The sequence below is a fragment of the Pelodiscus sinensis genome, chromosome 11 (assembly GCF_052426305.1).
Source record: "Pelodiscus sinensis isolate ZL-2025 chromosome 11, ASM5242630v1, whole genome shotgun sequence".
In the NCBI taxonomy this organism is placed as follows: domain Eukaryota; kingdom Metazoa; phylum Chordata; order Testudines; family Trionychidae; genus Pelodiscus; species Pelodiscus sinensis.
The window spans coordinates 45,194,982-45,339,160 of record NC_143062.1 but is presented as its reverse complement, the minus strand read 5'-3'; the positions used below and the strand labels follow the sequence as shown (position 1 = coordinate 45,339,160).

General features: G+C 44.7%; 2 protein-coding genes across 10 annotated transcripts in view; both read left to right on the top strand.

Moving 5' to 3' along the window:
• Positions 1-12,793, top strand: part of KBTBD8 (kelch repeat and BTB domain containing 8) — a 14,826-nt gene extending 2,033 nt beyond the window's left edge. For 4 of the 7 annotated variants that reach the window (XM_075938549.2, XM_075938552.2, XM_089781261.1 and 1 more), the window contains 3 exons: positions 1,406-1,616; positions 2,260-3,374; positions 7,339-12,792. In XM_075938549.2, coding sequence (XP_075794664.1) covers positions 1,406-1,616; positions 2,260-3,374; positions 7,339-7,802 — 1,790 coding nt within the window. In that variant the 3' untranslated portion in view covers positions 7,803-12,792. Of the gene's footprint in view, positions 1-1,405; positions 1,617-2,259; positions 3,375-7,338 lie in introns of all 7 variants that reach the window. The other 3 variants (XM_075938550.2, XM_075938553.2, XM_006120001.5) reach the window with 1 other exon arrangement.
• Positions 12,794-30,527: 17,734 nt separating this feature from the next.
• Positions 30,528-125,907, top strand: LOC102446585 (monocarboxylate transporter 2-like). 3 transcript variants are annotated; one of them, XM_089781260.1, is made up of 5 exons: positions 30,528-30,750; positions 36,728-36,987; positions 101,578-101,721; positions 114,426-115,292; positions 122,928-125,907. In XM_089781260.1, exons 2-5 carry the CDS (start codon positions 36,771-36,773, stop codon positions 123,224-123,226), a joined length of 1,527 nt encoding a protein of 508 aa, XP_089637386.1. In that variant the 5' UTR covers positions 30,528-30,750; positions 36,728-36,770; the 3' UTR covers positions 123,227-125,907. The 3 variants fall into 3 exon arrangements, with proteins under 3 accessions (XP_089637386.1, XP_075794669.2, XP_075794670.2); XM_075938554.2 differs by lacking the exons at positions 30,528-30,750; positions 36,728-36,987 and adding exons at positions 55,603-55,762; positions 58,803-59,061; XM_075938555.2 differs by lacking the exons at positions 30,528-30,750; positions 36,728-36,987 and adding exons at positions 58,932-59,061; positions 63,772-63,847.
• The last annotated feature ends 18,272 nt before the right edge of the window (positions 125,908-144,179 follow it).

Below are 144,179 nucleotides of genomic sequence, written 5' to 3'. Positions count from 1 at the left end.
TTCTTGTGCACATCAGAGCCCTATTGATTTCACAGGAACTGGTGGGAGCAAGGTTGTATCTGAATTTTGAATAGGGAAATGTTGAGGCACACTAGCACATGAAAGGATTTATATCTTCCATCCATCATGACTTTTTTAAATATTTAGCCCTGAATGCATTTTAACCATTTTCTGTGCAGTCAGCAACATTATCCAACTTGCAGTTTTCAACACTTCATTTTTTCTATTAGGTTTTCTTTTGTTGATGTACAAAAGACTTCTTTCCCTTATGAAACAGGTTGCTGTGCTTGAAACATTACTCAACTTTCATTTTGGGCTTTCCCTTACTAGGAACCCATCAGATATTTTCAGAAGTATACAGTTTTTCATTTCTTTTCACAGTATTCAACTTCTGTTTTCACAGGAGTAAAGTCTCAAAGGGATAGTCGTGTTAGTCTGTTTCTGCAAAAAGAACAAGGAGTCCTCTGGCACCTTAGGGCATGTCTACACTAGGAAATTATTTTGAAATAATAACTCCCAAAATAATAATTTCAAAATAGTGTGTCCACACTACAAGCAAACCTCAAAATTAGTCCAAAGCAGGCTAGGCTCCCTTAATGTGGACATGCTACCTCAACTTAGAGCCCTAGGAAGCACTGGGGAGTAATTATTTTGAATGACTCTGGGGTGTAGTTATTTTGAAACAGCAGCAGTGGAGCATCCACACTACTGTTATTTTGAAATAACTATTTTGAAATAGGTGTTATTTCTCCAGCTCATTATTTTGAAATAACGGACTCGGTAGTGTGGATGCTCTGCTTGTTATTTTAAAATATAAGGAGTTAACTTCCTAGTATAGATCAGGGCTTAGAGACTAACATTTTTTAAGGTGCCACGGAACTCCTCGTTTTAACACCCGAGTAAGAATTCTAAGTGCTAACTAAATAATTTTTGTAAAATTTGTGGCTGAGTATACTTGCTATTGAAATGTAAATTGTATTTTAGGGAATGTGATCTTGCCAGTTGTTTGCAAAAGTCAGTAGTCAATGTTTATTTTCCACTTCATTGTTAAGCATAAGCATTTGGAGAAACAGGACCTGAGGTGCTAACTTTTTTTTTCTTCTGTAAAAATGGGATCATAAAATACTGCATACAGATCAGTAAAAATTGGGATAACTGGATGAAAGGTTATATAACATGTATGTGCAAAATATTTATCATGTGACTGTTTCCTCTTAAAGTTGATAGGTGTAATTTTCAGTTTTATCCCCATAGGAGATTGTGGAATATGGAGAAATGAATCTCAACTCAGTAATCATTCTTAATGCTGATATATAGTATATTTATGTTACTATGAATATGTTTGAGAGTGTGTTCTGTTGTTGTTTATTGAAATATAGTAAGGCTATTTTGGTTTTTTTAATAGAAATAAGTAAGTTTTCACAAACACTGAATGGAATTCCTTCTTCAAACACAGTCAGCAGTGGAATGGATCCTTTTCACGCTTGCAGCATTCTCCAACAACTTAAAACAATGTATGATGAAGGACAGCTGACAGATATTGTAGTGGAAGTTGATCATGGGAAGACATTTTCCTGTCATAGGAATGTTCTTGCTGCAATCAGTCCTTATTTCAGGTATGTAGGTCCCTGCACTAGTATTAACCAAATGCAAAATCACTTGTAATAAATTATTTGTATTGAATAGTATTTTAATTTTTTGATAGCAGTTTCAAAATTTATACCCATCTGCAGCTGATTACATTACAGATCTCTTTTTTTAAATGATCTTTTGCGGTTTGCTTTTAACATAAATGAATTGGCAGCACCTGCATTTTTCAGAAAAGATACTTTGGAATTGATTTCATCTTCGTTTGTTTTTGTTGTTGTTGTTTTTTTGTTTTTTTCTTTTTTAATCATGTCTTTCAAAATGTATTTGTCTTAATTCATTCATATGTTTTAGCATACTGACATGCAGTGCATTACAACTTATGATCCTGGGTTGAGTATGCAGACTGACAATTTGAGACAACCTCTTTTTATGTGTAAATTGAGCAAATTTGATATGGAATTAATGAGACACAAACTTGAAACTCCAAACTGTCACTTCTGAGCTACTTCTAAGAGTACAACTGCACTTTATTTTGGGAACTGTCAACGACAGTATATTATCGCTGATCAGATATGTGCTGTTAGAATGATAACTATAATATAGTTTTCTCTTTAGACCTGTAGATAGAAGGGAATTGAAAATAAACTGTTACATATTTTTCTTTTGTAGATCTATGTTCACTAGCGGCCTTACAGAAAGTACCCAGAAAGAAGTTCGTATAGTTGGTGTTGAAGCAGAGTCAATGCATTTAGTATTGAACTATGCATATACCTCCAGAGTAATGCTGACAGAGGCCAATGTCCAAGCTTTGTTCACTGCAGCTAGTATCTTCCAGATCCCTTCCATTCAGGACCAGTGTGCTAAATATATGATCAGTCATTTGGACCCACAAAACTCTATTGGGGTGTTTATCTTTGCTGATCACTATGGTCATCAGGAACTCAAAGACAGATCACAAGACTACATTCGTAAAAAGTTTCTGAGTGTCACCAAAGAGCAAGAATTTCTCCAGTTGAGAAAAGACCAACTCATAAGTATACTGGACAGTGATGACTTAAACGTAGACAAAGAAGAACATGTTTACGACAGCATTATAAGGTGGTTTGAACATGAACAAAATAAAAGAGAAGTGCACCTTCCAGAAATATTTGCCAAATGCATCCGTATGCCTCTGTTAGAAGAAGCATTTTTAGAGAGAATCCCTTCCATGTTTGCACAGGCTATAGCCAAAAGCTGTGTACAAAAGGGGCAACCTAGTGCCAATGGCTACACACAACGGCTTGGAATGACTGCTTCTGAAATGATCATATGCTTTGATGCTGCCCACAAACACTCAGGAAAGAAGCAAACAGTGCCTTGTTTAGATTCAGTCACAGGGAGAGTGTTTAAACTATGCAAACCACCAAATGATTTGAGGGAAGTTGGAATTCTTGTATCACCTGATAATGATATTTACATTGCAGGAGGCTACAGGCCAAGCAGCAGTGAGGTCTCCATAGACCACAGAGCAGAGAGTGACTTTTGGATGTATGATCATTCTGGGAATAGATGGCTACCTAAAGCTCCTTTGCTGCGAGCCAGAATAGGCTGCAAACTGGTTCATTGCTGTGGTAAACTGTATGCAATAGGTGGCCGTGTTTATGAAGGAGACGGCCGAAACTCATTAAAATCTGTGGAGTGTTATGACAGCAGAGAGAACTGTTGGACAGCTGTCTGTCCAATGCCAGTAGCAATGGAATTTCATAGTGCTGTGGAATATAAAGAGAACATCTATGTTTTACAGGGTAAGGTGCCTTAACTGTGTAAGAAATTTTGTTTTTTCAGTAGGGAAGGGAGTTGTCTAGTCCCAGTTCTGCTACTCCTTTGACCTTCATAAATTGCTCACTTTTAGAGGAATAGGGAACAGGAAAAAATAGAAGTGGGAGTGAATGGAGGGCAGTGGAGAATGGAAATGTAGCTTTGCTGCTCAAAGTGGGGGCAGCAGTTTTGCTTTCGTTGTGTTTTAAGATGTTCATTGTGAAGGGGGAATATGTCCTCCTTTTTGCCTCCATGCTCCATATAATCTCAACTTATTGGGGAACTTCTCAACCTCTCCTCAGTTCCTGAGTAATTGTAGCTGAGTATAGCTGGTCAGAAACCTTTCATCCATGTAGGGAGAAATGCAGTTTTTGACCACCTCAGACAATGATCCAAACTACTGCTCTTAGGATCCTGGTGCTCCTGTTTTGTCACCAAGATTATACAAGGTGAAGGGAGAAGATTAGACTTCATGAACCGTTTACAAACACCAGTCTAACATAGGGAGTCTATAAGTAAGCCCAAGGTACAAAAGATTTAACAGAGAAGGGAAATGCTGAAGAACTAGAAAGAGTTTACCAGTAGGTTATGCAGTGATCTGTCCTGAGATCCTGAGTTCATTATAGTGCTGTACACTACTGTGCCATAATGAAAGGCCTCAGTTATAATTATATTGGTAATGGTTTAATAAAAAAATTACATTTTGCTTAAGAATATATACAGATCTAATTGTAACCTACCTCACAGAAATGTAGGCCGAGTAGGGGCCTTAAGAGGTCATCTAGTTCACTCCCTTGCCACTGAGGCAAGACTCAGTATTACTTTGACCATCCCTGACAGATTTGTCTAACCTGCTTTAAAAACCTCCAGTGATGGAGTTTCTACAACCTTCCTGGGTAATTTGTTCCAGGGCTTAACTACCTTGGCTATTAGGAAGTGGTTTTTCTGATGTCCAACCTAAATCTCCTTTGCTGCAATTGAAGCCCATTACTTCTTGCCTTCTCTTCCAGTGGTTAAGGAGAACACTTTCTCGCTCTTTCCCTTTTTATGTACATGAAAACTGTTATGTTCTCAAGGCCTCCCCCCCCCGCCCCCGATTTCTCTAGACTAAACAAGCCCAGTTTTTTCAATTTTTCCTTGTTGGTCATGTTTTCTGGTAGAAATGTAATCAAGTAGCCAACCAGACGATTAACTGATAAGCCTAGGCAGACCCTGCTTTCTGGCAGCTGCCCCTGTCCACAGGGTTCCATTCCCTCCATGGACAAGAGCTGCTGTCGAAGCAGCCTGTGACAGCAGTCAGCTTGGACCCCCCTGCAGACAGGGGCTGCTGCCACCCCACACTCTTGCCTCTGTATCCGAGGCAGCAGTGCGGGGTGCCAGGCGGAAGCCAGTCCACTAGGGGAGATGACTTTTAAACTGGTTCCCTTCGTGGACTGGGTTCCACCTGGTGCCCTGCGTTACTGCCAATGTATCATGCAGGGGCCACCCTGGGAATGGGGCTGGAGTACACTGTCTGCTGCTCCCTCTCCTCCCTCCTCCCCTCCTTGCCCCCCGGACTATGGAATAGTCATCTAACCACTAAGAATTCATGTGGTTAGTCAAGTATGGTATTACCCACTGTCTAACATCCCTATTTTCTAGTCCTCCTAACCGTCTTTGTTGCTCTCCTCTGGACTTCTCCAGTTTGTCCATAGCTTTGCTGAAGTGTGATACCCAATACTGGACACAGCCAAGAACTGGCTTTGTATAATTTGAGGTGATTATTCAAGTGGGAGGCTGTAGGCGGTCCCAAGATCTGCAGAGAAATTCCAGTTAGCCTCTACAGGTGCTTAGAAATAAGGGCTTAATATGTCATTCTTAGGCCCTCTTCTGGCTACTCTTCCAGACTGTCAGGAACAGAGGGGAGAGCTATGCGAAACCACAAAAGATGCTGACAGCGCAGCATTACATACAGAAGGAGAAGAAACCAGTGTAGGTTTACAAGGAGGCAATATTGGACATCAGTGCCATGACTTCCTCCCAGCACACCACAGCTGCACGGAGTGAAACTGATACGATTTTATGGGATCTGGAGAATTTTGTAGAGTAGTTGCTTTTCTTTTTCATTGTTCCTGGACTAAGTGAACAGGGAGAGCCAAATTTTGTTAGTGGAAAGTATGTGGCAGTATGTCAGTCTGGAGTTTCAGCTAGAATTCTGAGCTTGCCAATTTTTTATTTGGGTTTGTCAACTGACCCTTAGCGTGTATCTTATCATTGCTTTTGGATGGTTCTATGGATTAACTTGATGCTTACACAAATAAATAAGCTAATTTAGTTTGCTAACCAGCCCCCAATTACTAACAGTATAACTGTAGATTGTTTTCTTTACACTAAGCCTCATGGGTGAAACACCACAATTTCCATTGTAGCACTGTTGTATTCTACAACTTTCATTGCCTAGAAAGAAACAGCATGGCAATTGCTGCTATTCACAAGTAAGTAGTCTTTTGCGCTTGTCCATAAGAATATACGTTTTAAAATGCCACTTACCACATACAGTACACAAAACAAGATCAGAAGCTTAAATTATGTAAGAGACCCATTGGAATGCAACTGTTAATAATTAAATTTTGCATCTCTGCGTGAAGAAATCTATAGGTATCCATGTAGCTTAATCTTTTAAACTAAACACCACGGCTGTGTCTACACTGGCATGAATTTCCGGAAATGCTTAAAACAGAACAGTTTTCCGTTATAAGTATTTCCAGAAAAAGAGCGTCTACACTGGCAGGCTGCTTTTCCGGAAAAGCCCTTTTTCTGGAAAAGCGTCTGTGGCCAATGTAGACGTGCTTTTCCGGAAAAAAGCCCCGATCGTCATTTTCGCGATTGGGGCTTTTTTCCAGAAAAGACTACTGTGCTGTCTACACTGGCCCTCTTCCGGAACAGTTTTCCGGAAAAAGGACTTTTGCCCGAGCGGGAGCAGCATAGTTTTTCCGGAAAAGCAGCTGATTTCTTACAGTAAATCGTCACTGCTTTTCCGGAAATTCAAGGGCCAGTGTAGACAGCTCTCAGCTTATTCTGGAAAAGCAGCCGCTTTTCCGGAATAAGTGGCCCAGTGTAGACACAGCCCACATATTTTAATTTCATACCATTCTTGCAGACTTTCCTTTCTCTTGGGTGAAAGAATACTTACCTACACAGTTGCTTGGCAAGATGTCTTGCATGTATTTGGAAGATACTAGTACATTTAATTTAAAGTATGTGTTCTTGTATGAGGGGAAAAATAACTTTGTTATACTATATTCAGTACCCTTTGAGGAAACTTTTTTTTCCTCTAAAATCCCTAAAAGACTGTCTTATAGTCTGTACTACCTTTACCCAAATTGGTAGAGCACCAGTTTTAGTTTGTCTGAACTTTTGTCATTTTCAACATGTAGCTAATAATCTGTGCAGTCAATATATGATGTTTATTACTGTCCAAACCAAAAAGTAGTAGTAATTAGTTAGCAGGTTCATACAAGGACTCCATTTGGTATCCTTTTAAACAAACCACTGTAAGTGACCAATCCATCTATTTCCCCACTTGCATACAACACAAGATTTCTAAATCTGTATGGAGTCTAAGATGCACAGTTATTTGCCCTGGTTTAGCATCTTTCATGCAATTCATTCAGAAGTCCTTTATAACTATAGATTGATTAAATAGTGTTTATTTTTTCCAAGATATTAAAGCACCAAGAAAATACTTGAAACACCCTAAGCTTTATCCTTAAAGCTTTTTCCAAAATCTCAAACATGGTTTAGATATAGTAAAAGCTAGCTAACATGCACAAAAATAAAGCATTGCAAGGCTGATAGCCTTCTAGCTTCCCCCCTTTTCAACCTGATTTCAGAGTCTGGCAGCCACGTGGAACTGATAATGCATAACCTCTGTCTTACACTCTTGGTCTCTCTTTTGTTGTTTATCTCTAGGAGAATTTTTCCTCTGCTATGATCCTCAGAAAGATTACTGGGGTTTCTTAACCCCAATGACTGTGCCTAGAATCCAGGGCTTGGCAGCTGTATACAATGACTCCATCTACTACATAGCTGGAACCTGTGGAAATCATCAGCGTATGTTTACCGTAGAGGCCTATGACATCGAGCTAAATAAGTGGACGAGAAAAAAGGATTTCCCATGTGATCAGTCCATTAATCCATATATCAAACTGGTACTCCTCAAAAATAAACTCCATTTGTTTGTCAGAGCTACTCAAGTCACTGTTGAAGAACATGTTTTTAGAACCAGCAGGAAAAATTCACTCTATCAATATGATGAGGTTACTGACCAGTGGCAAAAAGTGTATGAGACTCCCGATAGGCTTTGGGATTTAGGCCGGCATTTTGAATGTGCTGTTGCTAAGTTGTATCCGCAGTGTCTTCAGAAAGTTATTTAATTTTATTCAGTAACAAGCCTTAGTGATTTCAGTGGTATCTGATGTTAAGAAAAAAAGTCTTAAAAGAAAACAAAGAAATTGTCAGTATTTAATGTAAGCTGAAAGGCAGTTTTTTGTACATGGGGATGGGTGCTCTTTAAAGGTTGCAGGCTGGGGAGGGAATTAGTGGTTCATTTTAAAATTGCTGATATTTTTCAGAGGAGCAAGAAGGAGGATACAAAGTGCAATTATCAGCATTTTTTTTCTGGTAAACACTTAATCATGTCATTCTTGAGGGGTGTTTTTGTGATTAAAAGTAAACCAAGAATAGTAGCACCAGGATAACTATGCACTACAATGAAAGAAAATTAGCATTAATAGCTAAGGACATCCAAGCTAGTTTGACGTTAATTTTTTTTTTTTTTAAATACGGGTAAAATCCTGAGGCAATATCACTAGGTCTTTATTTTAGATCAACTGAAAGTACATAGAGGAATGCTAGCTCCTGATTCTTAATTATCTTTTTGTACTGTTTTGAAGTCTAAAATGTTCCTAATGTTGTTTGTGCACTACCTTCGTTTGGGAGAAATATCAAAGTTGGAAGTGTAGAACATGATAAAGGATATTTGTCCGAAACAGCGAAGGCCTACTATCATTTTCTATCTATGGGTTTTGTTAAAGTGAAGCTAACAGTATAAATAGCTATTTTCTGCCAATTAAATGTAGTGCTTAAAAGCGGTGTTGATGCTGCTTGAAAACATATTCCATCTCATGAAGGGCTTAAACTCAAAAGTTGACGGTGCTAGTAAATTTTTAATACTTGTATGTCTGAAATTAATGGGCTAACCCTACACCATTATTTAAAACATTCTGCTACTATTAATGGGATTTCTTTTTAGGGCCCTATCCTGCCAATGTGTGGTCTTTTTTATTTAAACATAATATTACAACAGTGGGAGTACCCACACAGAATGATGACAGGATATGGTCTTAGTTGCTGTTATTTTTTGAAGAGCTCATTCTGCCTCTCGTAAAGTGTGTGTTTTGTGCTCAAGTAATACTGAAAATGTGGCTTAACTTGACTATTCCCCTTTTTCCCACCACCTCCCACCAAACATCCGATTACCTTTTACTATTCTATTCTGACCTATAATGTGAAAATTTTGCACTACTGAACTGTCTCCTTGATCCCATTTATTAAAAGAAAGTTGTTCACTGAAATCCGTGGTTTAAAGAATTTTAAATGCAGATGTAGAATAAGGATCCAATAGATAACACTTTCTCTATGGAATGAACATGTAACTTTTATTTTTTTTAATGACACAGTGGGTATAAAGTTTAGCTTCTACTTCAATAGGTGAAACTGGATGTAAAAGGGAAAATTTAATTGTACACCTCTCATCAGCTCTACTTTGCCAGGTGTAATTTGTCACAAAACTTATTCTCTCCAGAACAAGCCACGTCATATCTTCCTCTATATTTTACTTATATAACTTCTTAAATTGAGATAAAGGAAAGCTGTTTTATTTACCATTGATAATTGTACACATTGTAGCAAAAGGTGGCCATTATCTGGATTAACAGCTGTTTCAATAAGCCAAACATTTCATTCAATAATAGTTTAACACCCTGGCATAACTGTTGAGAGAGAGTGTGTGGTGTTTTTTTGTTTTTGTTTTTGAGTAATCTTGGTCACAAAGTAGGGTTTTCTTTTTTTAAAGAAACAAACTCACTTTTTTTAAAAAAAATCTTGCACAAAATATCAAAATGAACTGTGAAACTAAAAGGAAAAAAAAATAAAAACAACCTCTTTGCATTACATACCTCATCCTCCAGAGATTGTCCAGAATGCTTCTTTTAGGTGCGGGTGCTGGCTGAAACAACCTTGAAACTGTTTTAGAGATCAAGAGCATATGCTTAGTTGCTAAGTTGCATTTTTAAAACAATGTTAAGGTATGTGGTTTCTCTTTTTGTTTGGTTCCTTCAAAGATACTATTGTTACCAACAGCCAACAATAGGGATTTTTCTTATAAAGTACAGCTATTTCCATGGCTGCTTTTTTTTATACACATTTTCAATAGTCCTTGGCTAGTTCTATTTGTGCTATTATAGGACTCTAGCTGCAAGCTTTCTGAAGCACCCTCCCTTTACAGTATTGCATTAGTGTGTAAAACCTTTTTTTCTTTCAAAAAAGTGTTATGTAACTTTTTGTTGTTTTTAAAAGCTTGGATGAATATTTACAAGATTTCTTGCTGCTTTTTGACAATCTTCTATATTTATTTAGTAGAACAAATTTCAAAATATATTACTTGAAAATATGAAATAGATTTTTGAGTTAGCAATTGACTGGTCATGTGATGTATAGAAGTATAATATGCTGTGGTTTATTCTGCAGTAGGTTTGTTAATTTTGTTTATCTGCACTAAAGTACGAAGATCTCCATTTTCTTTAACCATTCAGAAGAAGAGTGTGATACAAGACTGTAATGTGCTTAAAAGCTAAATCCTGGAACTTGCATAGGAGTAGAAAATACTGAATCTTAGACATGAATAATTTGTTTAAACAGAAATATAGCTGAGACATTTTGCCACTTCTTAAATGCTTTTAAATTCTTTAAAAGTCAAAAGTCTTGCTTTAGCATCAGACTTTAAAAATAAACTTGCACAGTGTGAGAACAATTGATTAAAACTGCACCAAAGGTACTAGTAACTTACATATGGCTCTCTATATCCTCTCTCCCCATTTCACATTTCTTCTGCTCTTGTTTAGACTGCCCTTGTTAAATTGACACTTAAAATGTAAACAATTTGCCTAAGAGTAACTTTTCCACCCCAGACTGATCAAAATACAAAATAATTTGTATTCCTTATTTTAATCTAAATTTTGATGATTAAATCACTAAAACTGATATTGGTGCATCAGATGTGTAGAGTATATGAACTGCAAGAAATCTAAGAGCTCCCTGTTTCTTAAGGCTGTTTAGAAATGGCATCCAATGTTCAGTGCTCAGGTATGTTAGTAAGAAGTACTGTAGTCCTCCGAGGGCAGATGTGTGGATTTTTAAACATTTTGCCATAATTGCACAATTTTTGCATTTTTACTTAATGTCATGTTACGTTTCTTATAATAAAATAAACCTATTGTTGAAATACAATGGACTTCAACAGGTTTTAATGATAAATGTCTTTAAAATGAAGTTGGTAGAGCGAGCAAATAGGAAATTCGTCCCCTGTGCGGCTCTCTTTCAAGCTCCGCGGTTCTGCATCCCAAATACTTGCCAACCCTGCACTTTGAGGCATACTGGTGAGGAAGATGGTGGGACCTCCTCTCAGGACCTTCGCTATATCTCTGCTTTGTACACACGTGGTAACGTAGAATGGTCAGTTACCAATACCACATTTGCTAATATAGGCAGGACCAGTTTGAAGGGTTTTTTTTTCTTTAGGCTATTGAGTCCTGTGCCAGTTCTGCAAGGCTGTTTTATAATTTTGTTCAAGTTGTCAAGTTGGTGTGGGCGGTTTTGGTTTTTTTACATAGCGTTTTTTAATCCAAGGGTCATGGAGAACTTTACAAACTTTATATTGAGCTTCCCAGCGTCCCTACAAAGTACGGAAATATTTCATGGCTGGTAAAAGGGAGGCACAGAATGGTTAACCACCTTCGTCAAGGTTACATAGGAAGCCCAGACAGAACTGGGAATATGCCTGCTCCATGATTTTAACCACAAGTCTAAGTAAGTAGTTAACCTGCTAAAACAAGTGTTCTAGGACACTTATCAGTACAATGTATTCATGTTTTCTCTCCTTGTAACTAATTTTACAACACTTAAAGCCACTCTGTTCTGTGCCCTATTGAGAGAGAGAGAGAGAGGGTGGAAATGATAAAATACAGGCTAGTGGTGTGAACAGGTAAGCATCACCCTTTCTAGGTGATGCTTGCTGTGTAATGGTTAACAGATGCCTGGGAGCCTCCGTGGCCTGGAGGGAGTGGTATTTTGCACATTGTAATGAACTTAATTTGGGACCCAACACCAGCTACGTTTGTATTAAATGCCAGAATAGCTGAAATATGGTTACCAATGTTGGTAATTTTGCAGGAGTACATGAAAGTAAGACTGTGCTAAATTGATCCCTTTCATTTGGAACACAGGTAGAAGGAAGAATCTTGCAAACATAGGGTCCCAACTTTTAGAGCTTGATGGAAGGATAGGGAGCTGGGGGGCTATATGACTTCTTCTGCTTGGACAGATATGATCTTCCCCTTCCATTCTGCCCCCCCCCACACACACACACACTGTTCTAAGAACAGAGGTAAATAGGCATCGTTATGTGCCTCTTTTCTTTGTTAATGGTGTTGGAGTTGTTTCTTCTACTGTGCTCTTTAAGAGTTGAAATCACTGGGAGCTGAAATCGTTTGAGACTGACAGGCAGAATTCACAGCTGGGAAGTGGATGGCAGTGGGTGGTGACTGAGAGCCAGCAGAATGGCAGTGGACAGAAGACAGGCGGCCAGCAGAGTGGCAGCGGTATGACAGTCGGCCAGCGGGGCGACAGAGAGGCATAAGGAGTGGCCTGCAGAGCGATGGCAGAGAAGTGAGATGAATGACCCTGCAGGGCGGCTGCTGAGAGCAACAAGCAGGTGGCTGGTGAGTGTCTAGCGGAATGGGTAAGATACCTCTTTACCTCCCCCTGCTCAGGATGGGAGGGGAACTCTGCAGATGCACCTCTGAACTCTAGCTCTGCCCTGGCCAAGGACAGCGAGTGGGGTGCAGAGAAGGGCTGGGCATGTGAAGGAGACATTAACGTTGCTGGACTTAAGAACCTGCGAGGAAAAGGACATTGCCCAATCCACTTGGGGCGGGACTTTTTCTCACGGTTTATGTTTATAAGCTCTGTTTGGGGTGTCGTCCCAAATTAATGCCACATTACTTCCCTCCCTTTTATTAAAAGTCTACTTTCTACACTCCGTCTCTGTACTTGTGAGCGGGAAAGCCTGTCAGCACCCGGGGGTAGTGTGAATTTCCTAGGTTATGGGGAAGGTCTCAAGCCACTTCTGTATTTGCTGTATGGAGAGGTATTGAACCAGGCCCTGACTGCAGCTAGTTCCACCTGGCAGACGGGTTACATTATAATGCTCGCCCTTATGGAGCGACTTCATTCACTGATGGCAATAATAGCTAGAAGAGACTATAACTTGCACTTTACCCATGTGTTACACACACATGCACGCACACCTGCAAATATTTGTACTATTTTTCTAAAGAAATGAAAGATCCTAGATGGTACAAGTTGTAACGCACCAGCATGGGATAGCATCAAGCCAAAGAAGCTTTAAACCTGGTATATGGGAGCAGAGACGAAACAACATTTTTGGCAGCAAAAGACCAGCTCCACAGAAGCTGCTTAGACTTTTAGAATTAAAGGAATTTCACCTTTTGCCAGGCCAGTAAGATTTACAGAAACATTAAACCCATGCAAAATAATCTTGGGAGAAATGGATTCTGTGAGCTCTATTTCCCCTTGACCACAAACGCTGGAGCAGACAGATTCCAATATGATAAAAAAAATACATGGGATAAAGTGCATGGTGTGCATCATCTCGCATACTTGCTGCTGGCCTAGCACTATATGGGCACGTCTACACAGCAGCCTTAGTTCAAAATAACTCACGTTACTTTGAAATCACTAGGTGAGCATCTACACAGAATGCCCATTCTTTAAGTAACAGGCTTCTTATTTTGAAATCTGTAGTCCTTATTTCATGAGGAATATCCCCTATTTCGGAACAGGGTGAGTGTACGGGGGGCAGCGGAGGTTCTTTCAAGATAACTGGCCTCTAGGGCTTCTCACAGGTGTCCCAGTAGCCGCTCTGTCCACACTCCTCACACCTCTATAGTTCCCCTTCCCCTGCAGCCCTTAAAGCTGCGGCCACAGAGGAAACAGTTTGCGGCACGATGCGAGTCCTGCTGGCACCGTACCACGCAGCAGCGCCCAGTTCTGCCTTCCCTGCTGCCATGGCAGACTCCAGCATGCCACCTAAGCCCTCCCTTCTTCTCCCTGCCAGCACAGCTGCAGGCAGCTCCTAAGCCCCTGTTGGGGGGGGGGGGGGGGGGGAATGAGGCGGGCCCTAACCTGGACTGGGGCGGAGATCCTAGATCTCATTGAGGTCGGGGGAGGCAAACCTCCGGGATCTCTGCACCAGGTGCACGAATGCCGACGGCTACAGCCCGCTGGCCGATAGCCTGGGCCAGAGCGGACACATGTATCCAGCAGCAGGTGCTCATGAAAGTGAAAGAACTCAGGAAGACTTCTACCAAAGCCGGGGAGCACAGCTCCTGCTCAGAGGCAGCACCCCGGACCTGCCCTTATTTTGATCCGGTCCACTGCATCCTGGGAGGGGGGTCAGTCCCTTTCCCCCCCACCCTTCTTGTAGTGGGCTCTGGGCTGGAGACACCCATTGTCACCCTCCAGAGGGCAGACCTGTGGCCCAAGAAGAGGAGGAACAGGACCAGGAAACTGAAACCACAATGCCCTCCAGCCAGGTGCTCAGCCAGTTCCTGGAGCCGGTACCCCCTTCTCAGGATGTTGCCCAGGGATCGGACAAAGCTGAGGAAAGCAGAAGCACCTTTTCAAAGGGCCAGAGGTGCCTTCTACCACGATGTGAGTCCTGCTGAGCCTGCCATTGAAACGCTTCTTGGTTACGGTCCAGGGTAGGGCTTCATAAGCCAGGGGAGCAGAGGGTAGGCTGCATCCCCCATGATGCACATCTGCAGATCCCTGTCCCCCACCCTGATGGTACAGTTGGGGGAAAAAAGTGCCAGTGTGCATCTTCCGGTAGAGGCTGGAGTTGCAGAAGACGTGGGTGTCACGTGCCTTCCCCAGCCATCTGACGTTAATGTCCATAGAGCAGCCATGGTGGTCCGTGACAGTCTGCAGGACCATGGAAAAATACCTCTTCTGGTTGAGGTGGTTGGATGCCCGGTGTTTGGGGGCCCGGATAGGGATGTGGGTGGAAAGCCAGTGATGATGGGTCCATATCGCCCAGGAGGATGACCCTGCACAGCAGGATGGCGTTGCTGGCCCTCACCGCCTGGAGAAGGAGATGCAGTGACTCATAAGGTTGCCAGAGCCTGCCGGACATCCTCGAGCCCAACCGCCTCCTTCCCCACCCCCACCAAGCCTAACCCCGTCCCCCAGCAGGGCTTTGTGAAGCTGGGACAGGAAAACCTCCCAGAGAGGGATCTTCCACCCCCATCCCCCTCCCCGGGGAACCCAATACCAGCAGTTCACCACCCTCCCAATAACACAGTAAGAGTCAGACCTGCATGAGCATGGCCCTGATGATCGATCTCCCCACACTGAATGGGCTCCTGATGGAGCGGTAGCTGTACGGCAGAGCGAGCTTCCCGATAGCGAGGGCGACCCATTTCTGGAGGGGGCTGGCAGGGTGTCCAACTCACATCGCTCCAGGAAGGTGTCCTTCCACACATGGAAGTTCTGGAGCCACTGCTGGTTATCCCACCGCTCCATGACCATCCAGTCCCACCAGTTGGAACTACTGTCCAGTCACCAGAAGCGGCGGTGCACGGTGCGCAGGGAGGGCGGGAGGGGTCGTGCTTCATGAGCAGCATGTGGGGAGATGCCCCACAGTGAGCTGCGGGTCCAGATTCTGCAGGGCCATGAGGGCAGCCTGCAAAAACAGCACCAGGAGGCGCAGCATGAAGTCCAGGAGTTAGAGACTGCTTGGCAGCAGGTCCAGCTCTATGGCTGGAGTGCTGTGGGGTCCGCAAGGGCAACCAGAGCAGGCAGTGGAATGGGTTCGCTGTCCCTCAAGGAGGTAGGCAAAGGAGAGGAACCTGAGACATGACTGTACAGGAGGGTCTCTAAGCACAAGCCTTAAATAGCCTCAGTCAGCATCACCAGGAAGTGCCTGCTGTCCTGGTGCCTTGCCCAAAGTGCTTCTGGTGGGGCCTTAAGTGCGATTCAGTGTCCAACGAGTGTGGACGCTCTCTTGAAATAGCTCAGTGCTATTTCCATGGGCATTTGCCGTGTAAACGTGCTTATTTTGAAATAATGCTGCTGTGTAGACGTATCCTATGCTCATCTGCCTATCCACTTGGTCAGTCCAGGAGGGTCTGTAAATCCTGCTTTGGAATACTATCTATAAATAGATAAGATGGGAACTTCTAAAGCAGGAAGAATTGCTCTTGGAGATCCCATTTGATGGACAATGAAAAGGAAGGGATACATCTTAGACCATGTATGCCACTGCCAATATTTTAAAATGGATTTGGGCAGCCATTCAATCATCCACAGTGCTAACAAGGTTCCTGTAGCTGATGTGAATTTGGGGGGTAACGGCAAGTTTACACAGTTGCTATAATCATCTAGGAATGGAGCTTTTTCTGGCCTGATGGGAAGCAGCATGGGCTATTGTAGAGGTGGGCAATAAACTGGTAGCGGTTTGCCATAGTTAGCTCCCGGTGCCACGATCTTTATCTGTGGTTCTGCAGGTCTGGGCACTTGCAGCTCCCATTGGCCATGGATTGCCGTTCCCAGCCAACGGGAGCTGTGCACACAGGGACTCCACTGCCCACAGCTCCCATTGGCTGCGATTGGTGATTTGCAGCCAACAGGAGCTGCTATTGCCTGTACCTGCAGAAGCGCAGGTAAATATAGCAGCAGCAGCCCGCCAGGAGATGGGACTGGGGAACTGGATCTGGCCTGTGGGCTGGTATTTGCCCAACCCTGGGCTAGTGTATGGGGCTGGAATTCAGGAGACCTGGTTCTCTTCCCGCCTCAGCCAGTGACCAGGGCTGTGACTGAGTGAATCACTTCCTCTCTGTTTCCCTTCCCACCCGTTGTCTGTCTTGTCAATTAAGTCTATATGCTCTTCAGATCAAGGACTGACTCTCATTCTGTGTTTGTATAGGGCCTTGCACAACTGTGCACAAGCTATGAGCAATGGGGTTCACACCCTGCTATCCAAAGCACTTGTGTGACCCTCTGTTACCATAGCAACTTGGTGCCTCGCCGTCTTTGACGTATTTACCTTTGTGCTACCTTTGTGAATAGGAAATATTGTCTGTGCTCTGTAAGTGGGGAATTGGGTCACAGGCAGACTGTGGGGATGCACCCGACACCCCTGTCCCTCTGTCTATATACTCTATTACAATACTTCAAAGAGATGATGTTGAATAACAAATAGCTGGCCTCCCTTTGAACCAGTGAAAGATTTGTTTCCATGCAACAGGAATAATATTAGTTGGCGTTTTGCCTCTACAAAGCTCTGCAAAGTTTTCTGTAGCCGTTGGGGGAAGAGAACAAGAGGGTTTTATTAAAACTAGGTTGTAAAGGGAAAAGTGGCTAATGACGTTTAATCTCCAGAGTAGGTGTTTCGTTCCTGTATTGTATTGGATGGATACAGAAATCATTATCTGCCAGAATGTTTATCATCTTAAATTAAGTCAGATTTTAACTTGAACTACTTGAATGTTCTTTTAATTTCCCTCATGATAGGGGGGCCTAGTCAAAAAGGGGGCGTCTGGAATGTTGGAAGGCAAATGTTGGGAATCAACTACAGAGAGTATTTTTTTTTTCTTCAGTGCTGAAACACTGCATTAGGGACCTCATCAGATCTCTATCGAATTTCTTAACCGTCCATCTCAAATGCAATATTCATATTTGGTGCAGTTTAATTCTCACCAGCATGGACAATGAAACTATACTGCCCTCTACATCATCAGCTTTATTTTCTTGTGCCTCCGTGCCCCGCTGCAGTGCTTGGATTTTGAATACAGCAGGGAATGTTTTAAATCCCCCAAGTGGAGTTTTACAGCATACGTAGTGAGGGAACATTCCTATTAAAGTTGGGTTGTACAAAACTCTTCTATGAGAGCGTGTGTCTGCATTCGTGCTAGCCTCTGGAATTTCTGCATCATAAACCCCATATTAAGGATGAAATTTGCCCCTTAACAAAGAGCCTGCACCAAACCTATGACTCTTTTGAGTCCTCCTTAAACCATTACAGCTGTAAAAACAAGAAGTAATCCTGTGGCACTTTAGAGACTAAGAAAAATACATAGAGTATCATGAGCTTCCATGAGCAAAACCCACTTCTTCAGATGAGATGATCTTAGGTAGAGAAAAAAATGGGGAACCCTCAGAATAAGAAGGGAGAAGAAGGGAAAAAAGTCAATTGCAGTGCCTGTGCTAATGAGGCTAATTAAGTGGGCTAGAAATGTCTCCTACTTCGCTATTGATGTAAATAGGATGTTGATTGTAAGGAAAGCTGGTTTAATAATGGGTCATCCAGTTCAAGTCTTTGTTCCGGCCAAGGGAAACAGCATCAAATTTGTATATGAAGGTCAATTCTGCACTCTCTCTGTAGCTGGCTTGTGAAATTCCTTTATAGAAGAATGGCTACATTTTAATCCATTAATGAGTGATTGGCAGGTTAAAATGTTCCCCAACAGGTTTCTATGTGTTACCATTACCAGGGCTCGCTGAACCGTGGCGAACCCCGCTCACCAGCCGTGCTGTGTGGCGTTCTGCGCATGCTCAGGTCGCCCGAACCCGGCTCTTCCGGGTTGTAATCTACTTGCCACGGGCGAGTAGATTACATGGATTGTCAAGCCCTGACCATTGCATAGGATAAAAGTGATGCATAGATTTTCTGCTGGAGTGAATTTCATCATAAAGGCTAGGAGAAGGCTTAGTGGTGCAGAGGGATTGGATATCAGCACATAAGTGGACCACTTAACCTCTTGAGATCCATCCCTATATTTCTGTGGGCCCTCTAAGGGTGAATTTTGCTTTGGATGGGAGGAGGAAGGAATGTTAAACATCCTGAAGAAAGAGAATGGTACATTGATATGCATAGGGAAGGGAGGAACACAGAAAGACTGTTTAGCTAACATACAAGGAGGTGAGAGCATGAAACAGCCAACGTGCCTTGTAGTTTTTGTGGAATACTGCTACTTTCTGTTCAATTCATGCCTCCATCTGGAGTTTATTGGCCCACTGTAGTGTTTTAGGTACCAAGCTGGTTCCAGATTCACATGGTCCACTCAAGTTTAGTAGTCCACTCAACTCCACTCCTTTCTACATCATGTAATTCTAATAATACTAATATGCTGACATTTTTCACCGTCTGCCTTTATTGTTTTTGTGGCTGGATCTTCTATCAGTGCCCCATTTTTTTCTGTGCTGGACTTTCATCTTAACATAGTTGAGGAGATATAACATTCTTATTTCCTAACCTCTCTAGTCTGCCTCTCTCTAGTCCAGCTATATCTATGGTTTGGCATGATTTTAGTTAACTGAATATCTACTTATCATGGATAGGGCCAAGTTTCCGGTGGGCCCACAAAGTTTGTTTACAGCCACCAGTCCTGGCTTTGTGTTCTGTGCTGTTATTTAGCTCTAATTTACCCCTAAATATGTCTTCAAAAAGACAGGTAAGCAGTGGAAGCATTCGTAATGCTAAGCAGAAGCATTGGTTTTATGCTTATCTACTTAGGCCAACACAGTAAAATTGTGTAACAGCGCAAACACTTTGTTATGAAGAGACGGTAAGTCTTGGCTATGCATAAACTATGTGTATCAGTACAGACATACATGATTAAGCAGCATTGCAAGCGTTGTTCCATTTATTTGGTAAAAATAAAAATTAAAAAGAGACCCACTTGCTACACTATTGACTTCCTGAGGTTTGGAAAATGTTCTGGTTTAATTTACTCTTCCATTTTAGCTGTTGGAATCACTGTCAATGTGTGTAGGAGAAAATCTGTATGATCATATTTTTAGTGTAAGGTACATTCTCATTTGACTTCAGCATAATTTGTTGGACAAAAGTCAACATGGTTTCTGTAAAGGGAAATCCTGTCTTACTAATCTATTAGAGTTCTTTGAAGGGGTTAACAAACATGCGGACAAAGGGGATCCAGTAGATATAGTATACTTGGATTTTCAGAAAGCCTTTGACAAGGTCCCTCACCAAAGGCTCTTGTGTAAATTACATGGCCATGGGATAAGAGGGAAGGTCCTTTCTTGGACTGAGAACCGGTTAAAAGACAGGAAACAAAGGGTAGGAATAAATGGTAAATTTTCAGATTGGAGAGGGGTAACTAGTGGTGTACCCCAAGGGTCAGTCCTGGGACCAATCCTTTTCAACTTATTCATAAATGATCTGGAGAAAGGGGTAAGCAGTGAGGTAGTAAAGTTTGCAGATGATACCAAACTGTTTAGGATAGTCAAGACAGAAGCAGACTGTGAGGGACTCCAAGAAGATCTCACCAAACTGAGTGATTGGGCAACAAAATGGCAAATGAAATTTAATGTGGATAAGTGTAAAGTAATGCACATTGGGAAAAATAACCCCAACTATACGTACAGTATAACGAGGGCTAATTTGGCTACGACAAATCAGGAAAGAGATCTTGGAGTTATCGTGGACAGTTCTCTGAAAACTTCCACTCAGAGTGCAGCGGCAGTCAAAAAGGCAAATAGGATGCTAGGAATTATTAGGAAAGGGATAGAAAATAAGACCCAGAATATCTTACTGCCCCTGTATAAAACTATGGTACGCCCACATCTTGAATACTGTGTACAGATGTGGTCTCCTCACCTCAAAAAAGATATTTTGGCCTTGGAAAGGGTTCAGAAAAGGGCAACTAAAATGATTAGGGGTTTGGAACGGGTCCCATATGAGGAGAGGCTAAAGAGACTGGGACTTTTCAGTTTAGAAAAGAGGAGACTGAGGGGGGATATGATAGAGGTCTATAAAATCATGAGTGGCGTGGAGAGGGCTGATAAAGAAAAGTTATTTATTAGTTCCCATAATAGAAGAACTAGAGGACACCAAATGAAATTAATGGGTAGCAGGTTTAAAACTAATAAAAGGAAGTTCTTCTTCACACAGCGTGTTGTCAACCTGTGGAACTCCTTGCCAGAGGAGGCTGTGAAGGCTAGGACTATAATAGAGTTTAAAGAGAAGCTAGATAATTTCATGGAGGTTAGGTCCATAAAAGGCTATTAGCCAGGGGATACAATGGTGTCCTTGGCCTCTGTTTGTCAGAGGCTGGAGAGGGATGGCAGGAGACAAATTGCTTGATCATTGTCTTCGGTCCACCCTCTCTGGGGCACCTGGTGCTGGCCACTGTCGGTAGACAGGATACTGGGCTAGATGGACCTTTGGTCTGACCCAGTACGGCCGTTCTTATGTTCTTATGTTCTTATATTCAGTCAGTTTCTCTCTTATCTTTGCTACAGTAAGTATATCCTGGGCATTGTGCATTACATTTGATGAATTATGCATATAGCATACTTATAACCTAGGGCGCCATTTTGGGAGAGGAGCTGCCATATATACCAGGAAGCAGCTTTCTTTTCTTCCCATTCCCCCAACTATCAGGGACCAAGGAGGAAGTATTTGGATTCTGTGCGTGCCTCTTACGCCTGGCTGGTGAACGTAGGGGGCAGAGGAGTAATTCATGAAATACAAGTATTTTCCCCTCGCTCCCTGATAGGGGAGCGGGAAGAAAAACAAGCCATGCCCTCAGTATGTTTGGCTGCTTGCTCCCCCCCCCCTCTCCCTCCCGTTCTCCTGAAATGGTGCCTTTGCATATAACATAACTGTGTAACATAACAAGGGACAACACTCAGATACCCACCCCAAATACACCCGTTTCATACTCACCCACTTTATGTTCACCATCAAATATTTTGTCTGACATGCAAACAGCTGGGGTACTTGGCAAAAGGGGGAGCCATGGTACGTGATCATGGACCACCTTGAGGAAGAATTTTTGTGCAAAAGTACCACATAATGAATTATATACCTGAGGTGTATCCATGATATTTTCATCCACTGGATAGCTGATTTAAACTCCCGCATAGATTTTCACCATACTTGCAACCACCACCATCATCAAATTCTCTTTTGAACATGTCCGAACCAGCATCATCTTCCTGGACCTCATGATCACTGTCAACAATGAAACCCTTACAGACATTTATACAAGCAATCCATGGATCACCAGGTTCACCTTCACGGATCCAAGAACCATCCCCAACAGGTAGAAGAATCAGTCATCTACAACCAGGCACTCAGATACCGCAGAATATGCTCGAAGGAGAAAGCCCAAGATACACCCCTTATCACACTTAAAAGCACCTTCCACAATCAAGGACATTCCGAGAGAAGTAGATTGCATCATGGAACGAGCCACGCAAAGATCATGAGAGAACTTCTGACTCCCATGACTTCTGGTTTTACCTCCCACACAGGAAGGCTTAGAGGGTATTATTAAACAGGTATAACCTATACTTGATAGGGACCTTATACCTGGCCTTCAAACAATCCCCCTACCTCACCAAGCTCATCATCAGAAGAAGCTCCCCACAGCCCGTCATTAGCCAGGTGTTCCGATGGGTCCCTGACAGGTCGTCTCCTCTGTCAATGATGATAAATTTTTTGGGGGGGGGTGCACGCGCGCGCATGCTCCCTCCCCGTCTACTATGTGAAACATGCACAATTAGTCAACACGTCAGGCTCCGAGAGACCACAAAATCAGATAAGAATCAAAGGCATCAGGCCAGGTGTACTGCCAAGCAAACTACAATAACAGATGTCAGCGAACAGACTTGCCACTTCGCATATGTACCGGTGACAATGGCCTAGCTCAGTCAATACTATGAATGTGGCATTGCCCCCTTAGCTAGACAAAGGCCACTTTTTGGTGTACACTTATACACAGGTACAAACAAGTGACACATCACTCCTGACATATCAGGTTGCAACCCTCTGATATTACCTAGATCCACCCATTACCTTGTACATGGGGCTTCAATCACTATCCATCCTGCTGTCAGTTTAGATACTGTCCTGAACTTGGATCTATGGGGTGTTTCTTAATGAGGTGTCCTGTAATGACCCCTTTGGAGTGTGCTTCTAGCCTGGGCCTAGCACCTCATTGGTCTAAGTGTTTCTGTAATATCAGCCCTGTTCTTGCCAACTTCTCTAAGCAGGGTCCTTATCTCTTCCTCACAGCTTAACTCTGCTTTGTATTAGCAAACTCTTGACCATTGCTGTCTAGGCTTTGGGCCTCCTACCCAACCTGTGATACGTGGGCTTCTGTTTTAGACCCTCTTCTTACTACAGTCCCCCACTTTTTGTTTTTTATGGGAGGATGTTTTCCCATCATCCTGGAAAAGCATCACACATGGAACGAAAGTGACCTAGTGGGCTAAACGTTGTTATGTGCCCAACTTACTTTACCATTCACACATTCATGCTTTATCTGTCCCTTAGTCTGCACATTCCCTCATACAACTGGACAGATTTTATTTGCCAATTGTGTTTAGTTCCTTATGGCGGGCCTGGGAATGTTAGGCCCGGTACCATGACTGAGGAATGTAGTTTTATGACTGAGTTTTAGAAACACTCCCAAATAATGAATATGGCTATGGTGTATATATGTGTAGTATGTATGTGCACATATGAGACAACCTCTTATAGCAATTTGATTTTTTAATTTGGTATTATGATTAGGTGTTGTAATACTGTAGATAGCAACTCACACCTTCTAGGGCATTTATAGTTACCATTTGTATGATTAATAGTAGGCTGCGTATTTTGAGTGTTTTAGAATAAGGGATAGGCATTGTGATAGTATGTCCCACATGATTCTGTATATGAGACGTAAAACAAATTTGGAGTTGTGACATAACAAATGAAGCTGTTATATATAAAAGACTTGTAATTAATTACTACCTGGTACTGTCCATTTGTGTTATACGTTACCCTCACTGCTGGTTGTCACTCTCTGGGTTAAGCTTTGCTGGACACAGAAGCTAGGAACGGCTAGCTTCTCTATTCTGTTGGTTGCAAGGCTCTGTGACACACCAGTAGCCTGTGTAGATGCAATTATTTCTTATGGACAACCTACTGACTGGACAATGACCAATTTATTAATTATTGGTGTGTCTGGATTTAGTGCTGATATCCAGACACTGAGCAAAACTGCTTTGAATAAACAGGCGCCTCAGTCAGGGTGCAGTGTCACGGACCCAAATTATGACTAGAACTAACCACAAATTTGTTTACCCAGTTTGTAGTTCTATGCAACTTTAATTTCTTTCTTTTTATTTTAAACCAATTTGTTCTTCTCTTGCTTTTGCGTGTGTGGTGTTTGCTGCTATTTGCTGATTTTTTTTACGTGTGTTGGTTAAACAGTCTAGCAATATTATGTACACCGTAAATGGCGTACAGGAATAATACAACAAAACAGTGATACTATAGCAACTGGCTTTACACAGTAGCAAAGTTTAAATTAACTAACAATTTCTAGCTAATTGTCAACTTAATTGTCCATATATGGGAGAGTGAGGTGAACAGTCTCTTATTTATAAAGCACTTCATTTTTCTTTTCTTGATGCTTAGGCATTTCTTTATTGTATATTGTTTGAGGTGTGATCTTCTGGTCTCCTGTTCTGTAGGATAAAACCTTATACAGCTTAAGTTGGTTAACATAATATAGATTTTTTTTCTTTGTTTACGTTTATTTTGTTTTCGAGTGTAGTTTGTTTATAATAGGGACCCAGTCTTTCAAGCTATTCTTTTACATTTGTTGTATAGACATTTATTTTTACATGAGATACATTATTAATATTTTATACTAAAATAATGCTTAATTTCTAAAATAAATACTCAGTTTTCTATGAAAAGATGTATTGCTTTCCCATGCTGAATACTTTCTTTGAGCAAAAGTTAACATAATTTCTACCAAGCTTTTTATAGTTAACTTCTTGTGATACCAATACCACTTTTGTTAACAATTTAGAAGCATAAATGTTAATGACTATTACTGTCCTTTAATGTAATATAAAAGAAAATAGAATTTAAACCAAAATGAATTTTAAAAACAAAGTATATAAATACTTTGGGGGTATTAAACTTTTATAATACCGTGTTGTGTTTGGGAGTCCACGATGGAAACCTGTTGAAAAAGTTTGCTTAGTTTTATGCATAAATGGTTATTTTTAATATTCATATTCATTTTTAATATTTTAATATATTTATAGCAATATTTAAAAGTGAAAACAAGTTTATAAATAACTAAACAAGAAATTGACATGGTATTAATATTACCTTAAACTTAATGTTAAGGTTTCCCTTAAATTTTTTCTTATATAATTTTTTTTTTAAAGCCCTTAACATTGTGATTAATAACAGAGAATTCCTTTTGTTTGCAATTGCATTATTTGTTGAGGGAGAAATATTTGTACATATATTTGTAATTGAGACCTTATTGAACTTTGCAAAAAAAAATTGGTATTCATAATATGATTATATTCCAAACATAACAGTAAATAGTGTGGTACCACTTGTTTTCAAAAAAGGACGTTAAATTGACTTTTGTTGCAATAAAATAAAAATAATTTAAAAAGTAGTCACATGACATGCAACATACAACAACAGTAAAACCACATATAAGCCATACATGACAATGTACAATTAATAACAAATGGCACAAAAATTCCATTTATACCTGCACAAAATAAGACAAAAATAAAATGGTGGAAAAAAACACAAAAGGGTTAAACATTTAAATCAGCGAGTTATCGTACTTAAAACTTTTAAAAAAATTATACAAATTTCTACTAATATTTGCCAAATGTGTTGTATTAATTTAGTAACTTATGGCATTTTCCATTACTTTATATTAAACTTTATTTTAAAACTCTATTATGCAGGTGTTTTGAAATAAGAAAAGCCCCTGATTCAAATATTAGTCAGTGGCTAGGATTTGAAGCAGAGTCTGTGGCTTAGCAATCATATCGTTAGGGAAGTTGGGAGTAATTCCAGCTGTTGCATTCCTCAATAATTAACTTACTGGATTTATTTAAAGTACAGTTGTAAGCTTATTTTTTCTTTGTTTCTTGTTTTATTTTTGTTTGCTTTATTTTTGAAGGCTTCTGTAAAAACTGTAACTTTTAACAGAGAGTCAAAGTGAGGAGAGGTGTGTGTAGGAGGTGGGAGTGAAAAGCTATTCAGGAAGGTAGCCAGACTTCATCCAAGAACTCTTAAAGCTGTCTTTGGCAATGTCTTCTATACTGCAAAGAATAGTCGGAAAACGATTTGCAAATTGCAAACTGCAATTTGCGTATCTTTTTCCACTTTTCTTTTGGAAGAGGCTTTTCTGAAATTTGGCCCATCGACACGGGCCCAAATTTTGGAAAAACCTCCTCTTGCGACACAACCCTTTATAGAACAAGGTTTACAGGAATGGCAAAAGAACCTGTCTGCTTTTCTAAAACAAATTTCGGCAAAGCGGATGCATTCCTTGGACACGACAGAGCTCTTCTGGGACCTCCAATATCCCGGAAAAGCTCTGCAGTTTAGACATAGCCTTAGGGTACAGGCAGCAGCAGCAAGTTTAACAAACTGAGAGAAGCTATAAAGGCAAACATACCGGCATGTAAGCGTATTTCAGAAAGAAAGGTACATTTTTAGCTGAACGCGGAGTGTGCTTCCATGGGTCAGAGCAATTGGAAACCCACCCCCTGGGTTTTTATCCTGACTAGTAAGATTAGAGTGGGGGTAGTTACCTACGCTTTTGTAAAGGCTGATTTTGTTCCCCCAGTGTCTGTAGCTGTTGTCTCATGACAGATTAGATTGCAGGAGTGCCCGTATGTGCTACAGTTAACTGCGTTTGGGCAACTCTCTGTGTTAATGCATCAATTCTTGTTAGCCTGCTTACTCTTGGTTTGTGACTTTGACATACTTTTTAATCACTTCCCTGCAATCAAGTCGCAGTTCATGCCTCCTAGGCTATGTCTAGACTGCAAGCCTCTTTCGAAAGAGAGCGTCTCGACTGCACGGAGAAATTTCGAAAAAGCGGCTTGCTTTTTCGAAAGAAAGCATCCAGTGAGTCTGGATGCTCTCTTTCGAAGAAGCCCTATTTACATTGGAGAACGCCTTCTTTCGAAAGAAGAACTTTCGAAAGAAGGCGTTCTTCCTCGTAAATTGAGGTTTACCGCCATCGAAAGAAAAGCCGCGTTCTTTCGAATTAATTTCGAAAGAACGCGGCTTGAGTCTGGATGCAGGGGAAGTTTTTTCGAAAAAACCCCTGAGTCTGGACACAGCCCTAGAGTGCTTGGTGAACAGTTCCAATTTTTCCTTCATTTTATTTACCAATGCAGTGGAAGTTTTGTTTGTTCCTTCTCCCTCCTGTGCACTTATTTTTCCCATTTTGATAGGCACCTGTCTAAGTCTTAGTTTAAGTTTAACTGGAACCTGGCTTTTATCATATGGTTGTGGTTGCAATGCCGTGGCCCCCATCTCATCTTTTAAATTTGCCAGGGCCAAATTCCAACCCCAAGTACTGTGAAACTTCCTGAAGTAAGTCTGTTGCTTTGCAGCAACGGATGGCACTTCTCTCTTTTGTTGGGTTTCCACAGCTGTTTCCAATCTCTTATTTTCTTGCTTTACCTCTTCAAGCAGATTGTGTGTTTGGATTGCCTACTGTCCTGCCAGCATGGCTTGGGATTTCCAATGTTCGATTGCTTATGTCGTTTCCTCTACTTCCCTGATCTTTTCCATTACTCGGGAGGCTAGCAGTGGGCATGCTGTGTGAACCATCTTGCTGCCATAGACGTGAATTGCAAAATCCTAGACTTTATTACTATTCTGTTCTTCAGTGCTTCAGTTTTGGTCATGGCTTTCCTTATGCCAGCCCATGTTTCCCCACACTCTTTTAAAATAAACACGGACCTCCGTTACCGGCAATCCGGTGGGTCCATATTTCATTAATCTCTGGGTGGATTTGAAGGGAAGGGATGAGGGACTTCCCTAGCTTGTGGTTTTCTGCCATGTCAGATTGCGATTCCAATAGAGGATAACAGTTTGCTTGCTTCCCAGATCAACAGTCGGGGTCACCAGGATCGTCAGTCAGGTGTCCGGATGGGTTCTTGACAGGTCTGCTCCTTCAATGATGACAAACTTGCAGCTGTGTGCCTGAGAGCTCCCCTGTCTACTGCATTAACTGTGCGCAACTGGGCAACACCTCAGACTCCAAGAGCCCCTGAGGACCACAAAATCTGATAAGAATTGAAGGCATCAGGCCAGGTTTATTGCCAAGCAAAGTACAATAATAGATGTCAGTGAACAGACTCGCCGCTGAGTCTCTGCGCATATGTACAGTGGACTAGCTCAGTCAATACAATGGATGCAGCATTGACATTGTCCCCTCGACTAGACAAAGACCACGCTTTGGGGTACGCTTTTATACACAGGTACAAACAAGTGACATCACTCCAGACGTATCAGGTGGCCACTCTCTGACGTTACCTAGATCCACCCATTACCTTGTGCATGGGGCTTCAATCTCTATCCTTCCTGCTGTCAGTTTAGACCCTGTCCTGAGCCTGGGTCGTCAGTATCTTTGTTATCTGTGTGTGTGTGGGGGGGGGGGGTGTTAGTACCAAGATGTTTCTGAACAAGGTGTTCTGTTAAGATTTCTCTGGAATGTGCTTCCAGCCTGTGCCTAGCACCTTGTAGGTCTGAGTGTTTCTGTAATATCAGCCCTGTTCTTGTCCACTTCTGTGAGCAGGACCTGCCTTTTGCTCACAGCTTAACTCTGCTTTATATTAGCAAAGTCTTGACCATTGCTGTCTAAGCCTCGGGCCTCATACCTGGCCTGTAATACGTGGGCTTATGTTTCAGACCCTCACCTTACTGCACAGACTAAGACACATCAAGTCAAAGTAGCACCAGATCCCAACAAAACAATAGAACTAAAACCTGCAGCCCCCCCCCCCCCCCGCTCTGATGATGAACACCCTACTTCAACACACCTTTCAAGATCTATGGGTCTTACGAGTCTGCCAGAATACCTCACTCAGGGTGTGTCTAGACTGCATCCTTCTGACGACAGAGAGATGTAGATTAGACCCATCAAAATTGCTAATGAAGCAGGGATTTAAAAATCCCGTGCTTCAGTAGCATAAACATGGCCGCCGCTTTTTTCCGAAATTGAGCTTTTTTGAAACATCCCCCCCCCCAGCAGTCTAGACGCGGATCTGTCGAAAATAAACACTTTTTTGACAGATTCTGTAAACCTCATTTTTTGAGAATACAGGATCTGTCAAAAAAGGGTTTACTTTCGACAGATCTGCGTCTAGACTGCCATTTTTTTCGAAAAAGCTCCATTTCAAAAAAAAGCGGTGGCCATGTTTATGCTAATTAAGTGTGGGATATTTAAATCCCTGCTTCATTAGCAATTTCGATGTGTTTGATTTGCATCCCTCTCTCAACAGAGGGCTGCAGTCTACATGTGGCCCCAGTGCTCCAAATACCTATGTGGGTAAAACCAGACAACCACCAGGCTCTCAAATGACTTCACATGACCAAAGACAAAAACACTCTATCACCCATAGGGGAAAGCTTTTCACAAAATGGCCAGCCGGTATTTGACCTCTCAGTCCTTATCCTCAAAGGAAATCCATGCAACACCTTCAAATGACAAGCCTGAGAGCATAAATTCATACGTTTTTTAGAGACTTAAAAATCATGGCCTTCATAGACCTTGAATTTATGCTTTATTACAATGCTCTGTCACCTAATGTAGGTCAAACCTCTCTCATCCAGCATCTTCGCTGGTGCTGAACCAGAGAATTCGCCAAACCACAGGTGGTCAGTATTGCCTAGCAGCATTACCCACACTTCCACTGCTTGCTGGGCTTTGAGAAGACATTTAGGGGTAAATAAGAACTAAATCACAGCACAGAACACTGAGAACCAGGACTGGTGGCTGTAAACAAACTTTATGGGGCTGTGAGAAACTTGGCTACACCCATGATAAGTGGACATCTGGCTAACTCAAAAAACGGTGGACCATGAATATTGCTGGGCCAGAGAGGTGCAACCTGTAACCCTATCTTTTTGTGGTCAGGCAACAGAGACGTGAAGTGGCTAATTCACCTTGAACGGTGCCTTGAAATGTGTGACCTATTTTTGCTGCGCAATCTATTCTACCTTGCATTGAACTGTGACACAAGGCCACTTGTAAGCTTTCAGAGGTACAGCTGTGCCACTTTGTGTAGCCTCTCCATGTGCGAGAGCTCTCCTGTCCACATCATAAAACCACCTCAAGGAGCAGTGGTAGCTATGTATCAGGAGAAACTCTCCTGCTGACCCAGTGCTGTGCACATAACCCCTCAGACATTTCACTCGCATACTGCTGGGGGGAGGAGGGGTTGGTGTTGCATGCCTCCGCGTGACATAAATTTTGCTGATGTAAGGGGTGGCGTAGATAGGGCGTAAGTATCTATCCCGGAGCTGAAGAAGAGCTCTATGTTGCTTGAAAGCTTGACTTTTCCACCAACAGAGGTTGGTCCAATAAAAGAAATTATCTCACCCTTGTCTCTCTCCTATCTTTTGACCAACACAGCAAGTAAATACCTTTATCTGAAGAAAAGGGGACTGAATGGACTCCTAAAGGGCACAGGGAGGGGATTTTCTTCTAACTCTCCTTGTATTTGAGTGACTGGGGAGTATGGTAAGAATGCTAACAATGCAAAATCCCCTCTGGTTGGTCTTGCTCCCGCACATAATCTGCGATTCTGGCATATGCCAGAGCCGGCCCACCAGGAACGTTCAGCCAGCTCTCCAGAGACTGTCAGCAGCGTCCTGGAGATTCTGTGCAAGTCAGCAGTAGGGAGACTCATCCCGCCCCATTCAGCGCTCTAGAGACAGACACCCAGCAGGGCCAATCACCTGCTGCTTATGCAATGGAATTATTCTTTTAAGCAGGGATAACCTAGACTCATGAGGCTTTCCCATCCCCTCTGAAAACGGCACAATGAAGCATTTTCTCTAAAAAGAGGGCAAGCCTTGTTGTTTACTCTCTCCGAAGGGAAAGCTCCAGGGGTTGCCACAAGAACAGCTCCTAGAAACCAGCGTCTCCGGTAAGTCCCCACTCTAACTGAGATCTGATGTGACATTCTGGGCCCCTCTTTCCTCCAATGTCATGTCCATCTCTCTCTGAGCAGCCACGCTCTCTGGGGGGTTCTGAGTCCTTTTGGGGTCCTCCTTTTCGAGACCCCAAACCTCAGCGTGCCCATTATTTAGCCCAAGAGACCTGTTGAGGAGGTGGGTCTGTAAAGCTATCGAATGGTGAGGGGCCGGGGAGGGTTCTCGGGAGAGTCTCTCTCTTGGAGGGGGAGGCAGGGAAGTTGTGTGGGAATAAGGAAAGCAGCATTACCCCTACGGTTCCTTGTTAGGGACGCTAGGACATTGTCAGATGGCTGCCTCCATCTCTTTGCTGCCTAAAACTTTAGAGAGTATCGATCTGAGACTCTCAGACTTCAGCCCCCCCGCCCCCGTCTATGTCCCTGGCACTAAAGGAAGGGCTCCCCGACTCCCAGCCCCTCCAAGGCTCAGATGATTTATCTTCTCACTCCCAAACGGTGATGCGTACTGATCCCCGAGACCCCTAAACTCAAGGGTGTCTAGCACTGTCAATTTGAGGGAACCCCGCCTCTTGCTCCTCAGACCTGATGTTGGAGCCCCTTCTAACCGGACGCGCTTGTCCAACCCTTTCCCAGGTAATTCCCATTTCCAAGCCACCTCCCATCTTTGAGCTTCGCCGTCCCCAAGAGCCAGCCACCCCACCTTGTTGAGCTGGGAGGTGCTGGGATGGGTATAAAGGGCAGAGAACTTCTAAGGTTCAGCCTCCCGCTCCAGGCTCCTCAAAGATCTTCATCAGCACCTTCTTCCCACCTGATTCTCCCCCCCCAGGCTATGTCTACGCTGGCAGGTTCTTGCGCCAGAAATATGCAAATGAGGCTAAGCGTGGAATATCGCTGAGCCTCATTTGCATACCTAATAAGCCGCTATTTTTTGCAGAAGAAGCTTTTGGGCCAGAAGGAGGGTCTACACTGCCCTTTCTTGCACAAGAAAAACCCTCTTACGCAATGCCACTACGCTGATTATTTCCAGGAATAACGGCATTGCGCAAGAGGGTTTTTCTAGCGCAAGAAGGGGCAGTGTAGATGCTCCTTCTGGCGCAAGAGTCTCTTCTGCAAAAAATGGCGGCTCATTAAGTATGCAAATGAGGCTCAGCGATATTCCACGCTTAGCCTCATTTGCATATTTCTGATGCAAGAATCCGCCAGTGTAGACATAGCCCCGGACTTGCACCTACCCCCTTGCAACAAAGCGTGATACAAACCCCAGCAAGGTCCTAGCAGTCCACTCTCGGAGGCTGCTGCTCCACACTAGCAGAGTCATGGCCTGCTGGTTAGTGGAAGACGTATCTTTTGAGATGCTCGTACGATGCCTCCAGAGAAGCGTGGAAGGCACACTTCGTAGCAGTCTGAAAAGAAAGTGCAGTGTGTGTGTGTGTGTGTGTGGCTAAGCACTGGCTCTTTAACACATGCAACTGAAGCGGAAAGAGCAAAAGTGATATTGGGATACTCATTTGCATTCTTGGAATAGAGTCATAGAGTTTAAGCCAGTGACCGGCAGCCAAGAGCTGCTTGCGGTCCATCTGGGTTCTAGGTGTGGCCCACGAGACATTTTGTTTACCATTGCCCACGCGCAGGGTTGCCAGTTTCTGCTGGGCTCTGTCCACGTAGCTTTTTTCCTACCAGTGTTACTAAGGGTACGTCTAGACTACCGGGTTTTGTCAACGGAAGTTTTGTCGACAGTATCTGTCGACAAAACTTTCATCGACAAAGAGCGTCCACACACATTGAGTTCTGTCGACAAAGCAAGCTGCTTTGTCGACAGAACCCCGTAGTCTGGACGCAACCCTACAGGCAATAACACCTTCTGTCGACAGAAGGTGTTATGCCTCGTAAAATGAGGTATACCAGTGTCGACAAAACTGCTGAGTTCTGTCGACGTTATGTCGACAGAACTCAGCGGTAGTGTAGACGCTGGTATAGTTTTGTCGACAAAAGTCCACTTTTGTCGACAAAACTCGGTAGTCTAGACACACCCTAAGTGACACACATGTAAAGCAAGGGCACGTGATGTGAGGGGTGTGCTGAGTGCATACAACATTGATTCTGTTCCCCCTACCGTCCCTTTTTCTGTTATAAATTTTGAGGGTCCTCCCTCTTCCCTTCCCCCGCCTTTGCTCATCTGAGGAAGGGGGGGTTCCCACAAAAGTTCATGATACTATCTATTTTTTGTTAGTCTCTAAGGTGCCACCGGACTACTCGTTGTTTTTAAAGTTACAGACTGACAGGGCTCCCCCTCTGAGACTTTTAAACATTGACTGTGAGAGCCACGCTCTATGTCCAATCAAAGCGCTGTTGCAGTTCAGCAGGTACACCCTGCAAGTTCTAGGTTTGCAAGCGCCGTTAGCAGAACTGCCCTGTCCCGGGAGAACGTCTTGGTTACAACAAACTTGCGGCCCACTGAGATGAGTGGGCGGCATGAGTGGCCTCCTTCATTCGCTTAGGTTGTCCATCGCTGCTTTAAAGCCACATGGGCCCCACCTGATCGTGTAATCTGGCCTTCTGTATATCACAGACCACCGCCAGCATCCCACACACTAAACCCAACAATCAGAATTGATTAAAGCATTAGGGATTGAGGTGCCCCAAAATCCAGCAGCCCCACAATGGTGAGGGCCCAGACCCACACACTGCAGAGGAAGGTGGCCCTCCCTCTCCTGAGTACGACCAGGAAGAAAATTCCTTCCTGATCCCAAATAAGAGGAAAAAACAACAAATGGTCTGGTAGCACTTTATAGACTAACGAAACATGTAGATGGGATCATGAGCTTTCGTGGGCATCTACATGTTTCATTAGTCTATAAAGTGCTACTAGACCATTTGTTGTTTTTTTCTGTAAGGGTATGTCTAGACAGCATCCCTCTGCCGGCAGAGGGATGTAGATTAGGCAGGTTGACATTGCAAATGAGGTAGTGATTTAAATATCTCGTGCCTAATTTGCATAAAAATGGCCACCGTTTTTGCCGACTCAGCACTTTGTCCGCAAAAAGCAGAAGTCTAGAGGGGGACCTGTCAAGAAACAAAGCCTTTTTCAACAGATCCTGTAAACCTCCTTGCAGGAGGCGTAAGGGATCTGTCAAAAAAGGGCTTCCTTTCTAGACAGATCCCCCTCTAGACTGCTGCTTTTTATTGACAAAGTGCTGAGTTGGCAAAATGGTGGCCATTTTTATGCAAATTAGGCACGTGATATTTAAATCCCCGCTTCATTTGCAATGTCAACCTCCCTAATCTGCTTGCCTCTGCCGACAGAGTGATGCAGTCTAGACATACCCTGACGGTATGTCTAGACTACATGCCTCTGCCGACAGAGGCATGTAAATTAGACTACCCGACATAGTCAATGAAGCACGGATTTAAATATCCCCCACTTCATTAAAATAAAAATGGCCACCATGCTGTGCCGGCCCAGCTGATCATCGGCACAGCGCGGCAGTCAAGACGTGGATCAGTCAACAGGGAACGCCTTTGTCGACCACTCCCTTATGCCTCATGAAACGAGGTTTACAGCACTGCGGCTATTTTTATTTTAATGAAGCTGGGGATATTTAAATCACTTCATTGACTATGTCGGATAGTCTAATTTACATGTCTCTGTCGGCAGAGACATGTAGTCTAGACATACCCTAACAGACTAACTCAGCTACCCCCTGGAGCTCCCAAATATGAGGATTAGTTGAGACCCTGAGCATGTGAGCATGAACCAGCCAGCCAGGCACCTGATATAGAGACTGCTCAGTGCCCTCTCAGAACACTGGCCCACCCTTCTGTGATGGTCTCCTTACTTACCAAAACCAAGTCTAAGGCTGAATCAGCTCTTGTTGATTCAATGACAATTTGAAGGAAAGTCCCAGGAATAACTGGGCCCTACCAGTATTAGTACCACTTACTGTCCAATCTGTCTCTGGAAAGGTAATGTCCCATTATGACAGGAGTATGCACCACTAATAACATTAGAAAAACCTCTGTCCATATCCACATCCAGCCATGGGGGTTGGACACTATTCTAAAAGCACTTCTTTTACAGGTTGGCTGCATCTAGACTGGCAAGTTTTTCCGCAAAAGCAGGCTCTTTTGCAGAAAAACTTGCCAGCTGTCTACACTGGCCTCTTGAATTTGCGCAAGAACACTGACGATCTCATGTAAGATTGTTGGTGTTCTTGCACAAATACTATGCTGCTCCCGTTCAGGAAAAAGCCCTCTTGCACAAATGTATTTGCACAAGAGGGCCAGTGTAGACAACTGAGAACCGTTTTGTGCAAAAAAGCCCCGATGGCGAAAATGGCGATTGAGGCTTTCTTGCGCAAAACCACGTCTAGATTGGCACGGATGCTTTTCTGCAAAAAGCACTTTTGTGCAAAAGCGTCCGTGCCAATCTAGATGCTCTTTTCCACAAATACTTTTAACGGAAAAACTTTTCCGTTAAAAGCATTTGCAGAAAATCATGCCAGTCTAGACGCAGCCATTCTGTTTTTCATACTATCACTTCTCATTTCTTTACTAACTACCACTTGGTTGACATTCTGCGCTACCACACTGCCTGTGCCTTTATTCCTGTCTCTCCTAACAACACACACACACGTCAGTTCCTGTATTCCAGCCATGAGTCCTATTCCACTATGTTTCTGTAATCCCTATATCTAGTTTGAACTCCTTCTCCTGTAGTCCCATTTCCTCCATTTTATTTTTTCATCCATACTCTACACAAATTCAAAAACATTTCAGTGAGTTCTTGGCTCTCACCCAGTTTTTTAGCTGGATTACTTATAGTCCTTTAACTCTTTTCTGATAACAGGTTGAACTTCTAAAATCCAGGACTCTCTGGTTTGGCAACATCCATGGTCCAGCAGGACCATGGATATTGCTGGACCAGAGTCCCACTGGGGTGGTGGTGGGGAGTGCAACCCCATCAGGGCCGGCATGATGAGGGGTGCAGCCCTGGCCGGTTCTGCCATGGTGGGGGGCAAAAGGCAGCGGGGCTGGCAGCAAGGCACACAGCATGGCTGGAAGCAAAACCTACAGCTGGGTGTGGGACCTTGATCTCCCCTGGTCTGGCAAACTCCATGGTTCGAAGCCACTTGCGTTCCGAGGGTGCCAGACCAGGGAAATCCCACCTGTACTCCAATAAATATTTATTTTTCCTTGATGTACATCTCTTGTGGTGTTGCAGTATCCCTTATTATAGTTTAATCCCTAATTATAGTTGGGATTGGTCCTGCTTTGGGTAGGGGGCTGGACTTGATGACCTCCTGAGGTCTCTTCTATGATTCAGTGATAGCTTTACTCAACTGATTTTCCTCCTGCTGTGCACTGAAGCCAGGAATGGAGATATCATGAGTCTCTCCCAACTTTCTCCCTTACTCGCAAGTGTAAAGCCCTTATCAGTCATGTCCTCTGTGATCCCAGAAGGTTAGTACCCCAGGTACACAAGTGGTCAAAAAGAGTTTTCATTCTGTGAATGCCTCCCCCTGGTTGATCATTCCCAAACCTTCCTTCTAACACTAATCCTTAACCATCTGTTAGACTTAATTATCTTGTCCTGCTTGCACCCTCTTTCACTAGGGACAGGCAGCAATCCACTGAAAATCACCTGCATTTCCATTTCTTGAAGTGTCTTCAGTAGGCTCTCTCTCTCCATTTATACCCATAAGAATAAATGTCTAATGGGTCTTATTAAAATACACATAGAATGATGGGCTGGGTTCTTGAGGGAAGTGATTTAGATGATGAAATACGTTGCTCAAAGCCAACTCTTTTAGCAATAACGAAGTAAAGACGGTGACTTGAGAGGCTAGGACATTTATTACATGTGAATTACTACTTTTATATGCACTTTGATTGAACTTAGGACACAAGTCCAAAAAGTGGAGGGCTAAATATGAAACTGCTAATTTATAAGTGTGCATTTTGTCTTTTTCAGGCCTTCCAGAGACGGGCTTTCTTGCCTGAAATCTAGACTAGCTATGTCTCCGCTAGCTAACACAGACCTAGGATATACCCCTCCTGATGGTGGATGGGGATGGGTGGTGGTATTTGGAGCTTCCATCTCTGTTGGATTTGCATATTCCTTTCCTAAAGCCTTCACAGTCTACTTCAAAGAACTCCGGATGGTTTTTAATGTATCCTACAGCCAGATTGCATGGGTGACTTCCATCATGTGCGCCACTACCTACGGGGGAGGTGAGTGAGACTAAAGCGTTGGCTTTCTTTGGGTCGGGAAGGGATTATCTTTACTTTAAAACTGGGTGGAAAAAATGTTACCTGCTAGAAAGTTTTGGAGAGGCTTAAACTGAAACTCTGATTTTCTAGAGACTGTCCTTTCTGTTGTTATAGTGTAGTAACCATGACACATTAGAAAGTATTCCTAAACTCTTAAATTAGGAAATGTTTTGGTGGTGCAACCAACAAATAATATTGCCAGTTCGTATGGCTTTATTTCAAGTTTTGTTATATTTGGAGCGAAATCTGACCTCACCTAAGTTAGTAGGAGTTTGGGGGCTTGGATTTCATTCTCGGTGTCTATCTTTAAACTTTGGGAGTATTGTGATTATGTGAGACACTCAGCTTTCATTTGAACAAAAACTAAATTTCTAGCCCTCTAGGATGCAGAGAAACACTTGAAAACATGCCCCTGCTAAAACCTCAGATCCTGGAAGACAAATAGAATGTCAGGTTCCTTTTCTTTTATTAATCTCATAATTATTTTTTTCAAGCCAATTTTATGATTTTGATGTGCCGAGTCACAATTTTGGAGCACCTAGTGTTAATGCTATATATATGAAGTGGAACAAAAAATGCTTGCATATGAATGTGTTCTTATTCTGGTTGAATTGGTGTAAAAATTTCAGCATGTATTAGGGCTTCTGTTGGGGGGGGTGTTATTTCATGTTGGCAGGTTTTCTATCAATTTTTGTTTTATGTATATGTCAAAAATGATCCTTGGAGGCCTTTTGTGTATACTGTAATACATTTATAGAATGTACATTACTCTTTACAGTTATCATATGGCATGTACATAACTCATTACAGTAGCGTATACTCTGAGTAATTTCTTTGTAATGCTCCATAGTGTACATTGTTATAGTACGGTCTTAAACAGCATTCTGTTACAATGTACCAGAGTACTTCACTGTGCATCTAAGTTCTACATGGACTAAATAATAACATATTAATGCATTTTAGATAATATCTTCCTATACTCCTGTCCCTCGCCTCTGTTTGCCAGTTACTGGGAATGGGCAACAGGGAATGGATCACTTGTTGATTCCCTGTTGTGCTCAGACACTCCGAAGCATCTGGCATTGGCCACTGTCAGAAGACAGGGTATTGGGCTAGAAGGACCTTTGGTCTAAACCAGTATGGCCGTTCTTATGTATTCCTGCTCTATGGAGACGAACACTTGCATGTAAGGTAACCATTTCTAATCTTTTTCAGGTGTTCATTGAATAAACCATGGATTTCATTATTTTTTCTTTTGTATCAAGACTGTCTTATCCGTGTGCATCGATTGAAACGTAATATCAGAAGACCGGCTTATATTTTAAATGATTTGTTTTTCCTCAGACATGACGAAGGAACAAAATAGCTAATATTCTTTATGATAAGGTGTTAAGTAAATATAATATCTGCGCTGCTTAGGGAACATGTTACAGCAGGGGTGGGCAAAAGGGCCTCCCGACCAAATGGGTTGATTCAGCCTGTGGAGGCCCTGCCATTCCCCCACCCCAGGGCCAATTAGGGTCTGGGGGCAGAGGAGCGGCAAAGCTTCTTCTTGCCCTGCGAGGAGCATGCAGCGCTTTGAAGCGCCGCACGTTGCTCACAGTGCGGGAGGAGACGTCACGTGCTCCCCCAGCCCCAGGTCCTTATTGGCCTGGGGGCGGGAGGAGCGTGTGAAATTTCCTCCGCCCTCTCCCCGCCCTGCGAGGAGCGCACAGCCCTTCAAAGTGCCGTACGCTCGTGCAGGGCGGGAGCCGGGCGTGGGAAGCTGCGCACAGCTCCCCTGTACCCCGGCCAATCAGGACTTGGGAGCAGGGGAGCGTGTGATATCTCCTCCCACTTGCGAGCAGCGCGTGGTACTTGGAAGCATCGCGTGCTCCTCGCAGGGTGAACGTAGGACGGGAAGAGGCATCGCGCACTCCCCCAAGCCAATCAGGGCCTGGGGGCAGGGCAGTGTGTGAAGCTTCTTCCCACCCTGCCAGGGGCATGGGTGCCTATGGGAAGGGGGGCAAAGGGGCAATTATGGTCTGGGGGGTGGGGAAGCCCGGAAGCATTCTGACCCTGCCCCTTCCGGATTAGACCCTGTCCCTTTCGGATTAAGCACCGCTCCTTTCGGGGTGGCCCCCGGCCAAAAATTAATGCCCATCCCTTCATTACAGTCTAGATCACATAGTGTTTATTGGAAACATATGGAAAAGTAATCTTAGTCCTCAGACTTGGATGTTTTAATGATTGTTCTCAGTGGGGTATTGGCCTCCTGCACTGAAGACTGATGTTAGTTGTCCACTTAGCCCTGACTATCCTTGTACCACTTACCACTAACCAACTGTAGAAAGGTTTCAGAGAGGTAGCCATGTTAGTCTGTTTCAGCAAAAACAAGGAGTCTGGTGGCACCTTGCCATAATAAGACTGTTAGTCTTTAAGGTGCTACTGGACTCTCTGTTGTTTCAGCTATAGAAAGTTACAAACGCCCTGGACATCACACTTGGAAAAGTGTCTGGATGTTTTACGAGGCAGTTGAGGCAGGGTTATGGCCTGGCAACTGATCTGTCAGGAACAAATGGGTTTCTGATAGACATGAATAAATTTTAGGCTGGAAATTACAAAGCTTCTAATCAGCAGAGAAGCAAGATTCTGGAACAGCTTTTGGGGGGGGGGGGCAGAGGAGGGAGGGAGGAAAGCAATCTAAGTAGCTTTAAAATGGAAGTTGACAAGATGATAAACCCGAAATAGCAGGGAACTGGACTCGGAGAACCAGCAAGTCCCTCACGGTCCTATGTCCCTGTCTCAGTAAAGTCTCTGTTCTGTTTAATTCATGGAGTATGAACAGAGCACACACTGACAAAAGGAAGTGTCCAGACTAAGAACATAAGAACGGCCGTACTGGATCAGACCAAAGGTCCACCTAGCCCAGTGTCCTGTCTGCCAACAGTGGCCAATGCCAGGTGCCCCAAAGGGAGTGAACAGAACAGGGAATTATCAAGTGATCCCTCTCCTGTCACCCATTCCTGGCCTCTGACAGAGACTAGGGACACCATTCCTACCCATCCTGGCTAATAGTTATCAATGGATCTAACCTCCATGAATGTATCTAGTTCTTTCTTGAACCCTGTTAAATTCCTGGTCTTTACAACCTCCTCTGGCAAAGAGTTCCACAGGCCGACCATGCGTTGTGTGAAGAAAAAGTTCCTTTAGTTTGTTTTGAGCCTGCTACCTATTCATTTCATTTGGTGACCTCTAGTTCTTAAGTCACGGGAATAAGGAAATAACTTTTCCTTATTCACTTTTTCCACACCAGTCATGATTTTATAGACCTCTATCATATCCTCCCTTAGTCTCCTCTTTTCCAAGATGAAAAGATCCAGTTTTTTTTGTTTCAGAGGGGTAGCCGTGTTAGTCTGTATGTGAAACCAATGCTGCAGGACTATTGGTTGTTGCGGTTTTTTTTTAAATCCAATCTTTTTAATCTCTCTTCATATAGGACCCATTCCAAACCCCTAATCATTTTTGTTGCCCTTTTCTGAACCTTGTCCAACGCCAATATATCTTGAGGGAGGAGATCACATCTGTATGCAATGTTCAAGATGTGGGCATACCATGGTTTTATATACAGATGTTCTCTGTCTTATTCTCTATATCCTTTTTAAATGATTCCTAACATTCTGTTTCCTTTTTTGACTAATGCCTAAAACATTAGAAATGTAACTGACATGTGCCATCTACATTGTGTATATATTCACACACGCCCTCCTCACTTGCCCTCAGAAATAATATCTGCTATATATTTGTCTGTCTGTGAGTGTGTCTGTCTGTCTGTTGGTTCAAGAACTCTCCCTAAACAATAAGAGCTAGGACCACCAAATTCGGTGTGCAGTTTCCTCTTATCATAACTTAAACCAAGGTCGGGGTTTGGTTATACCAGGAAAATGGGATGTGCCCAGAATGGGATTGGTTCTCATAAAAGCATACTGAAAAGAGACAGACTCATCAGACAAGTGAAAGGAGCTGTATGTGCATGCGTGTGTGTGTGTGGGTGTGTGTGTGTGTGTGTGTGTTCACTTCCCTTTCAAGACTGCCCCAGACCGAACCTGCCACCCTGGAGGGTCCTTTATGGAAGGCAGGGGGGCCGAAACCTCCTTCCACCTGATGCATATGGGACCATTGCAGGCTGCTCCCCTTCATCGGGGAGCAAGGGGAAAGTGCATAATTTGCTTCATTCCTCACTCTGGCTGGTGACAGGAGGACGCAGATGAACCTGGACCTGCCCTAGCTGGGGGACATGCGCCCCTCCCCTAGCTGGGGGACATGCGCCCCTCCCCTAGCTGTGCCTGCTGGAGCTGTAGCGGCCATGGAGAGGCGCTTCTCTCCTGGCTCCAAGCTGCTGAGGAGAAAGAGGGCTGGGGTTGTCCTCTTCCCTTGCAGCACCCGGCAGACTGAATCCCTCTTCCCCAGCCCCACCCCAGAGCAATGACTTAAATGAAGAAAAACAAAAATTGAGTTAAGGACCCGAACAAACACCAGGCAAATCTTCTAGTAATACTATAAATAAAGAATTCAACCTGTGAGTCCATTAAGCATGGACATTGCTTTTGGGAAGGTAGTAAAATACAACAGGGCTATGTCTACACGCGTGGCTTCTTGTGGGAGTAATATGCAAATGAGGCTAAGCGTGGAATATTGATGAGCCTCATTTGCATACCTAATGAGCCACCATTTTTTTCAGACGAGGCTCTTGCGCAAGAAGGAGCATCTACACTGCCCCTTCTTGCACAAGAAAAACCCTCTTGCACAAAGCCGTTCTTCCTGAAAAGTAATAGGTGTAATGGCATTGCACAAGAGGGTTTTTCTTGCACAAGAAGGGGCAGTGTAGATGCTCCTTCTTGCACAAGAGTCTCTTCTGAAAAAAATGGTGGCTCATTAGGTATGCAAATGAGGCTCGGTGATAGTCCACGGTTAGCCTCATTTGCATATTACTCCCGCAAGAAGCCACGAGTGTAGACTTAGTCCAGGAAAGGACGTTATCTCAAAAATAACCATGCAGTTAGGGCAACATTATGAACTGCCCATGTGGACTCCTCCAGCAGCAAGGGACTTTGTGCACCAATGGTATGATAGCTCATATGTTGTCACTCAGGGAGTTAATAGAATGTGCTTCCCACCGGGATGGCACGTTTCAAAAACTGGTGCTGAAACACGTAACCTTTCACCTTCCCACGTCAAGCGCAGCCCTGCCTTTCTGGCCCCAGAGCATGGGGGAGGGCGTGTGGCTCCAGCCTCCCCACTCAGGACACAGGAAGGGCGAACACTCAGGGGCAGCAACACTCCAGCCCAGCACGCCTAGAATAGGCCTTCTGGGGGCAGAGTGTGGGCAGGGCCAGGCCGGCAGTTTGGGAAGGCAATGCCTTCCCCCCACCCAGCATACCCACTGCCCATTGGGCCTGGGGCCTCCAGCCACAGCAGGCCCAGGCACTTTAAATGGATGCTGGAGCACTGCATGGGCCAGGGGTCCAGCAAGGTTGTCGGCTGTTGCCTCTGTGGTATGTAAATGACTGAATAGGTGTAAAGAATGAGCTGTTTTCTCACCAACCGCACTGGCCTCTTCAAGTCAGGGTGGATGACAATGGGTAGAATGTGCAGAGAAAATCTTGCAATCTCTCTTCCTGTGCTGCACACTTCACTATGGATAATCAGAATTAATGGCCACTATTTGACACCTCTGGGTTTTATGTTTCCTAATGAAATGGAAAGGGTTAACAGTATGTGTTTGTTTGGGCCAAGATGATTTCGGGTTCCCAACATGAGGCAGATTACCGTTTTTCAAAGAGACTACCAAAGTCGGTCTTACCCATGAAAGCTCATGATCCTATATATTTGGTAGTCTCTAAGGTGGCACAGGACTACTTGTTGTTTTTAGAGTTATGAATTAACATGCCTACCCCTCCGAGACTTTTTTTCAGAGGTGTGGGTTCTCAGCACTTTCTGAAAATCAGTTATTTCAACCTGAGCATTTAAAAATGGAGACCCTGCAAAGTCCCTATTCCCTTCTGAAAATCTTGGCCTTCATTTTTTAAAATAGTCCATTAACTCAGTTCCTTACGTATGTCCATTGGAGGTTATGTAGAACATAAGGAGAGTGGGTCCTGAACGCTTTATTCTGGGGGAAAAAAAAGTAACTGAAATTTTACAAAATGGGTTTTGTGGTCAGATTGAAATTTATTTTTTGAGATCCAAACATTTATTGACTTTTTTTTAACAAAAATTGTTTGGTAAAAAAGCCATTTCTATTTGGGAGGGGGGGGGGATAAGGGAAGGAAGCTTAAATGATTTTTTGACCATTTCTAATCACAAGAGATATAGAACATGTTATCTAGTTCCGGATAACAAGAACTTTATGCTGCCCTTCTTTGGTCGGTCACAAAATGGCATGATCTCACTTTCTGAATTAAAAATCAAAATGATGTGTAAGATCCCGCTTTTAGTAGATGTTGCTGATAGGATAAACTTGCTTGTTGGGAATATCAGGCCTAGTGTACGCTACATGGGAAGGTCAAAGCAAGACACGCACCTCCAGCTACAAAAATTATATAGCTGAAGTCAACATATCTTACATCACGTTTCCGTGCTGTCCACACAGTGGGAGGCCAATGGGAGCAGCTTCCCTTACTCGTTTTGAGGAGTACCAGTGCCAATGGGGGCGGCCCTTTGAGCTCAGTCTAATGCAGTGGTCCCCAACCTTTCAAGGTTGCCGGGCGCCAGGGGGCAGGGCCGTTCGCCCACCGGGCGCCAGGGGGCGGGGCCGTTCGCCCACCGGGCGCCAGGGGGCGGGGACACTTGCGCCCCAGGGGCGGCCCCCCCCATAACCGCATGCCCGGGGGCGGCCCCCCCCCATCGCCGCGCGCCCGGGGCCGGCGCTCCCCCCGCCATGCGCCGCGCGCCCGGGGCCGGCGCTCCCCCCGCCTAGCGCCGCGTGCCCAGGGCTGGCGCTCCCCCCGCCATGTGCCCGGTGCCAGGCCACCCCCGAGCACCTGGCGGGCGCATGGAAATGCCCCCGCGGGCGCCCTGGCGCCCGCAGGCACCGTGTTGGGGACCACGAGTCTAATGGGTCTATACTAGATCTGCTAAAGCAAACTCCAGAAGACTGATTGTGGCCGCATCGATCTTCCACATAGCATAGACTTGGCCTCATTGTAATAAAAGTGCCATTTTAAATGGGGAAGGGGTGAGATGTTCCCATGGCTAGAGAATCAGGTGACTTTTTTGCAGGCCCATAATAATTCCCATTTCTCAAACTTCTTGGATTTAATGACTGTTCACAAGCAGAATTTTTCTACCCAAAACTTTTCTGGCATTTATCATGAACACCTAAGTTGATTTTTTAAATTTGTTTTATATAAAAACATTGTATTCAGCCAGGGCTAACTCCTTCAAACTGCTGAGCACACCTTCAAGTTTGACTCAGCTAAGTGACTGGGACATTACTTTGAAGATCTTTTTCTACTTCATTTTTATTTAAAAAATTATTAAAATTGAAGAAGGTTTGTGTATCAGTGGAAAGACATACAATTTACTGCATATGGGTAATTTCTGTTGCTTTCTCTTGGTTGCTATTTTATATTTAGCTATTAGTATAGCCGGTAGAAATAAGTGAAGCATTTCTGTCCTTTTTGTCCCAAACAGGATTATTTTTATTTAAAAATTGTAAAACTTTTTAAAATGAAATTTTATATACATTTCAAACTGTCACTATTGCAACCCCCACTCCTTTTACACCACATACTCTATTTTTGTTTGTTTGTTTATCTTACTCTAGCATCTAGGAGTCTATATAATTGATCAGTTGGGTGGGATTTTTCCCTTTTCTTTTCTCTACTCTCTGCTGCTCTTCTCTGCCCCTCTGTCTTTTCAAAATGTCCTCAACTTTGGAAACGTTAGAGGGGCAAAAGGAAAAATGGAAAGGGGCAGTGGAAAGAAAAGGTGGGCGCTCACTATTATTCATTATAGCAAAAGGGGGGCCAGAGAAAGAGGAAAGGAAAGATGAAAACAAACTTCAAAATAATGAGTTTTCAAAATGTTGGGGATCTCGTGGATTTCATTTTTTTTGTCAAATTCATTTTTTAAAAGAAACTTTGCCTTTCAAAACTGAAACTTGTGAAATTCCTTCTAGCTATTTTTGAATAGAAAACATTGGTCAGCTTTAGCTCTAAGAGTGTTTTTGGCTTACGGCATGGAAAAGTTCAGGTTGAGATGATAGAAAATGCCATGTGGACTTTAAAACAGACCACTTCCATTACTTCCCATGGAAACTGTGAGGGTGAATCTCCTTTTGGAAAGTTCAACCTCACTGTTTAGCCCCCAACAATTTCTGAGTTAACACACACAGGTCTTAAATATTAGAAAGAAGTCTTAATTAGAAAAGGTAAATATATATTTTTTCACATTTGGCTAATTCAAAAATGGCTTAACAGATGGGGCTGAAACTTTCTGTTTGAAAGCCTGTCTCTCTTGAAGAAAATATGGTTGACATTGACTCCAAAGGAGTCATTATTAATCTTTCATCTCAAACATTCACCTTGAAGTTGAGGGAGCTACAAGCACAGAAAGTTTCACCCCAAAGAGATCATATTTCTATTTGAGAAAGTTAAGAGAAGAAGACTAAGGGCTTAATGTTATTTTTAGAAATACCCTGATCACTGAGTGTGGTTATTATGTTTTCCAAGCATGTTAATTAACGGAGTGCCCCACACAAAGAACACAACACAGGCTGTTTATCCTGCAGTTGGGAATGAGCCACCCATCCTGGGTAGATGGAATTGCACTAATTTGCCTCAACTTAGCAGGCTGAAGATAGTAGCATGGCCACAGCTGTGACTCGGGCTGACCCCCGAGCTTAGAGCCTGGAGCTCAGGTGGACTCAAGAATAGACAAGCCCCTCTTTAGAGAGACCCAGTTCTGTGGCATTTTAAGGCTACTGAAGAGGCCATTCCATTGTCCCAAGGATGCAGATGGCTTGAGCTAGCCCTACCCTCAGAACCAAAGAGGGTACAATGGAACAAAAGTGTCAAGAGACAGTTCAGTGATACTGAAGAGCAATCCAGGTAGGACCTTGAAAGTTAATACTAAAACCTTGTGTTTGATCTGGTGCCCAACAGCCAGGGAGTGCAAAGAGCAAAGCAATGGGGGAAAAACATGAGCAAACAGTCAGGCCAACTCTACCCACAGTAGCAATCAGCGGCAGCATTGGGTACCAGAGTTCAGAGGTCAGATCACCTTTCTGACAGCTGTGTATTTTTTGCACAGCTCTTGTCCAAAGCAAACTAGGCCATGGCTGATGTGCAGTCTAATCTTTCTAGACATTACTGCAGTGATCTTCACCTCTCTGAGCCCTTGTCTGCGTTTTAAAGGTGAGAACAATAAAAGATCTCTGCTTCCTTCTTTAATTAGTCAGCACAAGTTGTAACTGCTACTTATTTTCTGATTGACCACTTCTCTGGATCCCTTTTCTGGTCCCTACCTACGTCCACTTGTTTTTTCTCCCCAGACCTATTCTTCATTATTATTATTTGTATTATAGTAGTACCTGGAAGTCCTGAATGAGACGAAGCCCCATTGCACTAGATATGATCACCACTCACAGAGGTATAACATAAGCACTGTGCAAGTATATAGTAAAAAATAGTTTCTGCCCAGAAGAAACATATACCAGTCAAATAAACAAGAGTGGGAGACACAGAAGTGACTTGCCCACAGTAGAAGAGCTGGACTGGAACCTAGATTTCTCCAATACCTGATCTGCTGGGCCATGCTGCCTCTCTGTGTCAGTTTTCCCCGAATTTAGCTGATTTCTTTCCTCCTGTTGATCACTCACAATAGATGGGGTGAAGCCCCCAAACAGCATGACTGGATTCCATGATGGCTGACGGTACCAGAGACCAGAGCTGGGAGGAAAACCGTTTTCCTTTCCAGGAAAACACTTGATATTTCAAAGATTTTTCCTGTTCTGCATTGAGCTGAAACAAAACCTTCGTAGACTTTTTTCAAAGGAAAGACACCAAAATTGCCAATGTCCTGACCATCAGGCTACTTGCTTGGGACATGGGGGACCCAGGCTTAAGTCTTGGCTCTAGCACAGCCACAAGTAGGACCTGAATGGGGTTTCCCCATGTTCCAACTGAGTGCCCAAGCCAGCAGGCTATAAAGTCAGTCAGTCGGTCTCAGTTTCTCCTGTTTAAGGATTTTAACTCTGTTCTTTGAGCCAGAGAAAGTGCAACATCCAGCTCACAATTTAAGTTAACCTGTTCAACTTCCTCTCAAATAGGTAAGATCTTTAGACTCCTTTGCACCTGTCCCTTCCACTTCTGGATGCCCCACGCCAGGGCTTAGGGACATCCTGTGTGGTGGTGACACTGTGCAACACAAGTCGTGTTTAGCTAGGCATTGTCTTCAGTACTAAAAATGGCCTGGCTCTTGCCTTGGAGTAGCTGACATGTGCAAGCTATTCTGAGGTAAAAAAACAGTGAAGACAAGTCACTTTAGTTTTACCATCAGGTAAACTAGGCAAAGTCAGCACTGTAATCCTGCTGTAGTTTACCTCACAATAAAAACTAAAATGTTTACCTTATAATAACACTAAAGTGCCTTGTCTTCACCATTTTTACCTCAGAATAGTTAGGATGCGTTCACTGCCTTGAGGTAAAAATATCTCTCTTCTTGCCAGTGAAGACAAGGTCTTAGTCTAGGGATAGACAACCATGGAGCGGGAATGACAGAGATATCATAGATTCATAGAATTTCAATCAGAAGAGACTGTTAGGATCATGCTACACATTTCAGGCCACGGACACTCACCCCACACTCCTATACTAGGCCCCTAAGATCGGGCTGAGTTACAGAAGTCCTCAAATCACGAGTTAAAGACTTTGCTACAGGGAATGTCTGTGCCCAGTGTCCTCAATAAACAAATCCCTTTATATATGAGGCAAACAACTGGATCCTGTTTCTTCTCTGTCCAGAGGGACGCTGAAACACCCACTGACTAACCTATAATTATACACCCTTTTCCACAAGCCAGCCATTTGGCCGTGTGTCAGCAAAATTTTAAACTCTGCCACCTCTTTTCCCCAGTCATGATACAATTAAATACAGGTGCTGAGATTTTCTGAGTTGCACAGGGGAGTTAGCCAAACATCTTCTATTAAAATGAATTGCTAAGTACCCTACACTGCTTTGAAGACCCCAGCCATGTTATTTCCTGCTCCTGAGTCACCATTTTCTACATGTAATAGAGAAGAGTCCATACCAGCATGAAAAGGTAAGAAAGAATATTGCAATGCAGTAGTTAGGGAATAATTGCCAAATGAAAACATTCTGGTTATTAGATTTAAAGGAATCATCTGCTGTTTTGTCTGCATGACTTTCTTTTTGGGATATTAGAGACACAAAATGAATGAGGTAATATCTTTTATAAGTTAATGAAGACATTACCTCAACTACTGGGTCTCTAATATCCTGGGATCAACACAGCTACCAAAAAGATTCTCTCTCTGCTATGCAGTGTTCCCTCTAATATTTGCCATCCATATGCAGAATTTTTCCATCCATGTGCAGAATAATTTTTTTTTGTGCACCGATACATGTGTGAATGGGCACTACCAGTAGAAACAAAACCTAGTTGTGGGCGCTTTGCTAATCAGCGGTGTGGTATTTGACACACTCGCCTGAGTAGCCGCACACAGCTTTCAGGGAACACTGCTGCTATGTCTAGTTTCTGGTCTGCAGAAAGTGATCCTCTCCACCAGTGATGGTGGGTGTTACCTGTCTGTTATTGCCACACAGACCTGGGCCTAGAGATATTTCAGCATTCCTCTGGATAGTGACTGAATTATTTCTTCTTGTATGAATTCCTCTGGCAGCTTGGCCTCTTCTCTGCTGTTTATACTGGGGCGTAGCGAATGCCACGCTTCCGTTTTGACTTCTTGTTGAGCCCTGGTAAAACACTACTAAACAGAAAGGGACGTGAGCTGGAGAAGATTGTCATGGCCCTGTGGATGGGTGGTGATGATCTCAATTTATACCAATACAGCTGAACGCTCTTGCAGGGCCAGCCCCTTGCCCCCGCCAATTCTGCATGAAGCATGGGAGGGCGGAAGGGAAATGTAGTAGCATAAGTACCCCTGTGCTTTGCAGGCTGCCTAGGCAGCAGGGAGCCTGTGGGCATGTCTACACTTAAATTAGATCCCCTAAATCCCTACCAGCTGATTTGGGCTTAGGGGAGCTGACAGACTTGCTGGGCTCCCGGGTAAGGTGTGTGTGTGGGGGGGGGGGGGGGGAGCGGAGGGTGACGGCTCCACACTCCCAGATGGGGCAGGATCTCAGACTGGGGGAATAGGGCTGAGGGAAGCCAGCCCTCATTGCCGCTCAGAATGTGCCGCCCCTCGTTAGCTCTTAGAACTGCCGGAGCGAGCTGTAGGGTGCTCCAGCAGCGATTTCAAGGGCCTGGAGCTCCGACCACCTCTGCTGGTGTGGTAATACCTACCGTTATCCTGATTCCCCTTCCCCAGTGCTATCCCAGCCTTTCCTTCCAAGTGAGAAAGTTTAATAAAATAGCCAGCTGTCTATTTCACTGCTCCAAAGAGCACAACCTTTGGCTTCCCAAGCTCTGGTCTTAGGCCTTTAGCATGAATATCCAACACAGGGTTTTGCATTGCTTCTGGAGTGCTTATTTGCATAAACTCGCTGCACTCTTCCACCTCGGCGGCTGCCCACTGTCTTCTTTCTGAATCCACATCTAACCATCCTTAGAATTAATTTACTTAGTGGCCGGCATATTGCCCTATAGTTGGCTTTCTTAGATAAGGAATTGGATACATTACTTTTTCTTACCTGGAGGCCATTTCAAATTTGAGATTCCATCCCTCATAACTCTTGTGAAGATCCAGCATCTTATACCCATTGTTTCTATTTGCATCGTTTAATTACTGCTGTGCTAAAGAGAAGGGCTGAAAGTGAGGAGACTGAGTGAGCCAGCTGCCCCAGCTCCAAAGGCATGGGTGGCAGGTAATGCAGACAAGGGAAGGTATTGCCTTCCAGAAACTCTCTCTACTGCCCAACTGCCCAGGAGGGACTGGGGCCACATGGAGGCTGGGGAAGGTTGGGGCTGCACAACACAGCAGCCCGACTCTTCAGGATCGCGCCATGTGGCTGCTTCGGCCCTCAGCTGGGGTTGGGCGGGGCTTGGCTGGGCTGGAGGTTGTTGTAGGGGTACGGTCTTGGGGAATGGGTGTGGCTTCAGATGGAAGGGGTGGGGCTTTGTCAGCCTTCGCTAGCTGCGCTTTCACTCACTGCCCATGCCCAAAGGTATATCTGCAGTGATAGTGTATCTGACATGTAATAGGGCATCTGCCGCCCACACTTGCTCACAGAATGTACCAGTGCAAAGCAAGCTGATAGAAATCGGGTGTCTCCGGCCCAATTTCATCTGAAAATATGAGTCTTTCGGTGGACTGAGCCTGAATTTTGGGGTGAGCTTTGTTTGCTTTCGGATTGTTCTATGAAATGTCCACTGAGTTCTGATTAATGGTGAATGTGAGCAGTGGTAGAGATGCGAGATCTAGGATCTAACTGGTGAGGTGACACTTGAAACTGAAATTGCGCGCATGAGGTGAATCCCCTTAGTGAGCTGTTGACCTTGATGGCTGAGAAATCTGATGACAGCAGAAGTCTCTCCCCTTCCCCTCAAATCTCCGCTTGACCTAAAAGGTTGTGACACTCATATTTGGAGTATGGCTAATGGCGGTGTATTTTTTTGCAGTCTGCTTCTGACCAGATCACAGCTCTGGGAACTGAATAAGTAAGGGTTCATTTAATTAAAAAATCCTCCCATGCAATTATTAGTGCTAATAAATCCCTAAGGGGTGGAGACCTGTGGCTAAATGGTCATGAAGGCGTTTTATGTTAGCTTTGTTTAGTCATGCTCAGTGATGAGGAACTCCATAGTTCTGGTCTAAAGAGGATAACGCTTGAATGTAAGGATGGCATTTGTTTTAGATCTAATGCAAAGGACATTAGGCAATTAAAAACCATTATTGAACAATAATCCACAGTACTGAATCCCTTGAGCAAAATTAAGAATACTGAAGAACTCTAAAACACACGACTACTTTCAAACGTATCTGGTAATCTTTTCCCCCAATATCAGGTCATGGGATATTAATGGAATTGTGCATGGAGAAGGGTCTGGATTTCATAAAAGTTACTGTTTATGGGTAATGTCATTTTATGTGCCAGGCTGATCTACCAAGTGTTAGCCTTGAACTGAAGTTATCTCAGATATAAATGATTACTTATACAGTGCTTTATCTTTATCTTTATCTTTATCTTTATGCGGAGAGTGGTTTGAGCATTAGCCTGCTAAACCCAGGGTTTAATGGGAGGTTCAATCTTTGAGGAGGCGTATACCGGTGCAAAAATCTGTCAGGGATGGTACTTGGTCCTGCTGTGTAGGCAGGGGACTGGACTCAATGACCTTTCAAGGTCCCTTCCAGTTCTAGGAGATAGGCATCTCCATTCATAACTTGCCATCTATCTTGGGTATTGGCTCTATATAATATAACCACTTAAAATAAAAAATGAGTAAAGTTACATCAGGATAATAAATTGTTTCTATGGAGATCTGTGAGTAAAGAAGTTGGATTGTTTCAGGGGTTTAAAGTTTATCTGTGGTAATTTTCTAATTGTCAGATAACAGTCAACCGTCATGATAATTCAGGGGCACATGAAAGATCTGGCTTAAATTCTGGACTTAGGAAACATTGGCTTTCCTGAAACATATTGCTTCCTGCACTATTCTATGGTTGTGTTTTCCCTTCGGGCTCTAAAAAGCGTGTTTCCTGTGAAATGCATGGATGGCATTCCAGCTCATGACTTTACTAAGGTAACTAAAAGAAAACCAAATCTATCTTTGATCAATTAGTGGCTTTATAAGGACACATACTCAGGTCAAAAGTAGTCTTTTTAAATGGAATTCTTGATTGTTTCAAAAAACTAAACAGCTGTAAATCTGCTTGTATTCAACAAAACCATACACATTAAGTGGATATTAATGCAAACACAGAACTACATTTTCAAAAGTCATGATTTAGGTGTTCAACTTGAGACCACCAAAAGAGGCCAGATTTCCAGAGGTGACAATCTTGCCTCTTTAAATCAGATACCTTTTAAAAATCAAAATCACCAGGCTCTCTTGAACAGGTGAGTTATAACAGACATGGCTTTGGAGTTGCTCTGTGATAATTTATCAAGGTGGTACATTAGGTGGGTTACTGGCACATTCACTATATGAATATATTGGATTACCTCAGTATAAGGTTGGCTGAGAAAACCATCAGGAAGAAAAAGATAAAGCCACCCCTTAGCAAACCCGAGATCTATTAAGGGATGTTGCCCGACCCATCAGTTCTAAGGACTCTAGCTTGATCCCCTACTGACAGGGCTGATTTTGAATGGAAAGACTAAAGCCACAAAACAGAGAAAAACAAAGGGAGTCGAGCAGAGTATAAAAGGAGCTTTATTTAGAAGGAGCGGTGTTAATCATTCATGGAAAGCTCCCAGTGGGGGAGTCTGAAGAAGCTCGGCCTATCTAGATCATCATTAGGTTGTGGTACCTACACAGCCTAGATCAGGGATGGGCAATAATTTTTGACTTGGGTCCACTTCAGAAATTTTTGAAGTGGCCGCAGGCTGTCCCAGAAGGGGTGGGGCTTCAGGCGGAAGGGGCGGGGCCAGGGCACTTCCCTACTTCCCCACCCACAGACCCTGATTGGTCTGGCGGTTGGGGATGTCTTTGCCCGCCCACACGAGAGAACAGCTGGCAGTTCCCTCTAGGTGCCCATGCCCGTGAAGTCTCTCTCACTCTGCCCCTGCCCTGCAAGGGAACGCAGCAGCGGGTGGTTGACTTTAAAGTGCAGAGCCCCTTGCAGGGCAGAAGGAGACTTTGCACACGCCTCCCGCCCCCAAGCCCTGATTGGCCTGGGAGTGGGGGCGGGGAGCACAAAGTCTTTGGCTGCCTGCCCTCTGGCATGCGGTGCTTAGAGTTAACCACCAGGGTCGACTCTACGTGCTGCATGCTCCCCTGTCCTTATGCCCTGATTGGCCTGGGGAGGGGGGCGGCAGGGCCCTCGCGGGCTGGATCAACCCACTTCGTGGGCTGAATCTGGCCCGTGGAGGCCTTTTTGCCCACCCCTGGTATAACTGTAAGAAATTACTTTGGTGAATTTATTTCTTGCTGGAAAACTATTCTCCCCAATACTAAAGGTTTCATAAATACAATGTACCTATTGCATTGTGACTATGAGAACATGTATGGCAACCAGGAAGTGAGGTTCTGGCCTTTAGAAAGGAGACCTGCCTTGTACTTTCTGACAGCACAATGCTGTGATATGCTGACGTGTCCCTGGCGGGATGGATTGACTTAAATCAAGGTGATTGAAGTCACCCTCCCAAAAATCATTGATTTAAAACCACGTTACCAAAAAAGCTAAAACTTAATTTGGAAATAAGCCCCGCTGAACTCACTGACACTTCTGTTTTGTGAGAAAACAAGTATAGGATGGGATTCCCTTGGAAAAGCTGAATTACGCTGAAGTAAAATATTGAATAGACTTATGGCATCACCATTACGGTCTGTGGCCATGAAGCTCCAAAATAAGGGGTGTGTATTATATAAAATAAGAAAATGGCACTCAGTGGCAACTGGCACTGCTAGATTTCGCTTATTGCAGCTTTCTGCAGGGTATACTTGAGTGATAGCTTCTAAACCTGGTTAACTAATTAAACAAGCCATAAGGATTAGCTAAGCTAAACATCCAACTGAGCAAACAGCTTGGGAATTTACTTGTCAAATCACACTTCTACTAAAAGGCATGGAGTGAGTCTTGAAGAACGATGCATTGCAAGGTGAATTATTTACGTTATTAACCAGTTGATCCACTCAGCCATATTCACATCTTCACCCACGTTATTTTCTCCCAAGAGTTTTCCTGTTGGGGAAGTAATAGTATAGTTGATTATCCTATAAGCAAAAGCTTATAGGCTAATGCTATATAGACTACACGCATTCCCTCCCCACCCCCTTGCCAGTAAAGTTTTTAGCAGGCTGGTCAGCAGCTCAGCTCAGTCCGGGCTTGCACTGGTAGGACACACCCCTGCTGCAGCTCTGCATTTAAAGTGTAGAACAGGGGTGTCCAAACTTTTTTCAAAGAGGGCCAGATTTGATGAAGTGAACATGCGTGAGGGCCGACCATTTTGCCTGACATTCTTTGAACCATTAAAATTAAACGCAAATTAACTATTTTATGCAAAGTTTATTGCAAACGGCATACTTTTCATTTCGTCACATGGATGACAAATCTAAACAGGTGTTAAATCACTCTGCCTTTCATATCTGAAGGCCAGATGAAAAAAAAATCCAGGAAGCTGAAATATATGTCAGGAACATTGTAAAGTACATTACATATTATTGGTAATAAAGGTTGTCTGTCAACTTTTAAGTTCAAAAAATATGAACAGGAACATAACACCAAGTATACATGTTGTGTTCAAATATATTTATAACTGATTTAGACCAACTGACATTAACTGAGATTTTACAATGTATTCATCTCAATACATATGGATTCGTTGGGGGCCATAAAAGATAGATATTGCCAAATTACCTGGGGGGCCGTATTAAACCGGAACACGGGCCGCAATTGGCCCGCGGGCCGGACTTTGGACATGCCTGGTGTAGAAGGAGCCAGGCCGGCAGCCCAACTCAGTTCTGGCTTGTGCTGTGTCAGGGAGCTCAGACTTCACCCTCCAGCCCCAGATAGGGGCTGCTGCCATCCTGCCCTGCTGCCTCTGTATTAGAGGCATCCGCAGGGGGACAGGCAGCCAGTCCGGGAGGGGAGCTGGTTTTTAAAGGCAGCAGCGCAGAGTGGCAGGGGCCTCCTCAGGAGTGCACTGACTGCAAGAGTGGCCTTGCCTTTACAAATAAATGGATTAATCAGGTTTAGGTTTGAATCTGAAAAAGTGGCCTTGCCGCGTCCGCCATCGGTGCACTGCACTTGGGAACTAGCGAGCCAAACCGAGAGGGCGCACGCACCAGTGAAGAAACTCACCCCCGGGAAGGAAGCAAACGCCAGGAAACATTTTGCGGGAAACTAGCAACAAACGAACCCAAAAGCCTGGGCGGGGCACAGCAACTCGGAGCTCCCCTCCCCCGCCCCCTTCACAATTGTAAACCTCGCCCGGGGCAGGAAGGGGATGTGCGCGTCCCTTTCACTGCGGGCCTGGCCTTTCACACCGACCCGAGGTTCCTTTTTCACAGTGCATTAGATCCCCCAGCAGCCGGCTCTGCAGACCCCCGGGCCGATGCCTGGCAGAGCAGCGGGGCATCTTGCCAGGGGTGGAAGCCTCGGGGGAAGTCTCCAAGCCCCGCTCTCGAGGGTTTCGTTGAGGGGAGCAAAGGAGGAGCCAGGGTCCCGGGCAGAGCGTGCAAGAGGCTCAGGGCTTTGCCGGGGTGGGACGGGGACACTTCCCCGGGCAGCGCGTGTGCGGGGCGGGCGGGAGGAGGGAGCCTGCCCCCAGCCCCGCCCCCGCGCCGGCTTTGGCAGCGCGGGCGCCTCATTGAGACTTTCCGCCAACTGGCGCTTTCCCGCCGCTGCTACCAGCGCAGTGCCCGGGCCCGGCCGCGCTCCGCCCGCAGGTGAGTGGCCGCCCGGGGCAGGACCCCCCCGGGGTGTTTCCAGCGGGGGGCGGCCGGGAACTTGCTAGGGAGCAAGTAGTGGAGTGGGGGCCACGTGCATGGGGGAGGGGGGTGACCTGCAGGCGCAGCCTGTGCGCTGTGCCCCCGTGTGCCGCCTGCATGTGCCTGCGTGTGCACCGTATCCCCGTGTGCCGCCTGCATGTGCCTGCGTGTGCACCGTATCCCCGTGTGCCGCGTGCATGTGCCTGCGTGTGCACCGTATCCCCGTGTGCCGCGTGCATGTGCCTGCGTGTGCACCGTGTCCCCGTGTGCCGCCTGCATGTGCCTGCGTGTGCACCGTGTCCCCGTGTGCCACATGCATGTGCCTACATGTGCGCCCTGTGTCTCCGTGTGCCACCTGCGTGTGCGCCCTGTGCTGCCCAGTGCCGCATGCATGTGCCTGCGTGTGCACCGTGTCCCCGTGTGCCGCGTGCATGTGCTTGCCTGTGCACCGTGTCCCCGTGTGCCGCGTGCATGTGCCTGCGTGTGCACCGTGTCCCCGTGTGCCACATGCATGTGCCTACATGTGCGCCCTGTGTCTCCGTGTGCTGCCTGCGTGTGCGCCCTGTGCTGCCCTGTGCCGCATGCATGTGCCTGCCTGTGTGTGACACGTGTGCCACGCACATGTGCTTGTGTACGCACCTTACACGTGCTTGTGTGGGCACCCTATGCTGCCTGTGTGCTGCATGCATGTGCCAGTGTGCACACCTTATGTACAGCTGTGTACGGTATGTATGTGCCTACTTATGTACACACTGTGCAGTTTCACACACTCATGTTTCGTGTGTAAAGTGTGTGTGCCACATGTATGTGTCCTTCCTGCATTATCACTGTGCCATATGTGTGAATATGTGTGTGCACCCTCTGTGTTCAGCACCAGAAGTGGGAGTCCAATGTGTCTGCTGCTCACCTATGCAGCCAATGTACAGTCTTGTGTTCTAGATACCAGCGTGCTCCATGTATCTTTGCCATTCCAAATGCTCATGAGTCCTGTTAGCAGAGCCCTGCGAATATGTGGATATTTGCTTTTGAGGGTATCTGCACTGAAGGATTTGGAGGCGGATATCCATGGCTCATTTTTGTATCAAGAATCCTGCAAATTTGTAGCTATCTTCTTTCTGTCTGCAGATATTCGCGTCCATGGATGTTGATGCGGATTTCTGTGGTTAATTTTTGCGGATACTGATGCAGATGGGGATACAAATTTTGTATCCGCGCTGTCCCTGACACGTGCTTTAAGCCAGTGTATCCAATGTACTCTGTGTGCTGTGTGCTCATGTACGTCATTTATAGTCTGCATGCTATATGTGCATGCTTCTTGTACTGCTTCTGTGTATCCGTGTGTGTTCACAATGCCTTACATGTATATCTGTTTCCCATGTATATTGTCTATGTATACTACATATGCATGGGCATGTTGTATGTTCTATGTGTCGAATGCGTGTGTATTCTCTGTGGATTGTATTCATTTGGAATGTGCATGGCACATAATAGTGTCCTTCATTCTATGTGCAGGCACATACGCTACATATAATCTGTGCGCCTGAGCATGCATGTATATGTTGAGAGTGAATTTTCCCACTGATGGTTCTGTAGTAGTCACACTGTCTTTGTGCACCTGGCTGTATTTTCAAGCACTTTCCTGCTTATGTGTAGGGGGTGGGGGCAGTTTTCCTTTAAACACACAAAACTGTATGAAGAAGAGACACTGAGACAATTCTGTTATCTCCATAAGAGTGGAAAGTTACACATGGAACAACTTTTTTCCTGGATTTATATCCCAGAGTGAGCCAACAGAAGCTACTAGAGTTGCAAAGAGGTGTGGAAATGGTTAAAAATTAGCCTATTAATTCTTAAATAAGGTTAAAATTTTGTCATGAGTATTTTTAGTACAAACCACGGCGAGGCCACGGGTAGTAAACAAAAGTTCACCAAAGCCTGTCCCTGTCTCTGACTTTTATTAAAAATAACTGTGACAAAATAGAGCGGGAGCAGAATCCAGTGCCCATCCTTTGGGCTCCGAGGGCCACCCATAGTGCAGAGTGCAGAGGCACTGGGCCCACAGCTGGGAGCTCTGGGGCAGCTGCAGTGACCCACGCTGCCTACAGCTGATGTGGAAAACATCTCGAGGTGACTGGAAGTCATGGATTCCATGAGTTCTGTGACTCCAGGACAAAATCGGAGACTTACTAAGTAATAGCCACCCCAAAAGACTTCTTATGGAGATCCCTGGCCTCTCATCGTTGGAATAGAAAAGTGAGTAAACCAGGCTGAGTGAGGACAGCAGGGGGTTAGTAGATTTAGAATTAGCTGCTGCCCATTACACTGACGCACAAACTACAATGAGATTTATCTAGGCACTGTGTGTTCTAAAACAGTGTTTGAAGTAGGGGTGTAAAATCCCGTTTAATCAGCTAACTAGTTAAACTTTAGCTTTAACCATTTAAAAGATTAAGCGGATTGGGGGGGGGTCGTTTCAGTCCAGCTGGAGCAGCCCCCACCTATGGTGCTCCCGGCCCTGTAAGGCTCCTGGCCCCATGCGGGGCTGCTGGCTCCCACTCTGATCTGTGGTGCAGTGGGCCTGGTGGGGCTGGAGCAGCAAACAGGGGTTACTCCCACGTGCCAGTGAACCATTCAGGAAGGGTGATGCTTACCCAGCAATGAGTTAACCAGTTACCCATTCGCATCCCAAGTTTGAATGTCTATTGACTCTGCTCCATTGGGTTGCCAACCCTCCAGAATTGGCCTGGAGTCTGCAGGAATCGGCATCAATCTCCCAGAGATTATTGAACGCAACCCTGGAGACCTGAATAGGATATTTTAAGGAAATGACATTACGTCCATGTTGGGAAAACAGTCTCTTGGAAAAGCTTCAGTCAGAGCTGGTGACCTTACTCCTCCACCAAACCCTGACCGCTGAAAGTGAGCAAGCAAGAGAGCGAGAGTTGGCTGTGGAGAATTTGCCCAAGGACTAACTGCGTGTGTGCACTTTGTTTTTCAGACTTCCAGAGGAGAACTTTCTGGGCTTTAATTTTACCTGGCCATGCCGCCTCCAGCTAACACAGGCCTGGCCTACACCCCTCCTGATGGGGGATGGGGATGGGCAGTAGTATTCGGAGCATTCATTTCCATTGGATTTTCATATGCTTTCCCTAAAGCCATAGCTATCTTCTTCAAAGAAATCCAGGATTTCTTTGGCACATCCTACAGTGAGATTGCATGGGTGTCTTCAATTATGTTGGCCACGACCTATGGCGGAGGTGAGTACATCAGACATACCCAGTTGATTTTGTTTTTTTCTAGTAAGGGAGTAGATCCTGACTAATTTGAGACTGTGTGTGTTGGAGGATCAGTTGTCCTTTAGAAAGCTGTACTTGGATAACGAAATCATGTTTAACATGCCACTTAAAGTAAATATTTCAAAATGTGATTGTCAAAAGTGATTTAGGGACATATTGTCAAAGGTATTTAGGTGCCTAAAGATGCAGCTAAGTGCTTAGTGGGTTTACAAAAACACCTATTTAAGCATTTAACTCTGACTGATGGAAATCAGGCACCTAATCTACTTAGATGGCTTGGAATACCTTACTAGGTGCCTTTCTGAATCTTTAGGTGCCTATATAACCTTTGAAATGTTGGGCACTTTGGAGCCTAGATCCTATTCACTTTCAAATGGGATCTGATGTGATTCAGTCCCTTTTGAAAATAGGACTTTGCCTCCAAAGTCAGGTAGGTGCTTTTTACCCGTAACCTTTTATAAAGCCTTGTGTCTTGTTCCAAACTTTTTAAATGTTGTGGCATGTCTAAGAGCGAAATTATGGTGATTATTGATCTGCTTGGCCTTTCAGGATTATCTTTGTCAATTTTGCAGTTGAGCAACCTTAACTGTTACCCAGCTACAAGTGTTTTGTTAAATAGGTAGCTATCAATATCCATAGGTAAGTCACACAGCCAGTTATCCTCCTATTGTCCCCCTTGGCTTGCATTCAGAATTCTCATCCTCAGTATATTCCCCCACCACATCCAATTGCCTTTATGAACATGGGCAATATACAGGACTCAGGGCGGTTGAGGGAGGAGAGAGCATGGGAATAGCATGGTTTGTGTGTGTGTGGTAACTGAGCCTAGGTTGACTGAAGTAGTGAGAGGGGAATGAGGCTGTGGGAGATTTGGGCTGAATAGGCAGGGATGAGAAGCAGTGAGGCTGTAATGCTAGAAGTGCAGATAGAATGAAAGAAATGGGAAAAACCCAGGGAAGTCAGTGTTGGAAAATAATCCAAATGAGTCGAGGGACATGGGATGTGGAACTCAACCTGGTCCTAGAAAAGATTAGGGATGTAAAATCTCGTTTCATCAGTGGTGGAGACTGACATTTTCTACTCAGTAGGATGGAACATGCAGGGTTTCCCTTGTGTGTGTGATGTTTTGGGTGTCCGCTTTTTCAGTACACCGTTGTTCACCTTTGCCCCTGATCTGCTGCATAAATGGTATTAGGATGGCTTGCTGCACACATTCAGAACAGCCTGTTTGATCTCATGTTTTGTGTAGCTTCAGTTACCCAGAACAAATTTTACATCACATCAGGCCCTTTATTGGCAGGAATTTGGACTTTAACCCTCTGTGCCTCTGATAAAGTATCACCTGAGCTCCCTTGGTTGGAGCCAATGAAAGTCTTCCCCACTTTGTTTCCCAAGCTACATCAGTGTGAAGGGGGCATAAGATGTCTGCTTTGACAGCATGCTGGAAATGTTTTCCCTTGCTTTGGCTTCACCAGTAACTTCTCCCAATCAAGGTGGTAGCTATGAAGCAATTTGGCCTGTACAGCAAAGGCATTAAGGACAGGTCTATACTAGATCTGGAAGGTCAACTTAAAATATGTAGCTGGAGTCAGCTTACCTTAAGCCGAGCTTGGCGGCATCCACTCAGCGGGAGGCTGACGCATGCAAACTCTCCTGTTACCCGCACAAATTTTATTATCCCTTCCACGCTGTAGGGACACACACCTTTACCCAGTTTCTAGGGTTCAAGGTGCAACCCTGTGAATTTACACACCCACCCTTACCCAATTCCTAGGGCTCAGTGTAATAACCCGCGGGTTGGCAGGATCGTTAGCCACTTGAAAGAGCCTCACACAGTAATGTCCTTATCCTCTATTTACTGACAATTCCCAAACAAGCAGAATGCACTTGCTAAGCACACAGTGTCATGCTCACCAATCCTGATAAAGGCAGGCAGACTTCCCTTGTTGGTCAGGCAATATCAGTGTCTCTGGTCTTAGGCTGTGTCTCGGAGGTGAGTTCTTCTTTTCCAGGTCTTCCCCCTCCTCCTGGTCCTCTTCCAGCCTTTTCTTCCTTCTGTTACTCCTGATGATCTTTCCCCTCTTCTCCTTCTTGAACCCGTTTTTATAATGAAACCTGGGTCTTGCTTAGCTAGACCGCAACCAATTATTTTAGTATAATTTTACTAATCAACCATAACAAAATTACCTAACCAATCATACCCCACCACCTTACTTGATTTACACCTAGCAAAATTAATTATACAACAGACAGAAACAGTTACAAACCAGACAGATATCATACAGTCAAACAATAGGAAAGTGTAGTGACAATGCTCATAGGACAAGAATTCCACAACATCCTCTATTGATAAGCAGTTTCTTGCCAGACAAAATGGTGTTACGCACAAATTTCTTTATATCTTGAGATCTGTTTCTTTATCTGGTGACAGTGAGGGAGCTATCAGGGCAAAGTCCCCTCCTCACAACCTGGTGTGACACTTTGTAATACAGTGTAGATGGAACGGTGAGTACGTGACTCCAGGCCTTACAGTAATGGCTGCTGCTCTTCAGTCTGGCTGCAGAAGGCGGTTTTGGTTCAGGCCTAGCACAGGCCTTCCAACATGGCTACAGAAAAGCCATATTGTTACACTCCCTTCAGCTTCCCTTCCTCCTTGCGACTGTGAGGAGTATAGGAGCCTGCAAGAGCTGTCCTCCGCATTCAATTTATGGGTCTAAACTAGACCTTCTAAATTGAACACCAGAGCGTCGATCTCCAGCATGGCGAGTGGAGACGTGCGCTGCAATGTCTTTGGGAGTAGCATTGCCAAATATCTAAGACCTTGACCTAATGCCCATGGAAATCAATAGGATTCTTCCCGTTGGCTTCCCTGGCATTGGAACAGACTCTATGGAGAAGCTGGCAGAGTTTCCTGATAACTGGCTACGGTATTCAGCCAAAATCAAGCACTGAACAGAGCAGTGAATGAAGCCGTCCCTTGAATTGTAGCTTATTGTTGTTGGTGACAGGCTGTAGCTACTAAATAGCAATAGTTAGTCACCCTCATAAAACAGAGCTTATTAGGCAGCTATTACGTTTTGCTACTTCCATTGTAACAAGCTGTCTGGGTGGTCTTTGGTTAAAGTAATGTCAATACTGAACCTGAATTGGAATTACAGCAAGTTACTCCCATTTTTACAGCCATAGACTATCCCTTTGCATTCCTTTACAATAAAATGAAACTAGTTTCACCCTGACTGCCTCCCAGTCTAACAAGGCTGCTGTTAGAGACTTGTTTTAGCCTCTGAGAACCCTGATTACTATGTCTGATGGTGTCAGTGGTTCGTAGTCAAGCTTGAAGGGCATATCAAATGGGATCTCACATAGATTTGTTAAGGGCGTGGGTCAGTTCAACATCTTCATAAATGATTTGGATAATGGCATAGAGAATACACTTATAAAATTTGCAAATGGTATCAAGTTAGTTGAAAGTGCTTCAGAGACAGGATTAAAATTCAGCATGATCTTGACAAACTGGAAAAAAGGTCTAGAAGAAATAGGATGAAACAGTTTCCTTCCCTTATGGTCTAATGCACTCTGGGAAGGTTAAAGGCATACCTGTGCTGAATGCTGTATGGATGGTATGGGTGACCTAGTGTTTAATTCAAAAGCCCATTGAAATCAATATGAGTTTTTCAGTGGACTCCAGGGGTCAGTCCCATAAAACCCGTGTCTGCAAGGACCTGAGCATCTCTTTCCATGGGCACGTAGGTTCTCCTTATCTCAGAGGAGTATCCAGAAACATGCAGGCCCATCAGCGCCAACCCACAGGTGAGATATATAATTTTTGTGGAGAGGTTACATTGCTACCCCTGAAGCTCATTTATTGGCTGTGCATTTAATCCCTTTTGCATGGCTATTGATAAACAATCACAGAATCAGAGAAATGTAGGGTAGGAAGGGACCTCGCTGGTCTAGTCCCCTGCATGGACACAGCACTAGGTATTATCCAGCACATTTCTGACAGGTGTATGTCTAACCTGTTCTTAAAAAACCTCCACTGATGGAAAGTCCACAGCCTCCCTATGTAATTTATTACAGTGTTTGATTACCCTGACTGGAAAATTTTGTCTAATGTCTAACTTAAATTGTCCTTGCTGCAATTTAAGGCCATTGACTCTTGTCCTGTCCTTGGTGGATGAAGAGAGCACTTTCTTTTTATCACAGTCTTTTATGTACTTGAAGACTGTTATCATATCTCCTCCTCAGTGATCTCTTCTCCAGATTAAACAAAACCAATTTTTACAGTCTTCCCTTGTGAGTCATAGTTTTTTTTAGACCTTTAATAATTTTTTGTTGTTCTCCTCTGAAATTTCTCCAGTATGTCCACATCTTTCCCAAAGTGTGGTGTCTAGAGGTTGGTACAATACTCCAGTTGAGGTTTTACCAGCACAAAGTAGAGCAGAAGAATAAGTACTCATGTCTTGCTTACAAAAAACCTGCTAACAAATCCCAGAATGATATTGGCTTATTTTTGCATCGGTATTAAATTGTTGACTTATATTTAGTTTGTAACCCTCTGTAACCTCTGGATCATTTTCTGCAGTACTCCTTTATACTTTGATTGATTATTCCTTCCTAAATGTGGAACTTTGCTTTTGTTCTTATTGAGTTTCATCCTATTTATTTTAGATCCTTTCTCCAGTTTGTCAAGATCATTCTGAATTTTGATCCTGTCTCTGAAGCACTTTCAACCCTTCCTAACCTGGTACCATTTGCAAATTTTATAAGTGTACTCTCTATGTCATTATCCAAATCATTTATGAAGATGTTGAATTGACCCACTCCCTTAACAAATCTATGCGGGATCCCATTTGCTATGCCCTTTGAGCTTGACTATGAACCATTGATACATCAGACACTGTAATCAGGCATCTTAAAGGTTAAAACAAGTCTCTAATGGCAGTCTTGTTAGACTGGGCTGCAGTCAGGGTGAAATTCATTTCATGCAGAGGTCCAGAACAAGTTCTGTACATCATTTCAATACCACTCGAGTCCCCTTTTGGGGTTAAATGTATCTGAAGTGGCACGTAAACTTCATGCAGACTCTCTGCACAATGGTGAATTTCATCCTTATTAACTGGCTATTTGGATTTTGATGATGTAGAATGTTACATTGTCTAAAGCCTTGTCAACACAGTGGACACTGTAGCTGTGTCATTGTCGTGTAGACACCGGCTATCATGAAGAAAAGATCTTTTCAATGGGCGTAGTTAATCTTCCCCCTGGAGAGGTGGGAGCCACATCAACAGAAGCATAGTTTAGGCTTGGATTTAGGTCCCCTGCGCTAGGTCAACCTATGTTTTAGGGGTAGACGAGGCCTAAAAAAGCGAACGCAAATGAACGTTGGAAAATAAAGCAACTAGTTTGCTCCTTGGTTTACCTGTTTTGATGCTGATAAGTGCTTTAGGGGTTTTAGCTGTGTTAGTCTGTTACTGAAAAAAATTAAAAAACAACGAATGGTCCTGCACACCTTACAGACTAACAAAAAATTTAAAGGGTATCATGAGCTTTCATGAAGAAGTGGGTTGTACCCACGAAAGCTCATGATGAAACCATCTACATTTTTTGTTAGTCTGTAAGGTGTTTCAGGACTACTTGCTTTTTAAATGCTTTAAGGACAGCCCCGTTTGTAAGTCAAAAATAGATGTTATAAATTAATTATGCTGCTTGAAAGCTGGGATCCCTGTCAGCTTTGAGAGAATATTATTTTTGATATGTCATGGAAGATGGGAGAGATTCCAGAAGACTGGAAAAGGCAAATATAATGCCCTTCTATAAAAAGGGAAATAAGGACAACCCAGGAAACTATGGACCAGTAAGCTTAAAAGTGTTATCATGTTCCCCCTCAGGCTTCCCTTTTCCATACCTCACAAACACAAAGTGCTACCAGACCATTTGTTGTTCAAGTTTATCCTGTAAAGACTAATTCGGCTACTCCCTAACAATTCTAACAGTCTTTCTGCATAGATAAGGCCCTACTTGAATTGCAGGATGATTGTCAAACAATTGTGGCTGAGTTGCAGGCAAGACATGGAAAACTGTGGAAAAGTAATAATGGACTTTTATTAATTGTGATAATTTGGAAAAGCGAAAGAAGACCTGTTTGTTTAAGAAACATTGGCTGGAACATTATAAACACTCAAATATTATGTTAGGCCTGCTTTTTTTTTTTTTTTTTTTTTTTTTTCATAACCAGGCATTTTTCTGCAACTATATGACAGTCACTAATGCTTGGGGTGGCAGCCTGAGCCCCAGCCACTATCAGCTTGGATAAATGGGGTTCTATACTCATGGGCTGTGTCTACACTAGGCCACTTATTCCAGAAAAGCAGCCGCTTTTCCGGAATAACTTGCCAGCTGTCTACACTGGCCACTTGCTTTTCCAGAAAAGCAATGATGATCTACTGTAAAATTTTCAGTGTTTTTCCAGAAAAACTATGCTGCTCCCATTTGGGCAAAAGTCCTTTTCCGGAAAAACTGTTCCGGAAAAGGGCCAGTGTAGACAGCACAGTAGTCTTTTCTGCAAAAAAGCCCCGATCGCGAAAATGACAATCGGGGCTTTTTTCCGGAAAAGCGCGTCTAGATTGGCCATGGACGCTTTTCCGGAAAAAGTGCTTTTCCAGAAAAGCATCCTGCCAATGTAGACGTGCTTTTTCTGGAAATAATTATAACGGAAAACTGTTCTGTTTTAAGCATTTCCGGAAAAGGGTGCCAGTGTAGACGTAGCCATGGAGAAAAAAGTATGCAAAAACTGGATTGTGCAAAATAAGCTAATTGAAATCAAAATTGTGGTAAAAGCCTAATAATGCAGGATCTGCAATTTCTTCAGTATTTCAAATTAAGTAGAGCCTTACTCATAGGTCATACTTTCTAGACCTTTGATCACCTTTTTTTGCTCTCCTTTGGACTTTCTTCAATTTGTCCTGAAATCTGGCACCCAGAACTTGACACAATACTCTAGGTGAGGCCTTATCCACTCGGAGTGGAATTGAATTATTGCTTTGTATGTTTTGCTTACAATGCTCCTGCTAATTCAATCCCCAGAATGATATTTGCCTGCATTTTTGTAGCAGTGTGACACTATAGAACCCCAGATCCCTTTCTGTAGATTCCTTTCCACTGGTCATTTCCCATTTTGTATGTGTGCAACTGATTGTTCCAACCTAGGTAGAGTACTTTGCACTTGTCCTTATTGAATTTCTTCCTGTTTCCATCAGACCCTTTCTCCAGTTTGTCCAGATCATTTTGAATTTTAATCCTGTCCTCCAAAGCACTTTCAGCCCTCCCAGCCTGTCTTCTGCAAACTTTATAAGTGCGCTTTTTATGCCATTATCTAAATAGTTGATGAAGATATCGAACAGAATGGGACCCAGGATCTCTTACCATATGCCCTTGCAGCTTTGCTGTGGATCCCTGATAACGGGGGGTATGTCTACACTACAGCACTAATTCAAACTAACTTAATTCGAATTAGTTAATTTGAACTAAGCTAATTTGAATTAGTGCATCTAGACCTAATAACTAATTCGAATTAGCATTTTGCTAATTTGAAATAGCATGTACACATTGAGTGGACCCTGAACCGAAGTTAAGGTTGGCTGGAACCAGTGCCGGCAGGGCATCAGGTTAGGACTTAAGAGTGTGGAGCTGCTGCCTCAGGCTAGCCGAGGGCTGTGCTTAAAGGGACCCGACCCCCAATGCGGACAGACAGTTCTCAGGGTTCCCCGCTTGCTTGTCTACCTCGATGAGGGACAGCAAAGCAGTCCTGTCTTGGAGTGCCCTGAGTGCCTGTACTCGGCACATCACAGCACATGGCCATCAGCCTGGCTGCCCTTGCCGCAGGCTGCCATCCGGGGGGAGGGGGGTCAATCAGGGAGCTGTCAGGATCCAGGAGGCCCTGCAGGAGAGCTTTCACCCCGAGGAGCCCGCAGAGCCACCCCAGTCCTCCCCATTGGGGGCTCGTGCCCCATTCCTCCCTCACCTCCTTCCACTTACCCCTCCCTAGCCCCCCTTCCTGATGTAAAAAATAAAGGAAACGTGTGTTCAAAAATAGAAACTCTCTTTATTTAACAAATGGGGGGGGGGGTAGGAGAGGGATTAACCTCTGGGGAGACTGGGAAAAGGAGGTGGGAGAGGGGAGGTGGAAACCTGGGAGGAGGGAGCTGGAAAGGGGAAGCCAGGGGAAGAAGGAGGAGGGGAAGTATAAAACTATGGTACACCATATCTTCAGTACTGTGTACAGATATGGTCTCCTTACCTCAAAAAAGGTATTTTGGTCTTGGAAAGGGTTCAGAAAAGGGCAACTACAATGATTAGGGGTTTGGAACAGTTCCCATATAAAGAGAGGCTAAAGTGACTGGGACTTTACAGCTTAGAAAAGAGGAGACTGAGTGGGGATATGATAGAGGTCTATAAAATCATGAGTGGTGTGGAGAGGGTGAATAAAGAAAAGTTCTTCATTAGTTCCCATAATAGAAGGACTAGAGGACACCAAGGCTATGTCTAGACTGCAAGCCTCTTTCGAAAGAGAGCGTCTAGACTGCACGTTGAACTTTCGAAAAAGCGGCTTGCTTTTTCGAAAGAAAGCATCCAGTGAGTCTGGATGCTCTCTTTCGAAGAAGCCCTATTTACATTGAAGAACGCCTTCTTTCGAAAGAGAAACTTTCGAAAGAAGGCGTTCTTCCTCGTGAAATGAGGTTTACCGCCATCGAAAGAAAAGCCGCGTTCTTTCGATTTAATTTCGAAAGAACGCGGCTTGAGTCTGGACGCAGGGGAAGTTTTTTCGGAAAAAGGCTACTTTTCCCGAAAAAACCCCTGAGTCTGGACACAGCCCTAATGAAATGAATGGACAGCAGGTTTAAAACTAATAAAAGAAAGTTCTTCTTCACACAGCACATAGCCAATCTGTGGAACTCCTTGCTACAAGAGGCTGTGAAGGCTAGAACTAGAGAGAAGGCTAGCTTAAAGAGAAGTTAGATAAATTCATGGAGGTTGGGTCCATGGAGTGCTATTAGCCAAGGGGTAGGAATGATGTCCCTGGCCTCTGTTTGTGGAAGGCTGGAGATGGATGGCATGAGACAAATAGCTTGGTCATTGTCTTCGGTCCATCCCCTCCGTGGTATCTGGTGTGGGCCGCTGTTGGCAGACAGGCTACTGGGCTAGATGGACCTTTGGTCTGACCCAGTACGGCCGTTCTTATGTTCTTATGTTCTAAGCTCAGGGCTTAGGGTCGGGGGTTTCACTGGACCAACTTGATTTTCATGCAAACCTGCTCCTGGGTTCGCATGTGGCCTTTGGTGGCCAGGCTGGCAGCTCTCCTGCCCTAGATGGCCACTTTCCTGTGCCTAGTGCGGAGGTCGTGGATGTTGGAGGCCTCCCCCCAAACCTCGATGAGGTCCACGATCTCCGCACTAGACCAGGCGGGCGCCCGCCTCTTGCGGCCCTGGGCAGGCTCCTGGGAGCCGCCAGCTGGTCCTGGGAAGAGGCGGAGGGCTGGATGACTTCGGGTGGCTGGCTCATGTCATGCCAGGTGCAGCGTCTGCTGTCTGGGTGCTGGCAGGCTTGCAACTGGCACAAGCACTGTAGCCAGACCGTGCCCCTTTAAGGGCTCCGGGACTGGGAGAGGGGCAGAAAAGTTTCCCTGGTTTGGCCCAGAGTGGCCACCAGGGCAAGCTGGGTAGGGCTAGCCTCCAACTAGTTCGAATTAAGTGGCTACACAGCCCTTAATTCGAACTACTTAATTCGAACTAGGCGTTAGTCCTCGTAGAATGAAGTTTACCTAGTTTGAATTAAGCACTCCGCTAGTTCGAATTAAGTTCGAACTAGCGGTTTGTATGTATAGACACTATGAAAGTTAATTCGAACTAACGGCTGTTAGTTCGAATTAACTTTGTAGCGGAGACATAGCTGGGTTTCCGAGAACATTTTCCTAAGCAGTATGTACTCACCTTATATAAGTTCTGTCTACATTTCACTGTCCATCCTTGACATGAGAAGACCATGCGCGACAGTGTCATCAAGCCGTAGTAAAGTTAAGAAATACCTGTGATTGTCCCCACATCCATGCTGTATGCAATTGTCTTATCAATACAAATATGCATAACTTGAAGATGCTTTGGACAAAATACCTCATGTAACCTGTTCATTTTAAAGTCACACCCTGCTGGATCTATATCTCTGATTTTGATGCAAAATGCAGGACAATGTAGCACTTTAAAGACTAACAAGATGGTTTATTAGGTGATGAGCTTTCGTGGGCCAGACCCACTTCCTCAGATCAAATAGTGGAAGAAAGTAGTCACAACCATATATACCAAAGGATACCATTAAAAAAATGAACACATATGAAAAGGACAAATCACATTTCAGAACAGGAGAGGGATGCAGGGGGGGGAAAGGAAGGAAGGTAAGTGTCTGTGAATTGATGATATTAGAGGTGGGGAGAGTGGGATGTTTGTGAGCTAATGGTATTAGAGGTGATAATTGGGGACGCTATCTTGGTAATGGGTAAGATAGTTTGAGTGTTTGTTCATTCCTTCTCGGAGAGTTTCGAATTTTAACATGAATGACAGTTCAGATGATTCCCTTTCAAGTGCAGATGTAAAAGGTCTTTGAGGCAGAATGCAGGTGGTTAAGTCATTGAGAGAGTGTCCTTTCTGGTTAAAATGGCAAGAAACTGTTTTTTCTTTGTGATCTTGTCTGATATCTGTTTTGTGGGCATTAATCCTTTGGCGAAGTGTCTGAGATGTTTGTCCAATGTACATAGCAGACGGACACTTTCGGCACATGATAGCATAAATTATATTTCTGGATGCGCAGGAATATGTGTTCTTGATCTTATAACTCACTTGGTTAGGTCCAATAATGGTATCAGCAGAATGAATATGTGGACAAAGCTGGCAACGGGGTTTGTTGCAAGGGAAGGTACCAGGGTTGGTATTAGTGTGGTATGTCCTGTGGTTGTTGGTAAGAATCATCTTGAGGGTAGGTGGTTGTCTATAGGAGACTATGGGTCTGTCTCTCAGAGCCTCTTGGAGTATGGTATCCTGTTCCAGTATAGGCGTAGTTTATTGATAATGTGTTGGACAGGTTTAAGTTGGGGGTTGTAGGTGATGACAAGTGGTGTTCTATTGTTGGTTTTCTTGGGTCTGTCTTGAAGTAGATGGTTTCTAGGTATTCGTCTGGCTCTTTCAATTTGCTTTTTTATTTCTCCGGGTGGGTAGTTGAGGTTTATAAATGCTTGGTAGAGATCCTGAAGCTTCTGGTCTCTGTCAGTGGGATTAGAGCAGATGCGGTTGTATCGAAGGGCTTGGCTATAGACGATGGATCGTGTGGTGTGTTCTGGATGGGAGCTGGAAGCATGTAGGTAACTGTATGAGTCGGTGGGTTTTCTGTAGAGAGTGGTGTCTAATTTTCCATTGTTGATTTGTACTGTGGTGTCCAGGAAGTGGATCTATCGTGTAGAATGGTCCAGACTGAGGTTGATGGTTGGGTGTAGGTTGTTGAAATCTCTGTGGAATATCTCCAGTGTTTCTTGGCCATGTGTCCAGATCATAAAGATGTCATCGATGTACCGTAGGTAGAGGAGGGGTGAAAGGGGACGGGAGTTGAGGAAACGTTGTTCTAGGTCAGCCATAAAGATGTTAGCATACTGTGGGGCCATGTGTGTACCCATGGCTGTGCCGCTGATCTGGAGGTATAAGTTGTTCTCAAACTGGAAATAATTGTGGGTGAGAACAAAGTTACATAGGTCTGCTATCAGGTTGGCAGTAGTGTCCTCTGGGATAGTGTTTCTAATTGCTTGTAATCCGTCTTCATGTGGGATGTTGGTATATAGAGCTTCTACATCCATGGTGGCAAGGATGGTGTTATTGGGGAGGTTATCAATGTTTTGTAGTTTCCTTAGGAAGTCAGTGGTGTCTCGGAGATAGCTGGGGGTGTTGGTTGCGAAGGGTTTGAGAAGAGAGTCTACATAGCTGGATAGACCAGTATTGAGCGTGCCAATACATCTTATTTTGATGTGTGTATCATTCTTGTATGTAAAGTTAGAGGTATGGGATATGGAATGGCTTATGGTTTTAAATGTGCAAATGAGGGTGTTTTCCTCAAGGTTTGGGTGATCACCTGTAAACAGTTTTAAGTCTAAGCAGTGGTTGGTCTTAGGAACACACATGAGGACCCCACCTGTAGGAGTCTGAGCAGGTAATTTTCTGTGAAGGGGTGGAATGTAGAGACAAAGAATTTCTGCCTAAAAAGGCTATTTAAGATGCAGTTTTTCAGGCTTTCATTTTTGGCTGGCATGTCACTCCCAAGAGTGTGAACTAGGGACCCCAGGAAAAATGATCTTCCCTGGATTGGAGGTTTAGCTGGAATAAGAACAGTTTTAGGTTAAGTTTGTGATGAGTTTTAGGGCATTAGACCAAGCGATGCATTTTCTGTTAGTTTAAATTTGTAATTCACTTTGCTCTGCCTGTTCTCACTTGCAACCACTTAAATCCTACTGTTTTTACGTAATACAATCACTTTTATTTGCTATCAAGCTCAGTGTAAATAATTGTTACCTGGGGGAGCGATCAGTGTGCACATCCCCCTTTCATTGTTAAAGGGGGCTTACTGGAATAATTCATTTGGGGTTCTGATCCCATTTGGGGGTTCCCAGATGCTGGGCTGTAACTGCATTCTCCTCAGGCGTGAAGAGATTCAGTGTCTGTATTGCTCTTTGGAGGGGACAGGGCGGTAATCTCAGCTCTGTGCCTTGGATGGGGGAGACCAGGAGATCTGGCCCAGCAGGAAAGGGTGGTGAGAAGCCCCAGAGAGCAGCGTGCTAAGGGTCAGTGGCTTTGTTAGCACTCCGAGAAGCAGCCCCAAGGCGTCTTCTATAGCCGCACCCCATCACAATACCAATGCTTCCTTCCTGTCCCCAAGGCTTGTTACCCTGTTATTATTGGGTATTATTGATTTGAAATGATTTGTTCTCGACAAATCCTCGTGGACTGGTATTTAATTGTCGTATTACCTTCTAGAAGTTTGCCCAAAAAAGCAGTCGTCTGTTTGGGGGTTCAGTTTACAAGCATTTAACTCTTCTCAGATATGGATTGTCACAGATGCAGCTGATGTGGCTTCTATAACCTGAACATGGAGAAATGCACCTGCTGGCCTGCCACCAACAGGGCTGGTGTGGAGGGGCCCGGCTCCATACTCCCAGAAGGGGCAGAGCCTCTGCAGAAGGGACGGAGCTGACAGCAGCCAGCCCTTAGCACTGCCCAGAGCACATGCTGGGCCTTCCCCCCGCCCAGCTCTCAGAGCCCCATGGAGCAGAGGTGCAGTGCTCCTGCAACCTGTCAAAGGGGCCAGGAGGTCCAGGCCCCATTGAACATTTGAAACACCTGGCCTCAGTGTAATTGTCCCCTTTGCACCCCCCACTGTCCATCCTAGACAGATGCCAAGATAACATATGGACTTAATACTTGAATCAGTGCATTCATCAGCCAGGAATGCATATTTTTTGAACGTGGTGAGAATTCTTCACTTTCCCAGCTGCTGAGTCTTTCAGGGTTGTACCTCATGCTTCTAACCAGTCAGTTTCTTGCAGAAATACGGCATTTGCTGGTCACATTCAGAACCATTCCAGTGTCCAGCTTCAGGGTTAGCTAGTGATAATGCATTTAATGTTGACTTCCAGTTTGCAGCCTGTGGTCTCTCTTGCTTAAGTAGAAAGCACAATGCGACAGCTGCATTTGTTCACATGAACGGTATTGTGTCTGCAGCCTTCATAAGGGCCTCACTAAGTGTTTCGAAAATTGGCTTTTGAAAGTGATTGGCTTTGTGGAATCCAGAGGCTCGGTGTGTTGCTGAGTTTTCACAAGGTATGTCATCAGGGGCATGGCGGATCTGTCTGGCAAACCAAGTTCTTCCACTCCTATTGATAGTAACCATGGGAAGCTTTCCTTTTTCTCTTTTTTGCATGATGGGCACAGGAGCCCTCTTTTCTAATTTCAGTAACAACGTGAGACTGACAAACGTCGAGAGGTGGAGACATTTTTTCTTCAGTGGGTAGCTGGATTTGTGCTTTGGACTGTTCAAATGTAAGTCCACCACTTGAAACTTCAGATGACATGTAGGTGTGTTCTCGGTATGTTCTTCATTTTGGTTAGTGTGACCACTTGGGGGATTTGTGATGGGAGAGTTTAGGCAGAGCGTACAACCTCTCCTCCCGCCTCAGGGGAAGTGTAGGGAAATCTCTAGTTCTGCTTTTCACTGAATTCAGAGGGAGCCTCTCCATTGGCATCAGTGGCACCAAAGCTGGCCTCCTGTGCACAGATCTCCTGTCAGGTAGCCAGCACACATCTTGAACCCAGGCCCGCCAAGTGGGAGACATATGCTCTGGGCCACTGAGTAAACTCCTGCTAATACCCCATCACCAGAAGCGGTACTGACTGACTAAGTGAGGTCAGGTGACTAATAGCAGAGTGCTGATTGGGCATCACCAGGCGCAAAGCTTCCTGTCCTGCCCCATCCATGTCTAAGCAACTAGTCACTAGGCCTGTTGCTGCCTAGACCTCTGAGATGAAGTTCCTGCTTCCTTGCCCGATTCCTGCACTTTGTTCTTGTCTCACTTTGTCCTTTGTTCCTTCCACCACACCTCATCCCTGTTCCTGTCACCATGCCCTGACCCCAGTGGCTGACTCCATCTTTCACCCTAGGTGCGACCGCAATCCTGATAATACGCCTGTCTCCAAACACTAGGTCACTAGCCCATGTTTTGGGCCCTGACAGTGCCACACATCTAGTGGAAGTGCAACGCCTCTGCTATCTAGGGGTATGTCTACACTACAAAGTTAATTCGAACTAATTAACTTTGATAGGCACTACACATAGAAACCTCTAGTTCGAACTTAATTCGAAATAGTGGAACGCTTAATTCGAACTAGATAAACCTCATTCTACGAGGACTAACGCCTAGTTCGAATTAAATAGTTCGAATTAAGGGCTGTGTAGCCACTTAATTCGAACTAGTGGGAGGCTAGCCCTCCCCAGCTTTCCCTGGTGGCCACTCTGGGCATCACCAGGGAAACTCTTCTGACCCCCCTCACGGCCCCGGTGTCCTTAAAGGGGCACGGTCTGGCTACGGTGCCTGTGCCAGGTGCAAGCCTGCCAGCACCCAGACAGCAGACTCTGCACCTGGCACGGCACGAGCCGGCCACCCGCTGCCACCCAGCCCTCCGCCTCTTCCCGGGACCAGGCTGGCGGCTCCCAGGAGCCTGCCCAGCTCTGCAATAGGCGGTCGCCCGCCTAGTCTAGCACGGAGATCGTGGACCTCATCCACGACATCCGCACTAGGCACAGGAAAGTGGCCGTCTAGGGCAGGATAGCTGCCAGCCTGGCCACCCAATAGCAGGTTTGCATGAAAATCAGGGTGGTCCAGTGAGACCCCCGACCCTAAGCCCTGAGCTTAGAACATAAGAACATAAGAATGGCCGTACTGGGTCAGACCAAAGGTCCATCTAGCCCAGTAGCCTGTCTGCCAACAGCGGCCAACACTAGGTACCCCGGAAGGGATGGACCGAAGACAAATGACCAAGCCATTTGTCTCGTGCCATCCATCTCCAGCCTTCCACAAACAGAGGCCAGGAACACCATTTCTACCCCCTGGCTAATAGCACTCCATGGACCCAACCTCCATGACTTTATCTAACTTCTCTTTAAACTCTGTTCTAGTTCTAGCCTTCACAGCCTCCTGCAGCAAGGAGTTCCACAGGTTGACTATTTGCGTTGTGAAGAAGAACTTTCTGTTATTAGTTTGAAGCCTGCTACCCATTAATTTCATTTGGTTTCCTCTAGTCCTTCTATTATGGGAACTAATGAAGAACTTTTCTTTATGCACACCACTCATGCTATCATATCCCCCCCCGTCTCCTTTTGTCTAAGCTGAAAAGTCCCAGTCTCTTTAGCCTCTCTTCATATGCGACCTGTTCCAAACCTTGATCATTTTAGTTGCCCTCCCCTCTCCCACCCTCTCTCTTTCCCTCTCCCACCTCCTTTTCCCAGTCTCCCCAGAGGTTAATTCCCCCCCCCCCCAGTTTTGTTCAATAAAGAGAGTTTCTATTTTTGAACACACGTGTCCTTTGTTTTGTACCTCAGGAAGGGGGGCTAGGGAGGGGTAAGTGGAAGGATGTGAGGGAGGAATGGGGTACGAGCCCCCGATGAGGAGGACTGGGGTGGCTTTGCGGGCTCCTCGGGGTGGAAGCTCTCCTGCAGCCCCCCGAGAACCCTCCCCCTGGATGGCAGCCTGCGGCAAGTGCAGCCAGGCTGATGGCCCAGTGCTGTGATGTGCCGAGTGGGCATTCAGGGCACTCCAAGACAGGACTACTTTGCAATCGGGGAACCCCTGAGAACTGTCTGTCCGGGGTGGGGGTCGGGTCCCTTTAAGCATAGCCCTTGGCTAGCCTGAGACAGCAGCTCCACGTTCTAAGTCCTAATCTGATGCCCTGCCGGCATTGCTTCCGGCCATTCTTAACCTCGGTTGAGGGTCCACCCAATGTGGACATGCTAGTTCGAATTAGCAAAATGCTAATTCGAACTAGTTTTTAGGTCTAGATGCACTAGTTTGAATTAGCTTAGTTCGAATTAACTAATTCGAATTAAGTTAGTTTGAATTAGTGCTGTAGTGTAGACATACCCTAGGGGACTTCTACACGGTGAACATGGAGGCTAGAGTAGGTGGTTGGGGAATGTCAGGTGTGTGGTTAGCTGTGGAACTCATTGCCACTGCATACCAATGAGGGCAAGAGCTTGAAAATGGCATGCCTATTTATTTGGGTAATGAAAGTACCTAGTTAGAATAAGAAGTATTAAAACAGAAAAAAGTCCTTGGAGGGATATGAACCCTCATGTTTCAGGGATCAGTCTAACCTCTAACCATTGGGGATTAGAATGTTCTCTCTGGGTAGGTTATTCCATAACTGCTTAATTCGGGATTCCTTGCACCTTGCTCTGACCCATGGTATTAGCAGCTATTGCAGAAAAGATGCTGTATTAGGTACAGTGCTGTCCTGTTCCAGTCTGGCAATTCCCATGTTCCCACACTGCAGTTTATTTTCTTCTGGCTCTTACATTGTTTCACACAAGAGGTCTAAAATACAGTGTATGCTCTTTAAAGGACATTGCAGCAGAAGGCATTTTATCCCAATTAACTAACTGTCCCATGGAAAGGACCTTAAATGTTACCACATAGACTAGCACAATTTTTGTTACACGGGATGAATGAATGCACAGAGATCCATCTTTGGTAAAGTTGTATGACCAAGGCCTTCACGTTTGCCATGCCATCCTTTAGAATTGCGTACATGTTCTCTGCTCTCTTTTTCCATTCCTGCACTGGGTTTATGTTTGCTTGAGTTTTCCTCAAGACTGGATGATGCTAAGTTGCTTAGTGACTGCAGACAAGGTAGCTGTGGGAGTTTATGGAACGTTAAGCACTTGAAACACACTTGCCCGAGGGTGTATTTAACACATCTAATGTGATTGACTGGGCATTTAACACAAGAGCAGACTGACATAAACAGCTTGAGTGAGTTAGAAGATCTCATTAAAGGAACAGCGCACCAGTATTTTTGAGTGAAGCTATTGTATTTATCTGCAAGCCAGGAGAATGAAGCCTGTTTTACTCTGCAAGGTAGTTGATAGTTTGAGATCTGTTTTTGTAACTTTGTTTTTTATTTGAAATAATAAAGTCAGAACTTCAAGTTATATGTCCTTTACTAGAAGTGGTTTAAGAATATAATTTTCACAAAAATTAACCTATTGTTTGTTGGTCTTGCTGAAATTTTGATGAAAATGTCGTCAGAATATCTAATTTCAAAATGTTTCAACCATCAAAACAGAACAAACATCTTGTAACATTTGCTGTAGTAACTGATGCAAGAGGTGGAACCTGGATCAGGAATATCTCCAGTTCCACTGGTTCCAGCAGTACCACCAGCTTCCCTGTGCCACCGGCTGTGGGCTCTCGGGCCCTGCAGGCTCCGTTGTCCTGCTGGCCTCACCAGCTGCCTCCTCCCCCGCTGGGGCTCTCTGGACCATCCCCAACCTTTTTGGGTGGCGGGCACCGCGTGGGGCTGCCAGGCCATCTGGGGGCGGGGCCATGCATGTGCCACGCTTATGGGGACAGTGCTAGGCAGGCACACATAAATGCCCCGGCGGGTGGCATGGCACCCACGGGCACTGCATTGGGGACGACTGCTCTGGACAATAGATGTTGCCAGGCCAGAGAATCCTGGACCACAGCGATTCAACCTGTATTCATTTAGCCTAAATGAAGATGGATGAAACTTTGATATCTTACAGCACTTTCAGAAAATCAGGCCCCTTTCACAGTGTCTCAAGTTGCGACCTCAAAATCATTGGTCACTTTTGCAAGCTGCGGTCACTTATGCATCCTGCTTGAAACAAGTGGTGAAGGCGAGGGGTCTGGGAGAGGCACTGTAAAACAAAGCAGTGTAAAAGAGACAGGGAGTAACTTTGCCTGGATACCAGTGCAAATATGTTGTAACTGACTGGTGCGAAACTGAATTATCCAGCATGAAAGCATCTATGTCCATAATGTGCCTTGAGAGAAGTGACCCATTTCATACCTCTGCAATCAGTCTTTTAGCACTGAAATCAAGGTACAATACTTTCCAGCCTGCAACTGGAGCTGGGTGGCCTCTGTTCCAACCCCCATGCCAGAGCAGCCCTGTATTTAAGAGAACAGGAAGTTGGTTATGTTGTACAGCAGCAAAAGGGCCAAATGGGATCCAGCTTTGTTCATAGTCATCAGTCTGCTGTTTGTTCATCCCAGTTCACTGGCAGGTCGTTCAGTTGCCTTCCTCCTCTGGCACCTGGCCATGGGTGAAGTTCTGTCTCGTGATTCCTCTTAACCCTGCATAGCTGACCGAGAAGAGAAGGATATAGCCTTGATTATTAACTTCCTGCTCATGTGCTGCTGGAGATGGAAGAGGTGGAGAGAGACCTCTTTAGATGGGATTTCTAAGTCTGACAGAGCCAAAAAACTGGGCCGATTTGCATAGCAGATTGAAAGGCACTGGGGTGGGATTCTGGAAACTGGCATAGCTCCTTTGAAATCAGTTCTCCTCCAACAAAATATGGAGACACTGTTGTGCAGATTAGTAATAGTAATGCTGTTCCTCATTGCCTTCACATGATCTTCATTACAAGGATGTGCTCTTGGCCTTCATTGCTTATCCTACTATTCCCCCATCTACATTTCACAAATGAGTCTGAAAGAGCTTGTTTCTGTATGGTTTTATGTATCCCCATACACATTGGTGGTGGTGGTAGTGCGGGGGGGAGGGGAGCTTTAGCTCCCCTGCCAACCAAACCCTATCTTGCTTTAAGTTATGATGCAAGGAAGCTATCTACCAAATTTGGTGGTCCTAGCTCTTACCACTTAGTAGGAATTATTTATTATGCATCATTGTACAAATTGGGGTGGGGTGGGGTGGCGGGAGAAGAACTTCAGCCCACTTCACCCTTCCCTCCACATTACAACCAAACTCTGACCTTGCTTTAAGTTATGAGACAAGGAAGCTGCCTACCAAATGAGGTGGTCATAGTTCTTACCATTTAGGAGGAGTTCTTGAACAAACGGACAGAGGAGAGAGAAAAAACACAACAGGGTTTTATAGCACCTTGCACAGTGAGATCTTGGCCCTGTTAGTGCCTTTAGCTGCTACTGTGCTATAGTTAATAACGAAACCAAGGGACAATCACAACAAGGTTCCCATTCTAATATTTATGCTATTGTTTTAAGAATCACTGTCTGAATATTTTGAAATACAGGAATATACAGACCAGCGTCTTGAAACTCCAAAGAAATTGTGGTTTGTTTTTGAAGAAAGCCACAAGCAAGGCAGTGATTATGACGGTCATTATTTATTAATTATCAGTTTGAAATCGGATGAAAAAGCCAGAAGATCTAATTCTGGAGATCCTCTCGATTTATTTTTTTCTCTCGAAGCTTGTAAACTTAAAAACGAGTGGTCCTGTGGCACCTTAGAGACTAACAAAAATATAGAATCATGAGCTTTCATGGGCAAACCCCACTTCACTTTAAACTAAACTATAAAGAATGGCAAGTGTACCTTGGCCCCTTCCAAACTCTCCCTCTCAGAACTCCCTATTTGCTGCTCCTGTTTGCAAAGCTCTCTGGTCACTGACTCACTGCTTTATAAAGCCCTGGCCTGCCTGATTAGCCCCGCTCTCTGACTAAGGCTCAGCCACTTAACAGAGGCTTCTAGATTTCAAACCTTTAGAAGCTCACAGCTTCCAGCTGCTGGCCACAGCACACACTCCTTCAAACAAACAAACAGACAAACACAAGCTCAGCACACAGCAAGTAACACACAAACACACACTACAGACAGCCACTTACCTCAAGGGTCCCGTATTCGCTCCTCCTTTACCTGGAGAACTCCCTCTTGAAACTTCCTCAGATGAGCTGGAAGCACATAAACTTAATACAGCATCTGCAAAAATGGCAAGGCTGGGTTTGTGCTAGACTTGGGAAGTTGAAAGTCAACCATTGACTTTGCACATTTTAATCCAGAATTTTGTACCTCCTGGCTGTGTCTACACTGGCCACTTATTCCGGAAAATCAGCCGCTTTTCCGGAATAACTTGCCAGCTGTCTACACTGGCCCCTTGAATTTCCGGAAAAGCACTGACGATTTATTGTAAGAAATCAGCCGCTTTTCCGGAAATGCTATGCTGCTCCCGTTCGGGCAAAAGTCCTTTTTCCGGAAAACTGTTCCGGAAAAGGGCCAGTGTAGACAGCACAGTAGTGTTTTCCGCAAAAAAGCCCTGATCGCGAAAATGACGATCGGGGCTTTTTTGTGGAAAAGCACGTCTACATTGGCACGGACGCTTTTCCGGAAAAAGTGCTTTTCCGGAATAGCATACTGCCAATGTAGACGCGCTTTTTCCAGAAATACTTATAATGGAAAACTGTTCCGTTTTAAGCATTTCCAGAAAATCATGCCAGTGTAGACGTAGCCCCGTTGTATTATGCAGCTAGTACTATAAATTACAGTGATGGGTATAGAAAAAAACAAAAAATGGAAAAAAACCCCAACAACCCTAAATGCAGTTCTGTTCAAAGGGGAGACACCTATGGTTCATAGTTTGGCTCGGTTCAAGAAATGGCTCCTCCAAAGTGCATCATCCTGCTCATGCAGAGGTCGATTAGCAGCATATTTAGCATCATCGTCAGCTGTAGAAGTTAAGCGCAGCAACTCTTGCATTGCCTTTCCCAGAAACAAGCCATGGTGCTGATTCTGCAAATGCTTATGTATGTATCTGCCTCATGGGAAGCCAATGAGACCATTCATGTTAGTAAAGGTACATATGTGCTAAGTGGTTTCAGGACTCTATATAAATTAGCCTAAGTAGAGACAAAGTGCCTCTGAGTTAGGCACTTAATACCTTTGAGGATCTGGGCCAAAACCACTTTTCAGGGTATATTTATGACTCTAATTCCTGGGCAGCAGTAGCACTTAGCTCTCTGGTACTCACTGTTACATGCTTGTTCTATTTCTTATCTTGCCTGTCTCCAATTTTTCCCATAATACTGTTGCTGATAGATGAGAATTTGAGTTGTAGTTTGTGTTATCTCAGATCTGTGCATAACCCACCTATGTTCTTCTTAGGTTTGGATGGCTTTTTTTTTGGTGGGGGGAGTTATGTTGGGTAAAGGTAAATTCACCAAACACATACCAAGCAATGAAAAAATGTAAATTTCACCAAACACATACCAAGCAATTTCCATCGATGGTGATAGATATTTAAAGACAGGCAAAGAAAAAAAATGCTGTTTGAGAACTTCTTAGAATTTAGTTAAGTTTTTTTCCTGTATATTTTGACGTGAGGTTGACAATCTGTGTTTCAATGATTATAAGGCCAAAATTTTTTGAAACAGAATCTCTACTGTCATCAAATAGTTATTGTTTCACCCTGCCCATAATTTCCTATGACTGTGAACATTGACATCAATACAAGTTTTCAAAATGTTTAATTTTGCACAACCATGAAACTTGAAATCAATGAAAGTAAGAAAAAATGTTGAACAATAAACACTGATATTCTCTGTTATTAAAAAAATCAAATTCTGCCAAGTACAATTGTAACTAAGCCATGCCTGGTGCTCTGTAGGAACGAAAAGAAATGCAGGGCTCCTGCACTAAGCAGTACTGTATATAATTAATGGGATTGATTCTGCATGGTCTGGCACGTGGCTCTTGGTTCTGGTCCTACCTATGATCTGCAGTGACACTTTGTGTTTGCAGGGACGTGTCATCACAAGTTCAGCACCATCAGGTAGGGAGTTGTTTACCTCTCATAATTTGCACTCCCATTGAGCAGTTGTTAATTTTGACAAAAGAGGAGAATGATGGAGAATCAAGTACTAGGTTTAGACATTGAGCCCTGGTCTACACTAGGGCATTATTTCGAAATAACCCCCCTTAGGTAGAATTGATAAACGGAGCATCCACACCACCAACCCTGACAATTATCAGAGGGGTAGCCATGTTAGTCTGAATCTGCATAAACAGAGAGAAGTCCTGTGGCACCTCATAGACTAACAGATTTATTGGAGCATAAGCTTTCATGGGCAAAGACCCGCTTCGTCAGATGCATCTGACGAAGTGGGTCTTTGCCTACAAAACTTATGCTCCAATAAATCTGTTAGTCTATGAGGTGCCACAGGACTTCTCGTGGCTTACTACCAACCCCATTATTTTGAAATAGTTGGGTGCTTATTTCAAAATCTGTACTGCTGCTTTCCTTGAGGAATAATGCTAATTTCCAAGGTTGTGTCTACACAGCAACATTATTTCAGAGTAACAGCTGTTATTCCGAAATAACAATGAGAGCCACTACACAGCAATTCCGTTATTTCAAAATAAATTCAAAATAATGGGCAGCTTATTCTGACTTCTGTAAACTGCATTCCACGAGTAATAATGCCTATTCCAAAATAGCTATTTCGGAATAGCAGTCGTGTGGATGCTCTGCTGCTGCCCCTTTGAAATAGCTCCTCCCCAGAGCCATTCAAAGTAATTTGTCCCCACTGGCTTCTGGGGCTCTAAATCGAGGTAGCACGTCCACATTAGGGGAGCTGGCCTTGGACTGATTTTGAGGCTTCTCTGTAGCGTAGACTCTCTGTTTCAAAATAAGCTATTTTGGAGTATTTCTTCTGGAATAGCTTATTTCGAAATAAGCATTCAGTGTAGACGTACCCTAAGTAATTATTTCGAAAATAGCGGTAGTGCGGATGCTCCAGTGGTACTATTTTGAAATAATGATTCTCCAGAGTAATTAGAGCTAATCACTCCGCAGTGCTTCCTGGGGCTCTAAGTCGAGGTAACGTGTCCACATTAAGGGAGCCTGCCTCGGACTGATTTCGAAGCTTCCCCATAGTGTGGACAAACTATGTCGATTCTGTTAAATTGGGAGTTGTTAACTCGCTTTTAGTAATTTTGAAATAATTTCCTAGTGTAAACACGCCCTTAGTATCATGTGTAGTGTAACAACAGTGTGGGCTGGGGAGGAACAAAAGGACTGTATTTACAGGAGTACCATCACCTGGCAACTCACTGTAGACATGTGTACATAGTGTTGGTTCAGTGACAAAGATTTTTTTTTTTGTATTTTGTATAAAAAATAACTGTCGTTGTGGCCCTCTCTGAAGATGTGATTCCTAGGGAGGGACTGGAATGATGAGCAAGTAGCTGCATGCAAGCCTCACATGCCAGGTACTGAAGAAAACGTGTTGTCCTACTTAGGTTCTGTCTGCACAATGTGGCTTTTAGCCACATAGCTGTGTCGCTAAACATCAGGCTGTGTAAACACCATTGATCGACACTTTTACAGACAAAAATCCAACTCCTCCGAGCGCCATTTACTTTGTCAGCAGGAGAGCACTGTTTACACTAGTACCTGCTAGGGCCAGGGTAGACAGTGGGGAGGAGGGAGGGGGAGGGCTGACCCACAGCAAAATCAGTCAGGGGCTCTGGGAGACAGACCCATAGAGTGTGTCTAGACTACATGCCTCTGTCGTCAGAGGCATGTAGATTAGACACATAGGCAAAGGCAAATGAAGCCGCGATTTAAATGAACGGCAGCCCCGTTATTCCTCGTGGGATGAGGTTTACCGGGGCTGCCGACAAAGGGCTTTGAAGTAGGCAGGGGAGCGTCCAGACTAGCGTGCTGAGCGGACAAACAGCTGATCAGCTGTTTGTCGGCTCAGTGCAGCAGCCATGTAAATTTAAATGAAGCCGCGATCATTTAAATCGCGGCTTCATTTGCCTTTGCCTATGTGTCTAATCTACATGCCTCTGACAACAGAGGCATGTAGTCTAGACACACCCATAGTCTCCTACAGACAATCACCTAACCTCAGGATGATTCTTACCAACAACCACAGGATATACCATGCTAATACCAACCCTGGAACTTTTCCTTGCAACAAACCCCGTTGCCAGCTTTGTCCACATATTTACTCTGCTGACACCATTATTGGACCTAACCAATTCATTTATAAGATCAAGAACACATATTCCTGCTCATCCAGAAATATAATTTATGTCTTCATGTGCTGACAGTGTCCGTCTGCTATGTACATTGGACAAACGTCTCAGACACTTCGCCAAAGAATCAATGCACACTTTATAGAGTAACCAAAGTGTTGGAGCATAAGCTTTCGTGGGCAAAGACCCACTTGGTCAGATGCATGTCTGATTACCTGCATACTGCTTCAAAGACATTTTAACACCAGACTTGAAAGAGAAACCTCTGAACTGTCATTCATGCTTAAATTTGACACTTTACACCGAGGTCTTAACAAAGACACTAATTATCTTACCCATTACAAAGATAGCTTCCCCAATTATCACCTCTAATATCATTAGCTCACAGACATTTACCTCCCCACCTCCCATTTCCCCTCTGTTCTGAAATCTGATTTGTTCTTTTTATATGTGTTCACTTTTTTTTGATTGTATCCTTTGGTATATATGGTCATGCCTATTTTCTTCCACAATTTGATCTGAGGAAGTGGGTCTGGCCCACGAAAGCTCATCACCTAATAAACCATCTTGTTAGTCTTTAAAGTGCTGCATCGCCCTGTTTTTGTTTCAGCAAGACCAGACTAACACGGCTACATCTCTATTACTGGCCTCACAAGAGTGAGACGTGAAAACAAAGAAACAAACCCTCACTGTTGTGGCCCCTGACAGAGGAGGAGAAAGACCCTCCCTCCACATTCCCCTCGCACACCAGAGCCTGGGGGGGGGGGGCCTAGGCTAGTAGATTTTGTGTGCCCCAGCCTTTGGTGGAATGGCGGGGGGGGGGAGGGCTGAAGTGCCAGCACAGGGTCCCCAATGCTGGGGGGGGGGGGGGGGGGAAGGGGAGGGCCCTGAGCTTCATGGGCCAGATCCAGGCAACCCAGGTGCTGCATCTGGCCCCCTGGACCTGAGGTTCCCCACCCATGCCTTAGATTGTAACCTCTCTGGGTCTACGCTGCAGAGCTTTTCTGAAAAAACGATACTTACGTCCACACTGCTATTGCGTTCTTTCGACAGAAAGTTAAAAAACTGAGGGGTTTTTTTGACAGGGGTAAACCTCTTTCTATGAGGCAGAAACGTTTTTCCGAACAAGCTTTTTCAGAAAAAGGCGTGTGTGGACACAGAAGAGGGAGTTTTTTCGAAAGGAGAGGCCTTCAGGAAAAAGGACAGATGCCCTGGTGGCCACTCCGTCCATAGAAATCACAACTTAAATGCAAGATAGCATCCAATGAATGTGGGCACTATCTTTCGAAAAAGCAGATCACTTTTTCGTTGCACTTTTGCTGTCTAGATGCTCTCTTTCCAAAGAAGTTTTTCTGGAAGATTTCTTCCGGAAAAGCTTCTTCCGAAAGAAGCCTGCAGTCTATACATAGCCAGGGTCAGAAATGATCTTCGTGCTCAGTGTTTATATAGCACCTGTACAATGGGGTCCTAAGTCACACGATAATAGGAATAATAATATACTTCTGTGTTGCTCTCATAATTTTTAATTCTATTGTCTTTTGCTATTGAGTAGCTTTTCTTTTTTTTCTGGACTTTGATTCTGTTTAGCTTTTAAAAGTCATGCTGTAATTCCCAGGCATTATTGTCCCAATCCTGCCAACACTTAAAGACGCACTTGACTTTACACCCATGGAGGCAGTGGGACTGCTCACATAAATACAGAGAAGAGGGTGTGTAATAATAAGGACTCAGGAGCCAGACTTGCCAAAATATTTAGGCACTTACCTAAACACATTGGGCACCTTGATACTTTAAAAATCTCGCTCCTTAATTTTAAAAATCTAGCTCCTTAAGAACAAGAACCCTGGCTGTTTAATAGATGTCTTCATTATAATCTGAATCCTTCCTGTGTCATCAGTTGCCTGTAGGGCAATGTTTTTCAAAGTGGGCTGCGGGTCCACTCTGAGAAAGCTGCTAATGGGCTACTCCTGTTAATTTACCTACAGTGTCCGTGGCCATGGAGCCTCACAGCTCCCACTGGCTCCAATTCATCGTTTCCAGCCAAGGGTGGCCATGGGAGCTTCCAGCAACTCCCCTTGGCTGGAAAGAGTGAAGTGGGGAGAATGGGAGCTGCGAGGCTTCGGGGCTGCGGAGCTGTTAGGTAAATAAACCGGAGCGGCCCGTTAGCAGCTTTCTCAGAGTGGCCCCATGACCCGCTTTGAGAAATACTTATGTAGGGCGTGAACACGGCTCCGCCATCCCTATCAATTGTGCTGTTTGCTGGCATGGCTCTCTTGTTGTGTTTATATAACATAACTTTTTTCTGTGTAGCACACAATCATTTAGTCTCCTGAGGACTCTAATATTTTGGTCTAATTCTGGATGCAGGGCCTGGGGCAGGGATGGCTGGGTGGCCTTCAGCAGCCAGTAATATACAGGAGATCAGTTTAGATGATCTGGTAGCCTTTCTGGCATTAAACTCTGTGGGAACGTCTAACGACAAAAAAAAAAAAAAAAAAAAAAAACCCAAAAAAACAACCGTGCAGCAGCAAATCTCAGAGCCTGGGCCAACTGAGTTGGGCTCATGGGCTTGAGTGGTAGGGCAAAAAATAACAGCATAGATGTGCTGGAGCTAGGCTCCGAAACGCAGAGAGGGGTTTAGTCTCAGAGGCTACGTCTAGACTGCAGGCTTCTTTCGGAAGAATCTTTTCCGGAAGAGAGTGTCCAAACAGCAAAAGAGCATCAGAGATAGCGTCCACATTGATTGGATACTATCTTGCATTGAAGTTGTGATTACTATGAAGGGAGTGGCCACTAGGGCATCCATACTTTTTCCTGGAGGCCTCTTCTTTCGAAAAAATCCCTCTTCCCCGTCCACACACACCTTTTCCAAGAAAGAGGTTTACCAATGTCGGAAAAACCCCTCTGATCTTTTCAACTTTCTGTCGAAAGAACGCAATTGCGGTGTGAACGGGTAAGTGTAGTTTTTCCGGAAAAACAGCCGTTCTTTCCGAAAAACTCTGCAGTGTAGACATACCCAGAGTGTGGCTGAAGCCTGAGCAGGAACATCTCCTTGGCCATTTTGAGACTCCCTAGGCAAGCCCAAGTCAGTTGGGCCAGGCTCTGAGACTCCCTTTGCTGTGTAGATGTACCCTATGGTCGGGGGGGCTGGCAGCCTGTGTGGGCCCCAGGGCAGGGTCGGGGGAGAAGGAAGTTGTGTGCTCCTGGAAGGGGAAAGGGTAGGGATAAGGCAGCCAGCCCCCTGCACCGCACAAAGCACAGTGTGCCCCCTTTCCGCCCAAGCCCTCAGAGCTGCAGAGAGTGGACCACACAGCACTCCACTAGCAAGTTAAAGGGACCAGGGCCTCTCTGAATCACTGCGCCCTGGGACAACTTCCTCTTCGCCCCCGTCCGCCATCGGCAGGTCTACCTATGGCTCTGTGACAAGGCTAGGTTGGGGGAAGGGTGGAAGTCCAATCAACTGCCTTTCCTGCTTTTCCACCTTGTCTGGCTTGGGTGGCCCTCACCTGAACTGAACCTTCCACACACTCCGCTCTCGGGGTCATTGGGATACACAAGCCTTCCCACCAAGTCAAGGCGCAGTTCCCAGGAAAGGATCTCCATTTTAATGCTGTTTTATGTGGAGAAGCCACACACACACTGATTTGGGCCATGCCATTGAGCGTGCTCAATGCAGTGACATCCTTCTGCTGAACGTCACAGACCTCTCAAGGTCACTGCGTGTGTGCTTTATTTTTTATTAAATAGCCCCAGTCTAGTTAACAGCAAACCTAGCCTCAAGGATTCTGGTGAAATATGTCAGTGTTCTCGGTCTTCCGTCGTCACAAAGCTTTATCATTCTGTCCTTCGGGGTAGCTGGCAAGGTCGCGAGACAGGAGTTGCAGAGTTGTGACAGACTTCAAAAAGCCAGAGACTTTTGTTTCTTATGTGCTAATAAGAAACAAATGAAAGGGGGTTTTGTTAACTCTTTGGTGTCACATACTGGTTACGTCTACACTGGCATGATTTTCCGGAAACGCTTAAAACGGAACAGTTTTCCGTTATAAGCATTTTCGGAAAAAGAGCGTCTACATTGGCAGGATGCTTTTCCGGAAAAGCACTTTTTCCGGAAAAGCGTCCGTGGCCAATGTAGACGCACTTTTCCGCAAAAAAGCCCCGATCGTCATTTTCGCAATCGGGGCTTTTTTGCGGAAAAGACTGCTGTGCTGTCTACACTGGCCCTTTTCCAGAACAGTTTTTCCGGAAAAGGACTTTTGCCCGAACGGGAGCAGCATAGTTTTTCCGGAAAAGCACTGACAATTTTACAGTAGATCGTCATTGCTTTTCCGGAAATTCAAGGGGCCAGTGTAGACATCTGGCAAGTTATTCCGGAAAAGCGGCTGCTTTTCCGGAATAAGTGGCCCAGTGTAGACACAGCCACTAGGTATTATAGTTAACAATACAATGGAAAGTCTGTGTATGAAAGCACATTGTATTAAATCTGCATGGTATGAATTTCATCCAGGTGCTACAATTGCAACCACACGTGTTTGCCATTGGACTGATGTTGCCAAATGTGTACAAGAAAAGCCCGCTACGGCTTCCACAGAGCTTTACTCACTCAATTAGTCCTCTTCTTAGTGTATGTGTAATGAGCCTCCGGTGACATGTGAGCAGGATTCATCTCCGAATTTGGCCCTCGGGTTGGAGCACTGGCTTCCCTGGTTTGAGCCAGGTATTGATGAGGTGTGCGCATTGTGATCACTGCTCCTTGCTCCCAATTGTGGTGACTAGCCATGTGAGAAGTATTCCAGCTCGAGGGATGTCTTGAAGAGCCTAGCCTACTCGTGCCAAATTCATGTTGTGGAGGTTGATAAGAATCCTTATACACATGCACAAAGAAAACTAGCTTCTTCGTAGTCTCAAGCAGGATGTAAAGCAAACCTTTGTGTGGTCAGGAAATAGGCATCCCGGTGGGTTAGCAAACTAGCATGTAGACATTGGATGGAGACAGGTTACGAGAGGGATATATTTCTGTCAAAATTTCAGCAAAGATTGCGCAGGGGAGGGGAGGGGGGGGATCACAAAAAGGCAAGGCCAAGATTTCTCAAATTCCTGGCCCCCAGGCCATCCCTGGCTGGAGTAATTGTGCAATCTGATCTGGGACTCCCGGAGGGTTAGCGGGGGGCTGTCCATTACTCGCCCCCAAAGCCTGCCCCTTCTTACCATGCCCCACTCTCTTCCCCCATGGCACTTCATCCCCATGGCTCCTGCCGCCACAAGGAGTGCCAGGGAAAATGGAGAACACACAACTACTGCCGCCACATGGCGTCATGCCCCCTGGTGATCCCCAATGTAGGGGAGATGGTGAGGTGGTGGCAGGGAGGGACAGGGCTTCGGGGCCAGTAACGGGCATCCTCCCCTTCCCGGCCCACTTAAAGAGTATGTCTACACTGCATTCCTCTTTCGAGAGAGGAATGCAAATAAAGATGAACGAAATTGCAAATGAAGTGGGAATTTGAATTTCCCGTGCTTCATTTACATAATGGGGTGCGGCTGCTTTTTCAAAATACCCTAATTAGAAAAACCCCCTCGCTGTCTAGACGGGATTATTTAAAAAAAAACAAAATACCTTCTTTCAAAATAACCCTTAAACCTAATTTTTTAAGAAGTAAGGGTTATTTTCCGAAATAACCTCGTCTAGACGGCGCTTTTTTCCGAAATAGGGTACTTCAAAAAAGTGGCCAGACACCATTATGCAAATGAAGCACAGGAAATTCAAATCCCTGCTTCATTTGCAATTTCGTTCATCTGCATTTGCATTCCTTTCAAAGAAGGAATGCAGTGTAGACATACCCTTAGAGTCCTGGGCCAGATTGTACAGTTGCTCATACCCTTAGAGTCCTGGGCCAGATTGTACAGTTGCTCCCGCTGGGGTTGTCCCATGGGCTTGGAGTTTGAGACTCCTGGTCTACAGTTAGGTTGTCATGTTAGTATGTGAGCATCCTAATTATCCGCCAAGTGGCATCCACTGAAACCAATTGAAACCGTTGCAGGTTTGGTGCTGTTGGAAGTATTGTAGGGCCTAAACATGCATATAAGAGCCGAACTTTAAAAATAGCGTGGGCCTAACGTGTTTCAGGATGCCATCTGAACCCATGCACGTAGGACACGAATCCTGGAAATTAAAATGTAAAGCCATAATCCAGTAGCTCAGAATTAAGGTCCTTTGTCTCCTCAAAGCTGTCTCCTCTTGCTTACATGGAGTGGCAGACTGATAAGAGGTGAGAGACCCCAGTCTTCAGTATCTCAGAAGTATGGCACGCAAATTAGCATCACAACACTGGATAATGTTAATGGCATTACAATTTGCCAGATTTACCAAATTTACATTTGCTTCAGCTTTTAAAAGAAAGGATTTTATTGTCGCACTCCAGGTTTATCACAGGAACACCTTTCTCACATAGAGTGAATGGTGGCTGACACCAGTGTCTTAGTCATTGTCAGAGCTGCCACCATGGGTGTCATTCTTACGCTCATTTACTTAACAATAAATATTCATACATGCTAATTAATCCAGTGTTGACAAGGGACAGATCTTGAACAAGACCTTTGTGCAGTGGCAGATAACACCTAAGCAGTATTTGTTAGTGCAACTATAATTTGGATCATCTTCTCAGCCGTAGCCTGGATTTTGAAAGGGTGCTCCCAGGTCAGACAGTTCTTTTATGTGGATTTTTATAGACTCCTTTTAAAGAGTCACTTCTTTTTTGAAAACTCAAAGCTCAAGGTGAAAAGTAATTGGACAACATAACAAATGAGTAGGTGCCTGCGTGTATTTCCCGTAGGCAAGTTTCTGTATTTTGCTGCCACCAAAATCTGATTCTTTGACATGGCTTTTCATGTACAGGCAAGCAATGAATGGAAATCTGCCACAGGTATGAGAAAATACGTCTTTTAAACAGGGCAGGCATTAAACTGGTGTGATTTATATGGGCTAAGTACAGTGCTTTACATTCAGTTAGTTTTCCAGGAGTGCTGGCTGGCCATTATTCCCAGCGTCCTGTAGGGGATGCTTAGTATAGATTACTGGTCCCTGGCTTGTAAGTTTTCTGGAGAACAGGACATCTTGCTAGTGCACACCCCTCCCTCCCATTGCATAAGGACTCTGGAATGGAAAACAGTTAATGGGGATTTATTAACTGTTTATTAACTTATTCTAGTCTTTAACCACCCTGATATGAGGGAAAAACTTTTGTAACTGTCAGGGTGGTTAAATACTGGAATAAATGGCCTAGGGGGGTTGTGGAATCTCCATCGCTGGAGATATTTAAGAGCAGGTTGGACAGACATCTATCAGGGAGGATCTAGATGGTGCTTGGTCCTGCCATGCGGGCAGGGGACTAGACTCAATGACCTCTCGAGGTCCCTTCCAGTTCTAGGATCTGTGATTCTAAAATAGCCATTTCCGACCTGTCACACTGGTTTTGACTGTAAATCTTGCAAATCTCTTCCTACTGGTTCCTTTTCCCTGTAGTTTAACAGGAAGGAAGCAGCAGAGCAGAGGCCCAATTGGTGGTACTTGGATAGCTTTCCAGCATCCTCCACGCCACTAAATGATGACCCCTATCTGTGGAAGCTACACTAATGAATGCACTGAATGGTGCAACATAGGGTATACTGTCCAGTGTTCAGACCCCATTCCCCCCTTGATTACATGGGGAGAAATTAGGAGCTGTCCCATTGAATATAATGGACTAATATTAGGGATAATTCCAATGGAAGAGAGCGGGAAAGCAGGCGCATTGCCCGATTGTCCCGTGCTGGCTCACTTCTTTTCCTAGGTGACGGATGAGTTATGAAATGCACAGAGACTGAAAGTTCATCAAGAAGGAAGCACTTTCCTGGGTCATGCAGTCGGCTGCCTCACTAAGGCCGTGTCCAGACTCAGGGTTTTTTTCGGGAAAAGTAGCCTTTTCCCGAAAAAACTTCCCCTGCGTCCAGACTCAAGCCGCGTTCTTTCGAAATTATTTCGAAAGAACGCGGCTTTTCTTTCGATGGCGGTAAACCTCGTTTCACGAGGAAGAACGCCTTCTTTCGAAAGTTCCTCTTTCGAAAGAAGGCGTTCTTCAATGTAAATAGGGCTTCTTCAAAAGAGAGCATCCAGACTCGCTGGGTGCTCTCTTTCGAAAAAGCGGATTGCTCTTTCGAAAGATCCGCCTGCAGTCTAGACGCGATCTTTCGAAAGAGGCTCTTTCGAAAGATGCTTTCGAAAGAGCCTCTTTCGAAAGAAGCCTGCAGTCTAGACATAGCCTAAGCGAAGTGTGTGTGAGGGGGAAGGACGTGCATTCATTTTTATCAGCAAAGTATCCCTTGCAAAGCTCATTATGTCTGTTGTTCAAGTCAGGCACTGAGCCATTTGTAATATATTTTGGTGTAATAAGGAGCCACAGTATTCAGCTTTATCTCCTGCTTCCTCATTAGACGATAGCAGCTGATCATCCTTTCTTTGAGATGCCCTGGGCTAACAATGATGGATCTCAGGTGTTTTGGGCTTTGAAGGCTGTGCACTTTATTGGTGACACACTCGCCAGCTGCTGAATGGACCTCAAAGGCTTTTCCCTCATTTCTGAGACTTTTCAGGGGATCTGTTGTTTCTTCTGCAAGGTCAAGGCAAGTACTTGGCAGCTTTATGAGTATATGGTAGAGATAGAACAGCTGTTTCCCTTGCCCTGTCATCCCCTCATTCTATTAATTAAGAGGTGAAAATCACACAGGCTCATTTTAGTCCCACAATCTTTTATACTTACAAGAAATTGGGATAATTTAGTACAGATTGCAGGACAGGGAGCCTACAACTCCTGCCCTTTGGCCATGCAGGTATCAGCGAGCAATATAGGCTTGGGATCTAAACTATGCATACTGCTGTTGTAATTTGTTTCTGCATGGTAATATTCAATATCGTTATTCTGGCCACGCACGCCAAAGAGCTTGTAAATGATGGGTCCTGCCTTTCAACTCCAGCAGTTCCCAGAGGCGCTGTCACCGATTTAATTCTTGCACTAGCTCCAAGCGAAGGAAGAATCATGTTTCCTTTTTCTGTAGCTGCGGCACTAGTTCCTTTGGGTGGCTGCTCTTAATTCCATTCCACTATACTGAGCTGTGTGAGGTTTCCTAAAGCTCCCCAGAAAATTACAGGGGAAGCTTTGTTGGGACAGGTGAGGTGCATTTGGTCCAGTAGGTGCAACAGTGATCATGAAAAGACATTGAATGGGCTGAGGTGTATTTGCTTGGGCTTTTCATAGTTGCAAAAAGTAGCTGGGCTTGTGTCCTGCAACGAGTACAGGCATGCAATACACTGCACACAACAGAGAAATGTGCTATCCACATAGCATGGCTGTTTATAGCCAGTGTTTCTCCATTGAAGTTGATGGCAGATCTCTGCCTGGCTCCAGGGAAGCAAGATGAGGCCCTAACTATTTAAGTAGGAATGATTTGCATGAAATTTTCAACTTGCTTATACAACGAGGAGCACCGTAAAGGCTAACCAATTTCTTAGAGCATAAGCGTTTGTGGTCTGCAACTCACTTTGTGAGATGCATGAAGTGAAAGGTTCAGTTGGCAGGGATTTATGCTTATGTATAGAAATGTGAGTGTTACTTCAGTGCTAATGAGATTAATTCAATCAGGGTGGATGTGGCTCACTTCCAACAGTGGGTAAGAAAGTGAAAATACCTAGTGAAAGTGAGGGTGAAACTTACTTTTTTGTAATGAGTGATCCATTCCCAGTCCCTGTTCAGACTCATTCTGATGGTGTCAAGTTTGCATATGTATTCCAGCTGAGCCGTTTCATGCTGCAGTCTGGTTTTGAAGTCCTTTTGCTCAAGGATGGCAACTTTCAAGCCTTAAAGAAGAAGTGGGTTGTGCCCACAAAAGTGCATGATCCTATCTCGATATTGTTTGGTTAGTCTCTAAGCCCTGGTCTACACTTGGGAGTTATTTTGAAATAGCGCCCCTTATTTTGAAATAATAAGTGACTGTCCACAGTACCAAGCTCACTATTTCAAAATAACAGTGTTTCCTTGGGGATTAACGCTTATTTTGAAATAATAACGGTAGTGTGGATGCTCATCTGTTGCATTTTGAAATAACTACATTCCAGAGTAATTTGAAGTAATTACTGCTCAGTGCTTCCTGGGACCTCTAAGTCAAGGTAGTGAGATCACAATAATGGAGCCTGTCTCGCACTAATTTTAAGGCTCCCCCATAGTGGAGACACACTATTTCAATTTTGTTATTTCAGGAGTTATTATTTCAAATTTAGTTATTTTGAAATAATTTCCTAGCATGGACATGCGCTAAGGTGCCACGGGACCACTTGTTTTTACAAAATTTTTAATTACAGACTAACACAGCTACCCCCTCCTGAGACTTTTAAACTTTCAAGTCTGTTACCGTGTTCAGGGAGGTTGAAGTGCTCTCCAACTGATTTTTGTATGCTACTCTTCTTGATGTCTGATTTGTGTCCATCTATTCTTTTGCCTAGAGACAGTCTGGTTTATCCAGTGTGCATGGCAGAGGGGCATTGCTAGCACATGATGGTATATCACACTAGTACAAGAACAGGTGAATGAACCCTTGATGGTGTGGCTGATGTGGTTAGGGCAGAGTTGACAACAGGGTTTGTTACAGGGATTGGTTCTTGGGTTAGTGTTTGCCTTGTGTGGTGTGTAGTTGGTGGTGAGTATTTGTCTCAGGTTGGGGGACTGTCTGTAAGGAAGGAGTGGCCTGAATCCCAGGGTCTGTGAGAGCAAGGGATCATCGTTTAGGATGATGTATTGAAGAGGTTTTAGCTGGAGGCTGTCGCTTAGCTTCCTTTTAGAAATCCCACCATAAAAAGAAATGGTAATTCATGTTAAAGTGCCAGAATCTCAAGGAGAAACATTTATGTTGCCTCTTCCCTAAGATTATCAATACCCTGCAAAAGCGACAAGGAGTCCTGTGGCACCTTATAGACTAACTGAAGTGTAGGAGCATAAGCTTTCATGGGCAAAGACCCACTTCGTCAGATGCTTATGCTCCTACACTTCAGTTAGTCTATAAGGTGCCACAGGACTCCTTGTCGCTTTTGCAGATTCAGACTAACACGGCTACCCCTCTGATACTTAATACCCTGCAACCCACCCAGATGACACCACTGAGACTATGGCTTGTGTATCAGTACAAATCCACAAATTAAATTGGCTATCACCAGGTGTAACTGATAACGCTAGTCATAAAGATGAAGCCAAGTCGTTGACGGTCACATGGGCTTGCTATAAAGCAATTCACTGAAGACTGAATTGGGGCATGCATCAATAGATGGAAATAAGATTAAGAACAAAGCTCTTATTTTCCTTGGACAGGAAACTCTATTCTTGGGGGTTGGAACAAACTCCCAAAGGCTCCCAAAGGAGCCACCACACAACCCCTCTCCTTCCATTCCAGTGGAAGCTACACTTTGACCTGCCTTCACTAAAAATACCTCACAGTAAAGAGAAACAAAGGAAAGACCACAATTAAAGATGCTAATCATGTCAGAGCATGTCTTCACTGCCCCTGGATCAATGGCCAGCAATCGATAGGATGAATTGACATCTAAGTGCTCTCCTGTTGACTCTGGTACTTCACCAGAACAAGAAGTGTAAGGAGTTGACGGGAGGGCATCAACTTTCGACTTACTGCAGTGGGTAGATCTAAGTATGCTGACTTCAGCTACATTATTCATGAAAATATGGGAGGGTATTCTTACATGTGACCTAGTAATGTCTTCCCATGACTTGAGTTATTCTTCAGTTAAGACGGAGTTAACAGATTGACATAGGGCAAAAGAGAAGCCATAATGGCCTGTGTGTGTCTCCGCACTCTTTAGAATGTTCCACTGTTCTACAAAGCCCTAAGGTACGCTTGCAGGAGAATGTAATTTGAGCCACGTTTTCCCAATTGCATAATTAGGTTCACATGATGAGACATGGACAGTGAGTAAAATTGAAAAATCTAAGGCTTGTGTCCTCTCTGGCTGCAAACCAGCTTCAAAGAGGAAGTGTCTTTATCAGGATCTTTGACTGTGGCTCCCTCTCTCTACTGAGTTGCAGGACACTTAGGGACAAATTCAACATTGACGTAAGCTAAACAGTCCCTAGTTAATGATGCTCCAGATAAGAAGATAAAAACGTAAGAACGGCTGTACTGGGTCAGATGAAAGGTCCATCTAGCCCAGTAGCCTGTCTGCTGACAGTGGCCAGCACCAGGTGCTACAGAGAGGGTGGACCAAAGACAATGATCAAGCGATTTGTCTCCTGCCATCCTTCTCCAGCCTCTGACAAACAGAGGCCAGGGACATCATTTCTATCCCCTGGCTAATAGCCTTTTATGGACCTAACCTCCATGAAATTATCTAGCTTCTCTTTAAACTCTGTTATAGTACTAACCTTCACAGCCTCCTCTGGCAAGGAGTTCCACAGGTTGACTACACGCTGTGTGAAGGAGAACTTTCTTTTATTACTTCTAAACCTGCTACCCATTAACTTCATTTGGTGTCCTCTAGTTTTTCTATTATGGGAACTAATAAATAACTTTTCTTTATTCGCCCTCTCCACACCACTCATGATTGTATATACCTTTATCATATCCCCCCTCAGTCTCCTCTTTTTCTAAACTGAAAAGTCCCAGTCGTTTTAACCTCTCTTCATATGAGACCCATTCCAAACCCCTAATGAATGATAATACAGGATTTATATCTTCCAGCTGGTTTGGAAATGCTGGGCAATCTGAGGAAAAGGAGGTTTGGTCCTCGTAATCTCCATACTGCTGCTGTGACCCACATTTAAAGAAGAAATATGTATGCATTATATGGGGGGGTACTGATTTTAGATTTTAGTCAATAAACACGACAGACTCTCATTGCAAAAAATGAAATTCATGTTTACCCACTAAACACCAGAAAAACATTGGAAAGGGTTACTTGTATCCATTGTTTCAACCTTTTTAAGTTTGCAGACCCTCTAATTTTTTTCAAATAGAGGTGTAGCTCCCTTTGGGAATTTTAGATATATGCATCTAGCTAAAAAGAAGAAGGATAGGGACTTTTTAAGGTGTGAATTTAACAAAGGGGCTGTGAGTTGTTTGGGCTGGAAGTCAGTTATGTATTAGGGATGTAAAAGAATAGTCGACTACTGATAAGCCTAGGGTTATCAGGTAGTCAAGTCGCCTACTCACAATGTCCCCCTATATCAGGGGCAGCAAGGTGGGGTGGGGAGGAGAAGCTGGAGCTGGCGGGGAGCAGGCTTAAAAGCCAGATGCCCGCAGCACCATCTCTGCGGTAGGGGCAGGGTAGGGGAAGCAGAGGCACAGCAGCATTGCGGCTCTGCCTTTTAAATGTAGTGGCTCTTAGAGCCAGGTGGCTCTTATTACATTTAAAAGGCAGAGCCTCAGTGATCTGGACCTGGAGCAAGCTGGGATGGAAGCAGTCCTGGCTCACCCCAGATCCTGCGCTGTGCTTCTGCCTTTTAAATATAGCAAGAGCCAGGCAGCTCTTCCTACATGTAAAAGGCAGAGCCGCAGCAGGGTTAGCTTCTGGTGGCAGTGCGAGCCGGGACTACTTAAACCCAGCTCACACCGCCCCTGAGAGCTAACCCTGCTTCTGCTCTGCAGTTTAAATATAGTGGAGCCAGGTAGCAGTGAGCAACAGGGGCAGTGAGAACCTCCCCCCACACATCGACTAATCGAGTAGTTGATGGAAATTCCATCGACTACTTGATTAGCTGATTATCCTCAATTTAACATCCCTATCATACTTTAGGTTATTTTTCCCTTTTACCCACTAGGATGAGAACTGCTTTGGCATGAACTAATGTAGGAATATTTAGGAACTTATCAAAGGCTGTATAAAGGAATTCCGTAGGTTCCTTCACTGTTTGCATTTTATAACCAGACGTGGTTAATTGTGTTAGAGTTGGGATTTCATTGGGATTTTGAAGCAACAGCTAGCAGTGTGTGTCATATCTTTGCAGCTCTTAACAGTGAAATGCTTAACATTACATATTTTGTTCTAAAGGCTGTAATACATATTTTGCCACATGTACCTACTAATCTCACATAGCACATTATGCTATAAAGATGTTAATCTTATCTCCATTCAGATTGTAAAGGGGTGCTTACACAACAGAAACATGAGTCATTGTGTTTTTCTGGGACTCTTAATGTGACCTTCTATGGAGATGGTTTATATTATGATTTGCAGTTCTCACCCCTCTGAAGTCACTTAAAAAAAGTAGATTCTATGAAGACCCTACAAAGTATGAAAGCAAATAGGGTGTGGGTGGAGAAGGGAATGTAACTCAGTACAGATGTGGGTCCATTATGAGGGGAAAATGAATCTCTCCTTTCTTTCTGATGCACGTGATCTGGCTGGATGGGTTCGGGTGAACCTCTGTGTTAGGAGTAAGTGTAGCCCTACCTTCAGCTCTGATCTCCACCGTCCCAGCTGTGCACATAGGGCTTGATCCAAAACCTGCTTGTTGATGACTGCCTTTCCGATGACTCCAGCGAGCATTGGATCAATGTCCTTAATCAGTGCTGGGTTTAGGCACAAGCTAAATAAGCTACAGTGAAGATCTCAGATTATGAGGAGCCTCTAAATACAAAATACCGGGGGCTGGAGGGGGGGGGGGGAAATTTGATGGGCAAATGGTGTTGCATAAAGTGTTGTACCAAATAAAAGCAAGCAGGATCTTATGAGGGGGATAAGGCAAAAAGCCACATTTATTGTAAAGATAATAAAAAATAAAGAAAAGATAGAAGCAAACAACGTTGTTTAACTACTTAACCCATATACATATAAACATGCATTCATCCATTCATTCAGGTTCTGTGTATTTGTTATAGTTACCAGCCTGGAAGTTGCTTGTGACAGAATACTGGCCAGGTACTCTGTACACAAGTGATGGTAGTGGGGAGCGAAGTCCTGATCAGATGCGCATCTGAAGCTCCTGGTAGGCTGGCAGCAGAACCTTGGACTCTGATTCCATAGTTTTTTTAGTCCAGTTCTTATAGGAATTTCTTCCTATGCCAGTCTATGGAAATTGCTGCATCATGGTGCTTCATCAGTGATCTCATCGGGTGGACCTCCAGTACTTGGTTTTCTCCACTTGACATCTTTTGGTTGCACTGGCACCTGACGCCTTCTTCAGCCCTTTGTTGCTGTATTCTCAGGCTGGCACCTCTCAGAACCATTCTCTCATCATCCAAGCACTCTCTCTCTTACATACATTCCTTAATTAATGTTTCCCATACAATATTTTTGTATAATAATAACTTTACATATATCAGAGTTGTAGTTACAAAAAGTTTCTAGGTGGTATTGCTTAAAACATTCTCTGAGTGCTGAGTAAAGTTACAATGTTTTAAAGAGAACAGGCGTCAATTATGTAACAATGCCCTTAGTCAATTACAGGGCTTGGCTCCCATAGCAGAGTTAGTGGCTTGACAATGCATTGTTACAATGTATCTCTGCAATGTCAATTTCAAGCAGCCCCTTGCACAAGCTTGAGCATGCCCTGGGGCACAGAGGGGGGGCTGTTTCTGGCTACATAGGATTATATTCTTAACAGTTCTAAGTTACATGACCTAATACATTATATTCTAAAGGGGCAATAATAATAATAAATCTAAACATTTAACAATCTTAACAAATAATAATAATAAGAAGAATTAATAATAAATCTAAACACTTTAAGTTGTGGGGAACAAATTATGGGGAGTCACTTCCATTTGGGGGAATCATTTTCAATACATTAATATGTTATCCCTACAAAAGCAGAACATGTAGGAGAAATAACAAAATAATCTTCCTGAAGTTGTCATAGCTACTTTACAGTCCAACAAGAGATGGGCCGTGACAAGTCATGTGGGGATTCCTATGCTGGGCAGGCAGAGAAAACAGCTGTGTGAGACTTTGGATAGCTTTTCTCTGCCTGTTTCCCCTACCACTCTGGAGGTCCGGGGTAAGACCTGACACCATCCCCTCAGCCCGGTCATACATGGATCCGAGTGTGCAGGGTCACTGAGGCTGCCGGCTTCCTCACACGACTAGGTGCACGGAGGGAGCTATAAAACCAAGACATGATCTATTGTGTTGCCCCCTTCTTAGAAACACAGACCTTTCATCTAGCTCTTTGCTGCCTTAACAACTCTCATTAGCAAAGCCGTGGCGTCCATAGGATGGTTCGGGGTGGCCACCCTCAGCCTCACACTTTGGGGAGCTTCCTGGGGGCTGCCTTAACCATCTCACGGATGGGATAATTCTCCATACAGAGGTTAGCTGTGGGGCCCAGGGCAGCCTGGGGTACTACTTAGGGGGCCTGTCATGGGGTGACAGCGGGGGTTGGTCTGGCCTTGCACTCACCATGGTGATGGGAGTTGCAGGAAGCAGAGTGACCCAGCAGCCTGCTCTGCTTAGTTGCCCATCTTCTAGCTGGGTGGCTCCCCTCCTCTTCAAACTAAGCCCTGGCCTGAGGCCCAGTGTGGATGCAGTTATACTAGAGTAAATATACTGGCATATCGCTATAGCTTTATTCCCCTGCCTGTGTGGTAATAGCTGAGCCACCCTATGCAACTTATACCAGTATAACTGCAGCCACTGTACTGCTTTAACTATCCTGGTATAACCAACACCGTGCCACTTTTCGCTAAGTAAAGACACATGAAGATTTGGAGCGGGTGCAGGGGAGGAGAGCTTGCTTTGCCCAAATGGACCAATGTTCTTGATAGTCCTTTATTTCCTCATCCCGTTGACACTGGCAGTTGGGATCACTGGACTCTAAATGCTGGATAAGCAGTATAGTTCAATATCTGCCCATAGGCCAGACCCGGTTCACCAGGGTGAGCCCCTGATGGGCCTCTGCCATTATGTTTACCTCCCCGGCCACAGGTACTGGAACTGTTGGCTGCAGATCACCATTCCAAGCCAATGGATGCTGCGGGAAGTGGTGTCCCAGTCCGTAGCGCTTCCTGCAGGTCCCATTGGCTGGGAACGGTGATCTGTGGCCAATGGGAGCTGCAATCGCCTGTACCTGAGGAGGATAGGTGAATATAGTGGTGGTGACCTGCCAGGGGCTAACCCTGGCGAACTACCCTCATTTTATTTCCCACCCCTGGCTTAGAGCATGGATCTGGCACCCAGGAAACCTGGATTCTACTCCCAGTTTTGCCCCCAACCTGTCTGTGGCTGCATTTCCCGTCCTGCCCTTTGGCTGTTTATAGTGTAAGTTCCTTGGTGCAGGAACTGTCCGTTATTATAGACTCATAGAAAGATGGGATTGGAAGGGACCTCAAGAGGTGATCAAATGCAGCCCCCTGTGCTGGTGCAGGACCGAGCAAACCTGGACCATCCTTGGCAGGTGTCTGGAAGTTTTTAAGAACGTGTTGGACAGTGACCGAGATTCCACACTCCCGTTGGAAGCCTGTTCCAGCGTTCCTCTGCCAGTACAGTGAGAAAGTTTCCCCCAATATCTAACCTAACTCTACCGTGGTGCAAACTAAGCCCATTACATCTTGGCCTACTTTCAGTGGGCTCTGGAGAACAATAGATCAATATCCTCTCTGTTCATTTCATTTGATGTGTAACTAGCATGCCATGCACTGTCTCAGTTGGGCCTCTCTACACCACCACAATACAAATCGTCCTTCTTAGGGTGAGGAAATTCAAGCAGCAGCTACCAACTACTTAAGTATTAATGAAACTACCATGAGCTTTAAGCACTTTATTTTGAAAAAGGCAGCGTGTTTGGAAGCTATTTAACCCTGGGATTCTTCTTCTGCCTGTGTTGTTCAGGACCTATTAGCAGTATTTTAGTGAATCGTTTTGGCAGCCGACCCGTGGTGATATTTGGAGGCCTGCTGTGTGGAGTCGGGATGATTTCAGCGGCATTCTGCACGAGCATTCTACAGCTCTACATCTGCATTGGCGTCATTTCAGGTAACAAACAAGCTTTTCCTTTTTCACTTGCGCTTGAGATGTCTTTTCTAAGACAAGCCCCCGTCGTCCTGCAAATACTCAAGCATGTGCACAGTCTACACACTGGAGTAGTCTCCCGCCGGGGCTACTCACCCAAGTAAAGTTCCATGTGCACAAGTGTTTACAGGAGTGGGGCCTTTGCTTCTTAATAACACTGTCTAACATGCAGCATGCTCTCCTAGGACAATAGTGGAGAGGGTTATTCACAGGGCTTGCCATGCGGCAGCGAGCCCTGCTCACCAGCTGCGCGGTTCTGTGCTCTGCGCGTGCACAGATCGTTCTGCGCATGCGCAGTGCCGGCTCTTCCGGGGTGTAACCTACTTGCCACGGGTGAGTAGATTACATTATGTGTCGAGCCCTGGTTATTCATGCCCTCAACTCCTGCTGAAGTCAGTGGCTCACACTGCACCTTGCATGATCTAATAGCCCTACCTGCTAATAGTATTCTCTCTCGGAAGGTGGCCATTAATACAAAAATAATGGAGCTATGAGAGTTCAGGTTTTGTTGATACTTGTTTTGGTAGGAGGAGGGAAGAGGGGCTCTTTACATAAAAACCATACACATTAGAGAAAAGGAAGTTGTTCCTTTGAATATTTTCCTAAAATCTAGTCCCTTTTATTTCCATTGAAAAGACAGAATTCTAAATAATCCACATTTCTGGAATCCTTACGGCTAGCGTCAGCAGGGATTTTGCTGTTGACTTCAGTGGGAGGTGGATAGAGCCCTCCGTCTGCCCATCTGCGTGTGTGGAGACAGCTGTATCCACCTGTGGTTGGGCTGTTCCATCGCAGTTCAAAGCACCACCGAGCCAAGTGCAGCAGGAGGAAGTTGTCAGGCTGTGTGGAAGGCAGAAAGAGTCCAGGATGATAGGAAGGATTGACCACCCTTCTCCATGGTTGGTTCTGTGAGCCCTTCCTTTGGGTTTCTGTTCCATTTCATAGACTCATAGACTTTAAGGTCAGAAGGGACCATTATGATCATCTAGTCTGACCCCCTGCACAGTGCAGGCCACAGAATCTCACCCACCCCTCCCAAAATAATCCTCTCACCTATATCTCAGATATTGAAGCCTTCAAATACTTTGAAGGCCCCAAGATGCAGAGAATCCTCCAGCTGTGATCTGTACCCCATGCTACAGAGGAAGGCGAAAAACCTCCAGGGCCTCTGCCAATCTACCCTGGAGGAAAATTCCTTCCCGACCCCAAATATGGTGATCAGCTAAACCCTGAGCATGTGGGCAAGACTCATCAGCCAGACACCCAGAAAGTTCTCTAGAAATTCCTATCATCCCTCCATTGACCTATTTCCCACTGATAATGAATGGTCAATTAGTTACCAAGATCATGTTATCTTATCAAACCATCCCCTTCATAAACCCATCTAGTTTAATCTTGAAGCCAGATAGATCTTTTGCCCCCACTACTTCCCTTGGAAGGCCGTTCCAGAACCTCACTCCTCTAATGGTTAGAAACCTTCGTCTAATCTCAAGTCTAAACTTCCTACTAGCCAGCTTATATCCATTTGTTCTTGTGTCCACACTGGTATTAAGCTTAAATAATTCCTCTCCCTCCCTGGTATTTATCCCTCTAATATATTTAAAAAGTGCAATCATGTCCCCCCTCAGCCTTCTTTTGGTTAAAGTAAACAAGCCAGGCTCCTTGAGTCTCCTTTCATAAGACAAGTTTTCCATTCCTCGGATCATCCTAGTGGCCCTTCTTTGTACCTGTTCCAGTTTGAATTCATCCTTCTTAAACATGGGAGACCAGAACTGCACACAGTATTCCAAATGGGGTCTCACCAATGCCTTGTATAATGGCACTAACACCTCCTTATCTCTACTGGAAATACCTCGCCTAATACATCCCAAGACCGTATTGGCCTTTTTCACGGCCATGTCACAATGGTGGCTCATAGTCATTCTATAATCAACCAGGACTCCGTGGTCCTTCTCCTCCTCCGTTACTTCCAACTGATGTGTCCCCAGCTTATAACTAAAATTCTTGTTATTAATCCCTAAATGCATAACCTTACACTTCTCACTATTAAATTTCATCCTATTGCTATCACTCCAATTTACAAGATCATCCAGATCTTCCTGTATGATATCCCGATCCTTTTCTGAATTGGCAATAGCTCCCAACTTTTTGTCATCCGCAAATTTTATTAGGACACTTCCACTTTTGGTGCTAAAATCAGCAACAAAAAGATTAAATAAAATTGGCCCCAAAACTAATCCCTGAGGAACTCCGCTATTAACCTTCCTCCAACCTGACAGTTTACCTTTCAATATGACCCGTTGTAGTCTCCCCTTTAACCAGTTGCTTATCCACCTCTCAACTTTCAGATTAATCCCTATCATTTCCAATTTAACCAATAATTCCCCATGTGGTACTGTATCAAATGCCTTACTAAAGTCGAGGTAGATTAGATCCACTGCATTTCCTTTATCTAAAAATCTGTTACTTTCTCAAAAAAGGAGATCAGGTTGGTTTGGCACGATCTACCTTTTGTAAAACCATGTTGTAATTTGTCCCAATTGCCATTAGCCTCAATGTCTCTAACTACTTTCTCCTTCAAAATTTTTTCCAGGATCTTACATACTACAGATGTCAAACTAACAGGCCTATAGTTACCCAGGTCGCTTTTTTTCCCTTTCTTAAAAATCGGAACTATATTAGCAATTCTCCAGTCAAATGGTACAACCCCTGACTTTAGAGATTTATTAAAAAATTTTGCTAATGGACTTGCAAGTTCATGTGCCAGTACCTTTAATATTCTTGGATGGAGATTATCTGGGGCCCCCGATTTACTCCCATTAAGCTGTTCAAGTTTGGCTTTTACCTCGGATATGGTAATATCTACCTCCATATCTTTAGTCCCATTTGTTAAGTTACCATTATCCCTAAGCTTTTCATTAGCCTCATTAAAGACTGAAGCAAAGTATTTGTTCAAATATTGGGCCATTCCTAGATTATCCTTAACCTCCACTCCATCCTTAGTAATTAGCGGTCCTACTTCTTTTTTTGTTTTTTTCCTATTTATATGGCTATAATACCTTTTACTATTGGTTTTAATTCCCTTTGCAAGGTCCAACTCTACCTGACTTTTAGCCTTTCTCACTTTGTCCCTACATGCTCTAACCTCAATAAGGTAGCTTTCTTTACTGATTCCTCCCATTTTCTACTCCTTATATGCTTTCTGCTTTTTCTTAATCACCTCTCTGAGATGCTTGCTCATCCAGCTTGGTCTAACACACCTGCCTATAAATTTTTCCCTTTTCTAGGGATACAGGCTTCTGACAGCTTCTGCAACTTTAACTTAAAATAATTCCAGGCCTCCTCCACTATAAGGTCCATAATTTCTTTAGTCCAATCAACTTCCCTAACTAATTTCTTTAATTTATTAAAGTTAGCCCTTCTGAAATCAAAAACCCTAGTTTCAGATTTATTTTTGTTTATCCTTCCATTTAATTTGAACTGAATTAGCTCATGATCACTCGAGCCAAGGTTGTCTCCTACAACCATTTCATCTATGAGGTCCTCGCTACTCACCAAAACCAAATCTAAAATAGCATCCCCCCCTTGTTGGTTTAGCAACTACTTGATGAAGGAATTCATCAGCTATCACATCTAGGAAAATCTGAGCCCTATTATTATTACTAGCACTTGTTCTCCAGTCTATATCTGGAAAGTTGAAATCTCCCATGATTACGCAGTTTCCATGAGTATTTACTTAATTAAAAACATTAAAGAGGTCTCTATCCATATCCAAATTGGATCCTGGTGGTCTATAACACACCCCAAGCACTATCCCAGGGGAGGATCTGATAGTTTTCTTTCCCAATGTGATTTTTGCCCAAACAGACTCTGTCTTCTCCATTCTATCACTTTTTATTTCTTTACAATCTACCTCTTCTTTGATATACAATGCGACTCCACCACCTTTACCCTTATTTCTGTCTTTCCTAAACAGCACATACCCTTCAATACCTGTACTCCAGTCATGCCTAGTATTCCACCATGTTTCTGTTATTCCTATAATATCTGGTTTCACTTCCTGGACCAATAGCTCTAGTTCCTCCTTTTTGTTACCTAGGCTCCTCGCATTGGTGTACAAACATCTTAATTTTTGCTGTTTGGCCTCATTCACATTCTTTACCCAATTTGACACGGACGTTATACCTCCAATATGACCTATTAGACTAGTATCCACCCCACCCTTCCTCATGTTCATTCTCCTACCCCCAGCTATATCCTTTCTTACTTCGTTTTCCTCCCTCTCAGTATTAAAATCTGGCGTAGAGATTACCTGGGCATCTCCCAACCGTCTCCCCCAAATTCCTAGTTTAAAGCTCTCTTAATCAATTGAGCCAGCCTCCAGCCTAGAAGTCTATTTCCCTCCCTACTTAGGTGAAGTCCATCCCGAGAGAACAGTCCTCTGTCCATAAATGCCTCCCAGTGACCATACATCCCAAAGCCCTCCTTATAGCACCACTGCCTAAGCCATCTATTGATCATCATAATCCTGTCACATCTTAGTTGCCCTTCTCTAGGAACAGGCAGAATCCCACTAAAAATCACCTGAGCCTCAATTTCCTTGAGCATCCTCCCCAGCCTAGCATAGTCTCCCTTAATTCGTTCCAGCGAGAATCTAGCCGTATCATTTGTTCCTACATGAAGGATGATCAATGGATTCCTTCCTGCTCCCTTAATAATCCTCTTCAACCTCAGTTCCACTTCAGCTGCAGAGCAGTAGCCTTGGCTGTGTTCTCCAGCTGCCTCTGGGCAGGGAGGAAGTGAGCAGGTTCGGCTAGAGGCAGCCTCTTTTACTGAACCCTGCTCCCCTTATGACTCTACCCCTCTCCATGAAGCCAAAAAGATCCACCGATTACTGATGAAATCTGTTCCCTCTCCATCTGGGCTACTTCACTTTGGAAGCCCAGGGGCCACAATGATACTCACAGCACATGCTGCGGGCCGCAACTGAAGTGTGGTTGCATATACAAGCACATATATATGCAAATAGATGCAAATAGCTTCTTTCACGCTGATGGGCATGAACACAAAGATTAAGGCAAGACTACAGAACACATAGGCCCCCATTTAAGTCAGTTCTGCTGATATTAATAAAATGCAATATTTACTCAATTTCCACCCAGATGACAGCACTTTTAATGAGCAATAACAGTCCAGGAATTTAACTACTAAAATGCATAGCAACAAAAGACCATTATATTGACTACTTTTTGGTTTTGGCTCCCACCCACAGGCCGCATGTTTAGTAGCCCTGCTCTCCAGTTTATACGTCTTGTTTTTGTGAAGCCCTCAGACTGAGTCAAACCCGGCCTTTTCCAGCTAGGATAAGGCTGGCTTTGCACTACAGCCAACAACACTGCCTAGCTTGAATGGCTAAAATTAGACTCTGAAATTCATGATTAGGCACCGATGATTGGGGTGGGGGGGGAGGGCTCTGTAAATCAGGCTACTAATCGAGGTGCTTAATTTTCAGCATCTGTTTGATCATTTTAGAAGAGAGGTCTATATTGTTGCCTCCAGTGCATCGAGTACATCTGTGAGAAAGTGCGACATGTTAAGCTAAAATACTGACTTTACAGCCTGCACGAGATGGGGAATTAATATATCCTGTCTCGCTGTGGCTACACTAGCTACCTCTGACTTCCAATAATGAACTCCAGGGGCTAAACTTGTAAGATTAATAACTCAGTTTACTGGTAAGAGGAGAAATATTAATTGGGACAGAAAACTTGTCACCGTGCTTCCCTACACCCAGACTGCCTCATTAACTCTGGTTGTGAAATGGCACTTCGTGTGCCTGACTGGCTTGTTTTTTATTTCTTACACTGTTCTGATTATGCCACCACACTTAGGGGAGACCTTGTGATCGCTGAGTGAGCAACGACTGGCACAGCTTCTTGGAAGGGGATTCCAGAAATAAAAATAACCTGCAATTCTTAACCGCATGTGCTAGTCCAAGGGGCAAGGGTCCCAGCTATAAGCCATTGCTGAACACTTGATTGCAGCATCCCCTTACAAATGCCCACTAAGGGCTTGTCTACACTACGGAGAAAATCGACCCTCTGGAGGTTGATCTTCTAGCATTCAATTTAGCGGGTCTAGGGCAGACTCCCAAATCAAATACTGAGGGCAGCTCCTGTTGCTATTGAGGACTCCTCATTCTGTGAGGATTTAGGGAAGCTGACGGGAGTGTTTGCTCCCGTTGGTCTCCTGCAGTGTAGATGCTGCAGCACCTCAGCTTAGGGTAAGCCGAATCCGGCTATGCATTTTGCATAGCTGGATGGCGTACCTTCAGCCCACCTGCCTGGTCTAGCGTAGCCCTGGCCTAAGAAGTCATCATAGCTAATGTAAAACACAATTCTTTTGCTAGAGGCTATATAAGCATTTCATACAATCAACGGTGAATAGAAGCACATGCCTTTGAGCAAATGTTGAGCTACAGTAAATTGCCACAGTTGATCAGTTCCACGTGGCAACTTGTCCCTGGCCTTTACCAGCTGCTGCGCATTACTAGACTCCTCCCTTTAATGGACAATTCTGAAATAAGCTGCCCCTCGGGGAAGTTTCTCCTTTGAACTATGTTTATTTATTATTTTCCTTAGTCTAAGTCGCAAAGGCTCCAATCAGAATCATGTCCCTACTGTTCTAGCTGCTCTACCCAGGCCCTCACAGAGGTCCAGAGAGGCCCCTCGCCATAATAAAAATACAAATTAATCCAGCACATCAGCTGATCTGAGAGAACACATTTATCACAGTCTAATCTCGTACCCTCAGCACCGATACATTTTTATTCATATTTATGAATATTCCTAACTCTATCATATGACAAACTCTATTTCACTTAACAAAAAAATGGTGTCTTTTGTTAAATCAAAGCTCTAAGCGGAGGGAGCGTGCCACATTTTGGTCCAATAAGAATGCGCATAAAAAAGAAGTTGTGAAACTTATCGAATGCCCCCAAATTAACAATGGTCTAAATTTGAGGCCTGCTTTGAGCTTGAGGCTTAGGCCAAATGGCCCTCCTGGCTCTCCGGCCCCTCAATTGGCCCTGGATGTGTAGGGTTGCCAGATGGTTTCAACAAAAATACTGGACACACTTGACATTACATCACAATCTACCGTACATCTTAGTTAGAAAATACCGGACATTTATATTTTCTCATTCATATTTTCTCAATTTGTTTCACAAAGCTCAAATTCTAAACTGTCTGGTTCAAAACCAGGCAACTGGCAACCCTATGGCCATGCCATCACACAAGAAGCTGCAGGCCCAGATTTTTGCATCTAACGATGTGACTAAGTAACTAGTGGGTAAAGTGCCCAACTCCCACTGGGCCTATGTGCTTTAAAACACCCCACTAGGCACTGCTCCCAAAGAATTTACCACAGGAATTGCCTGTACCAGTAAGGCAACATGACACAGTTGCAAGTTGCCGCACACGAGCTTGCCAGCAAGAAAAAATTAAGGGAATGGTTTTATCTAATTGTGCAAGTGCAGAGCGCACCACTTCTCCCCCTACTTATTTTTTGTATATCAGTACTTGTATAACTGGTAAGACTCCCCCAAGTGCCCAAGGCCTTAGGAACACCTATAATTTCCTGGGTCTGCTGCTACTGTGCTCAGGAGAGAATAAGAATCCTCTCCAGAGGTTTTGTCCAGAGAGTGACGAATACACTTGTGATGCTCCTAATTTGCTTGATGCTCCTAGCTCTATTTGAAAGTGTTTTTTTTTTTTTTTACCCTAGTTTGGTCAGATCTAATGTGGGAGCATTTAAGGGCTATTATAAAGCCAGCCTGCTGATCGCATGACTGTGAGAAAGTAATTACCGGAGAAATACACACCCAACAATTTACAGTGAACTGTATTTCAACTAGTCTGCTGCTTAGCCTGACAAGGAGACGCACTTTGACTTGGGAAGAGCATGCCCTGTGTACTCCCAAGGGACAGAGTTAAAACGAGAAACCCACCAGCAAAAGATCTTTGCCTCCCTCCCTTGCCTTGTTAATAGCATCTCCTCGGAGGTAGAGGCTGGAAAGGAATGTATCACGTGACGTGGACTACATTAGACACACCATTCTCAACTGCTCTCTCAATTAAAGCGTATCCATCCCCCCCCCCCCCCGTTATATGTAGGCCAGATGCAAATTCATGTAGTCAGTGAGTCAGGGAAAAGGTACCCTGCCTACCGCCAGGAAGCCCTGCACTGTGGGAGCTGCCATCTTTTGGATGATATAGGCAGGGTTGTTGTAGCAAGACAATTAAAGATATTCCTCCATCCACCTTATCTTTTGAATGAGACATAAAACCAAAAGCCTGACCACCAGCAGTCAGTAACTAGCGCTGCAGAACGCTGCAGGTACTTGTGTTACATACCAAGCCCCACGTGGCAGGATGTGACCAAGAGAGGGGAAGGGCTCCATAGCGAATCCTGCCCCCCAGCCAGTGTCCCGGCCTGTTGTGCAGAGAGCAAAAAGATTAAAGTAATTAGAACTTCCAGCCAGTACGTTTGAAACGATCAAATCCTAATTAGCAGAAACAGAATGAAGTTAGATTGAATTATTTTGGTTAGCTAATACAGGATTCTAATTGATTTGGCTAAAAGTGACTTTTAGCCATTGCATATTGCAGATGAAAGAGGGTCCATTAAAATTAATGGTAAGTTTCCAGGTTCATCTGGGAAAGGCTGGAAAATCTGGAGTGAAAACTGCAGTTACTTCTTTAACCCAACAATTGTGCAGGTCTCTGTGGTCTCTGGGGGTACGTCTACACTACCCCCCTAGTTCGAACTAGGGGGGTAATGTATGCATACCGAACTTGCTAATGAAGCCCGGGATTTGAATTTCCCGGGCTTCATTAGCATAAAGCCAGCTCCGCCATTTTTAAAAGCCGGCTTGTTCGAACCCCGTGCTGCGCGGCTACACGCGGCACGGGCTAGATAGTTCGAACTATGTAGCCATTCCGATCTATCTGTACACCTCATTCCACGAGGCGTATAGATAGATCGGAATGGCTACATAGTTCGAACTATCTAGCCCGTGCCGCGTGTAGCCGCGCGGCACGGGGTTCGAACAAGCCGGCTTTTAAAAATGGCGGAGCTGGCTTTATGCTAATGAAGCCCGGGAAATTCAAATCCCGGGCTTCATTAGCAAGTTCGGTATGCATACATTACCCCCCTAGTTCGAACTAGGGGGGTAGTGTAGACATACCCTGCATTATCTTAGCTGTGGAAATTCACTGCTATTGCTAAGAACCAGCACTATACCCTGTACGTCTCACCTTATGCCTTTTTTGTAGGTTTTAGACCAGATTTTTAAAGGTATCTAGGTGTCTAACTCTCACTGATTTCAGTGCAAGTGGGTTGCCTGCATACTTTGCAGAAGCTGGCCTTTAGTGACCTTTAGAGACCTTAAGCTACCCCTCAGCACAGCAGGGAACTTCAGCCTTCTTGCATACTATGCAATCTATAACAGCTGCAGGTGCCCCATCACATTTAAGAGACCCAACAGATCTGTGCTTCATACCAATGTCTGAATGTCAAAGAATGTAACTTTAAGATTATTGTAATATGTATTTGTTCAATTTTCTTTTGAAAATTTCAGAACATTTGATTATTTGTTTTAAAAGTCAAGTGTTGCTGTTGGGAAATAATTATTTATCACCATCTTGATTATTATGACATATTTGGAATTTGAGCTGTGCAACACCAGTGGGGAATTCTGTGTAGCTAATATGACTTATTTACAATAGCTTTCCTTAATTAATTTGAAAGACCTGGATATTCCTACATTTTATTCTGTAAAGTCATATGGTTAGTCAGGTACTGCACAATTAAATAGACTAATAAGTGAACTTAAAAAGCCTGCATGGTCCTGGTTTCAGGATTCACAGTTTTAGTAGTCTCAATTCAAGGGTTAAATTTCATTTTTGTTTTACAAGGATCATGCTTTAGCTAAGGACTAGGGTAGAAAATTGTGTGTTTATTTTTTAAATTGTAACTTTAAGACCAATCTGTATTACTTATGTAATTTTATTTTGTAAGGGAAAGCAGCATACAGAATCTTAAAGATCTCTTAAGTCGAACATATTCCATACTGGTATTCTAAAGAACCTAGGAATGCTCCAGAGGTCCAACACTCAACATTTAACATCTGTTGTTGTAGAAAACAGATTTCAGTTCACGCAATAGGAATGCAAATGATCAGTTAGGCGGTTGAATTACTTATGCTGATGTATAGCACTATTACTATTTATTTAAATACAATAAAAAAGGTATTTTAATTTAAACATCTCATAGCTCCAGGGACCTTCTAAATTAGTATGAGCGGCAGTGTCTGCCACTTCTGCTATCACAATATACTTATGCTCTTGACCTCTCAGGCCTTTTAATCTCTTGCCTAAATTGCTCATATCAGTGTACTAAGGCCACATCTCCAAATACTGGAGGATCGAAGCTCTGGTGATCGATCTTCCGGGGTTTGATTTAACAGGTCTATTAAAGACCCACTAAATCAAGCGCTGAGAGTGCCCCCACATTGATGCCAGTACTCCTTGCTATCTCAAGGAGTTAGAGAAGTCGCTGGGAACATTTCTCCCATCAATCTCCTGCTATGGAGATGGCGCCAAGATTGGTTTAAGGTCTGTCAACTCCAGCTATGTTATTTATGTAGCTGGAGTTGTGTACCTTAAGCTGACCTTCCCCCCACAGTGTAGACTTGAGCCTAACAGTTGAAGGGATGGGTGCTACTATACTTGATACCTAGGTCTGCTTGCCTTTCTGCAGTGTGCTGAGGAGCCACAGCCCTCCAGGGAATGAGATGAAAGTCCTAATCAAGCATGTAAGCATGTTGCCCTCTAGTGGTTAAATAGCAACTGCTAGGTATGACACAATGCTGACATTGCCATATTTAGAGTAAATGTCTTGCAACCTATCTAAGCCCAGCTAGGAACATATCATTGTATAGTCTGGATGTAGCGAAAGCATGGATGACCAGGGAGAGGTCTGCCTGTGAGTGCAATGAGTTGATTCACTCGTTTAAGTTTTTATAGGGTTGCCCACCACTTTGGTATCTGAGCATACATAAATCAGTGACGCTAAGAAAGCAGCATTGACCAGCACTGTCATAGGGCCCTCTGTGCTGTCAAAGAAGTATAAATTCATATTAGTTTGACTTAAGTTCTACACCTGTCTCCCCTCTGGCTGTTGAACAGCAGTGAGAACCAAATGAAATCCTGCAGCTCCCCAGAGATCTCTCAAGCCAGGTCTACACTAAAGATGAAAGTTGAATCAAGATACGTTAATTACATAGCTGGAGTTGATGTACTTTGATTTGATTTCCCTGCCGTTCTTACAGTGGGAGACCAATGGGAGCATTTGCTCCTATCCATTTCCCTTATTCCTCGCAGGAGTATCGGCTGCACCCTCTGAGTTTGATTGAGCAGGTCTTTACTAGACCCACTACATTGAACTCCAAAAGATCAATTGCAGCAGCATTGATCTTCTGCTTAGTGAAGACATGGCGTCAGTGAAAAAGGCAAGTGCCTATAAGCACTCACAGTTTTCTATTCAGGCACAATCCTTTTAAAAGCAGCTCTACATATCTGAGCCAGAGACCACAGCATCTTCACCAACACCTGATGGACAGTGGACTTCAGGATTGCTGATGGCTCTACTGTGGCTACTCCATACCATTCTCTGTTGCTCATTTCCAGAATGAGTTCAGCAGCAGATATATTAGCTAAGGCAACTTCAGCACTAGGAGATGGTCCCAAGTCTGATTTAAAATCAAAAGAGCTGGTCAAGTCCACCTGTGCCTCGCAACATGACCACTAGAGTGAGCATGAACATGTCACAGACAACAGGCCATCGTATTTTTATGCAAGCATGGAGGTTTACAGGGACAAAAAAAAATCCCGAAATTGTGGCTAATAGATTGGCATTGTTACCACACCACACTGTTGTGTCTTTACAAAAGCGCTGGGGACCTGGTATATAGATTTCCATTTGCTGTGAGCCAGGACTATAAGGGTGAGATTTGCATCCCCCCAGTAAAGAGGCTGGAAAGTGGCTTGAAGCTCACTTTGCACCCTCCTGACCGGGGCACCTCTGGGGGCTGAAGAAGTATAAATTGGACACCACCAAGGACTTTATAATTTTACAGCAGCCTCTCCAGGTTACCCTATGGTCCGCAGGGCTGTTTGCAGTCCCTCACCACTGTGTGCGGCATCCTGTCCTGACTTTTGTTTCACTGAACACGCCAAGAAGCCCAGTCATGGCCCCACTGTGCTAAGTGCTGGACAAACACAGCCCAGAAATATGATCCCTCCCTCATTGATGCTTCTCGCTCCCCCTCCCTCCCCAGCATGTGTCCTTAGCCAAGTCTCTCAATGGGGTCCTTGGAGGCAGCTTTATGGTGGCCCTCCTTAGTTCCTGTGTTGGGGGAATCCTTCCCCCAGCCAGAGCTGGGACTCTGAGGGCCACTTGGTGCCAGTCCAGCCCTTGCACCTGGTATAAAGGGGCCAGTGTGACAACGAGGCTCTCACCTTTGACATACACAGAGCCCCCGTCTGATTGGTGGAATTGGGCGTAGAGTCCATCCCTTTTATTACCGTTTTTTTCCTCCGTTACAGGATTTGGCCTGGCTCTGAACCTTCAACCTTCAGTGATCATCATCGGGAAGTACTTTTTGAAAAGGAGACCCATTGCGAACGGCCTTGCCATGGCTGGGAGCCCCGTAATGCTTTGCACCCTGGCGCCTTTGAACCAGTTCCTTTTCGACCATTTTGGCTGGAGGGGCAGTTTCTTTATTCTTGGGGCAATTCTGCTGAACTGCTGTGTGGCTGGTGCTCTCTTCAGGCCCATTGGAATGGCAGCCAGCCCTGCTCCGAAACAAGCCATCAAGCACGCTGGACAAGAGCAGCCCAGTAAAAGTCTGGTGGAAATGGTCCATCCCAACACGGTCAGCTCGTTGGCTGGAACTGGCGAGAAAGAGGACAAAGACTGCTGTGAGAAGTTTAATAAATACCTTGATTTGTCCCTCTTTAAGCACCGAGGTTTCCTGATTTACTTGATTGGGAACGTGCTCATGTTTCTGGGATTTTTTGCCCCTATTGTTTTTTTGGCCCCTTACGCAAAGCACCTTGGCATTGATGAATACTCAGCCGCCTTCCTTCTTTCTATTCTTGCCATGGTCGATATGGTCGCCAGGCCCGCCACTGGAATCATTGCCAACAGTAAATGGGTGAGGCCAAAGATCCAGTATTTTTTCAGCTTTTCAATTGCTTTTAACGGGGCCTGCCACCTCCTGTGCCCCTTGGCCACTGGCTACACGGGTCTAGTCGTATACTCCATCTTTTTTGGCTTGGCCTTTGGTATGGTTTGTGCCATGCTCTTCGAAACCCTCATGGACCTCGTGGGAGCAGCGCGATTCACAAGTGCAGTTGGCCTTGTCACCATAGCGGAGTGTTGCACTATACTTCTTGGACCACCTATTGGAGGTGAGCATGTTTCTAGACTGTAACTATGGTGACGTGTCAGCTTCTGCTTTCGTTCCTAGATTGATCTTGTGATAAATATAGGTGGGGTGGGGCGGGCATGTAACTTCATCTTTTCCATTTCAATCCCACTTTGTTTTGGTTTTACCAGTAAGTAGGTGTAGCATAATACAGGTCATAGAGTTGTCTTCTATGATGTCTCTTAGGGACGATTTAGCCACATTAAAAATAAAAAGATCAGCTTCCAGGGATTTGTTCCATGGGTCTTAAACCTGCATATGTCTCAGATGTAAAACTTCATGTTGAAACCAACATTTTTAGGTGTGACGTGGATTGAGGATGAGCAAACATTCAGGTGGCTTTATGAATACTCCTAAATGTAAACTTATTCATATGGAAAAGTGTTAACAGGCCACGGTCTCTATCCTACGGAGCACTGACTGCTTACAGCCACCATCCAGCGCCTGGTTAATTTTAAACATCATAAAAACTCCATTAAAGCGCTTTTGCTGAATCGAGACCCCCTGGATCTTAGCTGATGTTTTTTATTTGTCTAGAAGGACATGATCAATCCAAGCAATCACAGATGTAGATGCTTTTAATTTCTATGCAGCTGTACAGTCTGGCTATAAAGGAACTTGGCACATTTTTATTTATGGATTTCCAACCTCTCATCTTGGCAAATAGCATTCGAGCTGTAAAGAGGAATAGAAGTTGTTTTTTAAGGAAAAATAATTTAGTTTGAATAATTTGAGAATTTTTGCTTTTCCTTCTTACAGTTCATTAAAATATAAAATGTTTGACAAAATAGAAAACAAATTTGACAGCGATCTGGGGCCTTTATTCTTTTCTCATCGGCCAGTGTTCACCCATGAAAAACTTTGGATTGTGTGTTCTCGTAGACTGAAAGCAGCTCTGAGCAGAATCCTATGTCGCTGTGAAGGGCCTGGCATACGGCTGAGTGCTAGACCCATGGGGTAGGCTTGTCACCACTGCCCAGCATTGTTGCAGGGACCCCTCCGACTCTAGTTTCCCTCTGTTACCAAGTACCATGCTACAATTTGTTGTGCTACAAGCTAATGATACAAAACCTGCCCTGAGTCAAGGCTGCAGAAAAGTTAGGCTGTGTCTCGGTGATGGTGATAGCCCTCTTGGAAAGGGATACCTAAATACCTTATCCTGTGGCACCTTATAGACGAACAGATTTATTGGAGCATAAGCTTTCGTGGGCAAAGACCCACTTTATCAGTGGATCTTTGCCCACGAAAGCTTATGCTCCAATAAATCAGTTAGTCTATAAGGTGCCACAGGACTTGTTGTTGTTTTTGCAGATTCAGACTAACACGGCTACCCCTCTGATACTAAATACTTTGGAGGATCTGGGCCTATCTTCCCCTGAAATCGAAGGGAATTAAGCACCTAAATATCGCTGGGGTCGCGGGCCCTAGATGTTATCTGGTATTCAGAGTAGGAGTCCTAAACAGATCAGCGCTCTAAGTGCCATGCTGACAAAGGACTGATCATTTAAAATTAGGTCAAACTAAAATGAGACCGTTTGCCTTCCATAGACAGGCATCTGGTGACATTTTTTATTATTATAACCCTTCCTCCCACATAGGCCCTGAGAACCCACTCACCAAGCATCTCTCCTCTCCAGGCCCCTTCAGTACCTTTTGGCGTGGAAAGAACAAAAAAGTCCCACATGCTCACAGCCTCCGGTTTGGTTTGTGGAACTATTGACTGTGGTTTGTAAACTATCCTATAAATCAGCTTCTGTTCCTAATTACTGCAGGATAGCCATATGTGATGCCAATATTTTAAAAAGGCTCTAGAGGTGATCCTGGCAATGACAGACCAGCAAGTCTAACATCCATACTGGGAAAATTAGTTAGAATTATAGCAAATTATAGTAAAGAATAAAAGTGGCAACTCTGGGGAGAGGCTGAGTGCCCAGCCCTGCCTCTTCCACCCTAGGCCCCACCCCTTCCAGCCGGCCTGTGACCTCATACAAAAATTCATTAAATGTCTCCCCTGTGAAAATTATTGCCCTCTCCTGGGTTAACCAGTTAAACTTTTACATTTCTAAATGTAAGAACATAACATAAGAACGGCCACACTGGGTCAGATCACAGGTCCATCTAGTCCAGTGTCCTGTCTGCTGACAGTGGCCAATGCCAGATGTCCCAGAGGGAGAGAACAGAACAGGGAATCCTCACGTGATCCCTCCCCTGTCCCCTGCCAAAGCACCCACTAGCTCCCTTCCCCAGTACTATGTCCCCTGCTCCCACCAACACAGTTGGGGCCACATTACTGAAGCTTGGCGGTGGGAGGAGGGTTTTTTTTGCATCTCACTTGTGTGGCCCCAACTGACTTTTCTTGGGTCAGTGACTCCTGACTCAAGACAGGTTCCCTGCCCTTCTCAGAAATAAAGACAATGCAGAAACTTTTTTTGTTTGACACAGTATTTTATTTAAAAATGAAGCCTGGCCAACAAACCCCAAATTGGGGCTAAGAACCCATCTGGCCACAGCATCAGAACACTCCTGCACTCTCCTTTCTCCCAGACCCTACATCGGAGCCGATCATACACTGGAACCCCCTGCCCTGAGCCCCTCACATACCCCAACCCAAATTCCTGAACCCTCACATCCAGAAGTCTGTGGCTTGCTTAGTACCCTAAAACCCTACATCTGACCCCAACACTGCCCGGCCTGGCGCCCTCTCCCCGAGCCAGTGTCCCCTTATCCACCTTCTCCTGCATCCAGATTTCCTCCCAGAGCTTGCACCTCTCACCCCTTCCCACACCCAAATCCCTCATTCCCACCCCAGAGCCTACACATCCTGTCTCAACCCAGCAAGGTTACGGCTAGACTGCAGGAGTTTTTCAGGATTCCGGAGATATCCCAGAAAAACTCTTTTGCATCCACAGATGCATTTGTTCTTCCACTTCTTTTAGTGGAAGAGCAAACATGATCTTTTGGACACCTCTATATTCCTCTTTCCACAAGGAATAAGGGGGCTTCCAAAAGAAGGGGTTTTTCTGACATTTGGTCCAGTCTAGACAGGCCAAATGTTGGAAAAACCTCTTCCTACAGAAGAATTGGGGAAAAAAGCAGTGGTATAAGGGTTGGGGATAGCAAGTGATAGAGAGGAGGAGAATAGAGAAGGCGGAGCTTCAAGGAAGGGGCAGGGCTTCGAGGAAGGGGCGGGGCAGTAGATCTTGGCTTGTTCTGTCATTTAAAAAGTGATCTCGGGTGTGAAAAGGTTGGAGACCACTGCTCTAGGTTCTCATAGCTCCGGCCCCTGTCAGGGTAGCGCTGCAACCAGGAGCCATGAGCCCTTGAAATAGGTTCCCACTGCCTGAGCCACCATCTGGAACATAAATAAAAGCATCCAGATGCAATCTGCAGATTGAAGTGTTAGGGGAGCCGGATTTGCCCTCTGGGCCGCATCTTGCCCAGCCCTGTGTTAACCAGTAAGCTGATGGTTAAACTCTACAGCTTTCCTAGGGAGCATGGGCGAGCAGCTGGCAGCCCCACGGTTAACCATATCACTGATTTGATCGGTTACACTGTTAATATTTTTATTCACATATTTTACATCCCTAGTTCGTTGCAGTTGCTGCGTGTGCTCCCTCTGGTACAGCAAGCAGAGCTACACTTGCCTTTATCAGCTCGGGCCAGGAGTTAAACACAGCTGTAACTAAACACAGGAGCAGCACTGCTGAACCCAGCTGTTGCTGCTGCGTACCAGCCCACTTTATGACATCTAGCTTTAGGTTCATTCTCCCTCAAGGCCCATACTAACAACCCGCGTTTAAACCTGCAGCAATGCCCAGAGTCATTGGCAGCAGGTAGAAGGCTTCTCCCATGAACAGAATTACCTCCTATTGTTTCATTATGTAGCATAGACTGTAAATTCCTTTACCATCCAGGACCAAACAAAATCTACATAATATAATTATCGAACACACTTTTCACTGTCTGGGGCCTTTACGTAAACCACATGAGGCCATGAGTTAAATGAGTTTGTATGTGACACCCAGCTGCCATATTTTCCATATATCAGTAGAGACAAGGAACCAGTGACTAGAATAGAAGAAGGTGGGACACATAAGGAGGTAAGGCTTACCCAGCTCTTGCATGCTAGACAGGTTAACTGTCTGCTGCGAGGACTGTTAATCTGTCACCTTTACATGAATTGAACAGCTGTCCATTTTTTACCAGGTAAGGTGTTCCACAGGCATTTGTATATAAAGCTGTGATTGCTCCCTTCAACACAGCTGTTCATGATAGTAAACTCAAGGACCTCACAAGCACAAGGCAGAGTAAAAACGGTTTTGAATTTCATGGGATTAAAAAACGACTAGGAACTGATTAAGCTTCATTCTCTTACAGAGCAATATGATCCTTCCTTGCACTGGGTAGCGTGCACTGTGATAAAAGCCGTTGCAGCCTCTTCTTTTCACACAGAGTAATTATATAATTTATAGCAAACAGAAGAAAACACAGTTTTATGGTGACTGTTTTTTCTAAGTTCTGTAATTTTTTATGCTAGAGATTATGCTAATTGCCAAAAACTGCTAATGAGGCCCAAACAGTGAGGCATAATAGTTAGTGATATTAGTTTTGGAGTATTTTTTTATCATTTTAATAAGCCACAAATTTAGTGGGTCTTTGGCATTTAATAACCCACTGCAGGGTTCCGCTTTAATGAACTAAGCAAATTGTTCCCAGTGTGTTTTATGGCTTCTCTTATTCTCAAAGGAAAAGAGGCGAGACTGTTTTACTGTTGAATATTCCAGTGCTTTTACTCATTAAAACCTTCATTGAAACCTATTTAACAGACTTCCAGATCATTCTGGTTGTCAAGAAGCAAGAATTGCAGTAATTAGCCTTTGGTTGATGTTTCGTGAGTAATGTCCATAAGACAATATATTGAAAGCTGTGTTCCAGGATGTTTATAGAACAAATAAGTTTGTTGGCCAAAACGATTGAAGAAATAATTTCTGCAATCAGTAAATACATTAATGGGTGATAAAATACCTAAGTAGTGTGAATATAATTTGGGATAATTAACCTCCAGACTTTTAACAGATTAGTTGTCACTCAGGGGGGTTCTTCTCAAAGAAAAAGAGAAAAAATGACTTCAAAAAGTCAGACCTTATATACAGCCTGTTAATTGCAAGAAGGAACTAAAAGAGATATGTCAGTTGTATTTTAATTAGGATTTGGGATGCTAAATTCAGTCCATACTGCTTCAATACACGCGCATTAATACTCAGCATCACAGTCTCAACAAGGTTTGCATTGTATTGCACATGTAACCACCACCGGGCAGATTTGAACCTCGGACCTCTAGAGCGGAGTATAGGAGTCTCTACCCTCCGAGCTAAAAGCCAAGTGTTGCACAACCAATGCTGTAGAGGTCTCTTGATCTTAACTGTTGCTGTGGTCTAGGTACCACTTGCATTGCTCAGTAACCACACTAGGGCTGTGTCTATACTGGCACAATCTTGCACAAAAGCGGCCACTCTTGCGCAAAAACTTGCTGCATGTCTACACTGACCGCGTGTTCTTGTGCAAGTAAACTGGCGTTCTAATGTAGGAAATCAGGGCTTCTTGCGCCAGAACTCTGACACTCCCACTCAGGAATAAGCCCTTTTGCGCAACTGTTCTTGCGCAAGAGGCCAGTGTAGACAGGCAACATGAATTTCTTGTGCAAGAAACCCCTATGGTTAAAATGACCATCAGAGCTTTCCTGCGAGAGCATCTACACTGGCATGGATGCTTTTGTGCAAAAGCACATCTCTTGTGCAAAAGCACATGCCAGTGTAGATGCTCTCTTCTGGAAGAGTTCTTGCACAAGAAGCTGCCAGTGTAGATGTAGCTTAGGTGTGTGTGTTACATACTTCCCCTAGGTGAGGAAGTGCGTCCCGAGCTTCAGAGACCCAGTTGAGATCCCGGGCGAGCCCCCACTTGGACTCACCACCGAGTGGATTTGAACCTGGGCTCTCTGAAGTGGGGTATAGGAGCTTCTACCCTCTAAGCTAAAAGCCAGCTGGCTCCTAGTCCATGCTGTGCAAGTCTCTTGATCTTAACTGTTGCTGTGGTCTAGGTACCACTTGCATTGCTCAGTAACCACACTCGGTGTGTGGGTTACACATGCATGGGCGGTAGGTGCAGCTAGGGGAGGCAGGCTCCTAGCCCCACCTACAGCCCATGGGATGGAGAGGAGGCAGAGCAGCATGCAGAGCATGCTCTTCCGCCCTACACTATGGGGAGGGGAAGACAGGGAAGGAGGTGAGTGCACACACACCAGACTCCCTGGACCCGAGCACCGGGGAGAGAGGAGGCCGCACAACTACAGCCTTTGTGTCCCAGAGCATTGGGGAGGGAGGAGGCCACATAGCCAGAGCCTCCCTGGCCCCAGAGTACCAAGGAGGGAGGAGACTGCATGGCTCCAGCCTCCCCGCCCCGGAGCACAAGAGGGCGGGTACTGGGAACAGCAACACTCCACCCCCAGAACGCCTACAGCAGGCATTCTGAGGGTGGAGTGTGGGCGGGGCCATACCTGGTGGTTAGGGAAGTCAAAGCCTTCCCCCGCCTAGGCTACCAGATGCCCATAGTTGCATGTGATATAATGGAGAACGCGGACATTACAATTAGACCGAATCTCTTCCGCGATTCCATAACTGAACTTCCAAGGCACAAGATGAAACTGTCACATTTTTCCTGCCTTTGAAATAGCTGTACGCAGTATTTTTGTAGTTGTGTTGGTCCCAGAATATTAGACACACAAGGGTACGTCTACGTCTAGCTCAAACTAGGGATGCCAATGTATGTAACTGAAATTTCTAATGAAGCAGGGATTTAAATATCCCGTGCTTCATTAGCATGATCTTGCCAGCGCGTTACTCTGATCAACAGCTGTTTCGAAAGTGAAAGTGCGCGTCGGGACGCGTTAGTTCCAACCAATCCCCTTGATTCGAACTAACGTTACTCCTCATTTTTTGACTTCAAAATAATATTCACAGGGCATGAAGTTAAGCAAAGGGTAAGTCCTTGCTCGAACAGAGTCTAAGTAATTAGAAAATATCCTATTCTGTTCTTTGATCACAACAGTAGCCCTTCTGTTCGGAAATAGAAGCCATCATATATGGACACAGTTACGGCTGGCTATGTAGATGCGTACTATGTTACAGTAAACTTCCGATAATCCGGCACCTTTAGGACCTGGGGGTGCCGGATTATCAGATATGCCGGGCTATCAGAAGGGGGGGCTATGATGGGTCTGGGGTGGAGTTGGGGGGATTCACCCATCGGCGCTGCGGGACCAACCTGGCAGCACCCCAGCTGCTCTGGCCCCGGCTTCACCGAGTCAGCCGCTGGTCAATTTCAGCAGCGGCTGACTCGGGGAAGTCTGGGGCAGAGCAGCTCCAATTGTCCAGCTGCCCAGAGCACTTCTGGGTTCCAGATGGTGCCGGACCATCAGGAGTGCCAGACCATTGGATGCCGGTCCACTGGAGTTTTACAGTATTTTGAAATAATGTCGATGTAGCTGCTGTGTAGATGAACCCTCAGATATTTAGATTTTTGCCTTCACTTCTAAACTCTGGTTTGGTTTTGTATTTCACAGGAACTCTTATAGATACTTTTGGAGATTACAAGTACATGTTCATCAAATGTGGAGCTGTGATGGTCTTAGCAGGAATATTCCTGTTCATCATGAATTACTACAATTACCGGATGCTGGCGAAAGAGGAGAAGGAGAAAAAAGAGATGGAAGAGAACATGCAGAACAGCAAACATATAAGGACAGAAACAGAGGATGGAAATATCTGGGACAAAGAAAAGATGCAGGATGGGTCTGAGGCAGAACCTTTGAGAGAAGAACTGGGACTCAAAAAAGAAGTGAATGGCAAAAGTGAAGTTTAAACTTGTTTTAATGGGTTGACTGGGATACTGCTGTTTGTGTTTCTCAAATTGACTGCAACAGTGCCATGAGTTTAGATTTCTAATTCTGCATTTATACTATTTCTATACTTTGCTTTGTCTGGGACACCCTTAAAGAGAGAAAAATAAGGCTAGCTTTTTACGAAGTGCTGGAACATACAGTAAAATACTTGTTCCTATAGTGCGGAAGCTCTGCACCATTTGGCTTTAGCTATTTCCTGTTCCCAATAGGGATCTTAAAAGCGTTGAGCCCACGTGGTTAAGCTGAACTGAGTACCCACTCACTGGTTTCAGGCAGGTTTGTACTTAACGTGGCTCTGGCCTTATTTTCTTTGCCCCTTCTCACGCTGTTAGTAATGACACTGCTGTTAATGCTCATGCGAGCCTAGTGACAGCTTGCGGACGTATGTGCAGGGGAATCACTCCGCTAGCTCATAGGGTAGATGTAGCCACAGCCAATGCAAAGCCGTCCATTGGCTTCCGTGAGCTTTGAATTAGATAGTTTTAGAGAGGAATCTTCCACTGCTCTGGAACCACGTAAGCGCTACTGACATCATGGGCTTGATCCATGTACATTGAAACCAACCAAAAGGCTCCCGTTGTTGTCAATGTGTCTTGGCTCAGGGCTTAAGGGCCGATCTTGAAGGCTTCAATGCCGCTCTCATTTAGCAGCTACTCTTTTGCTAATGAGGCATCACCACAGGGAAAATAACCTAGGCTTAATACCAGTCATCTTCATTTGGAAGCCATGTTCAGTTTAAAGCAGGGCTACTCAACACACAGCCTGCGGGCCACATGCAGCTGGAGGCCGGTTTGTTTGAGAGCCGTGGTGCAGTTTGGGTTTACCCGGGGCTCAACACATGGCCTGCGGGTGGGAACCTTTGAACATGGCCTGCTCTGGGAACACGCTCCACAACGGCGAGGCATCTCCCAGGATGAGTGAGCACTGACAGACGCAAGCAGACAGGCTGGCTGGAACAGACGGGTACAGGGTGTCGGCTTTTCTAGCCGCCAGGGAGGGGTGCCGGGAGTACCGGGGCATTGTGTGAAAGAATCTATTTGCATATATTTGCATATATATTTGCATGCATACGCAACCACACTTAATTTGCTGCCCTCGGCATGTGCTGTGAATATCATTGTGGCCCCCGGGGCTTCCAAAGTCGAGTAGCGCTGGTTTAAAGATTCAGCTAGCGTTGCCAATCCTCTAGGATTGGCCTAGAGTCTCACGGAATCAGCACCAGCCTCCCAGCGATGATTGAAAGCCACACAGGAGATATTTAATAGGATATTTTAAGAAAATGACATGACATCACGTGAGGGGAGGGAGAGAGGGAGGGTGGAAATCTTCCGGAATAGCTTCAGTTAGACCTGGCAACCGTAGACTCAGCTTGACTTAAAGCCCTTGCTTCTGACAAGACCGTATTCCCTGGTACATGATTGCGTATGTGCCCTGTAGTTGGTAGGCAACATTGTCTTGTGGATTGAGCACAGGACCTGGAACGAGGCCATCATTAATTCTAGCATCAGCTCGACCAACAACATCCTCGACCATCAACATCAATAACCTGGGAAAACTAAGTAGGAACAATTAGAGAATGACTTATACACAGGGGTGCTGGAACAATCTGGATAGCCGGGTGCTGAAAGCTAGTGAACCAAACTGCTCACCATGTATATGATGGAAACCACTTCAAGCCAAGGGGTGTGGCAGCACTTACACTTAACCTCTACTCCTGACTCGTCCCATTGACCGTGAGGCGATTTATCTGAGTAAAGATAAGCATGTGGGCTTGCAGGATCTAGGCCCTAGTATGGGAACACCATTCTAGTAGGAGCAGTAGGAGGAAGACAGCCTGGGGACTGGATTCGATGACCTCTCGAGGTCCCTTCCAGTCCTAGTATTCTATGACAAATCCTTGTATCAGAGGTTGGGGATGAGGCAGGAGCGGCTCACAGAATTGGAGAACAGGGCTGATACTGCAGAAAGAGACCTTCTTAAGATGGGCTACTCACACAAACGCATCCCAATATCACGTGGTACCAAAACATCCCAGTGTCAAAGATAGGTAAAAAATATTCCCTAAGGATAACAGGAACACACTGACCTCCCCTAAAAGATACGGTCAGGATGACGATACATAATAGAGATGTTTTTATCGAACCAACATGTCCAAGGTGATGGCAGGGGGCAGTATTAACTTGTCTGCGTGGAGAGGCCTGGGCTACACTCAGGGATAAGTTCAAATTAAGCTACGCGACTCCAGCTACGTTAGTTGCGTAGCTTAAGTCGAAGTATGTTAACTTGAATTTTGGCGTTGTCTGCACTGCAGGAAGTCGAAGGGAGCACGCTATCCATTCGACTTCCCTTACTCCTTCTAGAAGCAGGACTACTGGCATCGACAGGAGCGCCTTCTTGGTTCGAATTAGCGTGTCACTAGATCCTGCTAGTTCGAACCTCGGCTGATCGACTGAAGCTGCATTGATCTTATCTCAAGAGGAAGTATCTTTGTCCAGCTGAGGAGGGAATGGAAAATCGTGCTATTCACTGAGCCGCATCCATTGTAACGGGCATACATGTCTTAGTATCCTTGTAGAATCTGCCAGGTGCTAGTATGTGTTTTATCAGGAATAAACCTGGCCTGGTGCCTTTGTGCCTTAAAGGATCTTGTGGTCATTGGGAAGTTCACTCAATATCTGCCATGCCAGCTATCTGCACAGAGCTGGTGTGGCGTAGTGTGCACACCCGCACATGCAACCTAACATCTAGCATCATATCATCATCATAGTGTTTCACACACCAGTCAGCTGCTGCAATTGTTTCTCCATCCACCTATTCTCCCATCGATAAACTGCAGCTAACAACAGGGAGTTGTGAGAGGTCATTAATTAAACCCGTAAAGGTTTTGTATAAACACCAATGCCCAGGTCCTGCAGAGTACTTAGGCACCTAACTCCTATGCCTTTCTACTGCCATTAGGCATCTAATAAATATCTTTGAAGCCCCTGACTTCCTTGCTTGCAAATACCGGAGAAAAATCATATGTCTTAGCTCTGTCAGCTGTGGTTTAATTAAACCCTATGTACACACTGAGTACAGCTTAGTTGTGAAGGATGACTGTTTAAAAAAATGAATCTTTTCTATGTTCTCTGCTGCCCTTTAAACATAGGTCAGACCAACACTTTCCTCCACAACACTTAAAGGTGTGCAGTCAGCTTGAAATGCTCTTTCCAGTGAAGGCAGTGGGGCTAGGATTTCAGCCTTAGCCTCTGTCTTGTATTTGTTGTGGACAACACATTCCCGTAACTGGATTTAAAAAAAATACTTAACACCGACACGTAAAGAGGAACAGCATTATTCAGAACTAATGGTGTTGATGAAGGTGTTTGAACATCTTGTTCCTGACAGCACATGTCATTTGGAAGCTTTAAGCTAGTCACTACAGCTCTTCGAAAAACATTGTAATGGATTCAGTGTCAGTTTCCGAGGAAAACGTTGCGCTTTCCTTTTGTGGAGAATCTGGTACTAGCCTCGTATACCATAGTATCCATGCCTGTTCCATCCAAGTGGTAGGACAGCCTGATGCAAACAGAGTGGGAGACTAAGCCTCATCTTTCTCCACTCCAAAAGCCAGTGGAACCCCTTGCCACAAGGTGTCACGGAGGCCAAGAGCAGAGCAGGACTCAAAGAGGGATTGAATATTTCTACGACTAATCAGAACACACATCGTTAGCGTAGTAAATATTAACATACTAACAAGCATTTGGGCAGGGCACAAACCCATTACAAATTACTGAGGCTCAGCCGGAGACCACCTCTGGTAGCAGGCTATCCCATAGCTACATTCAGCCACGCTTAGTGTGCATTTTCAGCGAGGGGCGTTGACGCTAGAGAGACCCTGGGCCTGCTGTAATTTGGCTGTCCCTAAGAGTCTCTCTAGATTTTAAAACAATTGTTTTTTTAATGTGGCTGGATAGCAGGTGAGCGGTGTTTCATTTTATATTTTGCTAACACCTGATCGATTTGCCATTATCCTCAATGAGAACATGAGTGTGAACCTGACCCATGACTCATTGCCCCGAATGGAAAGCTTTCCCGTGACGTCAAAACTGGGACTGTGCGTGGCACAAGTGGCAGCCAAAGAGATCATTTGAGGAGGAAATATTTTTCTCCTTGATTTAACCAGTGGCAGGTAACCTGGAGCCTAAGGGCTGCGTGCAGCCCATTGGGGTTGTATACGTGGCTGGCGAGACATGTTGTTCACCATTGCCCATGCACAGGGTTGCAGATTCTCCTGGGTTCTGTGTATGTCGGTTTTTCCCCCCTACTGGAATTACTACAGTGACACACTGTGACGTAGTGGGGGTACCTGGCTGGTTTCTATGCTGCTGGCTCTGGGGTAACCCCCACTGGCTGCCGTGGGTACCACGACCCAGCAAAACAGGATGAGTCACTATGCAAACCCGTATGGCCAGACACCCCCCATGGAGAGGAACAAAGGAAGGTGGAATGCTGCCCTGGCTGGGGGGCAGGGCTGGAAGAGAGTGAGTTAGTTGCTGGCTGGGAGCATGGAGGAGACAGCCTAGGGAAAGGGGCTGGAGTTTAGGGGCCCAGTCTCCCCCATCTCAAGGGGGCCTGAGGCATCCTAGCCCAGCTCTGTGACCAGATTACATCTGTGCTGTGCTGTATCCTGGAGAGGCAATAAACTTCCTCTAGTTCACCGGCTGGTGCAGTCTGTTTGTGCCATTTCGGGGTGCAGGAGACAGGGGACCCCCAACGCGCCATCACACACGCACATACAGCAAGAGCATGTGAGGCGAGTGCTGACTGTACACAATATTGACTGTGAGAGCTGTGTGCTCCCTCTGCAGCCGGTCAAAGTGCAGCTACGATTCCATCCGCACCTCCTGCAAACTCTTAAGTATGCCAGTGTAATTAGCAAAACTACCCTGTCCTGGGAGACCGTCTTGGTTACATCAATCATGCAGCCCACTGAGATGAAGGAGGCCCGCTCATGCAGCCCAGTCACTAGCCAAGGTTGCCTGTTGTTGGTTTAAGTCAGGAGAGGGGAACCTGCAGCCCACCAATTTAATCCAGCCCTCGGGGGTGAGGGGAAGGTCCCACAGCTGTGAAATGCTGCAGAGGGTCCCTGGGGCGACTTTAGAAACTTCCCCTGCAGTGTGGCCGGGTACTTCTGGTTTCTCGCCTGCATGTGGGAGAGGCGCGTGCAGGAGATCGGGCGGGAGAAGCTCCGTGCCCTGGAGCCCTGCGGCATTTCAGTGAAAGAGGCTGGGGAGCTGCTGCAGAGGCTTCCAGCAAAACTCTGTTCGCCGTGAGCAGGCGTGCGGGACCAGTGGAGAGAGAGGGAGCGGATCCGTTCCCAGAGCGGGAGGGAAGGGAAGCCCCTGAGCCCCTTCCCTGCATCGGACACCTTTTGGGAGGAAGGGGAGGCCATATTGAGGCCAGCTTGCCCCCCGCCCCCCCAATGGGCTGGCTGCAGCAGGGAACAGCCTCTGGAAGACTGGAGCCTTAATAATTAAGGAGGCATGAGGGAGCTGATGGGATGGAATTCCTTGCAAGAATGGGAGGGGGGAGGAGGGCATGCCCCCCCCCAGCACCTTCCCTGCATGGGGTGTCTTTAGGGAGGAAGAGGTGGCCACAGCTAGGCAAGCCCCAGAAGCTTTGCGCTGGCTGGGGCATCTACAAGGGGTTTTTTTTTTAACATTTTTAGAATTTCATTTTTAGCACATCAAGGGGTTTTGTGGAATTGTGCGTGTGTGTGTGTGACGTGTGTGTACCCCGCCTGACAGATATCTCTGTGGGGTTAGTGCCCCCCCCAAAAGGCCCTCACCCTTGGCTTAAGTGATGCAGCTGTTCCATACTATGTCATTTCTTCCATTTACTGCTGCAAGCATCACCAGGTCTCACACTCACTTGCTTCTTGCTAGCCGGGATCCTTGATGTAGTTAGAAAGCTTGGGGTCTAATCTCCTTCTGACGCCTGTGCATAACTCCAGTTGGCACTGATGGCAGTTGAACAAACAGGACCAAAGACTTTCTCATCACTGTGCCTGTTGCGCCGCTCTTGGTGGAATGTTAATTAAACCAAACCCAGGTGCAATTCAGGCAATATCCTAACAAGCTTATTATGAGCATGCTTGCCACGAACCTGCCAATCATGATACAAACACTGTGCCACTGACATAGGTAGGACAGCGACCTGCATGAGTTGCACAGCATCTGTACCATGATTTAGTAACCTTAGGCTACGTCTACACTGGCATGATTTTCCGAAAATGCTTTTAACGGGAAAGTTTTCCGTTAAAAGCATTTTTGGAAAAGCACGTCTAGATTGGCAGGATGCTTTTCCGCAAAAGCACTTTTTGCGGAAAAGCGTCTGTGGCCAATCTAGACGTGGTTTTCCGCATAAAAGCCCCGATCGCCATTTTCGCGATCAGGGCTTTTTTGCGGAAAACACTACTATGCTGTCTACACTGGCCCTTTCGCGCAAGTCTTTCGGAAAAAGACTTTTGCCCGAACGGGAGCAGCATAGTATTTCCGGAAAAGCACTCATGATTTTACAGGAGATCGTCAGTGCTTTTCCGGAAATTCAAGTGGCCAGTGTAGACAGCTGGCAAGTTTTTCTGCAAAATCAGATGATTTTGCAGAAAAATTTGCTAGTCTAGACACAGCCATCATGTACTGTGTTCAGGCTAAGTATTCATTGGTAATAACCACGCAGGACTCTGCCCAGAGGACAAGGGATTGCATGGTTTTGGTTGTGCCTTAAACATGTACCCAATCTGGAATATTATAGGCATCCTTTGCTCCTGCTTTTCAACTCTGATGTCATGCATACTACAGGCACACTGAATGAAGATGATTATCACAACATATGCAGTGAACATATGGCGGAAAGGGATCTAGAGGTCATAGTGGACCACAAGTTGAATATGAGTCAACAGTGTGATGCTGTTGCAAAAAAAGCAAATATGATTCTAGGTTGTATCAACAGGTGTGTTGTAAGCAAAACTCGTGAAGTCATTCTGCCGCTCTACTCTGCACTAGTTAGGTCTCAGCTGGAGTACTGTGTCCAGTTCTGGGCGCCACATTTCAAGAAAGATGTGGAGAAATTGGAAAGGGTGCAGAGAAGAGCGACAAGAATGATTAAAGGTTTAGAGAACATGACCTATGAAGCCAGGCTTCATGAACTGGGCTTGTTTAGTTTGGAAAAAAGAAGATTAAGGGGGGACATGATAGCGGTTTTCAAATATCTAAAAGGGTGTCACAAGGAGGAAGGAGAAAAATTGTTCCTCTTGGTTTCTGAGGACAGGACAAGGAGTAATGGGCTTAAAGTGCAGCAGGGGAGGTTTAGATTGGACATTAGGAAAAAATTCCTAACTGTCAGGGTGGTCAAATATTGGAATAAATTGCCAAGGGAGGTGGTGGAATCTCCCTCTCTGGAGATATTTAAGAACAGGTTGGATAGACATCTGTCAGGGATGGTGTAGACGGAGTTTGGTCCTGCCTTGAGGGCGGGGGCTGGACTCGATGACCTCTTGAGGTCCCTTCCAGTCCTATTATTCTATGATTCTATGATTCTATGAACATGTCAAATCCTCCCCACCCTCATTTTGCATGTGTTCATTGATCTATAGATAATGTGGGCTAGGATTTCTGAATCTAAGTTAAACTTTTGCTCTAACACTCCTGGACAATCACATTTTATCTTCTACTACCAGCAATTTTGAATAGCTCTCCTAAAGCTACAACCTAGCAAGTTAAATAAATGTCTCAACCTCTTCATAAAGAAACATTATGACATATTGGCAAGGTTATTTACAGAATGGCTTAATAAAATCAGATTAATACTTGAGTATGAAATAAAGTGGTACCATAATCTCTCATACCAAAGCCTGGATAGCCATACTGGACTTCACAGAAATATCCAAAGTATTATACTCTCAAAATTTTTCCTTCAGTGCTGCTTGTTTTGATCAAGGACAGCCCATTCTTCCATTCATTTTCTGTTGCTTGTGTTTTTATATTATATTGTTCTGCTGTATCTGTTTTAAAAGTTAGAAGTCCCAGAACAATTCAGGAACAAATATTCTACAATATGTAAAGCTAACATACTAAATCCATAGCAGTTAGCAAGCGAGCAATCTCTCTTTAGCTGGGTCAGTAAACATGACCTTACAAACCTATGACCTAAGATGATTCTAATTATGGCACATTTTACTGGCATCATTTTCAGCTTGACACCTGCTGATTCCTTTCCCACCCCTTCCCCCGCATCCCTTTTTGTTCATGCAGCAGGCGGCAGGGGGAAGAATGGACATGTCTCCATCTTCAAAACAAACATGCCCACTTTTGGTATCTGAAGTGGCATTGCCTAATTCTCAGAGGGCCTAGTAGTTGCGATGAAGAGCGGAGCTTCTGGAATACAATTCTTTGCAAGATATTAGATGAAACCCTGGTCTCAGGGAAATCAGGCAAAATTCTTATTGGCTTCAGTAGTGACAGGGTCTCACCAGCTGTGCCAATTATGCCCTCGCCATTGATCTAAGATACGCAATTTCAGCTAGAGCACAGCTGAAGTTCACGTACTTATCACAGTGCCTTCCGTATGGGAAGGCCAGCAGGGGCTGCTTTCCTATTAATTCTGCCTACTCTTCTCATCCTGATGGAGTACAAAAGTCGACAGGAGCACACTCATAGATTGATTTATCATGTCTAAGCAGGCATGATAAATGGACTGCCGGTGGATCGGTCACTGCAGCGACAATCCAGCCTGTAGTGAAGACAAGCCCTAAGACTTTCCTAGGCCAGCAACACATGGGTACTTCCTGCTTTTCTCTATCGCTTGTCAGCCAGAACCACCACCAACCCTTAGGACACGTACTCTTGCTACCACCCCAAATATCAGCAGCTCCCGCAGTGAGAGCATCAGAATTCTCTTTGATGAGGAATTGGGGAAAGATAAGGATCCATCCTCCTTCTCACGAAGATGGTTCTTCTGGGACAGAACGCAAAAAGTCTTAAGCCACTGTGGCATCTTTCCATTTACTTTGCTAGCCTAGTGCTCCCACTGATATGCAGCCTCCTTGAGGCCATTGAAAGCAGCTGAGAATGATGCCCCAGCTGATAATGAGGGCTCCTCTACAACGGCCCTGCTTTCATATCTCAGGTTCCCACCAGCTCCTCTCCATCTGTGAACTCTAGAACGCAGCGGAGTCAATGGATATAACGCTGATTTACAACAGCTGAGGAGCTGCACCATGATTTAATGGGAAGCCAGAAGAAACTTAATACATGGTTTATAAATAAAAAATAAGACTGCCACAGATAGTAACATTGCTAATGCAGATAAATAAAATCATCCATATGTGGGCAGTATAACTAAATGTGTAAATCTGAATGTTAGCACAGCACAGGTGTCAGATCAAGCCGTCAGTCTGTTTAATAATAAGTTCCGTATGTCTTCATAACTCTCCTTAAGTTAATCAACCAGTTCTCTCATCATTTCCTTCCAGCTATCGTCTTTCTTTATTGCTTGAACTGATTTTTAGTTTGTATGTATGTCATTGCTAGAAGATTATGACATCATTTCTAGCACAAAAGAGGCCAGCATGTTTTAATTCAGTCATTAGGTCCAAAGTAACTTTCTGCGCTTTGCTATCAGCTCAATACGGATTTGATACTACCAAAGTGCTGAACACTCTGCCTTTAATCCAGCAAAGCTTCCAAGCAGCTGAGGCGCTCCAGTAATGTGTCAAAAGTGAACCATATGCTTGAGCGCTTTGATGAACTGGGGCTAGAGCGTTCAGAGCCTGGCAGGATCAACCCTTAAATTGAGCTTCCAAAGTCAATCACCGCCAGATAACTTTCCTTTGCTCCTTTTGCTGTCGTTGAATATGAAAGTGTTGTAATGAGATGCATCTTTTCGAGTGGGCTCTTGAGAAGCCACGCACTCTGAGTGTGCATCTAATTTGGCAATTTGCATGGCAGCTCGGACACACAAATCATATTTCCATGCATGCTCAAGTCTGGGAAGCATCTGCGAATGTGAGTCAAGAGGAACGACTGTCGGTTAATAAACATACATCACAGGCACATGGGAGCATGCTTAAGATTTTAGATGTGCAAGGATGGTTTTCAAACCATTTCACTTGAGTTCAAGTACTAGACGTATATTTTGCATTACATTAACATGTAACCTTATGGAAAAGTGTGTCACTCAAACACTGACGGATTGCTTGGGGGTTTAAAAGAATCCTTATTACGTTGTTTAGCCAACAAGTCCCATTAATGTAGTAAAAATCCAAGATAGAGTGCACAACCATCTCCAGGAAAGAGTCCTTGAGGAAACAGAAGCAAAGATTTCCCCTGCCTCTTTGCTACTGCAATGGCCCTGTTATTGATGTCCCTGGGGTTCACGTCCATTTGTTTTAAGTCACAGAAGACGTGCAAGATGAAACCATGCGGCCTCACTAGCTCTAGTGAGCCTCTTGCTCTGTCTTTTTAAAAAATGGCCGCTGTTTCCCATGAAGGCCTGATTAGCACCACCTGCTGGGTTGTAATGGAGCTGCATCAGTTGGCCCAGACCTGAGGAAGAGCGCTGGGTAAGCTCAAAAGCTTGTCTCTCTCACCAACAGAAGTTGGCCAACACAAGACATTACCTCACCCACTTTCTGTCTCCAATGGTTTCAAATATAGCTCCTCTCACAAAATGAGATGTGCAAAATTTCAGTCTCTCAACATTTCCTCGCCAATCAATTGCACCTCCTTACATGCAAGAGAATGCCTATTCTATCCCTTTCTCCATTAGCGATTATGTTCTTTATTGCAGCTGGGGAGAGAGCCATAGTACAAGTAATGGGGGGCTAATGTGGTGTAACGGGTAACACTTTATAGAGATTCTCTTAGCTTTAGAGTCATCCCTCATATTAACTTGTAATTTACAATCATCCTCCCTATTCCTTAAACATTGCCTCTGAGTTTAACTCACTGAATCTAAAGCAATGGAAGGAATCACAGCTGGCTGAATTCTATACTGTGGGCCAAAATAAAGGCATGTGACAAGTTAAGCCAGTGGTTCCCAACTGCCAGTCCACGGACTGGGGCCGGGCTGCAGCATGCTGCCAGGTCTCGTCCATGCCTCGATGATTGGCTCAGTGGGTCTCTGGAATAAGGTTCAGTCTGCCCAGAAACCCCCATTTCCCCTCTCCCCGGGATTCTCTCTTCTCCCTGCACCCAGTGCTGCATTGGCTTCTCTGCCTTGATGCGGGGGATGTTGCCTGAGCCAGGATCAGGAGGGCCCCAGGGGTAGGGGCTGTAGTGTAGTGGGTTGCTCACTAGGATCCAGCAGCAGTGGGGCTGGGCTTGGCCACCACAGCTGGAAGCCGCTGCTGACGGTGACTGTGGGGCCAGGCTATGGCCCGGATCCCCAAGCCCTGGCAGTGGCAGTGACAACGTGACAGTTTTTACACCCCCTGAGTGCCAGTGATGGCCACCTATGTGTAGACCTGGTCTGTATGGCTGTGTCTAGACTACATGCCTCTGTCGGCAGAGGCATGTAGATTAGACAGATCGGCAGAGGGAAATGAAGCCGCGATTTAAATAATTGCGGCTTCATTTAAATTTAAATGGCTGTCCCGCTCTGCCGATCAGCTGTTTGTTGGCAGAGCGGGGCAGTCTAGACGTTCCCCTGTCGACAGAAAACCCTTTTGTCATCCGCTCTGGTAAACCTCATCCCACGAGGCATAACGGGGCGGACGACAAAAGGGTTTTCTGTCAACAGGGGAACGTCTAGACTGCCCCGCTCTGCCGACAAGCAGCTGATGGGTAGAGCGGGGCAGCCATTTAAATTTAAATGAAGCCGCGATTATTTAAATCGCGGCTTCCTTTCCCTCTGCTGATCTGTCTAATCTACATGCCTCTGCCGACAGAGGCATGTAGTCTAGACACAGCCTATCTGTTAATAATGTGAGTTGCAGAGTATAAGAGAGACAGGACCCAGTCTTGCAACCTTAGTTCACACAAGTAGCCAGAGATGCAGGATTGCACCCACATTATAGCCACCGAGGAACCACTCAAATGTTATCTAGCGATATTTGTACTGAGCCCATTAACTTAGCTAAAACGTATCCTCCAGAAAGGCAGCTAGTGTTGGTAAGTGTTTTACTTCTTAGCTTTTTTTATGTTTTCTGTTACTAGGGAAACCTGTCAGGAGCAAAATGCCAGCCAAGATGCTACCAATGGCCAATAGTTAAGGAACAAACTGATTAAGCAAGACTTTCTTCTTGGAAACACATAGGAGGTTGCAGTTTTTGACTCTTCTTCAAGTGGTGTCTCTCGGGGTACTCCACTGAAGGGCTATGTCTACACTAGCAGCTTCTTGTGCGAGTAATATGTAAATGAAGCTAAGCGTGGAATATCGCCGAGCCTCATTTGCATACCTAATGAGCCACCATTTTTTCAGAAGAGGCTCTTGCGCCAGAAGGAGCGTCTACACTGCCCCTACTTGTGCAAGAAAAACCCTCTTGCGCAACGCCGTTACACCTATTACTTGACAGGAAGAACGGCTTTGTGCAAGAGGGTTTTTCTTACGCAAGAAGGGGCAGTGTAGACAGCTCCTTCTGGCACAAGAGCCTCTTCTGCAAAATGGCGGCTCATTAGGTATGCAAATGAGGCTCGGCGATAGTCCACGCTTCGCCTCATTTGCATATTTCTTGCGCAAGAAGCCGCGAGTGTAGACATAGCCAAAGAGTGAACCAATGCTTGTAACCAGGAAAATCCCCACAGTAGCAAGGGCCTAGGGTACATGATATTAGTCCTGGGGCAGCCCCAGTGAGTTCAGGCTAGTGAAATTTCAAAATGGCGACCAGACGGGAACATGCAAATATTTAAATCCCGGGCTTCATTTGCAACTCCGGTTGCCTCATTTACCTACCTAGCTCAAATTAATGAGCTAGTGTCGACATACCCTACATTATTTCAGAACCGCGCTAGTTAATTTGAAATAGTGTTGCAGTGTAGACATACCCTTTAAAGTGTGTTTACAGAGCAAGCTGTTATTTTGAAATAATGGAGAGATGGAGGATTTCTTATTCTGACTCCGGTAACCTGCATTTCATGAGGGGTAAGGGAAGATGGAGGAAGAGTGTTCTTCCTTCAACTTCCATCTGTGTAGACAGCACCAAAAGCTGAGAAACTATTTTGACTTCAGCTATGCAATTGATGTAGCTGAAGTAGCATAGCTTAATTTGTCTTTTACCCTGTGGTGTAGATGTGCCCTCAGTGACAACATTTCTATGGCTTTCAGTAGGGCCCTTTAATATTCTGATGATATACACACAGTGCCAGGTACATCCATAACGACTTCTTTGTTTTGTTTTTTGTCAAGAAGATTGATGCTGACAGGATGCCTAACATAGCAAATGCTAGTGGAAATGGGGTAGGTTTAGAAGTTAAAACAAAAAAAAGAACAAGTTAAAAATTACTTGGGAAAGTTAGACAACTTCACGTCACCAGGGCCTGATGAAATGTATCCTAGAATACTCAAAGAGATGATAGAGGAGGTATCTGAGCCTTTAGCTATCATCTTTGAAAAGTTATGGAAGTCGGGAGAGATTGCAGCAGACTGAAAAAGGGCAAATATAGTGTCCATCTATAAAAAAGGGAAATCAGAACAACCCAGGAAACTACAGACCTTTCAGTTTAACTTTTGTGCCAGGAAAGATAATGGAGTAAGTAATTAAAGAATCCATCTGCAAACATCTGGACGATAACAAGGTGATAGGAACAGCCAGCATAGATTTGTAAAGAACAAATCACGTCAAACCAATCTGATAGCTTTCTTGGATAGGATAACAAGACTTGTGGATAAAGGAGAAGTGGTAGAGATGGTATACCTAGACTTTAGTAAGGAATTTGATACGGTCACACATGATCTTCTTATCAATAAGCTAGGGAAATACAACTTAGATGGGACTACTATAAGGTGGGTGCATAACTGGCTGGATAACCATTTTCAGAGAGTACTTATTAACAGTTCACAATCATGCTGGAAAGGCATAACAAGTGGAGCCCACAGGGGTCTGTTTTGGGACCGGTTCTGTTCAATATGTTCATCAATGATTCGGATGATGGTATAGAGAATATGACCATTATATTTGCAGACGATACCCAGTGGGAGGGGTTGCGACTGCTCTGGAGGATAGGGTCAAAATTTAAAATGATCTGGATAAACTAGAGAAATGGTCTGAGGTAAATAGGATGAAGTTTAATAAAGACAAATGCAAAGTTCTCCACTTAGGAAGGAACAATCAGTTTCACACATACAGAATGGGAAGTGACTGTCTAGGAAGGAGTACTGCAGGAGGGATCTAGGGTTAGGGTTTAGGGTTTAGGGTTAGGGTTAGGGTTAGGGTTAGTAGTGGACCACAAGCTAAATATGAGTCAACAATGTGACACGGTTGCAAAAAAAAGCAAACATGATTCTGGGATACATTAACAGGCGTGTTGTGAGCAAGAGACAAGAAGTCATTCTTCCACTCTACTCTGCACTGATTAGGCCTCAGTTGCAGTATTGTGTTCAGTTCTGGGCACCACATTTCAAGAAAGATGTGAAGAAATTGGAGAAGGTCCAGAGCAGAGTAACAAAGGTGATTAAAGGTCTAGAAAACATGAGCTTTGAGGGAAATCTGAAAGAACTGGGCTTGTTTAATTTAGAAAAGAGAAGGCTGAGAGGGGACATGACAGTGGTTTTCAAGTATCTAACAGGGTGTTACAAAGAGCAGGGAGAAACATTGTTCTCCTTAGCTTCTGAGGATAGGACAAGAAGCAATGGGTTTAAACTGCAGCAAGAGAGGTTTAGGTTGGACATTAGGAAAAACTTCCTAACTATCAGGGTAATTAAAGACTGAAATAAATTGCCTGGGGAGGTTGTGGAATCTCCATCTCTGGAGATGTTTAAGAGCAGGTTGGATAGACATCTATCAGGGATGATCTAGATGGTGTTTGGTCCTGCCATGAAGGAAGGGGAATGGACTTGATGACCTCTCTGGTCCCTTCTAGTTCGAGTGGTTTATGAGTCTACGAGTGTTGAGTCTCACAAGCATAGGGCAGCATGAAGGGTCAGCACAACATCTGACCTTTGGCTGTGCCCATCCCTCAAAAACGTATGGTTCGTTTCCAGCTCACAAGCTGAGATTTTTAACATGGGTGTAGGACTTGTTTATGAGGGATGACATTTAGGATGCAGTGGCACATTCTCCTTCCTCTCCATGACTGATGTTTTTGCAGCTTCCCCAGCATTATCCTCATAAGCCACCTTAGTCAGAGTAAGGGTGGGCATATTCTAATGATTTAAGAGAAAATATATTCCGTCTTGACAAGATGTGTTGTCTACGATGTCTGTCATTTTTCTGTCTGGCAACCGTGTGAGAAAGCTGATATGTTTAAGACAAATGAGCCTTTGAGTTTCATTCAAGAAAATTATAAAGAAGATACATTGTCTCTTAATGATTTTTAGTGATAAGCAGTGTTCCCTGTAAGTTGTGAGCTTAGGCAGCCACCCAGAAGAGATTCAGGAGCTGCCCAGCTAAGTAGTAGAGTGCCCACAGCTTCCCACAACTGGCAGCATATGTTTCTGCTGATGGTGCACATCTGCACATAACAAACATTATTCTGCACAAAGACAGAAAAATAGAGCATTGATGTTAAATTAAAATCAGGACTGAAACCTCCCTTTTCCTTTGAGTGGAATACAGCTTTGTGAGACACCATGCAAACAAGCTTTCAATTTTACCATAATCGAACAGCTCGCTAGTCTGAGAGCTAGCTAATGATAATGCCACTTACCCAGCATGCTTTGGGGTGTGTTGGGGGGCTGCCTCACCACCCTGCCTCAATGACCCACTGCCAGTCTTCGTCTAGCCCATCTCAGGGCAACCTAGAGTCTGTGCTGGCCGCTCACCACTGGCGAGGGGGTGTGGACCCACTATCCCCACTTACCAGGACTTCCTCGCTACAGCCCTCTTAGCCCCGGGCCTTGCTCCAGGCCCTACAGCCCTGCCTTGCTGCTCCAGCATTGCTCTAACTCCTGTGAGCCTCCTGCTTCCTCAGCTGCCAGCCCCTTACTGCTCTCCCTCCAGATGAGAGACTACTCTCCTTTATATAGCCCTCAGTTGGGCCCTCAGTAGCCAGAACAGCCTTAGCGGGGTCTTTACTGACAACCGCTGCTCCAGGCCTGGGTTTTGCCCTTAAAGGGCCAGTGCAGGGCGCGTGCCCTGTCACAGGGTGCCTCCATTCCTGGTGCCCAAAATGCATAGGGCACATACTCTTTTGCTCACTCAGCTACATGTTTGCTAAAGTGGCCTCTAATTCTGGATACCCCCACTTTCGTGTCTAAATCATAGCTCTCTGAGTCAATCTGGATACCTGTGCTTAGCCACAAAAGAGTCGAGCAGTGTTATAACTCACTAGCTCTTTGCTAGACTCTACTGGCTGTCTTAGCCTCTGTTTATTATTAATATATCATGAGTAATATTAGTGGTATATACATATGCCAGGATGGTTGAATGAAGTGGAGGGTCTTGCAATGTGCCCTGATAGTAGCAAGACTGATTTGCCTAATCTTCGTTAGGTGCTCATTTCACGGTTGAACCACCATTTAATCTTTATTTAAACACCCACATCTTCTGAAGAAAAATACATGAAGTGCTTAAAGTCTACACTACCAGCTAACCCCACTTCTTACTTTTCACATTTTTCTATGCTGGTCACAAATTCTTTGTAACATATGAACTTTTCGTATTGTAAGTAAAATATTTCTACCCATTTTATTTTTCAACATTTACAAGGAATCAAACATGACACTTGACTACTTAAGCAATTCACTCACTGTAAAATTAGCGCGATCATTTACAAGTTTTGGAGAAACTAAATGCAGGTACATTATATACAGTGTTGATACATTAGGGTATGAGACTGGAGAGATCATGCTAAGTAATTCAGCCATTAAGTCCAGCTTCCAGTTATAGGAGTCAGTGGTAATCACTTGTAACAAGGATTAGCACACTACTGTAACTGCATTGTAATCGCAAGCTAACTACACTGTAGTTAATTTACTTGCCTTGTGAAGCGTATCTAAAGCTAGTAATTAGGGATGGTGCATGATGATATAGTGTACTGATTTTAATAAAAATCATGGAACAGAATAGTTCCTGGGGATTAATGACTGACTGTGAAGAGCTGATAGACTGAAGTGAAGCTGATGGTTATTAACTCCATCTGGCCATCACTCCCTAGAAAATAAACTATGCCAAGTTAGATATAAAGGGAAACAGGAAAAATGTACATGGATTTCTTTCATTGCTGATTCAGTTTCAGCAACTATGTCTTGGGCATGTCTTTAGAAATAATGCCCAGTTAGCTAACTAGGTTTCTTGAATTGTGTCCAAATATTCTAGCCAGCTTGTAAACACTATTTACATTCTAATATTCGGTACCTGAGGTATACATTTAGGGGCTTGTTGCCACATTCTCCATGAAGTGGTACCAACATTAGAATCAAGATGCACCGCTCAAAATTCTAGTGTGCACATTTTAGCCACAATACTTTTCCAATAGCCGAGGTTTGTGTTAGATTGGCCCTGGGCTTTCTGAAACACAATTCTAGCTTTCCTGAATTCAGAAACAACAATGCCAGTTGAGTAAAAGTGTCCACTACCAGGGGGCTGTATAAAAATGCGGTTTCATCATTCTTCCTGCTTGCAGGATCCCATCCCAGAACGGAGAGTGGTAATGAAAGTAATTTAACATCCATCCATAATTAATTTAGTACATTCTTCCTGCTGCTGGCAATCCCTAGCCTCCCTAGAAAACTTTGTGAAACTGCATCTTATAGCACAAAAATAAAACTGGAAATAGACGAAAGGCAACTGGTTTGGTTTGCTCTCAAACGCGTAGGCATTTGACGCACCCTTTGAAGAAATGGGCTGGGATTCATTTAGCAAAAAAAAAAAAAAAAATCCTTGCCTCTTAGAAATGTGAGTGACTGTACAAAACTAGGCCAGAACCTCCCTCTTTGTGGGCTCAATTTGAGGGAGCAGGAAGCATAAGGTTTCGGATTTGCTCCAACAGTTCAGCATGGCAGCGTGAGAGCAGAAGTTCAGTGTGAGTGTAAATGGTGCCAATGAAGTGAGAGGCCGCAAGGGTGGTGGGGAGGGGAGCTAGGCTGCATCACATTTTGCAAGCCCCGGGGCTGTGGCTGGAGCCTCACAAACTTTCCTGGAAGTGCTGTCTATCTTGGTGTGTTCCGAAGCAACTACGCAGAAGTCAGCTGTGTCACGCGATGGCAAAATCTGGGAATTAGAGGAAATTCAGGTCCCATCGCTTTATACTCCCACTTGCCATCCCCCTTTCTCGCCTAGTCCTAGCACATGCTCTCAGTATATGACACGGTTTCCATTTGGCCCCATCTCATTGTTCTTTTTGCTCTTAGCTCAGACTACTCAATGAAAAATATGGCTTTAGGCAAGTGCAAATGCCCCATACCAGCCAACGCGGACCCTTGTTGCTGATCTCACATCACTTGTACACTGGGGTTCCACCCCCCACTCCAGTGTGAGCGAGCTCAAAATCAGATCGGTTGTGTACCTAGGCTTGGAGTCCACAGATGCCATCTGTGTAGCCTCACACCTTATGAAGGAGCCAGAAAATCCAGTTACATGGCAGCCCATAACATTTGTTTTGATTCCATAGTAACAGCCACATAAGCAAGTCAAAGAGATTTCTAGTTAGTTTGCCTCACTGGCAGATTGGAATGAGAAACCATTTGAAATAGATACAAGAATAGCCCTGAGCCTGACCCTCCAGTCCGGCTGAGATTCCAGTAGGAAGCACCACCTTTCACTACTGTCATGAAGCTGTGACCAAGCCTGTCTCTCCCGAAATGTTCCATGGGAGGAGACTCCCAGGAGAGAGGGAAGGGGGCCCCTGTTAAGGAAAGAGTGAGCATCACTGACCTGTGATAATTGCCACAGCTCTGTCCACCTTGTATGCCCTGATTTTGACCTGTCATTGCACCCTAAATTATCCTTCAGCCATATCAGGGTCAGAAGAATTAGTTCCCAAACTGGAGGATTCAGTTGAGCATCTTGCAAAAAAAAAAAAAAAAAAAAAGTGTATTTATTCTGTCAGTGTAAGGCATTGAGTTATTCCTCGTTTACTCTGGTGACCGAGATCCTGAGCGTGTGCAGAGAGAAGGAGGAACTAGTCTGGAGAGTTCTGACAAATGGTAGGGGGCTGGCCTGAGGAGTTTATGGCCCGCTGCATGTCGAGGCGTTCCTTTGTCACACGGCAGCAAATGCTTTCCCGGTTGCCTGCTGGAGCCATGAGAGGAGCCAGCAGCAAAATTGCAAATTGGCTTTGAAGCAGACAGCAAACATGCAGGGTTGTTTTTGAAATGCCACGGGCACCTTCCCTGTTTAAGATGCCTCCAAGTTCACCTCTAGCAAGTGCTCTCTCTCTCGCATACACACACACACACACACATACACTCTCTCTCTTTCTCTCTTTCTCACACACACACACACATACACACTCTCTCTCTCTCATACACACACACACACATACACTCTCTCTCTCATACACACACACATACACTCTCTCTCTTTCTCACACACACACACACACACATACACACTCTCTCTCTCATACACACACACACACACACATACACTCTCTCTCTTTCTCTCTTTCTCACACACACACATACTCTCTCTCTCCCCACACTCTCGCTCTCTCTCACTTTCCTAATTCAAATGAGATTTTTGGGAATGTATTTCCTCATGCGTGTGTGTGTGTGTGTGTGTGTGTGTGTGTGTGGCAGAGAGAGAGATACAGGATCAAAAAGTAGCAGAAGAGGCATTTCATGGGGAGTGTCTATGTATTTTGTGCTCTCATTCGCTTTGTCTACACGCTGGAAGAACTGTCAGAGTATACAAATGAAGTGCTGATTAGCATTTTGTCTCACTTCATTTGCATAATCTATTCGAGCTGTTTTTGCGCAACGGGTTTTTGTGCATAAACAGGCAGTGTGGACATTTCCTTTTTGCGCAAACCCCCCTTTTTGTGCAAGATCCTTATCCCTCTCTGGGAGAGGCAAATGAAGCAAGACAAAATGCTAATCAACGCGTCATTTGCATACTCTCTGCTGGCAAAAGCAGGCAGTGTAGACATAACCATTTTGTGGAAGATAGAAGCATTGCACAACCACCCACACTAAAATGATGATTTGCAGTGTGTTACTATAAGGAGGTCTGTGCTCTATATTCCAGTGTGTTCTCCATGAGAACTCCAGAAGCCTTTATCTGACCATGTAGTAGCATAGCCTACTGTACATCTGCCTACTCATGCAAAATTTAAATTTGCCTTACATTGCTCTGTTATACTTACAGTCCCATGAAAGCCTGTGTCTTACCATTTTGATACCATATGTTAAGGCATTTGCATGCCCAATTGGCCGGCTCAGAATGTCTCTGACAGAGAATGGATACAACTCCCTGCCCAATCAACTAGTAGATTCAGAGGTGTAGCGAGGGTGTTATGCAAAGGCAAAATTTGCGCCCTCCCCCCTGCTGCCATGCAACGGGGCCCTGAACCTGGCGCACGGCTGAGCCCTGGGAGGGAGGTGGGAATTTATACAGTGTCTTCCCCCACCCCCTCCAGCTTGGGGCTGTCCCCCGCACGCCCTAACCCACCAGCAGAGATGGAGGGTCGGGCTGAGGGCAGAGAGGTGGGGAGGCGGCTCCAGCTGGCGGCAGCGGGTAGAGGAGCAGGCAAGCTGAGGGGAAGCAGAGGGGGACTAAATTGGTGTCCCCATAGTGTGGCACTTGGGGGCAACTTCCGACCCCGGCCCTCCCTT

Bases quoted from the DNA above. Each gene is read 5' to 3' on its own strand.
- LOC102446585 (XM_089781260.1), top strand. From the start codon at position 36,771: ATGTCTCCGCTAGCTAACACAGACCTAGGATATACCCCTCCTGATGGT. The intron at 36,988-101,577 runs GTGAGTGAGACT...TGTGTTGTTCAG, and splicing joins CGCCACTACCTACGGGGGAG to GACCTATTAGCAGTATTTTA. The intron at 115,293-122,927 runs GTGAGCATGTTT...TGTATTTCACAG, and splicing joins TCTTGGACCACCTATTGGAG to GAACTCTTATAGATACTTTT.